General features: G+C 34.0%; 9 protein-coding genes, 1 long non-coding RNA gene and 3 pseudogenes across 29 annotated transcripts; 5 read left to right on the top strand and 8 right to left on the bottom strand.

Annotated features, from left to right (window-relative positions):
- Positions 1–7,933: 7,933 nt before the first annotated feature.
- Positions 7,934–10,032, top strand: LOC123885630 (annotated as a pseudogene).
- Positions 10,033–10,182: 150 nt separating this feature from the next.
- LOC123886637 lies at positions 10,183–11,506 on the top strand. Its single transcript, XM_045935940.1, has 3 exons — positions 10,183–10,597; positions 10,880–11,407; positions 11,502–11,506. The coding sequence occupies exons 1-3, from the start codon at positions 10,183–10,185 to the stop codon at positions 11,504–11,506; spliced, it is 948 nt and encodes a 315-aa protein (XP_045791896.1).
- Positions 11,507–20,004: 8,498 nt separating this feature from the next.
- LOC123887519 lies at positions 20,005–24,390 on the bottom strand. Of its 2 annotated transcripts, XM_045936846.1 has the most exons (7): positions 24,055–24,390; positions 22,055–22,316; positions 21,261–21,425; positions 21,070–21,174; positions 20,634–20,703; positions 20,439–20,534; positions 20,005–20,336 (listed from the first exon to the last, which is right to left on the bottom strand). In XM_045936846.1, exons 3-7 carry the CDS (start codon positions 21,404–21,406, stop codon positions 20,223–20,225), a joined length of 531 nt encoding a protein of 176 aa, XP_045792802.1. In that variant the 5' UTR covers positions 21,407–21,425; positions 22,055–22,316; positions 24,055–24,390; the 3' UTR covers positions 20,005–20,222. The 2 variants fall into 2 exon arrangements, with proteins under 2 accessions (XP_045792802.1, XP_045792801.1); XM_045936845.1 differs by lacking the exons at positions 22,055–22,316; positions 24,055–24,390 and adding an exon at positions 21,510–21,692.
- Positions 24,391–32,116: 7,726 nt separating this feature from the next.
- Positions 32,117–34,476, top strand: LOC123884975 (L10-interacting MYB domain-containing protein-like). 2 transcript variants are annotated; one of them, XM_045934215.1, is made up of 3 exons: positions 32,117–32,271; positions 33,178–33,526; positions 33,609–34,476. In XM_045934215.1, the coding sequence occupies exons 2-3, from the start codon at positions 33,182–33,184 to the stop codon at positions 34,275–34,277; spliced, it is 1,014 nt and encodes a 337-aa protein (XP_045790171.1). In that variant the 5' UTR covers positions 32,117–32,271; positions 33,178–33,181; the 3' UTR covers positions 34,278–34,476. The 2 variants fall into 2 exon arrangements, with proteins under 2 accessions (XP_045790171.1, XP_045790172.1); XM_045934216.1 differs by having other exon boundaries at positions 33,108–33,526.
- Positions 34,477–44,153: 9,677 nt separating this feature from the next.
- LOC123883884 (putative F-box/FBD/LRR-repeat protein At1g66290) lies at positions 44,154–48,734 on the bottom strand. 2 transcript variants are annotated; one of them, XM_045932831.1, is made up of 7 exons: positions 48,555–48,733; positions 47,133–48,105; positions 46,817–46,984; positions 46,436–46,716; positions 45,760–45,805; positions 45,607–45,637; positions 44,154–45,092 (listed from the first exon to the last, which is right to left on the bottom strand). In XM_045932831.1, the coding sequence occupies exons 2-7, from the start codon at positions 48,090–48,092 to the stop codon at positions 44,359–44,361; spliced, it is 2,220 nt and encodes a 739-aa protein (XP_045788787.1). In that variant the 5' UTR covers positions 48,093–48,105; positions 48,555–48,733; the 3' UTR covers positions 44,154–44,358. The 2 variants fall into 2 exon arrangements, with proteins under 2 accessions (XP_045788787.1, XP_045788788.1); XM_045932832.1 differs by lacking the exon at positions 45,760–45,805 and having other exon boundaries at positions 44,154–45,081; positions 48,555–48,734.
- Positions 48,735–54,763: 6,029 nt separating this feature from the next.
- LOC123883889 lies at positions 54,764–58,675 on the bottom strand. Of its 5 annotated transcripts, none has more exons than XR_006800516.1 (6): positions 58,229–58,675; positions 56,503–56,591; positions 56,287–56,360; positions 55,725–55,817; positions 55,338–55,609; positions 54,764–55,120 (listed from the first exon to the last, which is right to left on the bottom strand). It is a non-coding gene; the product is annotated as an uncharacterized LOC123883889 (long non-coding RNA). The 5 variants fall into 5 exon arrangements; XR_006800515.1 differs by having other exon boundaries at positions 55,338–55,393; XR_006800517.1 differs by having other exon boundaries at positions 55,338–55,817; positions 56,495–56,591.
- A 2,875-nt stretch (positions 58,676–61,550) lies between these two features.
- LOC123883888 (F-box/LRR-repeat protein At3g26922-like) lies at positions 61,551–63,650 on the bottom strand. The gene is made up of 4 exons (XM_045932844.1): positions 62,676–63,650; positions 62,368–62,535; positions 62,002–62,267; positions 61,551–61,607 (listed from the first exon to the last, which is right to left on the bottom strand). Exons 1-4 carry the CDS (start codon positions 63,633–63,635, stop codon positions 61,559–61,561), a joined length of 1,443 nt encoding a protein of 480 aa, XP_045788800.1. The 5' UTR covers positions 63,636–63,650; the 3' UTR covers positions 61,551–61,558.
- A 1,675-nt stretch (positions 63,651–65,325) lies between these two features.
- LOC123886636 (senescence associated gene 20-like) lies at positions 65,326–65,766 on the top strand. Its single transcript, XM_045935939.1, has one exon. The coding sequence runs from the start codon at positions 65,326–65,328 to the stop codon at positions 65,764–65,766; it is 441 nt and encodes a 146-aa protein (XP_045791895.1).
- A 744-nt stretch (positions 65,767–66,510) lies between these two features.
- On the bottom strand, positions 66,511–78,208 carry LOC123883885 (F-box/LRR-repeat protein 3-like). 11 transcript variants are annotated; one of them, XM_045932833.1, is made up of 9 exons: positions 76,319–78,154; positions 75,968–76,110; positions 74,984–75,051; positions 74,201–74,300; positions 69,167–69,430; positions 68,719–68,796; positions 68,391–68,528; positions 68,101–68,247; positions 66,511–66,981 (listed from the first exon to the last, which is right to left on the bottom strand). In XM_045932833.1, the coding sequence occupies exon 1, from the start codon at positions 78,122–78,124 to the stop codon at positions 76,325–76,327; it is 1,800 nt and encodes a 599-aa protein (XP_045788789.1). In that variant the 5' UTR covers positions 78,125–78,154; the 3' UTR covers positions 66,511–66,981; positions 68,101–68,247; positions 68,391–68,528; positions 68,719–68,796; positions 69,167–69,430; positions 74,201–74,300; positions 74,984–75,051; positions 75,968–76,110; positions 76,319–76,324. The 11 variants fall into 11 exon arrangements, with proteins under 11 accessions (XP_045788789.1, XP_045788793.1, XP_045788796.1 ...); XM_045932837.1 differs by having other exon boundaries at positions 66,512–66,981; positions 68,391–68,543; positions 76,319–78,155; XM_045932840.1 differs by lacking the exon at positions 69,167–69,430 and having other exon boundaries at positions 66,518–66,981; positions 68,391–68,543; positions 76,319–78,208.
- A 9,764-nt stretch (positions 78,209–87,972) lies between these two features.
- On the bottom strand, positions 87,973–93,050 carry LOC123885236 (chaperone protein dnaJ 49-like). Of its 3 annotated transcripts, XM_045934507.1 has the most exons (3): positions 92,910–93,050; positions 91,692–92,802; positions 87,973–88,441 (listed from the first exon to the last, which is right to left on the bottom strand). In XM_045934507.1, the coding sequence occupies exon 2, from the start codon at positions 92,774–92,776 to the stop codon at positions 91,694–91,696; it is 1,083 nt and encodes a 360-aa protein (XP_045790463.1). In that variant the 5' UTR covers positions 92,777–92,802; positions 92,910–93,050; the 3' UTR covers positions 87,973–88,441; positions 91,692–91,693. The 3 variants fall into 3 exon arrangements, with proteins under 3 accessions (XP_045790463.1, XP_045790464.1, XP_045790465.1); XM_045934508.1 differs by having other exon boundaries at positions 87,973–92,802; XM_045934509.1 differs by lacking the exons at positions 87,973–88,441; positions 92,910–93,050 and adding an exon at positions 89,249–90,020 and having other exon boundaries at positions 91,692–92,903.
- An 8,472-nt stretch (positions 93,051–101,522) lies between these two features.
- On the bottom strand, positions 101,523–107,740 carry LOC123885699 (condensin-2 complex subunit D3-like). The gene is made up of 9 exons (XM_045935001.1): positions 106,148–107,740; positions 104,908–105,648; positions 103,748–104,242; positions 103,568–103,659; positions 103,241–103,328; positions 102,980–103,094; positions 102,767–102,893; positions 102,507–102,681; positions 101,523–102,378 (listed from the first exon to the last, which is right to left on the bottom strand). The coding sequence occupies exons 1-9, from the start codon at positions 107,591–107,593 to the stop codon at positions 101,674–101,676; spliced, it is 3,984 nt and encodes a 1,327-aa protein (XP_045790957.1). The 5' UTR covers positions 107,594–107,740; the 3' UTR covers positions 101,523–101,673.
- A 2,303-nt stretch (positions 107,741–110,043) lies between these two features.
- On the bottom strand, positions 110,044–112,731 carry LOC123885038 (annotated as a pseudogene).
- A 1,421-nt stretch (positions 112,732–114,152) lies between these two features.
- LOC123886635 lies at positions 114,153–119,697 on the top strand (annotated as a pseudogene).
- The last annotated feature ends 6,017 nt before the right edge of the window (positions 119,698–125,714 follow it).

Below are 125,714 nucleotides of genomic sequence, written 5' to 3'. Positions count from 1 at the left end.
TTGGTTTGATTCAGGAGGGAGGGAGTTCCGCTGTGAAGTTTAGGCTAGGAAAAATTGATGGATGAATCATGTTTGGCTTGTGAAAAATCAAGTCAAGGATGTGCTAATGCAATCCGGGTTACACAAGGTCAGCCTGGAGAGGCGGTGGTAATAATACTCAACATCAGTCTGGAGAGGCGGTGATAAGAATACTCGGGTTACGTGTGAAACAACAACTTATTATGATGCGGAGGTGCTAGTGGAAAATGGGAATCGGTGGAGTGTTGAGTCATGAACTTTGGAAGCTCCTATCATATGTGTTTGAAGAAGAAATACTTTTGAATCCCTAGAGCTAGTTGAAGGTGGAGTTGTTCATCTTGGTGACGGAAAGCTTGTAAGGTTAAGGGTATGGGTGAGTTTTAACACAATGCGAGGTATTTTCTTGAACTTCGATGCATAGATAGTAGGTAGATACTTGTTAGATAGTTCTACTATTATTGGTTATGCATCTGTTATTAGTGGTGATTCTCATGTTTTGGTTAAGTTGTAGATCTTCGGGTGTGTACTTGTTAGTGACATGAGTTTAGTTGAACTAGTGAAACAAGGTTTACTATGTGATGTAACTAAACTGGAATTGTTGGAGCCTAACAATGGCCTGAAGGTGGTTTCACGGATCTTTGAAGTTGTTCAAGTGACACATGGGCATCGGTTGACATGGATGCAAGGTGTGTGATGAAAGCGTGCGGGCATTGGTTGTCATTGATGCATGGTACGCGGTTATCTCGATGGCTGATGAACTTCTTGAGAAAGCAAACATGGAAGTTGCATCATTAATTTTCAGCAAGGTTTCGAGATGAAATTCTTGGGATGGCTGAGAGAATTTGAACCATTTGATGGCAGAATCGATCCCTAAACTAGATTAGGTGGTCCAGTACAATGGACGGAAGAAGAAAAAAACTTAGATTTTTGCTAAAATTAAGGTTAGGGTATTATCATTGATTGGATTGAATCCATGGATCCAAGCTGGAACTGGGCAGCATATATAGCTTTGATTCTTTGACAACTGTTTGGTTTTGGAATGAAAGAAAATGTAATGTTGACCTGTCAGAACCATTTTCATCATGACCTACCTTACCTTCTCAATCATCACTCTCATTCACCTTCCTGCCATTCTTCCAAGATTCTTGTTCTTCACGGGTCCAAATTCACAACCACAAATACTTATAAAAATGTTCAAACAAAATATGTTATTTTTCCAATAAAAGTACAATTTACTTTCTGATCCCATTGAAAAATTGTTTGAGTGTGTGTTGTCAAAAATACAGTTAGCTAACTAGATATATATATATATATATATATATATATATATATATATACAAAATTCATTGAGATCAGATGGTTCACACTTTAACTGCGTCATCACGCAGTTATAATAGAAAATCTGTTTCCAACTAATAGTACATGGAAGTGTATTCAATTTGATTATCCATTGAAATTTTTTTAAGGAAGATCATCGACTGAGGATATTTGTTTTGGATATACCGTATACAAAAAGTTTTATATTTTTATTATATAGGAGTCAAATTTACATTGTATAAATTGAGACAAATCTTATATTATGTTCAAGTTAGTTTTTACAATTTGATTAATTAATTTAATCTTTGGATTAAATAAGATAAGATGAGATTAATTGATTCAATGGTGAAAATTAATCTCAGCACGACACTTTTAAGAAATCCCACATCGAATGTTAGATGCTCTAGATATGTTTTTATAAAGTAGAAGATTTTTTGATCTTACAAGCCGATTTTGTAGGATTAAGTTAGGTACAATTAATATAAAAATCTAATATATGATATCCGAGCATTTCCAAAATCTATTGGGCCACATACTATCAAATTTCCACTAGCGCGAACTACCCGCTGTCGTTTATATCAACGCACCAAACTCAATAATATGTTCAGCATGAAAAGTGAATACGTGTGTTAAAAAATCTCATATCTATGAAATTATCTTAATATATTTTTATAAAATAGAGATAATATTCACCTTATAAGTTATAACTTATAGGGTCTGTTTGATCTGCAAAATATAAATACTGGACAGAACAGTATATGACAGTACAAGACAGAACAACACAGGACAAACGTTTGAACAAACTTTGTGTTGTACGATGTTTGGTGGATAAAAAGTTATTTTGGTATTTTAGACAACTTGTGCTGAGGACAAAAAGTTGTTCCGTGGTTCTGTGGAGGACAAAAATTTGTCCTGTCCCTTGGCCCCCAGTTTGTCCAGTACCAGAAACAGTTTTAAAATCAAATACAGTACAAACAGAAATTGTCCTGTCCAATCCCTTATTTTTTAGCAGATCAAACGCACCCATAAACTCTACCCATTATATGATATTTGTGCGTGAGACATGATGTAAATTTAGATAGTCTGAACTATGATTTCTTTTCAGATAAGTTGTTAGGAAGAAGTTAATAACATATATCCAAGGATCTTCTTTTGCTTGTCTTATAAGAATAAAAGAAAAAGAACTTCTTCTGCTTGGGAGAATCTTTATTTTATTTTATATATTTGGATTTTATTAGTGTTATTTAGGAGGCTGTAATGAAAAGAACATGACAATTGGAAACAAAAATAGTACCATTCATTTACTCCGATTGGAATAACACTGCAGAGGGACGTTGTGTTTCATGCCATTCATACATATTCACCTAGGCCCCAAAAATTTGTCTTTTCATCAAATTATATCACACTACTACAAATCTATTCAATTTTTTTGGACTCTTATATTCATTAAATGTGGATTTTATTTAGAAAGTAATTTTACCTTACGAATAATAGGAATGTTTGAGGTTTGAACTTCGGCTTCTACATATATAATATAATGTTTCTATCTATCATTCCATGATTTTTTTGACGATAAAAAAACGATATTCATTCATTTAAATCGAATCAATCGAAATCATTATATATTCAAATTCGCTAAAAACTATAAAGGATGAATCTGCGAACAAACTAAAAAGGATGAAAAAGCCTACAATTGATATAATAAAATCCAAGTTTCCGGAACAGTCGTGCCTCCGGATCTGCAACGTTGACGACTCTGAAATCATTGAATCTGCTTTGATTTTGGATTGAAACAAATCTGCAAATTTAAACAAAACAAACATCGTACAAAGACGAGATAACAAACAACTCTGCACTAAGGCAGGACAAACGAAGAAATCACAAAGAAAAAACTCAAATGAAACCTAAAATTGTGTGTAAATCACTTATTGAATTGAAAAAGAAATAAAAAACGATCAAAAGGGGTGATTCCGGATCAAAATTAATCCTAAATCACCTCTCTCTAAAGGATGAAAAAAAAAAAAGCAAAAGAAAAATTAGGGTTAGGAAGTTGGCTGGCTGCTTAGTGGAGAAATAAAAAACCCATCATTTTTTCTGAAATCATATTAGGCAACCTTACAGGGACGGACATAAGGGGGGGCAAGTAGGGGCTGAGGCCCCCCCCTCTTGTCATATTTTTTTCTTCATAATATACTTGTTCTTGATACATACTACATAAATTGATATTTGAGAGATGTGTTAAAATATTATTAACGATTGTTTGGTGCAAAACATGCACCCACAATATAGTAATTGTAACAATTTATTTTAAAATATCTTGATAATATATATTATACACTATTAAAGTCCAAATTCAATTCTTCACCAAAAAAAAAAGTCCAAATTCAATTAAGTTAATTCTGATTGTTTGCTATAAGTGAAAGATTATTTTCTTGCTATATGAAGATTGTGAAAAATAGGTTGAGAAATAAGATAGAAAATGAATTTCAAACTAATTAATACGGTTGAGTTGTTGATGAATTTTATGATATAGAGCAATGTCGTGTACAATCTAGATAAACAATGCAATACATTTTTTATTTTTTATTAAGCATATTTAAGTACTATTATAATTATTATGATTTATTTAATTTTTATTATTTAATTATTCCGGCCCCTGTTTTATAAATTCTTGGATCCGTCCCTGCAACCTTATCATTCCATGATTTAAAAGCTGAATTATTTACGATCAAGAAACTCCATATTTTGTAGAAAAAATAGTACATTAATACTATATATTAGTGATACACTTAAAAAATTAAAAATTGTATCAGGTCCAACAAGCAATTTGGGGGGTGAGTTTACGCTTAGATCAATGTACTAATATTTATATAAGAAAAATGCTAACTAATGTCTCCGGGACACTCTTTAAATAGTAAGTCTTTATCAATTTTTTATGAAAATATGTAAACTTAACACATTGATAATTGAAATGCCGTCATTTGGGTGTTTTGGTGGGCTAGGAATGAAGGATTTTTGTTGAGAAAGAGGTACTACCGCAAGAGATCTTCTACAAGGTTCAATATGCCTCTTGGAAATGGTTTCTATTTAAATAATAGCTCTTATTGTCTATTCTATGAATGGTGTGTTGACTCATTTGATTGTATAGTTAGATGGATTTTTTGTGGTGGTTTTGCTTCATTTACGCCATAAGTTTTGTCTTTGATTGATCTGCTATTTGGGTATAGTACTATTTGTATTTCTCCTACTAGTGCGGGCGAGCTCGACATTTAATAACAAGTTGGCTTCAAGCACAAAAGGTCCATTCTTACACAAATAATTCCTAGTCGGTGCCTCGAAGTATGAATTAGGATAAGCCAAGTCTCGGAAGGTACAAATGTAACATCGGTGCTTCTTTTTCTCCTACTGAGAACAAGTGAGAATTTATATATGTATAAGGGGCGGTTGTAACACCCAAACCCCTTAACGCGAATTTATTGAATATAAATAAATAAAACACTTAAGAAGTATTATAATACAAAACCACAGCAGAATTAAATCATGCTAGCACAGCGGAAATTAAAATCAAATATAGTTCATTGTGCATATCATACAATAACTATATTGTTCACACAATATTCCTAGGCTCTAGGCCATATCAACAACAAGGATATTATGTTTACAACAAAAAGTAAGGATTAGCAAGGTCAAATATGCCATCACGGGCTTAATACAATTCAAGCAAATAACCCGACACGGTAAACACCTAATCAGAGCAATTCTATACAACTCATCAAAAAGATATAAATATATATCTAAAGGAGTAGTCTAAGCTAAACTCCTCACCAAAAAGCGCGCTACCACAAAGCACGAGCAAGCTCTCTAACTCTGAGCCGGATCCTCAACCTGAGTATCTTAACCCCCAACGGTCCAGCACATAACACAAAGCATGAGAGTTAGATCACATAATCAAAATATAAGTGTAAGTAAAACAATACTTAAACACTCATTCATAATACATGCATAAATCACAATTATACATATACCTCAACATCTATCATTCCATTATAAGTTATTAAACACATATAATAGAATACTCAAACATCAATTATCACAATTAGTCAAACATGTGTCACATATCACTTATCACATAAATGTACACATAACCTAATGCAACTCTAATGCTTCAACTTCATGAATGTCACCCTAGACATTTCTAATGCATGTGGTACCATCTTCTTTATTAGAGTATCTCACCTCTAATATCCTTCTTTATCGGATAAATATAATCCGATATACTTCTTTATTGGAATATCCAATATCTTATTTAATTCATGAATGCATGTATATGTTTTTCATGAATTCACTCACAATTATTTAGCATAAAGCTCTTCATTTACTATGTGGAACACTGTCCAACATACTTCATCATTAAGATTAACAAAACCTTAATATTCTTCATTTATACTTCATACATGATTAACAATCATTAACGATTAGCAATGAGCATTATAAGCATCAACAAGCATCAACAATCATGTAAGAATACTATTAAACCATGTTACAAATGCCCAATTGCACTTATAAACATCAACAAAAGTTGCAGTCTCAGTACTGTTCGCTAAGCGAACTGTAGCGAGCTATAGCGAACAACATCAGGAAGACACTGACTCATGGCGAGCAGTGGCGAGCAGTAGCGAGCTGTTTGCTGAGCGAAGGCTTGGCGAGCAGTGGCGAACCACACCAGTGGTATACTGGTTCCTGGCGAGCTGTTCGCCACCAGTTCGCTGAGCGAAGACCTAGCGAAGGCCTCCTGTCAGGAAAGCTTAAAACCTGTGTTTTTCACTCCAAATCACCCAAAAATCTCATTTTTCATGTTATAAATCCCAAATGAGTTTGTATTCAAGTGTAACAAACATGGATAAACACAAAAGGACAGTCCATATTGTTGAGGACAAAATCCTTATTTGATGTTTTAAAGATAACAAACATGTTAATTAATTTTAATTATGATTATCTTGTTATCTACTAATGTGTTTTGTGAGAAATGTTTCAACGATAATGATATCATCTGTCAACGGTAACGTTATGGATGAGCAACCAATGGACAAACAAAACATATAAGCAATGAGTAGAAACAAAAGAAGCATCTTAAAGTCTTGGCTTAAATGATGAAGTGCTTCACAAAGATATTATTCCTTTGCCTCATCAAAAGTGGTAGTATTTTAAGGAAACACTTATGTAAGGAATATGCCAAACATGTCATAAATTAAATCATGGGCCATAAAGCCTTTTTGGACTAAAGTGATTAAAAGCCCCTTTGGACAAACAAAGGAAGCTTCCGTCAATGATTGAAGAAGATTTGAAATTCAAATGAAAGCCACATCATACAATAATGCCTTGGACGAAAATTGGCCAACAAGGTGAAGTCACACCATAAGGCAAGATGTAGCAAGTCTCATTCTCATCAAGGGAACATAGAGGGGACAAGAATCCAACAACATCTATCCTTTGTGAACAAAGGACAATGAGTCACCAAAACAAGTACAATTATTACATGATATTTTTCCCACTTGCATACAAGTTGTCCAACCCTAAATTAGGAAAGATTCCTTCTTATGGACATATATGGGCCACGTAAATGCAGTGGTTGTCATTGGATTAAAAGTGTAGTGCAGATTGCCATAACGGTAATGTTACTAAAGCAACGATAACGCACTATTCACAGCAAAAAGACAGCACAACATTGTGACATGTCAAGTTGGATTTGAAATTCAAATCCCTCTCTCATACGCTCCTCCAAGGTTATATTTGCCTATAAATACAATGGAGCTACATGAAGGAAAGATTAAGAGTTTGCAAAAAGAATCAAATCATATACTTAGTTGAAGCAAAAATCAACAAGTCATAAACTCTTCAAAAGCAAAGCAAATCATCAAAGTTATATCATAAATTTGTGAAAAACAAATAGACAAAGCTTGCTATTATCAATCTCTCACTTGAGTTGATTTAACCCATATTCCCCACAAATATTGTAACCCTCTCAAGTCTTTCTTTCATGTTAGATTGAGTGTTTGTGAGAAAGTCTTTTCGAGTGAAGAAAAGCATTTTGAGTGAAAGTCTTTTCGAGTGAAGAAAAGCATTTGTGTAAAAGTCTTTTCGAGTGAAGAAAAGCAGATTGTATTGATCCAGTTGTGATCAAGTTTTTGATGCGAAGCAGAAGGTTTTGATCTGAGCATTTTTAGTGGATAATCTCACAAGGACTGTGAGGACTGGACTAGCCCAAGTTGGGTGAACCAGGATAACTTCTGTGTGTTTTTCTCTTGGACTCTAAAATCCTTAAAACATACTAAACTAACTAACTGAGTAATACCAGAGTGCTATGGGCCTTAAACATTTATTTATTCAGCAACTAACTTAATATTTATATTGTTCAGTTATATTTTATTGTTGCTAACTATATTTCTTTTTATATTGTTAATATTGAACTAACCAATTAAAAGAAATATTGTCTTGAGTTATTTTAAACTAACTTAAAAGATTTTAAAAAGGGTCACAATTCAAACCCCCCTTTCTTGTGACATTTATTGCTACTTCAATTGGCATCAGAGTCTGTCTCTACAGGTTTATACACTTAACAAGTGTTAGAGGAAAAAGATTCAGGAAGAAAAATGTCAAAAGAAAGATACATTCCAGAAGGAGGATCTGCTTCAAGACCACCTTTGTTCACTGGAAAAAATTACTATTTTTGGAAAAATAAAATGCAATTGTTTTTAAAATCTCAAGAAGTAGGAATGTGGCGCATAGTCACAGAAGGAGATTATGTTCCTACTGTAACTTCTACTGAGGGAGTCGTTTCAGACAAACCTGAAGATGCATGGACAACTGCTGAACAACAAAAGGTACTCCTAAACTCTAAAGCTCATTTATTTCTATCCTGTGCTCTAAGCATGGAAGAAAGTGAAAGAGTAGATGAATGTGATACTGCTAAAAAGGTTTGGGACACTTTACAAGTTCACCATGAAGGAACTAGTCATGTGAAAGAAACAAGAATAGACATAGGAACTAATAAATTTGAAACTTTTGAAATGATTGAAAACGAAACTATTGATGAAATGTTTTCAAGATTTACTACTATCATAAATGAATTAAGATCTCTTGGAAAAACTTTTTCAACTAATGATAGAATTAGAAAACTTTTGAGATGTCTTCCAGTCACTTGGAGACCAATGGTTACTGCCATTACTCAAACTAAAGATTTGAAAACACTTCCCATAGAAGATCTTATTGGTACTTTAAAAGCTCATGAAGTTATTCTTCAAGGAGATAAACCTTTAAAAAAGGAAAAAACCATTGCTTTAAAAGCTTCTCAAAAAGATATAAGTTTTTTAGAAGATGACTCTAAGGAATTAGAATCTACCCAAGAAGAGGCAGAAGGAGAACTAGCTCTCATTTCTGGCAAAATCCAACGTATGTTAAGAAGAAGAGATCAAATTAGAAGAAACTTTTCTTCAGGAAAAGATATGCAGAAAAATGACTTTGACAAAAGTCAAGTGACCTGCTTTGGTTGCAACAAACTTGGACATTACAAATCAGAATGTCCCTTAAACAAATCACCCAGAAATTTTCCCTTCAAGAAAAAATCCATGTTAGCTACCTGGGATGATGATGATGAATTTGAAACAAATAAAGAAGAAGAAGAAGCCAACATCTGTCTAATGGCAGATTCAGAAAATGATGAGGTATTTCTCTTTGATAAAACTCATCCTTATGAAGAATTAGAAACTAATTTTGATAGTTTATTACATGATTCTGAATTCTTATCCAAACAATGTTTTTTATTACAAAAAGAAGTTTCTGAACTAAAAGAAGAAAAGAAAAAACTTCAAATTGATATTCTTAATTTTGAAAAAATTAACAAAGACTTAATTTAGTCAAAAGAAAAACATGTTTGCTCTAGTGTTTTATCTAAGAAAATAGATGAAAATGTTGTGTTGAAAAATGAAATAAAAGAACTGAGAAATGATCTCACTGGGTTTATAAAATCAACTGAAACTTTTCAAAACATTATGGGATCACAATCTCAAGCTCTTAACAAAAATGGCTTAGGTTTTAATGAAGTTAAAAACAAAATTTTTGAAAATGTTCTTTTGCCAACAAATAGAGATTTTAAGTTGAGATGTTCATTTTGTAACAAAAATGGTCATCATGAATCAATTTGCTATCAAAAAGAAAGTTATGAAAGTTTTTACTATGAACCAAAACGTTATCGTCACTTGGAAAGAAAAAATAAACATTGTTCATTTTGCAAAAACTTTGGGCATCTTGAAAAAGAATGCTATTTTAAGAATAAACAAACTGTGAAAACTAACCCTCAAGGACCCAAGTCATTATGGGCACCTAAACGAAAATCTCAAAATGCAGGGATACTATCAAGGTGCAAAGAAAAAGCCATGGTTTTTGGACAGTGGCTGTTCAAAACACATGACAGGAGATAAAAGGTGTTTTCTCTCCTTCATCAAAAAAGAAGGAGGGTCAGTTACGTTTGGTAATAATAATACTGCACAAATAAAAGGAAAAGGTATTATAGGTAATAATGATTCTGCAAAAATTGAAGATGTTCAATATGTAGAAGGTCTAAAACATAATTTACTTAGTATTAGTCAATTATGTGATAGTGGTTTTGAAGTTATTTTTAAACCAAATATTTGTGAAGTCAAACAAACTTCATCAGGAAAAGTTTTCTTTTCCGGATCAAGAAAGAAAAATTTGTATGTTTTATACTTAGATGACATTCCAGCTGAATCATGTTTTATGTCTATCGAAAAAGATAAATGGATTTGGCACAAAAGAGCTGGTCATATAAGCATGAAAACAATTTCAAAATTATCTCAACTTGATCTAGTAAGAGGTCTTCCAAAAATTAAGTTTGACAAAGATAAAATCTGGGAAGCTTGTGTAAAAGGAAAGCAAGTCAAAAGTAGTTTTTATTCAAAAGATTTTATTTCAACTAAAAAACCTCTAGAACTACTTCACATTGATTTATTTGGTCCTGTCAACACCACTAGTCTTGGTGGAAAACAATATGGTTTTGTTATAGTTGATGATTTCTCCAGATACACATGGGTTTTGTTTTTGAAAAATAAAGATGAATCTTGTGATGCTTTCCAAAACTTTTGTAAACTTGTTCAAAATGAACAAAGCTCAAATATCATCTCTGTCAGAAGTGATCATGGAGGAGAATTTGAAAATTCATCTTTCAAATCATTCTTTGATGAAAATGGTATTTCTCATAATTTTTCTTGTGCAAGAACTCCTCAACAAAATGGAGTTGTTGAAAGGAAAAATAGAACTTTACAAGAAATGGCAAGAACAATGTTAAATGAATCAAATGTTGAAAAATATTTTTGGGCTGAAGCCATAAGTACTTCTTGCTATATTTTAAATAGAGTTTCAATAAGAAAAATTCTAGACAAAACTCCATATGAACTTTGGAAAAATAGAAAACCAAACATATCATATTTTCATATTTTTGGATGTTTTTGTTATATCTTAAACACAAAAGATAATCTTGGTAAATTTGATTCAAAATCAGATAAAGCTATTTTCTTAGGTTATGCTACTAATTCTAAAGGATATAGAATTTATAACTTAAAAACTCAAACCATGGAAATAAGCATGAATATTATCTTTGATGAATTTGATGATCTTATAATGCCATCAATTGATGATGAGCAAGAAAGACTAACTTCTCAGGATGTTCCAAATCAAAAGAAAGAAGATGATCCTCTTCTTCCTCCAAAAACCTTAAGGATTGTGGGGAATCATCCTCAAGATCAAATCATTGGAAGTTCCACTGATGGAATAAGAACAAGACTATCATTCAAAGACAATGATAACAACATGGCAATGATCTCTCAGATAGAGCCAAAATCCATTGGCGAAGCCATTATTGATAATTCATGGGTAGAAGCAATGAAAGAAGAACTTCTTCAGTTTGAGAAAAATCAAGTATGGTTACTTGTTCCATCTCCTACAGATCATTCAATCATAGGAACAAGATGGGTTTTTCGAAACAAGCTAGATGAGGAAGGTAAGGTTATTAGAAACAAGGCAAGACTTGTTGCTCAAGGATATAACCAGCAAGAAGGTATTGATTACGATGAAACTTTTGCTCCAGTTGCCAGGTTAGAAGCAATAAGAATTCTTTTAGCATATGCATCACATAAAAATATTAAGTTATTTCAAATGGATGTTAAAAGTGCTTTTTTAAATGGTTTTCTAAATGAAGAGGTTTATGTTCATCAACCTCCTGGTTTTGAAAATGAAAAGAAAAAAGATCATGTGTTCAAACTTTCAAAAGCTTTGTATGGTCTAAAACAAGCTCCAAGAGCTTGGTATGACAGATTAAGTGCATTCTTAATCAAGAACAATTTTTCTAGAGGAAAAATTGACACAACTCTTTTTACAAAAATTGATAAATTGGATTTATTAATTGTTCAAGTCTATGTTGATGATATTATTTTTGGATCAACAAATGAAAAATTATGTGAAGATTTTTCCCATCTCATGCAAAATGAATTTGAGATGAGCATGATGGGAGAACTGAGATATTTTCTTGGTTTACAAATTAAACAAGAAATGAATGGAATTTTTATTTGTCAAGAAAAATATATTAAAGATCTTCTCAAAAAATATAAAATGAATGAAGCCAAAATTATGGCAACTCCCATGCATCCATCTACAAATTTGGATAAAGATGAGGAAGGAAAAATTGTTCCTGAAAAGGAATATAGAGGTATGATTGGATCTCTATTGTACTTAACTGCAAGTAGACCAGACATAGTTTTTGCAGTAGGTTTATGTGCACGTTTTCAAACTTCTCCTAGAGAATCGCACCTAACTGCTGTTAAAAGAATTTTCAGATATCTTGTCGGTACTACTAATCTTGGTCTTTGGTATAGCAAAGATTCTATTTTTGATTTAATAGCTTATTGTGACGCTGACTACGCTGGAGACAAAATTGAAAGAAAAAGTACAAGTGGTGCATGCCAATTTCTTGGAAAAGCACTCATAAGCTGGTCATGCAGAAAACAAAACACGATAGCATTATCTACCACTGAAGCTGAATATGTGTCAGCTGCAAGCTGTTGCTCTCAAGTTCTATGGATTAAAAATCAGCTTGAGGATTTCTCAATAAGGTACGAAAATGTACCTATTTATTGTGATAATACTAGTGCAATTAATTTGTCAAAAAATCCCATTCAACATTCAAGATCCAAGCATATTGAGATAAAACATCATTTTATTAGGGATCATGTTAATAAAAAGGAAATTGAATTGATTTTCGTTGACACTGATAATCAACTAGCAGATATCTTCACTAAACCTTTAGTAGAAGATCGTTTTAATGTGTTAAAAGAGAAACTAAAAATCATCCAAAATCCTAATATAAAATGATTATCCTAAGAAAGGAAATCTTATCTTTTATGACAACCTTCTTAAATGATCAGTTTAAAAAGGGCTACTACAATTTGTGATCATTACCCCAAATTAAGTTTTCCCTTCCCAATACAACCCTTCAAATCACTCCTCTTTTCTCTCTTTCTCGAGTACACAAACACTTCCCAAACCAATCACATCATTCACTCCTTTCACACTCCAACCATTACACTTCCTTCACTCTCCCACCGTACTCATCATCATCATCTAAACCTTTCTTCTTCCTTCATCCTCTTCACATCACCACCATGAGAACCAAACAAACAGCCAGGCGAGCTCCTCCGTTCAACTTCAACCATTCACCACCACGGTTCCGCAATCCATCATCACCACCACCATCTTCATCTTTCCCTTTAAACCTAAAACCTCTTCAAACACTCCTCCCTCCTTACTATGGTCAACCACCACCAAATCCAGTTGAACCATCTCAAAATCAAAACCAAACACCATTACATCTCAAACCAAAAACAAAGAAAAAGAAACCATCTTTCTCTGCTCCTCCTCGTCGTTCTCAGAGATTAAGGGAGAACTTTGCAAATCAAAAGACTCAGAGCAATGCTGAAAAAATCTTCGTGGATATTGAATCATCAGATGAAGAAGAAAATGATGAGGAAGAAACCTTTGTTCCTCCTTCAAAATCCTACTCAAACCCTTCATCAAAATCATCTAGCGAAGAAACCAAGTCAGATTCCACCATTCCCACTCAACCTCAAACTAAAAAGGGAAAAGAGAAAGTTTGTGAAACTTCCTCTAAACCAAAACAGAGAGTTGAAAAGAAAAAATCCCTTAATGACATGTTTCAAGAAGAAACCCCTCTGTTTTCATCAAAATCTGAGGAAAAAGTTTTTCAAGAAAAATGGAGAACCAAGCCAATAGCTCCAGGACGGTTCTTCAACTTTGAAGCTCTTCAATCACATCCTCTTGAGATAAAAGCCTACACTGACTTTCAAGGTTGGTCCTCTTTTCTATCTCTTAGAGAAATCTATTACCCTAGGTTAGTTCAAGCCTTTTACTTTAAGGCTAAGTGTGATCGTGAAAATTGCACCATTAAAACCACTGTTAAGGGAGTAGAATTTGAACTTAACCCTGATGTTATTGCTGATGTCTTTAAAATCCCAAATAATGGATTTATGTCTTATGGAAGAAACTGGTATAGCCTAGCTAAAACCACATTTGAAGAAGTTAGAATCCCTATTTTCACTTTAGAATCTCCAAAAGACTCTCACAAAACCTCTGACCTAAACTTTTTATCCAAAGTTTTTCATATCATAACTCAAGGAAGTGTTTTGCCAAGACAAGGAAAATATGCTGAGCTAGATGATAATGAACTCATGGTCATTCATCACCTGTTTGAAAGGAAAAAGCTAAACCTTCTATTCCTAATGATCAATTTTATGATGGATATAGCTAATAGGAATAACAAAAAAATTTGTGTCTCGTATGGCATGGCTTTAACCAAAATCTTTGATCATTTCAAAGTACCTTTTGAGGGGGAAATTGCTGAAACTGAACACAAGAAGTTTTCCTTAAAAAACCTCAAACACTTCAAGAATGAACCTATCTCCCAAGCTCCTGTAAAGGTTTACACTAGAGCCAAGAGAAAAAGGAATGAGCAGTATGATGACACTGCACAATCTCAACAAATACCTGAACCTTTTGTTGAAGATGAACTTGTTTCAAATCCACCTTTTGCGCCACACTCTGTTGAAACAGAAATTCCTCAAAATGAGGCTTTTATTTCTCCATCCTCATCACAAATGCTAGGTCCTAGAGCTGAGATTAACTTGAACATCCCTCTAGCCTATCCACAAAATGAATCACCAATTGCAGCTGCACCTCAACCCGAGCCACAGCCACAAATTGCTCCAAATTTAGCAGTCAATCAAATTGTGAACCAACCTAACCCTGACTCTGTGTTAAACCATCTCACCTCCTCATCCACTAGTAGTGCTCCATTATTTTCTTCTCCACCAAGCTTCAACCTTTCACCTATGTTAAATGAAAGCTTTAACAGTCACTTCTTCAACTTTTCACCACCTCAGAATCCTTTTTCTCAATCTTTCTTCACCCAAAACATTTCCATTCTTTCACCCACTTTGAATCTCCCAAACATTTCAAACTTCAATGCTGGACCATCAAATGCTGCACCTAGGCCTCCACCACAATTACCAAGATCCAAAGTTGAGAGAACCACTTCCAAAACTAGGAGTGATGTGAAAAAATTGTTCCAAGCTATGCAACTCCTTGACTCTCATCTAACTTATAACACCCTTGAAAATTCCATCATGAGAGATTGGATTTCTAATGTTTTCTGTGAAAGGTTCAACCTTCCAAAACCTCCACTCAATCCATATCCAATCCCTGTTCATGTCATGCCTCAACCTTCAACATCATCATCATCAGATGGCTCATCACCATCAAGGCCTGCTCCTTAGATCACTTTTTGATGTGACAAAGGGGGAGAAAAGAAAAGAACACAGCTGAAGCTGCAGATGCTGGCACAACACAAAGCGCGCACATTTTGTTCTGTTCTGTTTTTAACTTATTTTGCTTTAAGCTATGTAATGTTAAAAGACTATGTTTTGTGATGCATTTTCATATGTATGTTGAACTAATGCGCCAGTATGTTATGCTATGATAGCATGCATCTGTAAGTTTTATTTTGAAATGATATTTTGAAAAACTTTTGCTGCAATGAAATGAATGCTTATGTTATTATGTCAGCAGGTTTATGAATCATTATTTTGATCACAGGAAAAAACAAAGCTATGCTTTGAGAAATTATGCAGTTGAGAGATATCTCAAAATTTTATCATGATCTCTTTTTTTTTCTGTCAAGAGACAGTTTCAGGATTCATGATTGAAATATGTGATAAATTTCATATTGTTTGATTCTCTGAAACATGCTAAGTTTTTAATCCATGATATGTTTCTGCATTGAAGGCAGGTAAAAGATATTCAACCAAGAGGATAAGTAATGCTCTAATCAAAACATACAAATGTTTTTGAAAATATCCTTAAAAACTCTGATATGAAACTCATTCAAATTTTGAGCAAAACCATCATAACCATAAACATTCACTTTGGTAAAAGAATGACTTGTTAAAATTTGTCATATTATTTTTAATCAAAGTTTAAACTCAATTTGCTATTGAAAATAGAATGCTTAAATTGAGGGGGAGTTATTGACAAATCAAATGCAAAAGATTATCAAAATCTTTTATCAAAAACTCAAAATCAAAATTAAGTTAAATGTTTGTCATCATCAAAAAGGGGGAGATTGTTGAGGACAAAATCCTTATTTGATGTTTTAAAGATAACAAACTGTTGGTGTAAGCCCTAGAGGCCAATTATTTATAATTGCATGATACTTGTATTGGACAATTTACTTATTAAATAAAGGCTTTTCTTTATTATGTTTATGTGTTAAATAATAATAGAGTCCCTAGAATAGTAAGTTCATTGAATGGAACGTTAAGTGTGACTTAATCGTAAGAATCCATTACACATGAGAACACTATTCTTAAAACATCCGTAGTCGAGCTTTACTGTGAATTGGGATAACATCAAAACATAGAGACTATTATGTTGGTAGACTGATGATCACATCTCACGGATCATAGATAAAGAGTTATCAAGTCTTCACATAGATATAAATATTAAGAGTAATATTTATATCGGATTGACCCACCATGAGAATACTACATAGTATGTTATGAAATGTCATAAGATATTCTCATAGTGATAAGTGGTGTATTCCACCGTTCGACCTGAAACCACTATGTTCCCTAGATGTAGGAGTGTAGTACTTTGTCGCCATTCAAAGTTATCCGTAACAGGATGACTATAAAGTTGGTTGATGGGTATTCCACGAATCATGCTAAGGGACATGAGTGACCTAGATGGAATTTACCCCTCCTACATAACAGGAGATATGTCTATGGGCCCAATATTGAACTTAACAAGGGTGACGTACTATGTCTTGTGTTCAATATAGACATAAGGGTAAAAGGGTAATTATACACATGAGTTTTATCACGGAAAGGTTTGTCAGATCACGTGACATTCTTGTGACTTGGGTAGCAGTGATGTGTTGCTAGATACCGCTCACTGTTTATAATATTAAGATTAATATTATTGCCAACGTCATAAGAACCTACAGGGTCACACACATAAGGACAGTCGATATGGAAGAAATAAGTAAGACTTATTTTGAGGGTGCGATTAGTGAAAAACAGTTTTGGGCTTAAGAAGACCAAACACCGTTTGACCCAACTGACCACACAAGAAACTCTATAAATAGAAGCTTGTGTAGTTCAGTTTTTTTTTGCTTTTTCACAATTCGTTTTCAGAGAAACCCTAAAACTCTGAAACCCTAACCGCACTTCCTAAGCCTTCATCTTGTAGCAGCTAGCACTGAAAGTTGAAGACCTGTTCGTGTGGACTAGCTAGAGGTGCTGCCGTCGTGTGGTGCTTGTGATCAATAAGAGAAGCAAAGAGTTTGCCGTTTCAGTTCTACAAAGGTATAACGTTTAACCCTGATCATGCCCATTCGCAAGGATTCAGTGAAGGAAATTTTAATTCCGCTGCGTTTTAATCTCTTTTATACACGCTATTTTCCTTCAGTGGTATCAGAGCCACTTGTGAAACCTTGAATCGGTTTTGTTGTTATTTACAGTTTTATTAATATGATCAGAATCGGTATTAATAATAATAATAATAATAACAAAGATTAATAAAATTTGAATGATCAATCTTAACATATATGTGATATATGGTATAATTCTGATACGACATCAGTGTATGTGATATACTGATAGTATCATTCGATGAAAGTTTTAAGTGATTGTCGTGAGCATGGATGATTGTGAGCGTGAGCTTCGGAACCGATAACTGGTGAAGCATCATATACCCAATCGTCTGTGATGAACAAAATCCTGAAACGTTTTGATGAATGGTCGTTGTATTAGGGTTTATAACAATACAAGTGTTGTGTTGTTATATAAACAGAACATATTGTTCATTGAAAGTTTTAAGTGATTGTCGTGAGCATGGATGATTGTGAGCGTGAGCTTCGGAACCGATAACTGGTGAAGCATTATATATCCAATCGTCTGTGATGAACAAAATCCTGAAACGTTTTGATGAATGATTACTGTATTAGGGTTTGTAACAATACAAGGGTTGTGTTGTTATACAAACAGAGTACGGCTAGGGTTTATATCTGAAGCATCAAGTGTTGGTGCGATTAGGATTCACTGATGAAGTGTTCATCGGTCAGCGGAACCCCCGACTAACTCTGCGTAAGGTGATCAATCATGGTATTTTATTAATGGGACTAATTTAATAATAATAAATTATGTGTTTATTGTTATTAAAGTTGCATGATGAATGGTTATGGCCTTAGTTCTTCTTTTCGTTTTATCTTTTACAATTGTAGATCACCATGTCAAACACCAATACTTCGAACAACATTTTGCGAAGCATTCTTGACAAAGAGAAATTGTCTGGGACAAATTTTCTTGATTGGCATCGTAACTTGAGGATAGTCCTCATGCACGAGAAAAAGTTTTATGCTATTGAGGAACCCCAACCTAACCCTGAGGATGAACCTGCGGCCAATGCTCCTAAGGCTCAAAGGGATGCTTATCAGAAGCGTCTTGATGATGCCATGGATGCAAAGTGCCTCATGCTGGCTACCATGACCTCTGAGCTTCAGAAGCAACATGAGGACATGTATGCGTTCGATATGATCGAACACTTGAAGACGCTCTACCAAGAGCAAGCCAGGATTGAGAGGTTTGAGGTTTCCAAAGCCCTGTTTTCAGCCAAGCTATCTGAGGGATCTCTAGTAAGTCCACATGTGCTCAAGATGATTGGGTACGTGGGGAACTTAGAAAAATTGGGATTTCCACTCGAAAATGAGCTTGCAACTGATCTGATCCTGCAATCGTTGCCGGAGAGTTTTAATCAGTTTGTTCTGAACTTCACCATGTCGGACATGGAGAAGACTCTGCCACAACTGCTAGGCATGTTGAGGCAAGCTGAGCAGAACATGAAAACAAAAGGGAAGTCCAGCCATGTTCTTATGATTGGCAATGGAAACAAAGGGAAGGGCAACAAAGGGAAGGGAGGCAAAGGGAAGGGCAAGGAAGTTGCCAAACCCAAACCTACCCCTCAAGCTTTGAAGCCCACTGGGGAGTTGCAAAGGAGGGTAGGTGCTTCCACTGTAACAGGACTGGACATTGGAAGAGGAACTGCCCAAAATACCTGGAAGATAAAAAGAATGGAGTAGAGAGCTCCAATTCAGCAGGTATCTTTGTTATTGAAATTAATTTATCTACTTCTTCTACATGGGTATTAGATACCGGATGTGGTTCTCACATTTGTACTAATGTGCAGGGGCTGCAAAGGAGTAGAGGATTGGCTAAAGGTGAAGTCGACCTACGAGTGGGAAATGGAGTAAGAGTTGCCGCATTAGCTGTAGGAGTTTATGCTTTAACTTTACCTACACTAGTGGAAAAAACGCTTTTTAAGTCGGTTAAAATTGACTTTTTAAGTCGGTTCCGCGTCTGACTTAAGAAAAGCCGACATAAGAAGTATTGACGTCTTAAGTCAGATTTGGAACTGACTTAAAAAATACTTCTTAGGTCTGTTAGAATCCACCTCTTAAGTCGTATTTGACCTGACTTAAAAAGTACTTCTTAGGTCTGTTAGAATCCACTTCTTAAGTCAGCTAAGTACCTGACTTAAAAAGTACATCTTAGGTCTGTTAGAATCCACCTCTTAAGTCGTATTTGACCTGACTTAAAAAGTACTTCTTAGGTCTGTTAGAATCCACTTCTTAAGTCAGATAAGTACCTGACTTAAAAAGTACATCTTAGGTCTGTTAGAATCTACTTCTTAAGACGGTTCCGAGCCTGATCTAATAATTACAGTCATAAGATGTATGGACTTCTTAAGTCCGATTTTGTACCCGACTTAAGAAGTTCTTTATTAAGTCGGATATAATCAACCGACCTAAAAAGTTGATTATTTTTTTTTTTACGTTGGATTTTTTTTTTCTACGCATGCTTTTTTTCTTGTGAATTTTTTTTTTAAGCAGTTTTTTTTTTTGTAATGACACTTTTATTTGGGTGGCACATATAGCATACACTGCTTGCAAAATATATAATAATAATAAAACCATAGAAGAAAATATTGTCATATAAAATTAAAACATCATTGTAATCAAAATAGGTACATTGCGCTTTGCACTAAAATGCAAACTCAACAGATATAACACTAGTCTTATAAAAAAAGCATAAACAAGAGTAACTACTTGGGTGAAACAACGTACTTATCAAAATACAATCAAAAGTAGGAACCTTAATGACTATAGCCAACATCCAACACAGAATTGCACCCTAATTCATATCATTGTCCGCACTTACTTCAATATGTTCCAATATCATGTTTCCACAGCGTTCTTGAACATTTTTAACTTCATCTTTTTGAAATGGCTTTGAATCCCGAAATATCTGAATAAATAAAAGTTGACATAACATTAAATTATTATATCAACATAAAAAATATAGTCCTAATTAATTGATACAACTTGTTAAAATAACTCTATTACTTACCTGTGTCCATGAACAAACAATAGTAGCAGATATAATGTTCAACATGTGAATCATGATGTAATAGCCACACTCATAACTAGCTTGTTGCTTTTGACTCTAAAATATAATATGATCAAATGTGAATGTCGACTAGTCTGTAATTATTATTCAAAAACTGTTATATATTTTCATTTAAATAGAAAGTTAACAACTTACGGTGGGAAAGAACCATTCTACTTTCTTTTGCTTTCTCGCACGTTGTAACTTATTATAAGCTCCCAAAGCTCTACAAAAAATTTTAGAGTCAGCAAAATATATTATTAATAGATATCCAAATGCACAAGTAATGCTCATGGACTAAAAGGTACAAAACCAGAACTGCAAACACAGTACATGGCAAAAATAACAAATCCTAAACTAACAGACACAAAGCCTACATCCATGGACTAAAAACATCTACAAACAATGACAATCCCTAAACCAAAATAAATCAAATTGCCTAGGCAACAAGAGGAAATACAATAAACTAACAGAAGAAAAACAAATGCAGGCTTCCTCACTCATAGATTTGTAGCATTAAGAAATATTCGTTAGATTTGTATAATAAAACATATCACATAGTTTATGTACGGTATATAATTTGAATACTTACGTTTCAACTATGTCACAGATTTTTTTATCCGGCTTCTTTCCCAATGAACATAGAAAGACTACTTCAAGCTTCGTAGGATTAATAATGAGCAATTGCCAATGATGACTACAAGGGCAACATACAATTTAATGTGTTAAATTAATTTATATCAATTATAAGTGATTGACTTTATCAAGAAAAAAAATTCTTACTTGTTTAAATAAGGAGCAATGTAACATTCTTTTTTATCATCACACATCTTCTTTTGTATGTAGGACTGAACACTACCACGCTCATTTTGACTATGAGTGAATTGCGGATCAATAAATCCATAAACGTTATTGTTGCCCAATTCCATACAACGACGATGAAGATATCTACAACATATTAAAAGTTATTTACATTATAAATGAAATTAAGTTAATCATAAATTAATAAATTTAAAAATAAAATATACTTACATAAGCCACACTTGTAAAATACTGATCCCTAATTCTTTTGTACCCATACACAAGTCTACAATATCTTCCCTTGGGAGCTCAATAAAGGCATTTGTCCCACCGAATTCAACATTAAACTTCAAAGTTTGATCTATATACATTGCCTTTGTCCCAGGTATAGCTTTGTATTAAAATTTAAAATACCTACATTTATCTTTACATACTTCATTACCTAGTAGGTCAGTACTGTTTAAAAACATATAAATTGAATTGTGACTGACAGTTCACAAATTGAAGCGAACTGAAGCGATTCGGTTTGGTTAAGTTTGTGAACTATCCGTCGCAATTCAATTCTTTTTTTGTGTGGTTCAATTCAATCAGTTCACAAAGAAGAAGTTTAATTTGAAAAAATACAATTAGGTTTTCTATAAAGGTAGTTTTGGGTTGGAACCACAAAAACCAAACCTTTATATTAGTTCAGTATGGGATAACCGTTAACAAATCAATTCAGTTTTACCCAATTGTTATAACTGTTCATAAACAATAGCAATGAGAAATAGAATTACCTTTAATGGGCTGGCGGAGAATCCACGAGAGAAGAGGCTGATTTGGAACCGAGAGAGATAGAGAGAATCGTTGTGCAGCGGAGAAGAAGAGAAGGTCACGCGAGAGAGGTGAAGTGGTGGAAAAGAAAGGCTGGAACGCTTGAAGGGTGTAGCAGAGAAGTGAAGAGTTTAGCAAAAGTTTGAAGGGTCTTGCAGAGAAGAGAAGTGAAGAAAGGCTTATATGCTGAAACGTGTTGTTAGCAAACAAAGTGAAACCTGTAACCTGTTGAGTAATAATATATGATTAATTTTTATCTATTTTATAAAAGATAATTTAATTTGGCTTAAATATCTCAACTAAGTTTTGTTAGTTTTATTTCATGTTACCTTATGTTTATCTTTCTTTTTTTTTTTTTTTTCGATTTTGCATCTGTCAACAAACTATAAATAATTCAATTAAGTGTTTTCTGTCAATTATACTCTTAGTCAATTTGTTTTTTTCTTTTAAAAAAACTTTATTCTTTTTAATAAAACTAATTAATGTTATATATTTAAAAAAACTAAAGTTTGTTTTTTTTTTCTTTTCAAATTCTTTTAAAATAAAACTTTTATCTTTTGTCTCCGTGAGCTTAACTCAGTTGGTAGAGACATCGCACTATATATGCGGGAGCCCGGGTTCGAATCCGACACTCCACTTATTCACATATAAGGTGAATTTTCTAGCTAATAGGCTACTTGACAAAAAAAAAATCTTTTATCTTTTTTTCACAAAATAATTAATGTTGTATATTTAAAAAACAAAAGTTTGTTATTTTTTACATATAATAATAATTCCATGAAGAGTTAGAAGTCTATAAATAAGATGAGTAGTAATTGTTAAAAATTCGAAGGGCAAAGTAAAAGAAAAAAAATATAAGACTCCATGAACGTTCAAAAGGAAGAAAGAGTTGAAGACTCGTTGGAACTGCTAATGGGAGGTGAAGAGGGAGAAATAGTTGAAGACTCGTTTGACAAGATACGCGAACAAGATGACAATGAAGAAGAAGTTTCATCAAGGGTATCCATTAATATTCAAAAGGAAGAAAGAGTAGAAGACTCATTGGAACTGCTGATGGAACAAATAGTTGAAGACTCATTTGACAAGATACAAGAACTAGATGACAATGAAGAAGAAGTTTCATCAAGGTATCCATTAATATTCAAAAGGAAGAAAGAGTAAAAGACTCATTGGAACTGCTGATGGAACAAATAGTTGAAGACTCATTTGACAAGATACAAGAACAAGATGACAATGAAGAAGTATCTTCCAAACATATTGAGATTCAACAAGAGATTAGAGAGTTGTTACATATCTGGCTTCCTAAATTTTATTGAAAATTTTGTTACTTTTTATTTTGAATTAACGTTTGTGTCTAGAACTTCATTAACTTAATTTTTTATTCCTTTTTCCTCTTAGGCAACTCACTTTGATAGCAAATCTATGAATCACAAAAAAATTGTTATACTAATTATGCGAAAATCCATATTATAGTTAGATATTAAAAATCCTATTCATGTGAATAATTTGGACAAGCATAACTTAGAGGGCAAAAATCATAACCCCGGACTAACAGATTACATGACATATGATTAGGGTGAAAGTGATATCACTATTATCTTTCGCAGTTAATTAAAAACCATATCCTCTCTACATACTAACTAGTAACTACTATATTTCACAAGTAATTAACCAAAAACCAGTAAATCTAAAACCAAAATCCAGAAAGTATAAACAATTATCAACAAATAGAAACCTTACACAAAAAACATCAAAGTGCCTATTCAAATATGACTAAATCTTGTGGTTGAGATTGAGCGAAATATGACAAAATTGCAAGTAAAAATCAGAAAAATTAACATCAATATTAAACTTCTAACTGAGCCAAAAACAGAGGAGAAAATTGGTTTGGGATGAAAGACCAAGTTAGGGTTTTGGCACAATTTAGAAAAATCCCAATCTAAAGTTGAAAGAAAAGACTTACGAAATAAGAAGCTGAGGCTTGTTGGCATGGCTCCATGAGACATTGAGATGCGTGGAGACAAAAAGATGCATAAGGTACTTCCTTCACCGGCCGTTTTGGCCGGAGACAAAGAAAGCAAATTGAAGTTTCCTTTAGTAGTTGCGTTTGCCAGAGATATCGAGAGAATGAGCAGGGAGACTCCGCCGAAGAAAAGGAGTTCGAATGTGTGAGATATTGGTGTCGCGGATAAAGGGGGGTCGTGGAAGGAAGTTAATCGCTTATGGAGGAGCTCGCTGATAGACGTTGTTCACAGAGGGTGGATTTGAGAGTCTAGAACAGTGAGAAGAATGAGAGGATTTTTTTTTTTTGGTAAAGAGGATTTGTTTTTTATGTTAAGGAGGTGAGTTCGATTCTCATATGCCACATTATAATTTAATTTATTATTAAAAATAAAGATACTTCTTAGGTCAGTTAAGCGCCACCTGACTTAACAAAAGAGGTTTCTTAAGTCAGCTGACCGACTCCTGACTTAACAAGAAGGTTTTATAAATTAATGAATTTTATTTGAATTTAATATTATTTTTTTAATCTCTATTACGTCGGTTGATGAAAGAACCGACCTAAAAAAGTTTAGCGTATTTACGGAGTTGCCACCGCACGTGTTCTTAAGTCAGGTGGCAACGCTAACCGACCTAAGAAGTTTTCTATAAAGTGTTTTTTCCACTAGTGCTAGTGGACTAATAATACAGTTAGAGAACTGTTTTTATGTACCTGCCATTAGCAGGAATATTATTTCTGTTTCTTGTTTGGATAAACTTGGTTTTTCATTCATAATAAAGAACAATTGTTGCTCCATTTATATGAATGATATCTTTTATGCCAATGCACGAATGAGTAATGGGTTATATATTCTTGACCTTGAAATGCCAATTTATAACATCGATACTAAACGGATAAAACGAAATGAGTTAAATCCTACTTACCTTTGGCATTGTCGCTTAGGCCATATAAGCGAGAAACGTATTTCCAAGCTCCATAAAGATGGGCTCTTGGATCCATTTGATTATGAATCATTTGAAGAATGCAGATCTTGCTTAATGGGGAAAATGACAAAGGCCCCATTCACTGGTAAAGGTGAAAGGGCAAATGATCTGTTGGTTCTCAAACATACTGATGTGTGTGGACCATTTAACACACCTGCCAGAGGAGGTTTTCAGTACTTCATCACATTTACTGATGACTACAGTAGATATAGGTATGTATACCTAATGAAGCATAAGTCGGAATCCTTTGAAAAGTTCAAAGAATTTAAAAATGAAGTACAAAACCAACTATAGGAAAGAAAATCAAAACCCTTCGATCAGATCGAGGAGGTGAGTATTTAAGCCTAGAGTTTGATGACCATCTAAAAGAGTGTGGGATCTTATCCCAACTCACTCCTCCTGGAACACCACAATGGAATGGTGTGTCTGAGAGAAGAAACCGAACCTTGTTGGACATGGTGCCGTCTATGATGAGTCACGCTGATCTTCCAAACTCCTTTTGGGGACACGCCCTATTAACAGTAGCTTATACACTTAACCGTGTTCCTTCTAAAACGGTTGAACAGACACCATATGAGATGTGGAGTGGCAAGAAACCACATATGTCTTACTTAAAGATTTGGGGTTGCGAAGTTTATGTAAGACGCCAAATTTCTACTAAACTTGAACCTAAATCTGACAAGTGTTTCTTTGTGGGATATCCTAAAGAGACAAAAGGATATTACTTCTACAATCCTTCCGAGGGCAAAGTGTTTGTCGCTAGGACAGGAGTATTCATAGAAAAGGATTTTGTTTCCAAAGGAATCAGTGGGAGGAAAGTAGATCTTGAAGAAATTCATGATCCACAAAGTAATGACACACCAATGGAGGAACAAGAGCAGGATGCACAAGAGGTTGTGACAGAGAGTCCTACTCAAGTAACACAAGAACCGCGTAGGTCTAACAGGATACGTCAAGAACCTGAAAGATATGGATATTTCATATCGGAGCAAGGTGATGTATTACTCATGGATCAAGATGAGCCTGTGACTTACCAAGAGGCAATTACTGGCCCTGAATCTGAGAAGTGGCTAGAAGCCATGAAATCTGAAATGGATTCCATGTACACAAATCAAGTTTGGAACTTGGTGGAAGCTCCTGATGGGATCAAACCCATAGGATGCAAGTGGATCTTCAAGAAGAAGACTGACATGGATGGAAAGGTACAGACCTACAAAGCTCGATTGGTTGCTAAAGGTTTCAAACAAATTCATGGGGTAGACTATGATGAAACATTTTCACCAGTTGCGATGATCAAATCCATTCAGATCTTACTTGTCATCGCTGCATACTATGATTATGAAATCTGCCAGATGGATGTAAAAACTGCCTTCCTTAATGGGAGTCTCCTTGAGGATGTGTACATGACACAACCTGAAGGCTTTTGCATTCCAGGAGAAGCCAAAAAGATATGCAAATTACATCGATCAATCTACGGATTGAAGCAAGCTTCCAGAAGTTGGAATCTTCGTTTTGATGAAACTGTAAAGCAGTACGGATTCATTCAAAATGAAGATGAGCCTTGTGTTTACAAGAAGGTTAGTGGGAGCATAGTCACATTCCTAGTATTATATGTAGATGACATATTACTAATAGGAAACGACATCCCTACCTTGCAACAAGTTAAAACTTGGTTAGGGAATTGCTTTTCTATGAAAGATCTGGGTGAAGCAGCCTATATATTAGGAATAAGAATCTATAGAGATAGATCACAGAAACTGCTTGGCCTAAGCCAGAGTACATACATAGATAAAGTGTTAAGACGCTTTAATATGCATGATTCCAAGAAAGGATTCATTCCTATGCAACATGGCCTATGTCTTTCAAAGACACAGTTTCCTTCATCTAAGGAAGAAAGGGACCGCATGAGTAAGATCCCTTATGCATCGGCTATATGATCTATCATGTATGCCATGATATGTACTCGACCAGATGTTTCATATGCCTTAAGCGCAACAAGCCGTTATCAGTCTGATCCTGGTGAGGCTCATTGGGTGGCTGTCAAGAACATCCTTAAATACTTAAGGAGGACTAAAGACTCATTCCTAATATATGGAGGCCAAGAAGAGCTAAATGTAATTGGTTACACTGATGCTAGCTTCCAAACAGATAGGGATGACTTTAGGTCGCAATCAGGCTATGTGTTTTGCATAAATGGTGGCGCTGTGAGCTGGAAGAGTTCAAAGCAAGATACAGTTGCTGATTCTACAACCGAAGCTGAGTACATTGCTGCATCAAATGCAGCAAAGGAAGCTGTTTGGATAAAGAAGTTCATTACTGAACTTGACATATTCCCTAGCATTGTGGATCCCATTGAATTATTTTGTGACAACAATGGTGCAATCGCACAAGCTAAGGAACCTAGATCTCACCAAAAGTCCAAACACATACTCAGGCGCTATCATCTTATTCGAGAAATAATTGATAGAGGAGATGTGAAGATATGCAGAGTACCAACACTTGACAATGTTGCTGATCCACTTACAAAGCCTCTTGCTCAGCCGAAGCATGAGGGCCACACTAGGGGCATAGGTATTAGGAGTATGCCTGATTGGCTCTAGTGCTAGTGGGAGATTGTTGGTGTAAGCCCTAGAGGCCAATTATTTATAATTGCATGATACTTATATTGGACAATTTACTTATTAAATAAAGGCTTTTCTTTATTATGTTTATGTGTTAAATAATAATAGAGTCCCTAGAATAGTAAGTTCATTGAATGGAACGTTAAGTGTGACTTAATCGTAAGAATCCATTACACATGAGAACACTATTCTTAAAACATCCGTAGTCGAGCTTTACTGTGAATTGGGATAACATCAAAACATAGAGACTATTATGTTGGTAGACTGATGATCACATCTCACGGATCATAGATAAAGAGTTATCAAGTCTTCACATAGATATAAATATTAAGAGTAATATTTATATCGGATTGACCCACCATGAGAATACTACATAGTATGTTATGAAATGTCATAAGATATTCTCATAGTGATAAGTGGTGTATTCCACCCTTCGACCTGAAACCACTATATTCCCTAGATGTAGGAGTGTAGTACTTTGTCGCCATTCAAAGTTATCCGTAACAGGATGACTATAAAGTTGGTTGATGGGTATTCCACGAATCATGCTAAGGGACATGAGTGACCTAGATGGAATTTACCCCTCCTACATAACAGGAGATATGTCTATGGGCCCAATATTGAACTTAACAAGGGTGACGTACTATGCCTTGTGTTCAATATAGACATAAGGGTAAAAGGGTAATTATACACATGAGTTTTATCACGTAAAGGTTTGTCAGATCACGTGACATTCTTGTGACTTGGGTAGCAGTGATGTGTTGCTAGATACCGCTCACTGTTTATAATATTTAGATTAATATTATTGTCAACGTCATAAGAACCTACAGGGTCACACACATAAGGACAGTCGATATGGAAGAAATAAGTAAGACTTATTTTGAGGGTGCGATTAGTGAAAAACAGTTTTGGGCTTAAGAAGACCAAACACCGTTTGACCCAACTGACCACACAAGAAACTCTATAAATAGAAGCTTGTGTAGTTCAGTTTTTTTTTGCTTTTTCACAATTCGTTTTCAGAGAAACCCTAAAACTCTGAAACCCTAACCGCACTTCCTAAGCCTTCATCTTGTAGCAGCTAGCACTGAAAGTTGAAGACCTGTTCGTGTGGACTAGCTAGAGGTGCTACCGTCGTGTGGTGCTTGTGATCAATAAGAGAAGCAAAGAGTTTGCCGTTTCAGTTCTACAAAGGTATAACGTTTAACCCTGATCATGCCCATTCGCAAGGATTCAGTGAAGGAAATTTTAATTCCGCTGCGTTTTAATCTCTTTTATACACGCTATTTTCCTTCACAAACATGTTAATTAATTTTAATTATGATTATCTTGTTATCTACTAATGTGTTTTGTGAGAAATGTTTCAACGATAATGATATAATCTGTCAACGGTAACGTTATGGATGAGCAACCAATGGACAAGCAAAACATATAAGCAATGAGTAGAAACAAAAGAAGCATCTTAAAGTCTTGGCTTAAATGATGAAGTGCTTCATAAAGATATTATTCCTTTGCCTCATCAAAAGTGGTAGTATTTTAAGGAAACACTTATGTAAGGAATATGCCAAACATGACATAAATTAAATCATGGGCCATAAAGCCTTTTTGGACTAAAGTGATTAAAAGACCCTTTGGACAAACAAAGGAAGCTTCCATCAATGATTGAAGAAGATTTGAAATTCAAATGAAAGCCACATCATACAATAATGCCTTGGACGAAAATTGGCCAACAAGGTGAAGTCACACCATAAGGCAAGATGTAGCAAGTCTCATTCTCATCAAGGGAACATAGAGGGGACAAGAATCCAACAACATCTATCCTTTGTGAACAAAGGACAATGAGTCACCAAAACAAGTACAATTATTACATGATATTTTTCCCACTTGCATACAAGTTGTCCAACCCTAAATTAGGAAAGATTCCTTCTTATGGACATGTATGGGCCACGTAAATGCAGTGGTTGTCATTGGATTAAAAGTGTAGTGCAGATTGCCATAACGGTAATGTTACTAAAGCAACGATAACACACTATTCACAGCAAAAAGACAGCACAACATTGTGACATGTCAAGTTGGATTTGAAATTCAAATCCCTCTCTCATACGCTCCTCCAAGGTTATATTTGCCTATAAATACAATGGAGCTACATGAAGGAAAGATTAAGAGTTTGCAAAAAGAATCAAATCATATACTTAGTTGAAGCAAAAATCAACAAGTCATGAACTCTTCAAAAGCAAAGCAAATCATCAAAGTTATATCATAAATTTGTGAAAAACAAATAGACAAAGCTTACTATTATCAATCTCTCACTTGAGTTGATTTAACCCATATTCCCCACAAATATTGTAACCCTCTCAAGTCTTTCTTTCATGTTAGATTGAGTGTTTGTGAGAAAGTCTTTTCGAGTGAAGAAAAGCATTTTGAGTGAAAGTCTTTTCGAGTGAAGAAAAGCATTTGTGTAAAAGTCTTTTCGAGTGAAGAAAAGCAGATTGTATTGATCCAGTTGTGATCAAGTTTTTGATGTGAAGCAGAAGGTTCTGATCTGAGCATTTTTAGTGGATAATCTCACAAGGACTGTGAGGACTGGACTAGCCCAAGTTGGGTGAACCAGGATAACTTCTGTGTGTTTTTCTCTTGGACTCTAAAATCCTTAAAACATACTAAACTAACTAACTGAGTAATACCAGAGTGCTCTGGACCTTAAACATTTATTTATTCAGCAACTAACTTAATATTTATATTGTTCAGTTATATTTTATTGTTGCTAACTATATTTCTTTTTATATTGTTAATTGTGAACTAACCAATTAAAAGAAATATTGTCTTGAGTTATTTTAAACTAACTTAAAAGATTTTAAAAAGGGTCACAATTCAAACCCCCCCTTTCTTGTGACATTTATTGCTACTTCACATATCATAGATCCACATCATAAACATCGAAAAAGTAAAGATTGAACACTTTTTCTCAAAACTCTCAAGAACACAAAGTTCTTGAGTTTAATCTTTCATAAAATTCGTTTTTAACCATTAAACACGTCCATACATCATGTTAAAAGCATAATAAGCATGTTATGAACCTTAGAATCGATTTCCATTAAAAAAAATCCATTCAAAACTAAAACGAAAATGGGGTGGAGGAAGTTCGGGTGAGGAGAAATCGACATTCTCCTCTTCCGCGAGTCACCCACGATTATGAAACCTACTCTCATACCTGGATTCGAAGAAAACACGAAGATTGATCTTGAATCCCTTCACTTTTCCCTTGCCCTAGCTTCTTGTGCTCTCCCTTCTCTCTAGAACTTCACAAGAACATGAGAAAATGAATTCTCTCTCTATTCCTTGCCCCTAATGGGCGCCCCTCACACACACACAAGGCCCATTGGGCCTCAAGCCCAATTGTTTGGCCCAATTCGCGTTAACACTCACTACTCGCTTAATAACTAAAGTTATTAACTTAATTAAAATGTCACGTCAATAAAACATTTTAACATACAAAAACTAATAATTTGAAAATTGAGTCGTTACAGCGGTCATGGAAGATGTGTGACAAGAAGAACTGAATGGATAGAGTCTATCCTTGATGTGGAGATTGGAGAAGAATCTATGGGGCTATTGTGCGCACTGAAATGGGTGGTGAGCTGATTGATTTTGAAAGAGTAGCGGATAGTCTCTATAGTAGCAAAATCTACGCAATGTAACTTAGGTGATATATTAAAAGATTGTAGAATTATTCTAGTACAAGTTTTGTGAACTCTCATATTAAGTTTATTATGAGACAAACAAATGAAATCGTCTATAGATTTGCTAGGATGACTATATCTCTAACTAGTTTCCATAAATTTATAATATTTCAACATGTACTTTCGATATTATTTCAAATGAAATGAAATAAACCCTTTATTTACTATAAAAAAAATATTTCTTTCATGCACATTCTGTGAGGTCCCACCTGATTAGCCGACTCACTTGACAACATCTTTGACTAGTTTTCATAATTTTATCATATTTTAACATGTATTTTTGATATTATTATTTCAATGAAATGAAATAAACCCTTTACTTCCTATAAAAGAGTATCATATTTACCAATCGTTAGTTGGTTCAGTGGTGATTAATTGGCGCTGAATTTGGTAGAGAGGATCACAGTTCGATCCCCGCAACTGCGATCAGGAGGGGGTTGGAACCACTTGATGTCAGAACTGACCCCGAACCAGATTATACTGGTGGTGAAAAAAAAAGAAAAAAGTATCATATTTGGAGTGTAATTTATTTTTAAATAAATTCAAATTTTAAATTAAATTTGCATATTACTTTGTTCAAAATCGATTTTGACTTTGAGGGAACATTGTTTGGTTTGGCGTTCCCTCCAAATCACGTTGGAGGCAAATAAACAAACAAACATGCTTCTCACCAAAAGCAATCGTGCGTTTAGCGCAATCAGCTTATATAGTACTTATTTCCATTTTCAATCACCATTCATTCATTCATTCTCAAACTCAACCCTAGCCTCTCATATGCTCTTTTTCACTTTCCAGATCCATTCTTCTCCAGCATCCGGGAAGTTGTAGTAACATCAGGTAAACCTCTTCTTCCCTGTCTCTTCATTTTGCAACATCAACAACACTTTAGTTTTCATGTGTTTAATATTGCTGTTTTTTTTTTTTTTTTTTTTTTTTTGCGTTTAATTTTAATATTGTTTAGGGTAAATAGTGTTTTTTAACTTATTGATGTACTGATTAGAGTAAGATACAAGAGTATTATTCAAGGATAGAAATTATTATTATAAAAAAATTGCATGGATTAAAATCGAGTTTCCCTCAAAAGGGTTTGTTGATTGGTCAACTGGTTTGAGCTAAAGGTTAAAGGAGTTGGAGGTTTGGAGTTTAAAACTTGTTGAAAGAGAAAATACTAATCTAAGAACTAATTACTAACTTTAGATAGGGTGGGATGGGTAGCTCAACTGGTTAAGCTAGTTGAGCTAATGGTTAAGGAAGGTCCAGGATTCAAGTCCTGACGAAGGAGAAAAAAAACTAACATATATATTCAAGATAATTATATATGAACGAAAGATAGACGGACAACAAACTGCGCTGCTAAACCTTAATGAAAAATTCATGCAGTAACAATTGTAATAGAGAGAACATGGAAGACAAACTTGGAAGAATGCATTTTCAGAAACAATGTTATCACATTTTCAATTTTTTTGAAAATGCTAGATTTGTTTTCAAAGATTGTAAAAGAAAATGGTGAGAATATATTGGATCGATCTATATTATCGTATGTTTATTAGTTGAAGTAAAAATGAAAACAAAAAGTGTCGAACAAAAACAGACCTTATATTGAAAATAAACCTTTCTCGTATGTCTATATTCTCGTCATTTAGTAAGCAAGTTCTTTTTCTTTCTTGTACAAGGTTGTGCCTTTTGCTAGATGAATATGTTATCTATGTTTACCTAAGGACATGGTTATTTTGGTTTGTTAAGGACAATGAGAATGAGTACCATGATGAAATTGAAGAGGAAAGACATTGTAGATAATGCAGGTGTAAGACCAAAGGCTGTATGGGATATAAAGACAGTTGAATTGTATATCAGACTATGCCTTGATGAAGTCAAAAAGGGAGAACACAATGGAACAAACCTTACTGAGAAAGGTTGGAAATCTGTTTTATCTAACATTAATGAGAAATTAACTGGGAAAGATTATGGAAAGAATCAATTGAAAAACAAGTGGTATAATCTTAAGAGAGATTGGCAAGAATGGTATAAGTTGTTTGCCAACGAGACACTTGTCGGAGGAGATAGCGCAGAGCGGTGGGAGAAAAAACAACTGGTATGGACTTTTAAATGTTAAGTTATATGTTTTGTTATTTCTTTCATGTGATATATCATGTTGATTAGTTATAAATATGCAGGAAAATCCGCAATATGGAAAGTTTAGGCGTAAGGGACTTCGGTGTTACAATGAATTAACTACTTTGTTCAAGGGTATGGTGGCTATTAGACAGGTTGCATTGGCTCCTTCTTTTGGGATGCTACCAAATGGCATAGATGACAGTAACGATGAGTATCGCCTATCCGTTGAGAGTGGTGGTATAGATCTCGAGGAAGGATACGGGGATACTGAAGAATTGGAAGGTATTTGTGCTGGGGTTGGTGCTGTTTTTCGAGATATAAGTTTTAGCTCTTCCTATGGAAATGATAGTGAAATGAGTAGCGTGAAGAGGAAGAGATCTGAATCTTGTGAAAGAATTGAAAAGAAGAAAAATATGAAAATTTCTGATGCAGAAAGGATAGCTGATGCATTGTGTAGAATTGCATCCGCATGTCAGTTGCGTGAAGCGGTTAGAAAGGCATTGATAGTACCCGGGACATCTATTGCTGAAGTGGTTGCCGAGCTTCAACACATAGAGGTAATTGGAAGCGATCTTGATTGGCATTCCCGATGTTGTCAGCTCATGCTGTTTAATCCCGCGAGGGAAATGTTTGTAGCCTTAAAAGGACTTGGAAATGAACAAAGCTTGTTGAATTGGCTTAAATATGCGGCATATACACCTCTGCCATTTATGAAAGAAGTAGATTGATCTCTAATTTTTAATCAGACTTTAAGTGCTTTTGTATTAGCTAACACATTTGATGGCTTCCTTTCTTGTTATGTATTTGCAATGAACCACTTAAGCTTATGTACTTGCTAGTTGAATTTAACAATGTTGATTGAATTGGTTAACCCTTTAGATTTTGCAAGCTTGCTGTGATAGAAACTCAAAACACTGCTTCATGCAATCTTTTTCACAGTACATTTGCAACTTTTGTAACTCAGTTTATTGTGCCTTGTGTTGTCCTAAAATAATTTACTAAAGTATATGTGTGCTTGAATTTTGTACACTGATTATTTCATGTGAGTGAGCTTCTTACATATGAAGCTGAGGTTCAGCATTTCTGTCGGTTGAACTACGATTTGAGAAAACATAACACAATTAAGGATCTCATCCGATGATACACACAATGCATTTATATGGACACCAAAATTTTAGCAATGATAAATCTTAGCTAAGATTGTAAACATTTATGTAGTTCTTTTGTTGCAGATACTTATGTCTCAAGTTCATCTGTGCTTGAAAAATTCTAGCATACTTAAATTTCTATTTTGTGTTTAAATTTAAATTCTTCTGTCATTAAACTTTTGTTATCAAGTCTACTTATGGGATTCATATTATGTGTTTCTAAAATAAAACGTGTTTGGTTCAGATGGAGGAGATGGGAGGTGAGAGAATTATTGTTAATTAAGGATTAACAAACTGTGAGATTTTATTTTGAGGCAAAAATGTGACATTTTCTTAATACCGCTTCCCCCCCCCTCAAAACTTAGTTTCTTTTGTTCATCCACCAAAGATGGGTGACTTTAGGTCAAATATTGTTTTTCCTTTTCATTTAAATAAGTGATTTTCACAAATATTTAGTTTTTCTTTTTCTGATTTCGTCGTCTTAGTGCGACGTTGTGTTGGTCGTCGTCTTGTTGCGGCATTAGTTTGTTGTCCCGTCTTGGTGCGATGTTTGTTCGGTTCAGATTGACAGATTAGATTCGACTCGGTGCATATTCAACAATCAATGAATTTGGCGTCATCAACGTTGCAGACTCGAAGACATGAGTATTCCGAGCACTTCAAGTTCGTCATATTTGTAGACTTTGTCACACTAGGCATTTGGCCGTATATATGCTATTAACGTGGATGTTGTAAGTTTGTTCGCAGATTCATCCTTTTCAGTTTTTAGCGATTTTGAATTGTGTTGTTCGATGTATTCTATCAATTTGAATGAATGTTGTTTTTAGTCAAATAAAATAAAAAATTATAAATATTTGTCTTGTCCTTGATTTGAAGTGCAGCACCTGGCTTGATATTATAGTTTGATTTTTGTCTTAGTTCAAACTTATTACATATTGACAAAAACATTTTAGTAAAAATAACAATCAATTCATAGGAAACTCATTTTAATAAAACTTGTATGTACATTGTTTATTTGTGTCAGTTTCTATAACTTATACCAGATTTCTCACTTGTTTTTTTTTTTGGTATTCATTTTTCACTTGTTTTTATGTATGCATCAATTGCTTCGAGATTGATTTTTCCAAATTGCCACCTTTTCAAAAAAATAATACCAAATTAACACCAATTGAAAATAATGTACCAAACCAACCACCATTTGTGGAAGTAGATAAGGGAAAGTAGTCGGAGAGTCTGTGAGGTAGCTTTGCACGGTCTACAATGATGAATTTGACCGTTTGTGTAGCGTTTTATGAATTTGGGTTTGCTCCATTAACCACTCATCCTTTTGTTTTTCATTTAGGACAGAGACGCATAAGTGAAGATTAGTGAAACTCATTAAAAGTTGACCTTTTAATTTTCACTTGTGTACATCTCTCTTCTAAATGGACAACAAATGGAATGATAGTAAATGGAGCAAACCTAAACCTGTGTTTGATAGGGACTTTGAAATCTAATTATCACGTTTTTGCAAAATGTTTGTTTGTCGATGATAACTTCAAGTCATTACATATCATCGAGAATTGTGGGACTCAAATGGATTACAAACGTTTTCTAAGAGGTTTGACGCTACTGAATATCCAAACCAGGCATCAAACACATAATTTTGGCTAAGTTAAAAAAGACTTGTGTCATCTGACATGAGCACTCTTAAATCTTCAAGATTGATTTTCGTCCTATGACATCCCACATTATTGTATGTAGCACTGTAGTTATGTCGGGCAATTCATGTGATAATGTCAAAGTCATGAGTTAAGCCAAAGAACAAACAACACCATGTGCTTTCCGATAATTGTCATTCTAGAGAACTTCATTCTAGTTTTCATACTTGCACAAATATGATTGACAAATCATGTAAAATCTTCATTTGTCTACTTTAGAATTGGGGGAAAGATACCAAGCTGCCTTAGCCATATCTCGACAAGACAAGCACACCACCAAATTCTTTTGAGAACTGTTTGATTCATTTGGCTTATTCTTCCCCTCTCCACATATCAGAACTTAGGCACAAGCAATCATATCATGTATATCGATCAAAATAAGATACTAAGGAAATGTCGGTATTACCCCCTCATAGCACAACAGTAGTCCACAGATGTTCCTGTTTTAGGACAATTCAAGGTATATAGTGAAAAGATATATAAATGGATTATAAGGACACTTCAAGGTAACGGTAAAAAGTTATATTTCTGTTCAGACTCAAAATCAATTCATTTGCGGTGAAAGCTTAGATTTTCGGCTTCAGCCAAAATCAATTTGGATAGTGTTGGGTGGGTTCACTCCCCAAGTGGGGCCCACACCAATTATAAGAAAAATAAATAAAAAGAAAAGAAAGAATAAAAGGGGAGGTGCAGTGTTAGAAGCTAATGGGCTTGGCCCATGGTGTGCCATGTGACATTGTCACGTGAGAAGGAAAAATGATTTCTTAATCCCTAATTTAAGAAACACATATATATATGTGTGTGGTATATAACACTGTAGCGTGAGTGTTATATAACAACACAACAGTAGCCGTAACGAGACAGAGAGCTTCGGGAGCAGAGAAGAGATTTTCTTGGTTCCAGGTGATAAAGAGTGTGTAGCAAAGTTACTTTGTTTCTGCTAGTAAGTGGTTTCTATCATCTAGCTAGTTTTTACTAGTTGTTTAAATCTCTCTCTAGGTTGTGTTAGTTTACCCACTTGTGTGGAAGTTGAGTTGTTGTTTGATTCCACCTTTAGGTGATGATTATTGGTATTCCTAGTATTTACTAGAAGACTATTGTGTACCCATTATTGATTTATAGTGGAAGATTTATCTGGCTTTGCCCGTGGTTTTTTATTCTCTCACATTGAGAGGATTTTCCACGTAAAATTTCGGTGTCTGATATTTATTTTAACGTTGTTATTATTTTGCTCTGCTTTTGGAATTTTCTGGTTGCCCATTTAATTGCACAGGTGGTTGGGAGAGTTAATTCCGCATTTTAAAGAGACTATTTAGTCTGGTTTCCCCAACAAAGTGGTATCTAGAGCTTTGGTTGATTTGTTTTGTGCAATTTTAAAATGGAGAAAAATTCAGAGCTGAATATGATTAAGCTGAACTCTTCCAATTACACACTTTGGAAGACTCTCATAGAAGATTTGCTATATACAAAAGATTTGTATGATCCCATTGAGGGTGAAAGTGTTAGATCGAAGGATACTTCAGATACTGATTGGAAGAAGATGAATAGAAAAGCAGTGGCTATTATCAGGCAGTGGCTTGATTTAAGTGTGTATCCTCATGTTGAAGCTGAAACGAATGCTCATACAATGTGGAATAAATTGAAAGAATTGTATGAACGGAAGAATGTGCAGAATAAGGCATGTTTGATTCGAAAGCTGGTTAACATGAAGTATAAAGATGGTGAGTCAATGGCAGAGCATATGAGTGTGTTTCAGAACACGGTGAATCAGTTGACAGCTACTGATATTAAGCTGGATGATGAGTTGCAGGCTTTATTATTGCTCAGTTCTTTGCCTGACAACTGGGATGTTCTTGTTGTGACACTGACAAACTCAGCTCCAAGTGGGAAGCTGGTAATGTCTATAGTTAAAGAGAGCATGCTTAATGAAGAGGCTCGAAGAAAAGAGCGTGGTTTGATTGGTTCTCCTACTCAGTCAGAAGCTCTTGTTACAGAGTCACGGGGGAGAAGCCAAAGTAAAAATTTCCATAAGCATGATAAATCTGAGAGGCGCAGCAAGTCAAAAGCCAGAAAAGAATTTACATGTTTTTATTGTAACAGGGAGGGACATATAAAGAAATATTGCAGATTGCTCAAGAGAGATCAACTAAGGGAAAGATACGATGATAGTGAGAATGAAAGTGATAAAGACACTTCTGCAGTTGCACATGATAGTGCTACCGATGTCTACATTATTTGTGATTACGATGATTCCATAAATCTTGCCAGCCATGATTCAACTTGGATTATTGATTCGGGTGCCTCATACCATGTTATTCCTAGGAGCGATTTCTTCTCATCTTATACCATTGGTGACTTTGGTACGGTAAAAATGGGAAATGAGGGAGTTTGTAAAATTGTTGGTATGAGAGATGTTTGGGTTGAAACTAGTATTGGTTGCAAGCTTCAGTTGAAGAATGTTAGACATGTTCCAGATATCCGTCTAAACGTGATTTCAGTCAAAGCCTTAGATATTAAGGGCTATCACACTTACTTTGGTGGTGATGGAATATGTAAGATCACCAAAGGTTCCTTAGTGGTAGCAAAGGAGCAAAGTCCCACGAGTCTTTACAGGATGCCTGTAAAGTTGTGCAAGGAGGAGGTGAACGCAGTTGAAGATGTATCGACTGATTTGTGGCATACACGCCTTGGTCATCTGAGTCAGAAAGGACTCAGCATTCTTGCGAAGAAAAATTTTCTTCCGGTAAAAGGTACACCTTTAAAAACTTGCACTCATTGTTTTTCTGGTAAACAACCTAGAGTTTCCTTTCGTAGTTCTGGTCCTCATAGGAGGCAGAATATTTTAGATTTAATTCACACTGATATTTGCATGATGGATAGTAAATCTCTTGGTGGTGCTTTATATTTTGTTACTTTTATTGATGACCACTCTAGAAAAGTGTGGGCTTTTGTTTTGAAATCTAAAGACCAGGTACTAGGTACTTTTAAGCAATTACATGCAAGTGTTGAAAGAGAAACAGGAAGGAAACTGAAGTGTATTCGAGCAGACAATGGTGGTGAATACAGAGGTCCATTTGAAGAGTATTGCAAAGAGCATGGTATCAAGCTTGAGAAGACAGTTCCAAAGACTCCTCAACACAACGGAATTGCAGAGAGAATGAATCGTACCATTAATGAAAGGGTTAGGTGTATGCTCTCTCATTCAAAGTTGTCGAAAGCCTTTTGGGGTGAAGCAATGAAGACTGCAGTGGATTTGATCAACCTTTCTCCTTCTATTCCACTTGATGGTGATGTTCCAAATAGATTTTGGACAGGGAAAAATGTCTCTTATGGTTATTTGAGAGTGTTTGGCTGCAGAGCTTTTGTTCACATTCCAAGAGATGAAAGATCCAAGCTTGATAAGAAATCAAAGCAGTGTTTGTTCATGGGTTATGGAAATGAACAGTTTGGCTATAGATTGTGGGACCCTGTTAATAAGAAAATTGTTAGAAGCCGAGATGTGAAATTCCTCGAAGACCAGACCATTGAAGACTTTGAGAAAGCTGAGAAACAGAAATCTGATGCTAGAAGTTACATTGATGTTGTGCCCAAACCTCCTAGTGGAACTCTTGTTGATGGGGGAGATGTACAGGTAGATGATGAGAATGTAACTGATGATCACACACATGATCATGATGAGCCAGTTGAAGAGGAGCCTCCTGAGCCATCGGTTGAACCTGAGTTGAGAAGGTCAAGTAGAGAGCGTCATGTTTCTCAGAGATATCCTCCAAAAGATTATGTAACAGTCACTGATAGTGGAGAGACAGATTACTACCAAGAGATTATAACAGATGTTGATAAAGAGAAGTGGTTTGAAGCCATGCAAGAAGAGAGAAGTTCCTTGCATGAGAAAAATACATTCAAGTTGGTGAAATTGCCTAAGGGCAAAAGAGCACGAAAGAAGGCTACCAAGGTAGAACGATCACTCCCCACTTGCGTCGTGAGGGGGAGATTTGTTGGGTGGGTTCACTCCCCAAGTGGGGCCCACACCAATTATAAGAAAAATAAATAAAAAGAAAAGAAAGAATAAAAGGGGAGGTGTTAGAAGCTAATGGGTTTGGCCCATGGTGTGCCATGTGACATTGTCACGTGAGAAGGAAAAAGGATTTCTTAATCCCTAATTTAAGAAACACACACATATATATGTATATATATATATATATATATATATATATATATATATATATATATATATATATATATATATATATATATATATATATATATATATGTGTGTGTGGTATATAACACTGTAGCGTGAGTGTTATATAACAACACAACAGTAGCCGTAACGAGACAGAGAGCTTCGGGAGCAGAGAAGAGATTTTCTTGGTTCCAGGTGATAAAGAGTGTGTAGCAAAGTTACTTTGTTTCTGCTACAACTTTAGTAAGTGGTTTCTATCATCTAGCTAGTTTTTACTAGTTGTTTAAATCTCTCTCTAGGTTGTGTTAGTTTACCCACTTGTGTGGAAGTTGAGTTGTTGTTTGATTCTACCTTTAGGTGATGATTATTGGTATTCTTAGTATTTACTAGAAGACTATTGTGTACCCATTATTGATTTATAGTGGAAGATTTATCTGGTTTTGCCCGTGATTTTTTATTCTCTTACATTGAGAGGATTTTACACGTAAAATTTCGGTGTCTGATATTTATTTTAACGTTGTTATTATTTTGCTTTGCTTTTGGAATTTTCTGGTTGCCCATTTAATTGCACAGGTGGTTGGGAGAGTTAATTCCACATTTTAAAGAGACTATTTAGTCTGGTTTCCCCAACAGATAGCCCAAACAACTTTATTATAGCATAAATCACGTTTGGCAATGATTGCCAAACATACATTTGACTCCTTTGAACACAGATCCAGACATACAAGAAATCTGGCTATGCATCCCGAAGGTGAACACTATAAATGGAATTAAAATGCGATCTACCACCTTAAATTGATCCAGAAGTAATGTAGCATTGGTTATAGTTCATTAGTTCTAACTACTACAAAAAGATATCGGGCTCGGGCATATACTAATTTGGTGCTTCTGAATAATTGAGCTTATCCTAAGCATTGTAACATTGGATCTTTCTTTGAGATAATCTGGCAACATTCTCTTTATGTATTTTGCCATACTTGCACAGAATTAACACTATAACTTGATGGAAATAAAGATATGGCAAATGTTATTAGATCTAACAAACATTTTTCAATCCGCCATGATACATAACAAAGAAGTAAACATAAGATTAAATAAATCCCAGAAAATTACTGAAGACAAAAAGTTGACACACTATACCACTGAGACAGATTCTGGCTTTTCACAACTTGTCCTCCAAGGAGATACTCAGTCATCTCTGGCCGGTAGTACTGTTGTTGCAGATACTGATGAAGGTAAGGAGGTAGATGATACTGGTACTGAGGAGGCCGCGAGTACTGGTGGTAGTAGTGAGCTTGCAGGTACTGGGGTGGATACTGAGGAGGCTGCAAGTACTTCTGTTGGTAGTAATGAGGTGGAAATGGAGGCAACATCTGCGGATGATAATAATGAGGTGGACAGGGAGGCAGCATCTGCCGCTGGTGACATCAACATTGGTTGGTGTGGTACCTCATCCGCCACCTTACGTAATATACTCTCTATAAACGCCCGAACCGCTTGTTGCACTTTTTCCTGCACTATGTGATCATATTTACTCTTCCAAAGTCGCCACATCTCTTCAATATCAGTCTGCTGAGATTGACCCGCACTGGCGGCAGAAACAGAAACAGCAGAAGAAGACTCTTGCATATGCGGTATCTGCAGCTGGTCGTAAGGAGGTGGAAAGGGAGGCAGCATCTGCTGCTGCTGCTGCTGGATCAACTTTTCCACCTTCGTACTTAATTTACTCAATATAATCACTTCAAATGCTTGTTGCACTTCTTCCAGCACTATTTGTTCACCATGTGCACTCTTCCAAAGTTGCCAAATCTCTTCAATATCAGGATCCACATATCGATTCGGACTAGCAGCAGAACCAGCAGAAAGAGACTCCTGCATAAATTAGACGAAGGCATTCTAAGCTTTCCATTTCCACCTAACAATGAAACAGCCACTAATAACTAGGAAGTGTTCACTATTTTTGGCCAATTAGTGGAAAGTATTTTACTCACTTCGTCCTCATCAGATTCATCGTCAGGGGATTCATTAAACAGTGAAGACAAATATAGAAAATTAAGACTAAACAAATCATTCCTAAGTTAAATTGAAAAAAAAGTTTAAATTTAACACTGTTCTTATTCCCATGAAACTTGTTCCAAACACCTTGTAGCTTAACCAATAATCGAATCTGAAGGAACTAAATTAGGTTCATAGTCATGAAAAGGTCATAGTTTAATTTCGGCCCTTCTTTAATAAAAAAAAACACAATAGTTTTTTTTTTAGAAGCAAAATTAGTTCACCCAAATTGGCACAAAAGAGAATCGAACATCAAACATGAGATCTCAAGGAGGAACACACTTTCAGGTCCCAAATCAATACTGTCAGACCAACCAAAGTAAGCACAATAGTTAATATTATTTCGTAAATATTTATGTAGATATTTCAAAACTAACTTGTAAAAATGGTAATAATGTGGCATCATTTGATTAGATGTAAGTGTAAAAGTGTTTTACACTGTTATTGTTGGTCGTAGAAATTTATATCTATTTTACTTTATAAATTTATTATTTATTAATACGTAAAAAACATAAATAAAAATAATTTAATAAGGAGATTTGTAAGGCTTAAATCAACTCACAATATAATATTGTTAGGTTTTGACACCTTTGCCTCGACTTGATCCAGAAATTTTATAGTTGTGAGTGAGTTTTAGGTGGTGTTTAGCACTTTGTCTATTTTTTTTTATAGATTCCTCGATAATGTTTTAAGGACACTCATTAGCAAGACTAGGAGTGTAACGATTCCGTTTGGATCGTTTTTTAATAAAAACAATATTTGAACCAATTAAATCTACTTCAGTTTGGTTTAGTTTTCGGTGTCTTTCAAAAGTAGAACCAAATCAAACAATATGATTTAGTTTACTTTTATTTGGTTCAGTTCGGTTGATCACTTCGTTTGAAAATACAATTAAAAATAAATTAATATTTTAATTGTTTGCCTACTCAAATTATAGAGCATTGATAAACTTCAAATAAAGTAAAAAATAAAATATAATTAGCATTCAAACTAGATTTATTGAGATAAGTTTCAATAAGGTAAAGAAAGAACTCCGAAAATAACAAAAACTAAACATCTTATAATGGAAAAACTTGAATAAACTAAATTCTTTTAAACTTCCTAAATGAAGCAGAGCGCGCAATCAAAACTTTAGAAACTATGAAACATGAGAAAACAATTTGAACTTGATAACGGGAAACGAAAGAGTAGCATAGAATAATGAAAACTAAAACAAAATAGAGGAGAAATGAATTAAAATGAAAACAGAAAAGAAAGGAATGAAATAAAAACGAAGGTGAAAGCTTTCAGGTTTGTGTTACACTCAGTGGTAGTGTATGCATAATTGAGTTTTGGCTATGGTTTATATTGAGTTTAACCCTAGACTAAAATAGTAGGGTAAAAGGGCATAGACTGATTTGGTGCTTCTGAATAATTGAGCTTATCAGAAGCATTGTAACATTGGATCTTTCTTTGAGATAATCTGGCAACATCCTCTTTATGTATTTTGCCATACTTGCATAATAATAACACTATAACTTGATGGAAATAGAGATATGGGCAAATGTTATTAGATCTAACAAACATTTTTCAATCCGCCATGATACATAACAAAGAAGTAAACATAAGAGTAAATAAATCCCAGAAAATCATTGAAGACAAAAGTTTACACTCTATGCCACTGAGACAGATTCTGGCTTTTCACAACTTGTCCTCCAAGGAGATATTCATCCTTGATACTCAGTCATCTCTGGCTGGTAGTACTGTTTGTTGCAGATACTGGGGTGGATACTGATATTGATGAGGGTAAGGAGGTAGATGATACTGGTACGGAGGAGGCCGCGAGTACCGGTGGTAGTAGTGAGCTTGCGGATACGGGGGTGGATACTGATACTGGTGAGGGTAAGGAGGTAATTGATGCTGGTACGGAGGAGGCTGCGAGTACTTCTGTTGGTAATAATGAGGTGGAAACGGAAGCAACATCTGCAGATGATAATAATGAGGTGGACAGGGAGGCAGCATCTGCCGCTGGTGGCATCAACATTGTTTGGTGTAGTACCTCATCCACCATCTTACGTACCATCTTACGTACTTTACTCTCTATAATCTCCCGAACCTCTTGTTGCACATATTCCGGCACAATCTTCCAAGGTCGCCGCATCTCTTCGATATCAGGCTGTTGAGATTGACCCGTATTGGCGGAAGAAACAGAAACAGCCGAAGAAGACTCTTGCATACGCGGTATCTGCAGTTTGTCGTAATGAGGTAGAAAGGGAGACAGCATTAACATATAATGATGGAGCATCTCATCCATCCATCTACTCTCGATAATCTCCTCAAATGCTTGTTGGAACTCTTCCTGCACTATTTGTTTGCGTTGTTCACTATTCAAAAGTTGCCACATCTCTACAGTATCAGGTTGTTCAAATCGATTTGGACTAGCGGCAGAACCAGCAGAAGAAGACTCCTGCATAAATCCTGAAAAATATATATTGGTGAAATCCTGAAGTTTAACGCGGTATATGGAATTAAAGAGTAATTTACCAAAACCTTAAAAAAATTATTCTAAAAATTACTTAAGCAAACTTGTTTCGGTTTTGTTTTCCAACATAAATTCATAAGAAATGTAGCATTCGTGATAGTTTTTTTGCTGCAACTACTACAAAAAGATACAACAGATGTTCTTAATGAGGAAACAAATGATTAAATAAGTAGCAGAAAATCACAGAAGACAGAAAAAGTCTACACTCTAAACCACTGAGAAGTAAAGCACAACTACTGATTTTTCACAACTTGACCTTTAAAGAGATCTTCAAAATTGATGCTTCAAGTTTTTCAAAGAGTCACTGAGTTCAAAAAGTTGAATTTGTCATATTTTAGAATCAGCAAAATCTATAACACAAGTCTTTTATAAAAATAACTGACAATAAGGGTAGGATGAAGATAATGAGAGAAAAAAGGAATTAATCAGTCAGAGCATGTCCATTCTTACCTGCACCAGGAAACACCCCGGAATTTGCACCCTGAAAACAACAAAGAAAATTAGAAGAAGGCATTCTAAGCTTTCTACCTAACAATGAAACAGCCACTAATAACTAGGAAGTGTTCACTATTTTTGGCCAATTACGGCAAGTATTTTACTCACTTCGTCCTCATCAGATTCATCATCAGGGGATTCATAGTCGCTGGGACTGAAACAGTGAAAACAAATATATAAAATTAAGACTAAAAAAATCATTGCTAAGTTCCTATTCATGACAAGGTCATAGTTTAATTTGGAGATTATTTTTTGAAAACTTATAAGAAAAACATAGTCCATACAAGAGAGAAAAAAATAATGAGAGAAAAGAAAAGAAAGAAGACTTGCAAAATTTTGATGACACGAGCAGGGGCGGATCTAGACATTTAATAATGGTGTGGCCAAATATCATAAAAATCCTACACTAAATTATATTGAAAATAAGAAATAATATTGTTTAATGCGGTACATTTACGATGAAAATCGTCTATCATCCATTTACATGTTTAAGAAAATTGATTTTTCTAATATTATGTATGTATTGACCATTCATTTTTTTAAAAAAAATTGACCACAACTATTATTCTTGATTTATTATTATTGTTTGTGGTGACAACTTAGCAATTTTTTTTGAAAAAAATTCAATTAAAAGTAAAAATTGCAGCCTGCGAAATTTGAACACGGGATACTTCAATCATAAACCAAGCCATATTACCACCAAGACACATGGAATGTTGTGATTAACAGTAACGGTGAGATGTATATATAACAAAACAGTTAACAAAAATATGTGTATATATACCTATTAAAAATGATAATTCTACTGTGGCCAAGGCCACAGCAGGCCTCAACGTAGGTTCCCAGGCCTACAGATTGCAACTGGTCCTGGATATCAGCCACCTTCTCCACATTAGTTAACTGGATCTCCCTAAAAAATGAGGCATTTTTTAAGAAAAGCATAACAAACTCGATTTCATCTTCATCTCCAAAAAAATATAAAATGTGTAATCGTTTGAGAGAGGATTTTAAGCAGCAAGGCAATGAGTTCAATAACGAATCTTCACCATCCAAGTATTCACGTACCTAAATAAGAATCACGAAACATATCAAATTTCAGAAATAATATTATTGTAAGCATTGAAACATGACAAATAAAAGCACTGATTCAGAATGTAAAATGTACCACAGTAGGAAAATAAAGAACTTCCAGTTTAGGAGTCTTTCGGAGAATATCAGGTAATACTCCACTAGTAGCAGTAGACTCGTCAGTAAAATTATACACATAAAGATGTGTTAAATTGTGAAATGTGGGAAGGAGATTGAGGTCAACCTCTGTACGGTCAATAAGACACTAGTAAATGAAACAAAACAACATTCAGTATTGTGATAGAGAGAAAATATACAACGATAACTAAAGGTAACATTCAGTCATTCACAATAGGCATTAGCCAATGCAATATATACAAAAATGAAGATGATGAAAAAATACTCAAACATACCTCAAGAGTATCATTTGTTATATCGAGAGATTTGACATTATTAAGTCCACTCAATAGCTCAAATATACAATGAGCAACATATAGTACAGGTACAAGTTGACTGTCATCCTCAAGATGAACATGGGCATCAACTATGGAGGTCAAGTTAACAGGGATAAATCGTATTGCTGCATGGCATGTGCAACTTAAAGATAAAAGATTCACAGCATCAATCATGACTGTCATATAATCATCCTCATCATCTACACAACAAAGGTCAAAATAGATAGTCAACTTCCTTAATGTGGAAATTGCAACACTGATCTGCTCTATATTCTCCCAATAACAATTGTACAAGGTCAACTCTTGTAAGACAGGGCACCCAGAGAAAAGTTGTTGAACCGACTCCTCATTTGCAAATGTAACATCTGAAACTACTAATTTCTTCAGACTAGGGAAACAAATATCACTAGGAATACAAAGAGTGAACTTGAGTCCTAAACAAAGTTCATTCAATGACTCAAATGCCGAGAAACAATGGGGTAACGCAAACTTATCATTTGGAATTGGAACACCTAGTGAAAGTTTAAGATATTGTAGTTTGTGCTTCGAAGCAGAAGATATTAAAGAACTAACTTTATCTCCATCAACAGCAATTTCAAATATGTCAATGGAGAGCCTTTCTACACAATTAGATTTTCGCAGTAGTCTTCCAACTAGATCCAAGAGACAATTTACTGAATTCTGATTTTGGTCTTTTGACTTATTATATAGAGGATATGGAATTTTAAAATCAAAGACGGATAAGTAGGTCCACAAGTGTCTCCATTTTGTTGCTAATACGGAAGTTCTTACAACATCTTTGGTAGGGAGTAAAGAAAGAATATGAAGAAGAACGCCCTCGGGTAAGTCGCTAATCATATCATCCACATTATGTCCTTGGATGTGATGCACATCTGTTGATGAGATTTTACCAGCCATGATCTATGCCTATCTGCTCAAAATAATAAATAATAATAAGAAATAGCGTCTTGAAATAGCGTAAATAAAAAATGATAAAAATGTTAAAAGCTGTAGGTTATAAACTCAAACACTTGTCATTTTTATCAAACAAACTTATAAGCTAGTCCAATAAGCTATAAGTTGGCTTATTGGACTTACCAAACAGACACTCACACTCATGATTACTTCAACTAACAGTACTACTACTACTAGCTAGGTGTGAGTTGAGAGGAATCAAACAAAGGCGCATGCAATAAACAAGTTAATTAATCTAATTATAAACTCAAACACTTGAGTTGTGTTGTAGGAAATAGGGATTTTGATTAATTTCGATTCCCTGCAAATTTACATGGCAAAGCAATTCTATGAATACTGAAACCCTATTGATTTAAACTTTCATTCGGATGCGGAAACGAAGAGAAGAGAAGATGATGCGATTACCTTGGCACTGAAAAGATCGACACTCACATAACGAAGGAAAAGATCAACCAAAATGAAGAGAAGAGAAGAGAAGATGAACCGTAATTTAGTAGTGCAATTATTTTTTAGTATTTGGCCAACCGGTGCGCCTGGTTTGTAGTCAGTTGTTTCCCGGCCCCTTTTTATCGTGTAGTTGCGGGAGTTGGTGGTATTAATGTCAATCACCACTAAAACTATTTACAATGAGAGAGAAAATAATTACTAATTCTATATTAGTAAAAATTTAATATTTTGAAAATATTCATCAAAATAAATTGAACAAGATCTTTTTTTTTTTTGAAGGAAAAAAACTTATAGCATTTCATTATTAACTATGTTACAAATACATATGGGTACATCAATAAAGAAGTGGAAACTAGCTAGAGATGTGGCCACCCTTGCTAAGGCATGAGCAACCTCATTGGCTTGTCTCCTAATAAACTCGATACGAGAGTTTCTAAAATAAGTGTTATAGACACGTACGCAATCCTTAATAATATCTCCGAGCTCAGACATGTTAGGATGCTTACTATGGAAACTAGTGACAACATTTCTTGAATCAAGTTCAAAATCAACATTTTCCGGCTGCAGGTCATGGACCCAATTGAGAGCACTGAGTAAGCCAAGAGCTTCTCCTATATCGACATCAGTAATGGGCGATAGCCATTCTGTTTTGGCCAAAACAAACCTTCCTTGATCATCTCGGATGCACATACCTATTCCAACTTTGTTCTGCTGTTTGGAGAATGATGCATCTATATTGCATTTGTACCGACCAGTTGGAGGTTTTGACCAACAAATTGCAGTATTATGTTGTCGTTGTTGGGAGTGCAAGTTCTTGTGATTCTGCGCACCTTTCCAATCTATAAGCAAGTTGATAGCACGTGCACGTACATGTTGAAACGGTTCAACCTTGTCTCTCCAAACCTTGTCATTTCTTTGTTGCCAAATACTCCATAACAAAACCATGAAAAGTGACACTTGATCTGAATTGAAAACCTGTAATACAGAGAAGATAATGTCTATAATATTATTATGTTGCAAGTGAGTTTGCAAAGTATTCCACCATCCAACACTTTTCCAAATTTCCTTTGCATTGTTACACAAGAGGAATATGTGTAAATTATTTTCCTGTTCATTTTCACAAAGAGCACAAATATCAGGACAGTTAACGCCTTTTTGAATAAGGCGAGCACGAGTCGGAATACAATTTCGACATAATCGCCAAATAAAATTCTTAATTTTTGGCGGAACTTCAGCTCTCCAAATTTTAATCCATTGACCCGGGATTTGCAGACCAGTTTGTGTCAATTGCTTCATTGATGCAGTAACGATATGCACTCTTAACAGAGTAGTGCCCATTTTTCTCAAGTCTCCAGATCAATTTATCTTCAACAACCGACTCTAATAAAGGAGTTTGCGAAATTTTTGTTGCACTACTGTTATAAAAAATAGAGCAAATAAGTGGCATATTCCACTTTTTTGCATTTGCCATTAACAAGTCAGATACATTCAAATAGCTTAACATTGGATCCAGTTGCAAGGGTCTTGTAAAAACTGAACCATCAGACACCCATCTATTATCCCAAACCGATATATCATAACCCGTTCCAATACTCCACTTATAGCCACCACGAACAATAAATTTTGCACTCCAAATGCTTCGCCACACGTAACTTGGGTTGTGCCCAATGCTTTAGCTAAGGAAGTCGCTTCTAGGAAAATATTTAGCTTTGAATAATCTAGTGATTAAATTACCCGGATTAGCTTGTAACTTCCAGGCCTGCTTGCCAAGCATCGCATAATTAAAAGCTTGAATACTTTTAAAACCCAAGCCACCCGCATTTTTGTGCATAGCTAACCGCTCCAAAGATAGCCAATGGATTCCTTTAGACTGTTCTTTGTTATGGCCCCACCAAAATGAATTCATCATCTTTTCAATTTCGTCGCAAAGAGAGGACGGAATCAAAAAAATACTCATGATGTATGAAGGTATAGATTGAAGAACCGATTTAATCATAATTTCTCGGCCTGCTTGAGAGAGACATCTGCTGCTCCAAGAATTTATTTTTTTCCAAATTCGATCTTTAATAAACCTGAAAGTGGCTTTTCTACTTCTCCCAACCATAGAAGGCAATCCGAGGTATTTTCCAGTACCAAGAACTTGTTGCACCCCTAGAATGTTAGAGACAGAGTTTTGAATGGCCGGAGAGACATTCCTGCTACAATAAATTTCAGATTTTTGCAGGTTAATTGCTTGGCCTGATGCAGCTTCGTAAGTAGAGAGAATATTCTTCATGATTACAGCTTCACTGTCAGATGCTCGAAGGAAAAGGAAACAATCATCTGCAAAAAGAAGATGTGAAATAATGGGGGCATTTCTGCAAATTTTAACCCCGTGGATATCACCTTTGCATTCTGCTTTTCTAATAAGTGCCGACAAACCTTCGGCACAAATAATAAACAGATAGGGGGACAGAGGGTCCCCTTGCCGTAAGCCTCTGGCCGGGATGATAGGTCCAGCTGTGTTGCCATTGAGGATCACTGAGTAATCAACTGTCTCAACACAAAGCATAATCCAAGATATCCAATTTTGAGAGAAACCCATAGTTTTCATAACATCTTTGAGATAATCCCAATCTATCCTGTCATATGCTTTACTAATATCAAGTTTAAGAGCAACATCTCCTTGTTTGCCTCTAGTCTTTGCTTTCATATAATGCACTAATTCAATTGCAGCCATAGCATTATCGAGAATTGATCTTCCAGGAACAAAAGCAGATTGATTATCAGAAATACATTTATTAAGCACACCTTTTAATCTGTTAGCAAGAACTTTAGCTACCACTTTATAGAGAACGTTACACAAAGCAATTGGTCTCCAATCCTTCATAGTGGTTTGAACATCACCTTTAGGAATTAAAGCGATGTTAGTAGAATTCAAGTTAGGAGGAAAAACACCGGAATTAAGCCAAGAACAACCAGCACTAAAGACTTCTTGACCACAAATATCCCAAAACTGTTGATAAAAACCCGGATTGAAACTGTCCGGACCTGGACACTTGTCGGCTTCCATGGAAAAAATTGCTTCACGAAACTCTTCAAACATGAAAGGCGCTGAAAGTTGGTTGTTGTCCTCAACTGTTATCGAAGGTGTGATAGCATTAAGAACTTCATCACGTGCACTGTTTTGCTTCTGAAACAGATTTAAAAAATACTCTCTAGCAATAGCAACCATGCCTTCCTGAGATCGGCACTCAACATTGTTATTATCGGTCAAGACTTCAATTCGATTCACCTTCTTTCTTGTAGAAGCAGCTGCATGGAAAAATTTGGTGTTTAAATCTCCATCCTTGTACCAGAAAGTTTTGGCTCTTTGTTTCCAAAAACGATCCTCCTGAGAAAGTAAAACATTTAATCTTTTTTTTAAAGCATTGAAGTAATTGATATTGGTCTCATCTACATGACCACGAGTCTGCTCCAGTTTCTTGTGATAGGCGTCAATTTGCTTACGCAAATTATGGAAATGATCCTTGCTCCAGTGTGACAAGTCTGATGCGCAAGCATCGAGCTTATGTGTAATATCATTTTCGTTGTATGTGCTCCACCTGTTGCGAACAAAGTTAGCAAATTCTGGATCTTCCATCCAAGCCATCTCAAATTTAAAATGTCTCGGTGCATAAGAAGTGGGCTGAATCGGCTCACAGACAAGCCACAATGGATAATGGTCAGATGAGGTAGCTGTCAAGCACTCCAATCTAGCATTAGGGAAATTTTGACTCCATGAATCATTTGCTAAAGCTCTGTCCAATTTTTCTTCAACCGCACGATTTGTTCCCAAGCTTTTAAACCAAGTGAATTGATAACCATGCATAAACAAATCAAATAAACCAGCATCTCCCACCGCTTCTCTAAAACCATTTATCAACCAATTTGCTCTGTCAGCTCTACCTTTCTTTTCATCTGAAGACAATATATCATTTAAATCACCAATGACACACCAAGGTAAATTAGATCGTTGAGAAAGTTGTCGGAGTAAATTCCAAGAGTCTCTTCTACGACTACCTTCCGGATAACCATAAAAACTTGTTAATCTCCAATTCCCCTTACCTGAATCAACCACCTCAATATCAACATGATTGGAAGAATAATTGGTGATATTACAATTTATATGATTATTCCAAAAAACAGCCACTCCCCCTCTTCTTCCTTCACGATCAACAGCAAGACAAGAATCAAAACTCAACTCAAAACGCAAATCAGTTGTTTTATTTGAGTTGACCAAAGTCTCATACAATATCATTACATCCGGTTTATATCTACAGATGAGGTATTTCAAATGAAGAACTGCACTCGGGTTACCCAATCCCCGGCAATTCCAACTAATGACACTCATTTAGCCTTATTTTTAGTATCTGTCATATACAAATTGAACCAGGTTATGGCACCAATTCCTTCCTCATCTTCATCCAAGATCAGACACCATAATTGACACAAAACATGTTATAATAAGACCAGACCATATTATCCATACCAGAGGGAAATTAATCATACACATCAGCCATGCTTAGAGAGAAAAGCACATAATAGTGTAGATGGAAACAATCAAAGGCTCAGGCATAAACAGTGAAATTCAATCAGTGCAGCAAGGATGAATAAATCAGCCTCAATTCTAAGCATTAAGCAGAGTCATAATAACCAGTAACACAAGCAATCAGATTAGGCCTAACCTAAACGATTGAAAATCAAAGCAATCAGATTAGGCATAACCTAAACGATTGAAAATCAAAGCACCCACAAGGGAGAGAAGCATATACCCTAGGGGAGAACACGATGACACCAACGGAAACAGGGAACTATTCCACAGCGACGGCAGCGGCGGGAGTGAATAAAATAATCGGCGATAGGCAATGAACTAGATAACTGACGGCAGTGTGAGAAGAAAACTGAAACAGATGGTGGGGGTTACAGATTGCAGCGGCGGCGACGACGATCTTTTGTTGTCTTGTACGGGATGCATCGGTGGATTAGTTCTTTCTCGTTGGGTTTCAGAGAAGACTGAAATTGCAACGGCGGCGACGATCTAAATTGCAACGTTGTTAAGAAGTTTCATCGATCTGAGAATTTCCAGTAGGAGGAAGTTTCAACGGCGGCTTGAACAAGATCTTATATACTAGTAATATTTACATTTATATATTATTAAAAAAATACTGTCAAAACAAGGTAAATGAATAGTACATTTTTATCAAATATGGTCTTGTAATTAGCGACTAAGGTAGTATCATAAATATTTGTGTAGATATTTCAAAACTAACTTATAAAAGTGATAATAATGTGGCAGATAACTTGCAAGAGTTTTGGGATTGAGACATGTACTTGGGACCGGCAACTATTTAGGGTTCCCATCGATGATTGGAAGGAGTAAGAAGACTATTTATTTTTCATAAATGATCGAGTGTGGAAGAAAATGAACTCTTGGAGAGGTAAATCTTTGTCAACAGCCGGGAAAGAAGTGATGATTAAATTCGTCCTACAAGCAATCCCATCGTACATTATGAGCATTTACCTTATTCCATCTACAAATACAAGAAGGGATGTAGATGAGTGGTAGGGGATGGGAGTAGGGTGAGGGTGATGGGAGAGCTGTGGTTAAGGAGGGAGGAAGGGAAGTGGTTGAGGTCACCTCAAGTTGAAGAGGTTCATAATTTATATGTTAACAAACGTATGGTGGAGGGTTAAAGGAAATGGGATGTGTAAAAAATCCAAAGCTTATTATCTAGTGATATGGCAAATATTATCATGACTATCACTACAAAAAAAAAGGTGATTAGCAACGGTTTTGGGACAGTTTAGCAACGGTTTTTAATTGTTGCAACAGTTTTACCAACGGTTGCCAAACCGTTGCAGATTTGAGCGTTGGTAGCTCAATTAGCGGCAGTTTGAAAAACCGTTACACAAACGGCCACAATAAGTTTAGCAACGGTTTGAAACCGTTGCTATTGATGAAATGAAAAACAAATTTTGAGCCAGTTTTGCAACGGTTTGAAACCGCCGCTATATTATTTTATTTTATTTTTTCTAGTTTTGCAACGGTTTGAAACTGCCGCTAATTATGAAAAAAAATTAAAAAAAAAATTATTTTATTTACATTTCATACACAACCATTAATTGTAACAAAAAAAAAATACACAACCATTAATACAAAATTTCATAGCAAATTATAAATAAATTCAATTACAAAATATTAACGAAACAAGGTTACCAAAAGTATCGTGGAATTAAACATGTCTTAGTAAAACTAAAGAATGTTACTGCCAAAACACTAGCCTAACCAAAGCTAAACAAACTGAGGCCTGCAAAACTAAAAATGCGACTACCGAAAAACACTATGTCTAACCAAAGCTAAACAAACTGAGGCCTGCAAAACTAAAAATATGACTACCCAAAAACACAGTCTAACCAAAGCTAAGCAAACCGAGACCTGCAAACAGAAGCCAAAAACCAAATAGCACCAGCCCCTCAACAGAGATCCCTGAAACCACACACACCTGCACATAGTGATAGACACAACAAAAGTGAAGTACAAAATCAACATTGCAGCCTCATATATCAAATAAACATAGCTGATTACAAGGTTACTTGTTTACATTATCAAAAGTCCAGAACCATTTTTATAATCTCAGAGCCATTTTGAATTCATTTTATAAACAAGAGTTAATGTCTTTACAGAGCATAACATAAATGTTATTAATGTATTAAACTTACTTGTAAAGTGTTTCTGCAACATTTCCTCTATAGAGATCACAAATTTGCTACAAGTTCTGCAACATAAGCAACACTAGATAAACTAGAGGTAAACAATTCCTAAAATTATTACTATTACAATAATCACAAAACAATTAGAAAATTCTGAAGCTACCAAGCAGCAATAGCAACAAAACCTCAAGCAAGAACATTGCATCTAAACTTTAGTTTTAGCCTTTCAAACTAAGTGGTGGTGTCATTTGAGTATAAACTTCATATGTTTCCTTATCAACCTTATCATCAAAGCATAACATACATATATAAGGATTAAAATTTGAAGTTGAAATGAATACTTGAAGATAAAAAGCAAGAAGGAAAAGTAGTAAACAAAGAAAGAAGGCTACTCACATGTAGTATCACATTTTGACTTGACAATGATGAGAGCGACCATCGTCGGTGAAGTTACTGACATAATTATAAGTTTGTGCTATCAAATAACATCTGCATAATTATATAAGAACCAATACGAAACTAGAATTAAAAAACACTGCTAGACACCAAAATCCACAGCTGACAAAGACAACGCCCTATGTAGCAAACAAGGTGCAGCATTTGATTCAAAAGACCAAAGTACTTATTTAAGAAAAAGAAAAAATAGTGTTATAGCATTTGATTCAGCTTGCAATTAATCACAACATTAGGACTTAAAAGGTCCATTTACATGGCATCTATTTGGAAGTAATCACAACATTAGGACCTAAAAAGGGCATTTACTTGAATCTGCAAGTACTTAACATAGCCATGTAAATCCATAAAAATATTTAATTTAAAATACAAAATGTATAAGCATTGTGTAGAAGAAGATTGGATTATGCATTTGCATCAAAAGTTGAATTGTGCACTTTGCACTTTGTTATTTTGTGGGATCAAAATTCTAATTTAATCAAAAGTAGTTTTAATTTTAACTTACCTTGTTTTGAGCTGAGCTTGTATTCCAATGTGCTTTTCACTGCTACTTGATGAAGGGGTAACCGAGCATATGAGCTACATTTCAATACCAATAAATTATCATAATTTCTTATTCATTTAAATAGCATTTGTGCCATAGAGTTGTATTATGAAATTTAATTTTTACAAATGAATATGTGAAGACAGTTATCTACAGATAGAAGCCTTACACACACACCTCAATGACCACTGATATTAACAAGTAACAACATCAAGTGGTGATATGATAATATGTAGGTGCAACAAATGCCTCCTTGATTACCATATCTGAAACAATTTTTCACTAGAGCAAATGAGATTCACATGATTAAAACATTATGCATAGGTTTCATGATGATATACTTTCAAAACTAACATGTTATTGAAGCACAAAGTAACAGGTTTTGAGACTAGCATTCCCTAAAATAAGTCATAACATTATGACCTATACTACTCAATTTTAACAGATTCAAGAATTATAAATATGTGACTAACTTAATCATATCAGTGACGAACATAGAGAAATAGAAAGACATAAAGTGATGAATATGTACTAGTTTTAGCTTTAACAAGTTATGTCCAAAATAAACAACAAAGGAACAGAACAGTCACATGAATTAGTGAGTAATTCCAAACCAAGAATCTTGAATCTAAACAAACAAGACCAGTCCTATATTAAGAGAAAAAGGTCCACAAGAGTTTACCATGTTGAGATTTAGAGATTACAAACACAAGAAGAAAATGAATTCTCATGAATGAGCAAGATTAAGAACTTTGTGTCTATATTCTTAATGGACTTCAGAAGAGATTGACATATGAATGCACAAGGATTTGACATTTCTTAATTTTCAAAACAGCCACATTTACACAATCATGGGACAACAATTCAGATTTCATGATATTATCCTGAGAAAAATAGCACTGATCTTGTTCCTAAAGAAGCAACATTAAGTTCATAACAGTCATAAACTAAACCACTTAGCTTCTAGGCCAATTCCTACTTAACATTTATGTGATTATTGAAAATAATGCAATCATGGAACAAGGTTAAGAACCAATGGAAGAGGAATTGCGACTAAAAATTAACCATGGTTCAATAGCAGGTTGAGTTCCATACCTATGTTCAGTACCCCCCCCCCCCCCCCCCCCCCCACTAATCAAAGTTAGCAAATTAAGAGTTACATAATTCATGTGATAGGTGAGAGTATTGCCAATCAGTTCTAACATGCACATAAGTAAGATGAGTTTCAATAAATGATCAAAACTAACAATCTTATAGAAACATCATCAAGAGAACTCATAAGCAATCCAAAGTTGAACATATTAACAATGTAAACTCTTAAAATAGCATGGCAGCAACATGATAAAAAAAATACATTTAACCTTCAAGTTCAAAGAAAACAGTCCCTGATTTTTGCGCTGAAAGAAAACAATGAGTTCTAAGTTTTGATCAATCAAGAATTCAAATCACATTACTTTTGTGTTCAACTTAATACCAACAAAATTCATTAGTCACTCAAGCTTTATCAAAATCACACAAAAGTCTGTGACATTTCACTATGCTAAATAGTTCCAGAAAAACTTGATTTGGACTAGAACTCTCACTTCCTATGGTTACAGAACCACACAAACAAGACAGAGCAAACACAAGGACAATAAACAAACTCTGTTTGACACAAGGAAATTCATATCTCAAATTCAATCAAACTTTCCCAAAGACAATGCTGGCGGAGTTTCCCAAATTCATATCAAAGAAATTCATACCAAGCATTCCAGGATAAGACTAAACTAACTCAACAAATAAATCAATATTTCCCAAACTCAATCAATCAATTAAAGAAACAAATCAAAATTTTCCAAAAACCTAAAACCTAGAAAAATTATAGAATTCTCAGTATCAACAATTCATATCAAACTTTCATCACCTGAGATTAAAATACAAGTCGAGTCGTGTTGAGCAGAGAAGGGTAAGAGATTCGACGTCAAGAAGAGACAGAGAAAAGGGGGAGAACGACGACCGGTGGGTGACGAGTGAGTGGTTCGGTCGAGCTTTTTGGTGAGTGGTGGTGGTGGACTGGTCTGGTCGCTTGAGCAGAGAGAGACGCACGAAGAAGATGAAAGGGTTCGCGAGTCTGAAGCTTTCTTTCTGAATGAATGAAGGAAAAAGCCAAATAATAAAAAAAAAAATAGAACGGTTTACTGTTTTTTTCTCTTTACAACCAAAACCGTTGGTAAACCAAAATAAACTGCCGGTTCACTAAAACCACACCGACAGTTTACCAAAACTGTTGCTGTTATTTTTTTGTTTTTATATTAGCAATAGTTCTACAAAACTGTTGCTATCTATGTGTTGCAAATAACAATTTTTTTTGTAGTGTATGCCATTATTTCAAACTGTTTAGAGAAGATAAATTGATTTGGGATGAGAATAAAGAAGGGAGGTATGTGGTTAGGGAAGGTTACTGAATGCTTATGAAGGCGAAATGGAGACAAGATGAGAGGAGTGCAAGTCGAAATTGGAACGGTTTGATGCGCAGCAAATATGAAAACAAACCCAGCAAACGCGCACGGTAAAGTACAACGCGACTTGGTCAAGGCCTCGCAATGGATGGCTCAAAATCAATGTGGATGCAGGGTCCTTTGAACACCAAGGTATTACATCGACAACTTGTTGTATTAGGAACAACAATGGAGAGTTTCAAGGTGCACAGACAACAAGTAGAACTCAAACATGTCAATACTTGAAGGTGAAGGCATGGCTATGTAGATGATGTGAAGCTAGCTACTCACAAAGGAAGGAACTTTATCATCTTTGGAAGTGACACCCAAACCTTAGTTAATGACATCAATTCAAAAAATGGAGGAGACCCATAATTTGGTTCCATTATTGATAGTATTAAGAATTGTTTGTCATTTGTGTCAAAAAAAGAAAGAATAGTTTGTCATTGTTGTCCAATTTTGAGGTTAAGTTTGTAAGGTGGTAAGCGAATATAGAGGCTCATTAATTCCCTTGCATGAGTGGTCATTTCTCGGGCTAGTCACCAACTCACCATTATGTTGATGTTATCTCTCTTTGTATTGAACCTTTGTTCATGAATGATATGAATTAAGTTTGTTTGTTTTAAAAAAAAATGTGGCGTGATCAGGGACAAATCTAGGATTTTTTTTTTGTGGCCAAAATTTATTAGCTTAATTTAAAAGTTTTAAATGACAATGTTAAATTAAAGTATGAAAGATATACTTTATTCGTCTCAAATTTTTGGTCATTTTAGAATTTCGCACATAATATTATCCGTCTCACCACTAAATAAATGTACTTCTCTTTTATTTATCATTTTTTGACATGATATGTATTTAAATATGACTTTTTAAAATGACAACAATTCAAGATAAAAGTAATGAAAATTATGACCCAGAAATCAAATATTTTGTGTACTTTTTTTGTCTTTCTAAATGAACCTTTTTTAAAAAATACCTACGAAATAATCATTCAAAAATAAAAATTTCTTAACAGTAGAGATCAAAATTGAGTGCATGGTAATTTTTTAAGGATTAAAAATTTAATAAAATTTAAGTAAAGACTAAATTTAAAATGTCACTATTTTATAGAGACCAAAAACATATTTAACTATTTTTTTTCTAGTGGTTAGAAATTTCACCTTAAACGTGAATAAATGGAGTGTTCATGATTCAAACCCCAACTCCTGAATAATTTATATTGTCTCAACCAACCAAGTTAACTCACGGAGACAAAATATATTTAACTCTATACACATAGACCTAATATATGAATGTATGGATAAAAAATTTCAAAATTTTGGTGTGGCCATGGCCACACTTGGCCTTCAAGTAGATTCGTCCATGGGTGTGATTTGATTAGATGTAAGTATAAAAGTGTTTTACGCTGTCATTGTCGGTCGTAGAAATTTATATCTATTTTATTTTATCAATTTTTTAATTATCAATACATAGAAAAACATACATAAAAATAATTTAATAAGGAGATCCGTAAGGTTTAATTTAACTCACAATATAATAACATTAGGTTTTGACACCTTTGTCTTGGCTTGAGCCAAAAATTTCATAGTTGTGAGTGAGTTTTAGGCGGTGTTTACCAATTTGTCAATTTTTTTATAGATTCCTCAATAATGTTTTAAAGACACTCGTTAGCAAGGCTATGAGTATAACGGTTCAATTTGGATCGATTTTTAATAAAAACAATATTTAAACCAAATAAATCTACGTACTTTAGTTTGGTTTAGTTTTCGGTATCTTTCAAAAGTAGAGCCAAATCAAACAATATGGTTTGATTTACTTTTATTTGGTTCAGTTCAGTTAATCGGTTCGTTTGAAAATATAATTAAAAAGTAAATTAATATTTTAATTCTCTGCATACTCAAATTATAGAGCTTTAATAAACTTCAAACAAAGTAAAAAAAAAATAGCATTGAAACTAGATTATTGAGATAAATTTAAATAAGGTAAAGAAAGAACTATGAGAATAACAAAAAATAAACATCAAATAAGGTAATTATAATGAAAAAACATGAATAAACTAACACCCTTTTAAACTTCCTGAGTAAAATGAAGCAGAGTTGTGATACATGAGCAAACAAGTTGAACTTGACAATGGAAAATGAAAAAGTGGCAGAGAATAATGAAAACTAAAACAAAATAGAGAAGAAATTAATGAAAATGAAGGTGAAAACTTTCAGGTTTATTTCATCTTTAGTTAAGTACTACTGCTCTCCCAATACCTCTTGTAGGACATGGAAACCAGAGAAAAGTCGTTAAATTGATTTCTCATTTACAAAGGTAACATCGGAAAGTACTAATGTCATCAAGCTAAGGAAACAAATACCACTACGAATATATAGTGAGGTTAAAATCTAAATGTAGCTTATTCAATGACCCAAAAGTAAAGAAATTATGGGGCAACACAAACCAAACATTTAGAACACCTACTAAGGAGAGTTCAAGATCTTAGACTTTGTACTTCAAACAAAAGATACAAAAGAATTAACTTTGTCTATATCGACGATAGTTCCATGTATTGTAATGCAAAGCCTCTCAACGCAATTAGATTTTGTATCTTCAAAATGAAAGATGGATAAGTGAGTCCACAAGTACCTCCATTTTTTTGAGAATATGGAAGTTCTTGCAGCATCTTCGGTAGGGAGAAAAGAAAGAACATAAAGAAGAACGTCTCCAGGTAAGTTGCTCATCATATTTTTCATGTCACCCAGACACCCACATTATCTAAATTTGGCCAGGAGATTGTACTGTCTTTGTGCTGAGCCATTCCTGCATGCCCAAAATAGATTTCAAGGACAATTCAAGGTAATAGTGAAAAGTTATAGTTTGTGTCAGACTCAAAATCAATTCATTTTGCAGTGAAAGGATCGAGATATTTCCAGTGAAAACAAATATATAAAATTAAGAGTAAAAAAACCATTCCTGTTAAATTGAAAGAAAAGTTTAAATTTAACACTGTTTTTATTCCCATGAAACATCTTCCATACACCTTGTAGCTTAACGCCTTAACCCATAACCGAATCTGAAGGAACTAAATTACGTTCATATTCATGAAAAGATCATAGTATAATTTGGAGATTATTTTTTAAGAACTTATAAGAAAAGCATATAGCAGGCACAAGAAAACAATGAAAGAAAAGAAAAGAAAAGAAAGAAGATTTACAAAAATTTGATGACACATGCTCCTGGGCGTACAGATTGCAACTGGTCCTGGATATCAGCCACCTTCTCCACATTAGCTAATAAAGATCTCACACAGAATAACTGGATCTCCCCTAAAAATGGGGCATTTTTTAAGAAAAGCCTAACAAACTCAATTTCATCTTCATCTCCAGAAAAATATAAAATGCATAATCGTTTGAGAGAGGATTTTAAGCAGCAAGGCAATGAGTTCAATAACGAATCTTCACCATCCAAGTATTCACGTACCTAAATAAGAATCACGAAACATATCAAATTTCAGAAATAATATCATTGTAAGCATTGAAACATGACAAATAAAAGCACTGATGCAGAATGTAAAATGTACCACAGTAGGAATATAAAGAAATTCCAGTTTAGGAGTCTTTCGGAGAATATCAGGTAATACTCCACTAGTAGCAGTAGACTCGTCAGTAAAATTATACACATAAAGATGTGTTAAATTGTGAAATGTGGGAAGGAGATTGAGGTCAACCTCTGTACGGTCAATAAGACACTAGTAAATGAAACAAAACAACATTCAGTATTGTGATAGAGAGAAAATATACAACGATAACTAAAGGTAACATTCACATTAGGCATTATCCAATGCAATATATACAAAAATGAAGATGATGAAAAAATACTCAATCATACCTCAAGAGTATCATTTGTTATATCGAGAGATTTGACATTATTAAGTCCACTCAATAGCTCAAATATACAATGAGCAACATATAGTACAGGTACAAGTTGACTGTCATCCTCAAGATGAACATGCGCATCAACTATGGAGGTCAAGTTAACAGGGATAAATCGTATTGCTGCATGGCATGTGCAACTTAAAGATAAAAGATTCACAGCATCAATCATGACTGTCATATAATCATCCTCATCATCTACACAACAAGGGTCGAAATAGATGGTCAACTTCCTTAATGTGGAAATTGCAATATTGATCTGCTCTATATTCTCCCAATAACAATTGTACAAGGTCAACTCTTGTAAGACAGGGCACCCAGAGAAAAGTTGTTGAACCGACTCCTCATTTGCAAATTCAACATCTGAAACTACTAATTTCTTCAGACTAGGGAAACAAATATCACTAGGAATACAAAGAGTGAACCTGAGTCCTAAACAAAGTTCATTCAATGACTCAAATGCCGAGAAACAATGGGGTAACGCAAACTTATCATTTGGAATTGGAACACCTAGTGAAAGTTTAAGATATTGTAGTTTGTGCTTCGAAGCAGAAGATATTAAAGAACTAACTTTATCTCCATCAACAGCAATTACAAATATGTCAATGGAGAGCCTTTCTACACAATTAGATTTTCGCAGTAGTCTTCCAACTAGATCTAAGAGACAATTTACTGAATTCTGATTTTGGTCTTTTGACTTATTATATAGAGGATATGGAATTTTAAAATCAAAGACGGATAAGTAGGTCCACAAGTGTCTCCATTTTGTTGCTAATACGGAAGTTCTTACAACATCTTCGGTAGGGAGTAAAGAAAGAATATGAAGAAGAACGCCCTCGGGTAAGTCGCTAATCATATCATCCACATTATGTCTTTGGATTTTATGCACATCTGTTGATGAGATTTTACCAGCCATGATCTATGCCTATCTGCTCAAAATAATAAATAATAATAAGAAATAGCGTCTTGAAATAGCGTAAATAAAAAATGATAAAAATGTTAAAAGCTGTACGTTATAAACTCAAACACTTCTAACAAACTGACGCAGTACGGAAGCGTGAAGGAAAAGCAAGCGCTAATCCTTTTAGATAAAGGTTCTGGAATCCACCAGATTTCCGGAATCCACCAGAAAGAGTAATTTGGAATCCACCAAATTTGAGAAAAATCTCTGAATTTTATTAAATCAAAAGGTTGTCTTTCAAGGCTACAATAGTTTGGTTTAAATAGTGGTGAAAAATAAAAATAACAAATCTTCTAAAAGATTGTAAAAATAAAAATAACAAACCTAGCTAAATAAAAATAATAAATCTTGCTAAAATATAAAAATAATAAATCTAGCTAAAATATTAAATCTTCACTAAATCTTTCTAAAATATAGCAAAATTAAATCTTCATTGTTTTCCAAGTGAACCTTTCTTGCGCATCACTTGATCTTCAATCTGGCGCGGCCAACCTTCCTACATAAGGGACCAACTTGAAACTTTTAAAACATAAGAGAACACTTTGAAACATAAAATAAACATAAGGGACCAAATGTACAATTAAGCCTTTATTAATTGAACTTTGGTCCTTTACTTTTATACTTGTTGCAATTTTGGTCCTAATTCTTTGTTTGTCTTAAAAGCGGTGACTTTTAATGCCAAAAAGGAAGAATTTTGGTCTCAAACGTGATATTTCATCTTTAAATTTAATGTTTGAGACAATAAATCACTTTTGAGGACGTCAAAAATCAACACTTTTAGAGAAAAAATATGAGTTAGGACTAAAATTGCAACAAATATAAAAATAGATACCAAAAAGTTTGATTTTTAAATAAAGAGTCATTTTTATATCTATTTTATTTTATCAATAGTGTAATAAGCAATGCATATACTTCAACTGAATATAAGTTGTTATACTCAAGATTATTACAAGCCCGGCCGGTTCATCGCTTGCAAGAACCTCACTACTAATATCTTCTATTGAGGGATGAAGGTTGATTAATATAACTTGGAATCAATCAAATGGAATGGGAGGTCAAACTTTGACCGTTTGTCACTCGTCTCGTGAAGCTAATAGTTGTGCCGATGCTCTTGTTAATATGAAGGGTGTGATAGTGGTGACCCTTGGCGTTTTTACTCCTCCGGTTTAATTTTTTGTTACATTTTTCTTTCTCTTTTTCTTAGATTTAGGCCCTCTTTATTGCCCAAAAAAATTAAAGTTCCAGTAAAACTATTAGTGTAAACATTTCTCAATGGTCTCCTAAAGTTTTGTCAGGTTCCTCTATTTTTTTTTTTTGGTAAAACTATTAATACTCTACTTAATTGACTACTCCATAATACTACACGATAATGGCCACTAATTTCTTAAATTATCATGTAGTTTCCAAGTTTTGCTCTAAGTGCATTATTAATTTATTTGTATATTTGGTAGTTATGTATGTTACCATATTTTCATAGTAATTATGATTCTGTTTTTATTAGGAGTTATGTTGTTTCCTTTCTTAGTATCTAGGGTTGAGTTGAGAATGGCAACAAAGGCACTGTCTCTTTTATTTATTCCTTATAACTCTATTGTCTCAAAATATAAATACAAAGGGTTAAGAGTACATCAAAAAAATATACCATATGGTTGAAATGCAAAACAATTCTATAGTTGAACTGCTCTACAAAGCACTTTTGGGTCAAGGAACAATGGAAATGGTTTCCAAATTACTAGCAAGTGATCTTGAGTATTGGTTTCATGGTCCACCACAATGTCAACATATGATGAAGGTGCTAACAGGGGAAACAGATCACAAAAAAGGGTTTAAATTTGAGCCAAGAAGTGTCACTTCAATTCATGATTGTGTGATAACTGAAGGGTGGGAAGGACAAGATTATTGGGTTCATGTTTGGACATTGAAAAATGGATTAATCACACAATTTAGAGAGTATTTCAATACATGGCTTGTGGTGAGAGATTTGAGGCCATCGAGGTGGAAAGATCATAAGCAAGATAGTATGATATTGTGGAAGAGTCAACCTCGTGATCTACAATCATTTCCTGGAATTGTGTTAGCTATTTAGATTTTTTCTTTTTTTATTAACCCTCTTGTTCTCGGGGAAAAAGGTTCTGGTAATCAAAAGTTCTGCCACAAAATAATTAAAATCTAACTAAGAATTATTTCCATCAGAAATCGAACTCAGATTTTCCCGAACGATTCATTCTAAGAGAACCTCATTAACCACTTGAGTACGATGTATTGGTTAGCTATTTAGATTTTAGACACAATTCATTGTTGTGCTTAATTTGGTTATGTAATGTATCGTGAATCTGGTTTTAAGGATTAAACTTCATTTTCATATTATTATTTTATCGATTTTCTTATTATTTTTCTTTGGTACATATCTATTTTCTTATTTATTTAGGATTATGACTTATGAGTGTATATATTGCTATAGATGATGAATTAGTGTTCAGTCATTTGCATCAAACTATTATTAGGTAATTATAAACAATATTCAAACTCTTAATATTTCAACATAATATCTTGAACTTGATTTGAATTTGTCTGTTTTACCACTATCCATTACTAAGTTCCCAAAAGTTTGAAAATGTAATTCATTGCTTTAGAGAAAAGTTTGACAACAGAATTGTATTTTGGAGAATTCTATCTTTGCCTGCTTATCATTACCTACTCCCTTGATTTTCATTTACCTCAAGAAGGAGGACAGACTACAAGTATGTTCATATTTGCATCATGGTTAGTTATCACTAACCGGGTAAATTAAGCGATCATCAAGACCCGGATTAAAAAAGAATAACAATACACATAATTATGACAAAAAATCAAATTCAAGTCGAATGCATGGCTTCCTCACAAGAAAGAATATTATTCATTTGAATGCTGCAATAGCTTTTGTTTTCAAACGTGTAATAAGCATACTTCAACTGTATTTAAGTTGTTACCCACAAGCGTGTTATAAGCCCGATTCATGAGCAATTATTTGCTGCCATCTTCTCCACTGTTGAGAACTCATCATAGCATAACAGATAATCCCACCCAAACATCCCCCTCAATGATAAGAAACATTTTTATGCATATTTATCAACAAAAAACATCACAGTAAGGTCAGCAATGTGAGGCACTTGACTGACAGAAACTAATGTAGCATTCCACTTGTGACAAAGGTTGTTACTCCTAAAGTATATTATACATCCCGAGGAATTAAGATGAGCATAAAAGATGAGCAACTGATACAACAACTCCTCAAGTCAAGAAAACAATATCCATGGAGTCGCTTTTGCAGCAAGGAAAGAACAAGACATAAAAAACGGACTGAGAAACAGCACAATATGTTAAAAGTAAATATGTTATGGTTCAACCAACAACAAATATAACAAGTCACAATCGCATAACTACAAAATTATAAAACAGAATTCAAAAATAACATAATTAACATACCCTAAGAGTTCCTAAAATCCTAACAGAAAGCAAAATAACATAACTTACCCTAAGAGTTCACTAATATCCTAAAAGAATACAAACATAATTAACATATCCCAGGAGTTCCTAATATCCAAACAGAAAGCATATTACTGAAGCATGCCATTAAAATTATTAATAACAAATATTTAAATAAACAAATTAGATCTGCATGAAGAAATGAGAATGTTGTTGTTGAAGGCATACGTGTGAATATGAAAAGTAAAACTCACTTAAGCAATACACCTTTACAAAATTTAGATTGTCAAATGAACTTCACTATTTAGAGCTAAATTTGACATCCACTTTCAATGGCATAAACTAGAGGTGTAATGTTTGATAAAAATACAATAATCATGTGAACAAGTAACCATGTCCTATACATCAGTGGATAAATATATCAGAAATCCTGGTACAAGAAGCACATATGTAATTTCTCTTATCTCATTCATAGAAAACTTCCCGCACACTGCTAATTAATTTATCAAGCAATAATATAACATGGGACAAAGGGATTTATAAAAACTGTTTGCAGCTCAACATAATCAACACTCAATAAAAAGCCATGATAATAAAAGAAAAAGTATTTCAATCCATTAAAAAACACTCAATCAATTCTAAATAACATAAAACTGAGTGGATGGTACACATATTGCATATCCTATGCCAAAATAAAGAGTTACCTTCATGCTACAACCCCAAAGTTATGCAGCTTTTCACAGTGAGAAACAGGCAAATTCCTAAATACATACATACATACCCAATATATACATACCCTCCATCAACAATCTAGGCAAGGCATAAAGAATGTTCTCAAGTGCCTCACTTTTGTCAACATTGTTCCAGTAAAAGGAACACACATATGAGTAAATACCCACCTGACTTTCAATTAAATTTTGATACGAAATAATTAACAAAGTACAACCATAAATACCTCAGCAAAAGGGTGACTGCGTCAAAGAAGCCTGGTAGAACAGATGACAAAATGAGCTCATCTCATCATCACCACCAATGACGAAGATATGCACGTCTTGCACAAATTTGTAAACAATGATAATGTCCTCGAGTAGTGTTATCTCAGCTGCAGATAATAATTTGTTGACAATATATATCAGTTTTTAAAGAAACAAAATAACCATGAGTGCTGACAGAGGTTCTCTACAATAAAACAACAGATACCATCATTGATAATGGTAAGTAAAGAATACAAAAATTATATTTCACCTTAGTTTCTAGGAACAGGCAATCCAGTGGAGGTTGCATATTCCTAAGCAGCTAATAGTTTGACATTTGTAAAATGTGTTCTTTCTACGAAGAGAGCCAACCAAAAAGGAAGAGGGAAATCACTCAACCGCTTTATACCTGACAGCAAATAAGCTGATGAAACATTCAAATGAGATTCCCAAATTTAATCAGAATGATTGTACAGTAAGAGAGGAAACTATATGCACAAGTAAGAAAAAAAAACATTATAACAACCACAAGAATGAAATCTCTTATTATGGGCATGACACAAAATAATACTCTCCAGGTAAAATTTAGTAACACTTACTTTCAATGTGTTTTCATCCTTGGCCCAACTTCTCTCCAGGAAAAGATACTCAGAAAATCACGTTGACCAGCCAATTACCTGCACATGTAGAACTTAGCAAATATCCCAATATTGTTGAAAATAAATGGATAAAACAAGCATAAAATCTTTCTTCATAGTTCTAATGTTCTAGTGGTAATAATTATGAGCATAAAATCTTTCTTTCTTTATGTTATATGATGTCAAAATTAGTGTTTCAATTTAGAAAAAACGAATCGAAAATACTCATGAACCCGAAATTTCTAGGTTTCAAACAGGAACGCAGTTGAACGGAGATTCCACCGATCTCATGCGTTTTCAATGAGTATGCAAGAACAGACAAGAAATTTACAAGAACAGATAAGAATATTTGAGTATGCAATGCAACAGATAAGAGAATGAGTATGCAAGAAAGGACATGAAAAGTTACCATAAATTAAAAGGACGATGAATTTACAAAGAGAGTTGTAAATTCATCTCCTCTGTGTACAAATCTAGGGATTCGCCGGCGGTGCCACCGGCGGTGCCGGTGCAACCGCCGGTGCGATCACCGGAGCTCCAAGAATAGCGTTCCTTTCCTCTTCTGTCAAAGGCATTTGACGAAGAAGACCTTCCGCCTGAACACCTTCCGCCAAGATGTCTAACACCCTATAAGTTGGATGCTCATGGTTCAGATTCAATCTTTCCCCAAAACCTGGACGAAACCATTCATCACTTTTCTGAATATCCCTAGCTAGGGTCCATACTGTGTTTTGTTTTCAGGGAAGAAAGGAGGAGGGAGACGAGAAAGTGGTATGCGATTTCAAAATTGAGGTAGCATGTATGTATATAACTAGTGTAACTGCCCCGGGTTAACATTTACCGATAAAATATGATATACAAATTGTATTTTTTTTTTTGTTTTGTCAAATTTAAGTATTTTTTTTGTTTCTGACCCGGGTTAACATTCAAGTACCTCTAAGTTATAAAGTGACTCCTCAATCAAGGGGCTACCTGGGAAATAGGCAAATTGAGGTGAATTTTTTTATTTTTTTATCCCTATGGTACATCTATCTATCTATATCTATATCTATACTTCTTCTATACTATATATAAAGAGGATACCTGAGTTTTGATGTGGACTTTTCAAAATACCAACAATACCCTTGATTTTTTTTAGTAGCAATAAAAATCTACAAAAATCTTTTATTAACAAAGTCATCATAACATAAGACACATTTTTTTTAGCAGCAAAAATCTTTTATTAACAAACTCATCATAACATAAGGCATTTTTTTTTTTTTACATAAGTTACTTTCATATGTATAAAATTTTGAATGTGAGTCTATGCACTAATATAATTAGGGTTTGGAATGGGCTAGGCCGAGCTAGCTTTGTCAAGCCCGACTTGTGGTCTGTCATATAGGCTTATTTTTTAGGTCTATGTTTGGCCTTTTGAAAGCCTAACATGGCCTATGAACATGTTTAAAAACTTATTTCACATGAACATATTTAAATAAATAATTATATTTATTTTTAAATATACTAATGAACTAATAAACTAATGAGATTTAGCTTTCTTTTTTTATATATTTAACATGATATTTTAAAGAATTTGACTACATATGACATCATATTTCAATTTTAGTTTATAATATGTGAAAAATTAATGCGAATTAATAAACTTTTTTTTTGACACAACAAATTAATAAACTTAAACTATACCGAAAAAAAAACTAATAGATTTATAATTTAATCAAGAGGAATGCTAGGGTCACACCCTCTAACACACCCCTTAAACACACTCCAATCTATTTATGACACATCACTCATTTCTTTTTAGCTTTTACCTGATGACCGGATTTGCAAGTGAAGAGAGAGAGTTTAACTTTTAATTATTTTTAATATTATTATTATTTGGATTGAACTTCTCATCTTCCACCTTCACTTTCTCCTCCAAATCTTGTACGCACCAATATCTCTGCAGATTTGGTCTCTATCACTTGGTCTCCTGGTTAATGCATGTCAAAAGACTTTCTTCTTAGAAATAACTACTCGCTCAACATCTATTTAAACTGTTTTCCAAGACAACAAATGGAAAATCTGTAATGTGAACGAACACCTTCGATCCAAATCTTTACTTTGAACAATGTCTTCAAATTGAACTTCCTTGGTGACAAAATTTGCAGAATTCAACTTGGTTATTACTCGTTTTTCTCAATCACTCTCTCACTTTGCAAATCTGGATCAGGAAGATGAAAAATTCAGTTTTTGTGATTTCAATTTTTAATTCTATAACTTTGTATCCAACAAAATTATGTTTTGGGTTGTTATAATGTTTTTAGAGTTTGGATTGTTGAATTTGGAACTTCACACGAAGACAATATTGATGGTGGGAGGTTGAGATTGCAGAAGAAGACGAAAAGCTGAACCAAATAATTAATAATAATAAAAAATAAAATAAAAATGTTACACTTGAAACGGTAACCCGTACAAAAATATAAAAAACTCATGATGTGGCAAGTTATAATTGGAGTGTGTTAGAGGGGTGTGTATAGCACTTCTCTTTAATCAAAGTGCGAATTTTAATATAGAATAATAATAGTTTTTTTAAGACATATAATAATAATAATAATTGTAGAAATATTATTCGACTTTATTTAAATAGGTCGGTCTAGTAGATCTAAAACACTTTTTTAATGGCCTAAAGTCCGACTTTTTTTAGCTAAATAAGCTTATAAAAAAACCCTTGATCTGCTCTATTTAAAGAAATAGGCCGACCTCCGTTATTGATTTGATGCTTAAGGGTGTGTTTGGTTGGGGGTTTTTGGAGAGGATGGGATGGAATGTGAGGAAATATTATTTTTTTTTGACAAAGTTTTTCAAGGAATATGAGAAAATATTTTTAGTTAAATGTGTTTGGTTCAATTTTTAGAGGTGGGAGGAGAGGAGCAAAATTCCTCCTTACCCCAATTTTTGTTTGCCACGTGTCTACATCTAACAGTGTTAGTCGAAAAATTGACGGGAGGGACTAACTTATTAAACGGAAGAAAAGATAAGGGACCAATTTAAAACTTTTAAAAGATAAGAGACCAACTTGAAACCTAAAATAAAGACAAGGGAGCAAATATGCAATTAAGCCTATATTTTATCATATTATTATGCGAGAGTATGTATTAAAAACATGATATGATAGTTATCATGTTTGTTATTCAGTGTGCACTAAACACATGATAGGATAACTGCTATCCTTCTTATATCATATCTTATTCTTATCCTGTTTATATCCTATCATGTCATTATCATATCCTGCGCACCAAATTAAACGGGCCCTTTTTATTGTCAATATTAAGTTGCACTAAACACATGATAGGATACCATAATGCTATCATATTTTTTTATCATGTGTGCTCCAAACACATGATAGGATAAGTGTTTATCCTATCAGTATCCTATCATATCCTGTCAATATCCTATCATGTGCACCAAACATAATAATATAGAAGTTTTCCTTTGAAACTTGTGCATTTAATACATTAAATACATTAAAAAAAAATTATCTTTCTAACATTAACTTTATCATTTACTTTCCTTCTTTAGTTTTTTTTAACGGCACTTTCCTTTTTTAGTATGCTTAACAAGTGCTCTGATGACACTGTTTAGCGTGCCCCTAATTTTAATTATGTTGACATAATTGTCCTCATAATTATTTTAAAATATCAAAAAAATATTTATGTTTGCAACTTTCTAATTTTTTTTCCAAATCATTTTGTTACATATGTACTTTCAATATCCAATGCAACCCTTTTTGTGCTAATTCTTTTTTGAACGTTTGTGCTAATTCTTGATATCCATTTATTTTTGTTACATAATGTTTTTTTATATATATATGTACGTAATATTTTTTATACCTTACACGAATACATTTTTTCTTATGTTTTCAATTTTTTTTGTTACGTTTACTTTTTTTAAGCATTGTTACTTAAGCTTATTCATTTATAACATTGGTAACAAACATGTTTTCTATTATTTTGTACACTAATTTTCTAACCATTTTGTTTTTTATTTTTAATATACTGTTTTATAATTATTCTTTTTATTGTAATGTATTAGAAGTGCTTTAATATTTTTTAACAATGAATTTTTGGTTAAAACTTTTGTGTTTCATTATTTATGGAGTTTTTGGTTATTGAGTTATCACAGTTTTTTTTTTTTTGTTAATCGAGTTTTCATGTTCTGCTCAATTGTTCATGAAAGTGAATTTGTGATAAGATTATAAGGATAAAAAAATAAATTAATTTAATAATCTCTCCCCTCCTCCTCCGAATCAAACATATTAACATATTTGTAGTCAAAATTCTTTACCTCCTCTCCCCTCTTCTATTTTAAACCAAACACATAAATAATTAAAATTTCCCCGCTCCTCTTCCCTCCCCTCAATTAAAATCCCTCCCCTTTCGTCTCTTCTATTAACCAAACGGACCTTAAGGCTCTAGCACTTCAATCGCCTCCTTGACCAAACTTATTCTACAAGATTGCTACAATTATAACTATTCTGTATCTCTACTCTTAGTCTCTTGTCTAAGTGTCCATCTCTGCAGCATCTAGATCTTCAACGTGCAAACTTTTTGCATGATCGGCTTTTTAATCAACTCTGTACATTCCTTGCAGGTTTGGTGTCTATTAATGTCAGCGGCTGTGACAAGCTCACCGATTCATTCATCCTTCCTTGCACTCCTTACCAGCTGTCCTTTGCTCACAAATTGGAATTGGTCCAACACCGTCCATCGTAGATTAACCAAGCAGAAATCAAGTCTTTTAGTAAGATTCAAACGGAGTTTTCTGAATGCCTTAAAGAGGCTCAAGGATAAATTTGACACAGCTTTGCTAGCACCAGAATCCACAAGTTTGGTCAGAGGAATGGTGATTAGAGGCATTCCATTTGATTTTTGAGCAATTAATTCTCTAAAGAACCATATATTTAGCAAAGGAGAGAGAAGGAAGGAGAGACAAATACAGAGTTGATGAGTCAAATTTTGTGTTGTTAGACCATGATAAAATTTGGTGAAATGATTTAATCTAAGGTGGAAAAAAGTGGTGTAATTTAGACCAATACATGAATTGGTCCAAGCTTGTCATAATTAAGTTGTTTCTATAAGAATGTTTTCTCTCCCCACCTCCCAGGTGAATCTTTTATCCCCCTGAATTTCAATTTTGCCTTTGAAAACAACTTCAGTTTGTAGAAAGCAAAGTTTTTTTTTTTGCCTTGAAAACAAATTTCAGTTTCTAAAAACCGAAATTTACTCTAAATTTACACTAGTAAAAATTCGGTTTCTGCGAACCGAATTTTTCTGCAAGGGCAAAATTGAAATATTGGGGGTATAAAAGATTCACGGGAGGTGGGGAGAGAAAACATCTTCTATAAGTTCGTTGAAACAGTCTTACAAATACTTGAGATCAATAGATAAATTCAAATAACACTCACTTGGGTTGGTGCATTTTATTGGCTTGAGACCTGAGAGTGTGCTCCTCTTGAGGTCTGAGGTTCGATTCTCTCTGGTGCCAATTTGGGTGGGCTAATTTAGCTTCTTCAAAAAAAAAAAAAAATTAGATAAATTCAAATAAGTCAATTTAAATAGGACATAAATTGGCCCATATATGATATAATCACGAGTTTTCTCTCATAAAGAAAGTCAATCGATATCCAATCAACATAACACAAATCATAAATGAATTTATTTATTTAAGGGCAAAATACACTCACCTCCCCTGAGTTTTCTTTAAATGACACAGACACTCCCTCTAGTTTTAAAATAGACACAAACCTCCCTTAAGTTATTGGAAACACAACCTTTTTTATCCTTATATTGGAAACAGAAATAATGTGAATCAAATTGACTAAAAAGGAATTATAACATAAATAATTTTGTCTAGAAGTAAAAAGTACTCTTTCAAATGTATGATAAAATCATTATATTTTAAACCAGTTAGGACTCAACCTGTTAAAAAATGCAGAGAATCTATATTGTATGTAGTGGACATTTATTCATACTCTGCAAGCTACAAATCTTAGACAATACTCAACCTATAAAAAAATGCAGATAACCTAAACTTGTTTTGGCTAAACAATACATAATTAGCTACAAAGATACATACATGAACACTGCAAAAACATTTAAAACCAATACAGGACGATTAAAATGATGCAGCAAGACACCCAAAACAAAATAGAACCACACCATCACAAGACTAAGCAACACGACAATACCTAGAAATAGGAGATTCTCATGCCAATAGCAAGAAGGCAACCACATGGACATGATACTCCAAACAAATCTGCATAATGGACAGCAAGACAGCAAATTTATGCAAGATTTTAATACATTAAGGGTTGACAACAACAACAATCATAATAATAATAATAATATAAGAAGAAAAAAAACACCCTGAAGCACATTTATATTCAAACCATAAGTAGCTACAAGACATCGCTATCCTGAAAATAAGAGGAAACAAATAATTATTCGTCAAAGATATAAAACCATGTCTAAGATCTCTACCAGAAGCAACTATGGAATCTGATTCTATACTTGGAATGGCATTTGGGTGAATGTGTTAGCTATTGAAACATAACACTACGATCACTAACAAAATTTCAATTTCAAGCTACAAGGAAGCTTTGCACAAGGAACTCGTGGAACCTACTTTTAATAGGTTCTTTTTAAGTTTTTCCAACATGGTCCGTGCTAATAGGTTTTGGTTCAATGATAATAGGGATCAAGTCTTATATTTAATTTAATGCTTAATTAACAATGAAAACTCGACTTGCCTAGGATAATGGTGATTGTTGACAGATAGATATATAAAAAAGAAGTATATGCCAAACATTCATTATAAGTATATACATTTAGCACTTACCAACATATACTGAATACTGATGACTAACTACATGTTTTATATATGAAAACCATGGCATCACATGAGTTACACCTAGAAGGATCAAATAATATATATATCTACAAAATTATATTAAATGACATTTAAAATCAATACAGTACGATCAAAACGACGCAGCAAACACCCAAAACAAAATAGAACCACACCATCACAAGACTAAACAACACAGCCTGATAAGATATGTAGAAATGCACCTTTTTAAGCAAGGCTTATTTAAAATATGGATGACCTACAGAGATTCAATAATTTTTTTTTTGTTTTTAACAATAACTCACAAGTCAGAGGGTTAACTCACCAAACAACGTGTTGAAAACGACACTGAAATCAAGCAAACACCATTGTGGTCATAGCAAAACATAAAGAGTCTAGCTAGCTTGAAGGCAAAGGAAAGGATCACTTCATATAGATTTCAAAGCTCTGCCAAGATGAATGAGGATCCTACAACATTTTTGCACGTCAAAAGAAATGTTCACATTCTATGTAACAAAATCAGAGTAATTTTATGAACTCTACTATGAAATGTATTATTCAAAAATAGCAATTATTATACACATGATATTACCAGTAACAGAATAAATCAATTGGAAGTTCACATTGTCAACAAATAAAACAAACATAAAACTTACTGCCCGAACAGATCACTTACAGAATACTAGAAAACTAGACATTGGCGAAAGAGGAGTTTCCTATCACAGTCACGGGGGCGAAAATGAGGCGGAGCCGTTATTTTTCTCAATGACGGCCTGGAAAATATCATTGAGGAAACGATATTAGTAGACACTTTACGACATTGTCGCAAATTAATCTCTCTGAGGTGTGTGAAGTTTTCTACGGCTAGCCCCACTCCCTTGTCCGTGACATCATAACAATGTCCCAGGTCGAGTTGCAGAAGGCGAGGGAAAAACTTTGAGATTTCATACAGTTCTTCATCGTCAATTGTTGAGTGCGACAAGTTCAGCACCTCCAGGTTGGAAGCTTCATCAAAGTCGATGGAAAATGGCTTAGCTTGTGGGAAACAGGCAAATTCCAAATGCCTGATCTTATTACATCTCTTTAATAGTATAGCAATATGTTGTTGAGATATGTGACGGCAAAAGCTCAAATCAAGAAGTTGCAATTTAGGAAACATGAAACCAAAGATGTTGATGTGTTTGTCTGCCAAAGCTGAATTGTAAGCCAAATGGAGAGACTTGACTTGAGGGTATACAACCAAATCCACCACGGACGGTGTTGGACCAATTCCAATTTTTGTGGACTCCATTCTGATCTCGGCGAGCATAGGACAGTTGGTAAGGAGTGCAAAGAAGGATGAATTGGTGAGCTTGTCACAGCAACCGACATTAATAGACACCAATTCACCAAAAAATTGGCAGAGGTGGTTGAAACGCTGGTCATCCAAAAACACTGCGTGTCGAAGATCTAGATGTTGCAGAGACGGACGCTTGGACAAGAGATAAGAGATACCAGTGTAAGTATAATTATAGCAACCTTGGAGAACAAGTTTCCTCAAAGGAAGATGATCAAGTGCTATAGAGTAAAGCAACACATCAGAGATACCCGAAAAAGACAAATCAAGACAAGTTAAGTTCTTCAAAGTGGCCAATGAATCAATGAAATAGGATGTAAAGTCATCAATTTGTGTTGGATCCTCCCTAAAGTTACTAATAGAAAGCGAATTCAAACTAGGTCTGCGGCGTATTGCAAAAGCAATACCAGCATGTGTTATCAAAGGGCAATGCAATATAAGCACCTCTTGTAGAAACTCACAGTTGATACATAGTTCAAGTAACGACGAATCATTAACGTAGACATTACCTGAGAGATTAACTTTGAGGAGATTCGAAAGCTTTCTGGCAACAAGCTTTAGAGCATTGTTATAATCCTCCTTGATGCAGTCGTCGTCTCCTCCTCCGTCGAAACTGATATCCAAATGTTGGAGAAACGGAAAGGAATGTGCAATGAAGGTTATATCAGTAAATTTGAGAGAAGCAATATTTGAACAGATGAGAGAGGTCAATCTGAATGTAGGGTTGTTGTTGTTATTATTGAGAATAATAGATTGTAACCCTAATTTGGGGAAGGTCGGGTGGTTAGAGAGGTTAAGGGATGTGAGTCGGGAAACAGAAGCGGGAGGGATTCGGGAGAGAAGTGCGTTGATGTCGCCGCCGTGGAAAGTGGAGAGATCGAGGGAGGTTAGGTTTGTGAACCTGTGGAAGAGGCGAGATGATGGATTTGAAATTAATTTGAAGGTATTCACAAAAGTGCTGCTTATTGAGAGTAGTTGTTTTGATACCATAGATAGTGTCTCTAAATAATGATTACGCTCCTCCACTTTATCGATCTCGTTATCGTTCAGGAGTTTAGATACCACCAACTCCCAGCAATCATTGGGTATATCTGACGACGCCATTCTTTTTCTGCTTGATGATGCCATTGACATTGCCATTGCCATAGCAGCTTCCGATCTACTGTATCTATCTATTTCTTTCAACAAAAGACTTGTTAATATATATATATATATATATAGCTTTGAAATAAACCTAAAATTCCTCTTCAACAAACAACCTAAATATTATGTCGGTGCCTCTATCTAACTTATCTTTTTATCTTGCATTAAATATTCAATCCGCTTCTTAATATAAGATATTTTGTTTTTTTAATGTCTACCTTATTTCCAAAAAAAAATATGTTTTTATGTTATGGTGATTTTTTTAATAAATTTTTGTTTGTTACATTATGGTGAGTTTGTTAATAAAAAAATTTTGTTGCTACTAAAAAAATCAAGGATATTGTTGGTATTATAAAAAGTCCACACAAAAACTCATGTATTATCTTTATATACATAGTGTGTAAATATAAATTTTATAAAAAAAAAAAAATTAGTTTTTTTTAGATACAAAAGGGGCCCAATCCCAGTTTTTTTTTTTATTAACAAACCAAAATGAATCATATATACATCAGAGACCAAATAGCTTTCTCAACACAAGATGTGTCGAAAAAGACTACCAAAAGTTATACAAAGTGTCATATAGCATGAAAAAAAATTAGTCGATTCCCAAACATAACAAGAGATTCGACCACCAACTGTGTAAGTTTGCAACTAGAGTCACATTCGTCGACTTCAACCACTAAAAGGAGTCAATTTTAACTTTGTCTAATAGTTGAGATAACATATTTGTTAAATTACTGAAGATGCGATGATTTCTTTCATTCCATAGAACCCAAACACAAATGAGCCAAATAAGCTACAAAAAAGACTATCATGCTCGACGACCACCTGCTGCGTCAACGAACGGAAGAAAATGGTCAGATGGACTTTGAGGGTCCAACGAAGAAAAACCAATCCAGGACCAAACTGGCGACCATAAGGAGCCAAAAGTACCACATGTGAAAAATAAGTGACGACCATAAGGAGCCAAAAGTACCACATGTGAAAAATAAGTGACGACCGTCTCAATGCCTACGCAACCACTGAGCTGCCGGTGAAATAATGCCTTTGGTTACCAAATTTGCTTTTGTTGGCATCATGTCTTGAAGAAATCTCCACGCAAATACACCTTAAAAGAAACCTGTTTGTGCTAAATGAGATCTTCCGCTACAGACAAAGTAACTGGATCCTGAGAAGTCAAAAGCTGGTAAGCTCCGCAAAGTGAATATGACTGATCTACATCCATCATGTACAAATGCACTTTTTTAAGCAAGGCTTATATTCTGTCAAAAAAAAACAAAAAAAAAAAAAGCAAGGCTTATTTAAAATATGAACGAGGGAAATTCAATCAATTTTTAGTTTTATAAATAGCTCACAAGTCAGAGGGAAACTCACTGGCTCTAGCTCATAGATTTGTTGAAACTCAATGGCCAAAAAGACAATTAGTTTGGTTTTCTATAGATGTAGTGTAGTACTGAAAATAGCTGCTTTGTTTGTTAATGAACTTTTAAAAGAGTGATTTTTCTAACAAGACGACGATAAACACAACTCCGCACAAGACGACCACAAACAAACGTCGCACAAGACGACCACAAACAAACGTCGCACAAGACGACCACAAACTTAAAAAGCAAAAAACAAAGAAGCAAATTTATGTGAATAATCACTTATTTAAATGAAAAGAAAAGCAAAAACAATTTAGAGGAGTGATTTTGGATAAAAAATTGACCCTAAAACCACCCCTCCTTGGTGGATAAACCAAAAGAATAAACTAGGGTTTAGGAGAGGCGTGGCTGCTGTGTGAGAAGAAGAACTTATGAGTAACAAAGTTTTGACTTTTGAGGGATACTGTTCAGCAACTATGTCTAAGTTTTGAAGGAAACAATTAATTAATCCTCAAAGATATAAACCATGTCTAAGATGTCTACCATAAGTAACTATGGAATCTGATTCTATAGTTGGAAAATGACATTTGATTGAATGCGTTGGCTATCCAAACAGAACACTACAGTCTATAGTACAAACTCAAAAACAAAATTTCAATTTCAGCTACAAAGAAGATTTGCACAAGGAACATATGTGGAACCTACTTTCAATTGTCTTGTAATTCTTACACGACAACAATAACTAATAAGGCAAATTAGTAACTATCCTTTATTATTTATACAAAATAAGGGGTTGGTTGCTGCTTGCTATCCTTAGGTCTACTCAACCAATAACTAAATAGTAAATGACAACTTTTCATCTAAAAGATGATTAGTTCTTTTTAGAGTATGGGACAAATTCGCTTCTCAATCCAAGTTCAACAACTTTTTAATGTTTGCAATCACATGAGCATAGAAGTGGAATCAATTCATAGGCTTTGAAATGAGATCAATTGTTGTTTTGGAGTTTGAGTAGCAACAAATGTAGGTGCAACCATAGTTCATAGCCAATTTCAGCCCTTGAAAAAGGCCATGAGTTTAGCATAGGTGATATTAGATATTCCAAGATAACAACTGAACCCAGTCACCCAAGAGTCGTCGCCTCTTCTAATTAACTCGCATGTTAGCCCTGCTTGACACACCGAGAAAACTCCCATCAACATTAAGAACGAAGCAATTTTCTTTAGATGGGTGCCAAGAAACCAACTTAGGAGTAATTTGAGAATCCATAGGAGAGGGGAAGCAAATCAACAACAGAGAAACAAGTCTTCTAGCTTCAGACAAAATTTGTAACAAATAAATGGTGTCTTTTCCCACACACACATAGAGCAATTGACAATCAGACATAGAGTAATTGTAATGATGAACTTCTTTAGAATATTATTTTGTGAATTTCATTGTGCCACATAATCTTAAAGTATTTCACTTATTTTTTGTTCTAATAGAATAATTTTAAAAAACGAATATCGTGTGATACAAAATATCTATTGTGGCGTATTTGTAGGGATTGCCTACCGACACGGGTAAGTTTGTGAAATCATTTTGTTAATTGTCCTTTAGAATGTCCATTTGGTTACAAAATATTGAGGATGAATGGCACCTATTTTTTGAATGTGAAGGAAGCAAAGAAGCTTGGAATGTAATGAGTCTTGATCATGTTATTATCCCAAGGCTGCAGTTATTTGACAGCATAATAAGGAACCTTATTTTTTATGTTTGGGTTAAAGAAAGCAACACAGTGGCAGGTAGGATGGCAATTCTTATGTGGACCTTATGGAAGAATAAAAATAATTTAGTCTAGAAGGTATCCAGCCCTAGGACCGACTAATCCAAGGGGAAGTGCCACACAAACAGGCTTCGAAGCACAACACCACTGGGAGAAATGGCGCAGCAGCAAATGCATGAGGATTCAATCACAACATGGCAGCCACCAATACATGGTAAAGTAAAATGCAATGTAGATGCTAACTTCTTCAATAATGAAGGTTCATGTGGTTGGGGTTGGTGCATTAGAGGGAACAATGGACAATTCATTCTTGGGGGCTCAAACATTATTTATAACAAGGGGGCAATGGCGATTATTACATGATGAAGGGGTGTTAACAGGGGAGGAAATAGATATGAGGGTGGGAAGGACAAGATTATTGGGTTCATGTTTGGACATTGAAAAATGGATTAATCACACAATTTAGATAGTATTTCAATACATGGCTTGTGGTGAGAGATTTGAGGCCATCAAGGTGGAAAGATCATAAGCAAGATAGTATGATATTGTGGAAGAGTCAACCTCGTGATCTACAATCATTTCCTGGACTTGTGTTAGCTATTTAGATTTTTTTTTTTTTAACCCTCTTGTTCTCGGCGAAAAAGGTTCCGGTAATCAAGAGTTCTGTCGCAAAATAATTAAAATCTAACTAAGAATTATATTCACCAGGAATCGAACTTGAATTCTCCTGAACGATTCATCCTAAGAGAACCTCATTAACCACTTAAGTACAATGCATTGGTTAGCTATTTAGATTTTAGACACAATTCATTGTTGTGCTTAATTTGGTTATGTAATGTATCGTGAATCTGGTTTTAAGGATTAAACTTCATTTTCATATTATTATTTTATCGATTTTCTTATTATTTTTCTTTGGTACATATCTATTTTCTTATTTATTTAGGATTATGACTTATGAGTGTGTATATTGCTATAGATGATGAATTAGTGTTCAGTCATTTGCATCCGTTAAAGATACAATAATGAGTGTGTATACTGCACAAGTTTGTTACATAGTGTAACTGAATGAATAGAAACTAATAGCCTATAAACTTCTTATACACACTTAGCTATATTATTCTATATTCTCTAATACTCCCTTGGAGAATCTGGACCAGACTTGCTCAACTGGTGCTTGTTAAAGACTTTGAGTTTGTCCCTTAAAACACAAAATTTTGCAACAGAAAGAGGCTTTGTGAGAACATCGGCCCATTGATCTTGGGCCGGAACATGAGACACAAGTAGGCTTTTGTTAAGAACTTTTTCTCTAACAAAGAAGATGTCAAGCTCCATATGCTTAGTCCTATGATGTAGAGTGGGATTATGGGCTAAAGAAACTGTACTCAAATTATCACAAAGAATTTTTGGAGTATGAAATTGACATCCTAATTCAGTGAGTAAAGTCTGTAGCCATAGTATTTCTGATGACAAGTTTGCCAAACTCCTATACTATGCCTCAGCACTTGACCTTGCTACTAGAGTTTGTTTCATGGACCACCATGAGACCAAGCTAGGACCAACATAGATACAGGCCCCAAAAGTAGATCTTCTGTCATCTGGGTCAAAAGCCCAATCTGCATCACAAAAGCCAATAAGTGTCAAAGGCTGGCCTGTAGGAGTAGCCTGAATCAGCAAGCCATATTGCAGTGTTCCACTTAGATATCTAAGTATCCTCTTTACTGCCTTCCAGTGTTCTTCAAGAGGATTGGAGAGAAATTGACATACTTTGTTGATATAGTAGGCAATTTCAGGTATGGTGAGTGTAACATAATGCAGTGCCCCAACAATAGAACGAAACAGGGCAGGGTCTTCAACTGGAACAGACCCCACTTTGGACAGTTTAAAATTAGACACCATAGGGGTAGACATACCATTGGTTGTAGCCATGTGGGCTTTAGAGAGAAGATCTCTGATATACTTTGTTTGAGACAAAAGCAGAGCACCATTTACGAAGTGAAACACCTCAATTCCCAAAAAATAGTCCAATGTACCTAGTTGTTTGAGGGCAAATTCAGCATTTAGCTTGGAAATAAGTTGCTGAATTTTTGGTAGTGAGTTACCTGTGATGATGATATCATCATCATATACCAAAACTATTAAATGTAAACCACCAGTCTTCATCATGAAGAGACTTGGGTCACATTTGCCGGATGTAAATCCATAGGCAATAAGAGCATCCTTTAATCTGTCAAACCAGGCCCTTGGTGCTTGCTTTAGGCCATATAAAGCTTTGTTGAGCTTGCATACCATGGTTTTGTCAGAAACTTCAAAGCCATGTGGTTGTTGTATATAAACCTCTTCTTCTAAAATTCCATTCAAAAAAGCATTATTTACATCTATTTGTTGGATATGCCATTTGTTTGTCACAGCCATAGTAAGAACAGTTCTCACAGTCACAGGTTTAACCACTAGAGAGAAGGTTTTTGTAAAATCAGAACCTGGCTGTTGATGAAATCCATTGGCTACAAGTCTGGCCTTGTACTTTTGAATATACCCATCAGGGTTTTCTTTTACTCTAAACACCCACTTGCAGCCTATAGGTTGTTTATGAGCAGGAGGAGGTACCAAAGTCCAAGTATTATTTCTAAGAAGAACATCATACTCTTCCTTCATGGTTGTAACCCAATGGGAGGACTGAAGAGCCTGCTTAACACTAGTGGGCTCAATATGAGTTACAAGTATGGTGGGATTGTGTTTGATCTTTGATCTGGTGAGCATAGGATGATTGACAAAGGGTTGTTTAGGGGGCAGAGGAGGTGAGGGAAGGCTAGATTCAACAGATGAAAGGGAGGAAAAGATATGTTGGGAGGCATTAGACCTTTGAATAGGTGGAGAGCTAGTGGTGGAATCATTATGTAATGAAGTGGAGGATGGTGGCGTGATAGGTTCAGTTGACATATGGACAGTAGTTATAAGAGTAGGGTGCAGAACCTCAGTTTGAGTATGGATAGATATATTGGGAGGTGAAGTATGTGTGGGTGGATCATGTGTAGTATTATGAGAGGATTGGATGGATGATTGTGTTGGTGTAGCTGAGGGTTGATTAGGAAAAACAAGAGGGACAGAGGAGGAGGAGGATGTGACAGATGGTGAAGAATTCAAGGAAGCGGTTTGAAACAGCTGGGAATAAGGAAATTTTTAAACAGAACATCCTTGAAGATGTATATTCTTCCCTCTGGACTAAGACACTTATAACCTTTGTAGACAGAGGAATACCCTAGAAAAACACATTCTTGGGACCTATAGGCTAGTTTAGTAGTGTGATAAGGCCTTAAGAAAGGAAAACAGGCACAACCAAATACCTTTAATGACTTGTAATCAGGATGTTTATTGAGAAGAACATAGTAAGGTGATTTATTGTCAAGAACAGGGGTAGGCAGTCTATTTATAAGAAAAGCAGTTGTAATGAAAGCATGGTCCCAATACTTTAGAGGAATATTGGCTTGAGATAGAAGGGTAAGACATGTTTCCACTAAGTGTCTATGTTTCCTTTCAACTAAACCATTTTGATGCTGAGTATGACGTATGAGGACAAGTCAACCTATGAATGACTCCTAGTTCAGTAAGAAATTTGGTGAAAGGTCTAAATTCACCACCACCATCAGTTTGGACAGTTTTGATCTTGCAGCCAAATTGCAATTCAACCATGGATTTAAAATGAATAAACTTGGTTAGAGTTTCAGATTTAAGTTTTAAAGGATATACCCAAACAAACCTAGAGTAGGCATCAACACAAGTAAGAAAATAGGTATAACCAGAAGAGGATTTGGTAGGAGTTGGACCCCATAAGTCACAAGTGACAAGTTCAAAAGGCGTGGCGTAAACAGTAGTAGATGAGGGAGCATGTAGTCTATGACTTTTCCCAAGACAATATGCAGTACATAGAGTGTTTTGAGGTTTAGATGGAATAGTAACATTACACAATTTTAATGTTTCTCTAACACTATGTTTGTTTTGATAGATTTATGAGAGAGAGAAATAAAGAAGAGAGAAATAGTAAAGAAATAAGGTATTTCTTTAGTTTGGGTAAAGGGAGAAATAAGGAGAGAGAGAAATTTTTTAGGTGGGTCCCATGCCAAAAGAAATCTCTCCTCAATAGGTGAGATTTGTGAATTGAAGGAGTGGAGAGATGCATTTTCCCACAATGTCCTTCTCCTTATTTTATTTTTTTTAGTTTTAATATTCAACTTTATTTTTTATTTTTTTAAATATGAAGGATAAATTAGTCTTTTTCATTTTTATTAATTTCTCTCTATTCATATTTCTACTCATCCTCTTCTCTATTTCTATTCATCCAAACAATATAGAATTTCCACTCAACTTCTCTCTTATTTCTATCTTTTTTATTTCTCTCTTCACTATTTCTTTCTTTCCTATTTCTTTGAACATCCAAACACAGTGTAAGTGTCTCATGGTGAGGGTGTCCTAAACGTGCATGCCACAAATCATACAAAGAATGAGACATAACAACACAATCAGCTTTATTATCATTATTTGTTGTAAATTGAGAAACATAAGCAGTAGGAATGAAACTACTATAAGTAGGAAAAGAAACAGAGTTACACTGTTTGGAAGTTTTATTCAAAGCAGAGATAGAATCTAAAGGAGAAGCAAATCTATATAGGCCATCAGCTCCAACAATGCCATGTAGAAGCACTTCAGAGGTAGCCTGTGATTTCACAAGACAGAAAGTAGGGTGAAACTCAAAGAAAACTTTATTATCTTGTGCAAATTTAGAGACACTAATTAGATTCTTAGTGATAGAGGGAACTAAAAGGAGATTGTTTAGGGTAAGGCAAGTGTTAGGGTTGGTTTTAGATGTAAAACACATTGAACCTATAGAGTTAACAGTCAAACCTTGTCCATTTCCCATTAGAACATGATCAGAACCAGGCAATGAAGCTGCATCAGATAAGTTGGAGGCATCAAGAGTGACATGGTGAGAAGCACCAGAATCAGGATACCACCATTGATTGTTAAAGTTGGAATTCCCACCAGTAAGCAAGGCCTGAGGAGCAGGAGGGCGCTGAGGCCTAGGAGCAAAGCCATAGCCATAAGGATTTGGAAAGAAGGATGGATACTGAGGTGTCTGATACTGAGAGGGTCTAAAGCCATAGTTAGGCAAAGTTGGAGCATGGCAATAGTGACAAATTTAGGCATCATGATTATTCTTGTGACAAATTTGACAAGTCACACCACTACCTCTGCCATAACGTCCACCACGACCAGAACGACCACCGCCTCTACCATAACATCCTCCACGCTGAGATTCATAGCCTCCTTGATGTCCATGAGAGGTCACATGACTAGTACTAGAAGGAAATGAAGGATTAGCAGATTGAAAATTCTTACCAGTAGAGCTATTCTGAGACGAATCAGAGGGAAGAAGCTTGCGCAAGATTAACAGTTGCGGTTTCAGTAAGACTCTGCTTCTTGTTCTTTTCAAGCCTGGTTTCATGTGCTAGAAGATCATATTCAACTTCATCAATCGAGACTGACATGGATTTGCTCGAAATCGCAGCAACAACTGAATCGTAATCTTCTGGAAGCGCATCAAGAACGATTTCAATTAGGTTACGAAGCGGAATAGGATCACCAACCGAAATCAACGATTCCTTGATAACACGAACGCGTTGAATGAACTCAGCGACGGTGCGATCTCCTTTGCTTAGGGTTCGCAATTCCGATCGGAGCTGACGCGCTTTGGTGGTGAGCAACATATCAAAGTGACGATGGATCTCATTCCAAACTTGCCATGAAAACGTGAGATCTACAACCTTCGAGAGAAGCGTGTGCGAATCGGAGATAGTAGAGAGAAGCCACGTGCAAATCAACGCATCGTGTTTTTCCCATTGTTGATGAAGAGGATTAACCGTACCTGCAACACGATCTTCGTTGGTTAGTAATTTCTCTGGAACAACCGGATCTGTGATGTACTTTTGCAAATCAAGACCTCGAATCACTCCAAAAACTTGTTTCCACTGCTTGAAGTTCGAATCGTCAAGCTTGAGCGAAATTAGGTTTGCGATCTTGTTCCCTTGAAAGGGATTTTGGTCCGCCATGGATCGAAAAGGAAAGAAAAGCTCAAGATACCATGTTAAAGATACAATAATGAGAGAGAAGAGAGAGAAAGTGAACTTTATTAATGAATTGTTAGTTACCAATAGAAGTATCTGTCTTATATATAGAACAGAATACTGCACAAGTTTGTTACATTGTGTAACTTAATGAATAGAAACTAATAGCCTATAAACTTCTTATACACACTTAGCTATATTATTCTATATTCTCTAATAGCATCAAACTATTATTAGGTCATTATAAACAGTATTCAAACTCTTAATATTTCAACATAATATCTTGAACTTGATTTGAATTTGTTTGTTTTACCAATATCCACTACTAAATTCCCAAAAGTTTGAAAATGTAATTCATTGCTTTAGAGAAAAGATTGATAACAGAATTGTATTTTGGAAAATTCTATCTTTGCCAGCTTATCATTACCTACTCCCTTGATTTTCATTTACCTCAACAAGGAGGACAGACTACAAGTATGCTCATATTTGCATCATGGTCAGTTATCACTAACCACGTAAATTAAGCGATTATCAAGACCCGGATTAAAAAAGAATAACAATACACATAACTATGACAAAAAATCAAATTCAAGTCGAATGCATGGCTTCCTCACAAGAAAGAATATTCATTCATTTGAATGCTGCAATAGCTCTTGTTTTCAATCGTGTAATAAGCATACTTCAACTGTATTTAAGTTGTTACCCACAAGCTTGTTATAAGCCCAATTCATGAGCTTGCAAGAACCTACTACGGATACTCATGACTCGTTCAATTATTTGCTGCCATCTTCTCCACCGTTGATAACCCTTTATAGCATAACAGATAATCCCACCCAAATATCCCCCTCAATAATAAGAAACATTTTTTATGCATATTTATCAAAAAAAAACATCACAGCAAGGTCAGCAATGCAAGGCATTTGACGGGCAGAAACTAATGTAGCATTCCGCGTGTGACAAGGGTTACTCCTAAAGTATATTATACATCCCGAGGAATTAAGATGAGCATAAAAGCTGAGCAACTGATACAAGAACTCCTCAAGCAAAGAAAACAATATCCTTGAAGTCTCTTTAGCTGCAAGGAAAGAACAAGACAAAAAAAGAATTGAGAAACAGCACAATATGCTAAAAGAAATATGTTACGATTCAACCAACAACAATGGTTGAAGAATAGAATGAAAGATAGAAAGAACCAGAATGGATCTGTTATTGAATAATTCTCCTTCCAAGTGTTTCCTCTTTCAGCAATCAGCACATGCTCAATTCTATTTGGCAGTTTGGCCTATAATCCCTCTTCGTCTCTATCTATTAGGAACCCAAAGACGAGATTCAGCCATTTTACTACCATGGGAACTATCCCTTTTCTCTATTTGCTCTCTAATATTGCATTTATAATCTGATCTCGTCCTTTGTAACTACCCGTCTATCCTAACATTCTCATCTTTGTAACACCATGTTTACTTTAATGACGGTTCTTTACTTCCCAACATTGAATCGCATACAATATTACAAGTCCAATGAGATGTACGGTAAAAAAATTGCAACTAGAGTCAATGAAACATGCCATAACTATTTTGTTTGTCTTCTCTCTATTTTTCCAATCAAATATCCTTTTTTCCCAAACAATGCATCAAAGACAATTTTCTAAACTCATAATATGTTTCGAGTTATTTAATCTTTTAATTTTCATTGAGAGCGGGCAGTGTTGAGAATTTGCAATTGCCACAGCTTGTAAAGGAATCGTGAGATAAGTTCAAAAGAAGGCAGAGCATGTTCGTGACAACTGACAAAGTAGGATGGATTGCAATGACAAATGAACAAAGACACGGAGAAAACTAATTAGGAAAAGTTCAATTGGTAAGGTGTTAGGAACCCCACAAAATTGTAAGGAAACAATGTTGGAAAAAATGAAAAGAATCTAGTAAGTGTGCTACCGAGAATTGAACAAAAAATAGAGAATAAAATTCTCCCCAAAGGTTTATTCTTCACAGAGGATTATTCCTTACACTCAATAGCCATCAAATAGACATAATCATTTTTCCCCATTCCCTCTATCACTTTAATTAATTGACCCCTCTCTAGCTTCCCTAATTACTTTTTGCATCCCCTTCTGTTCTGTCCTAACAATACCTCAACCCTGAAATTCAACCTTATGCTCAAGTTTAAAACTGAAAAATATCAGAAACATATCTTTGAAATTACTGTGCAATTCATTCCAAGATCTCTTATGCTCAACTCAACAGTGCATCCAAGGTTTATACATAATGGTTGCCATTGACTCATTGAGTGATCATCTATGTGGCTGTCCCATTCTATTATACTATTGCTGAGGCAAGAATTTTGCCGGGGCACTATTTCTATTCCATAGACTTTGGTATAGCCCATTAAATCCAAAAATACACTTGTCTGACTAATTTCCCCATTCAACTCTGTCTTCAAGAGTCCAATGACTGACACCAGTTTGGATCAGGCCCTTTAAGTTTAAAGTTACACCCCTCTTTACAGAATGTTGATTCCACCCCCTTGCTTTTTGGCTAGTTCCAATACCTCCACTTCAGCCCTACCAATTGCCCTCTCTTAAACTAGTGTTGTCCCTCCACATATGTGCCAGCAAGCCAAATATTTGCCATATAAATGGCAGATGACGTTGCGGCCTATGCCGAATAGATTAAAAATTATCAATATACTAGTATATGTATTATTATGTATATATAACATGCACAAAAACACATCAGAAATAAATATAAAATACGAAAACTATCAACATAAATGAAGAGCATTGAACCAGATTGATATAAAATATAGTAAGTCACAACCACATAACTACAAAATTATAAAACAGAATTAAAAAATAACATAATTAACGTACCCTAAGAGTTCCTAATATCCTAAAAGAAGGCAAACTAACATAACATACCCTAAGAGTTCACTAGAAATGCTATTTATTACGAAAGCCTCGCTCACGAATAGGTGTATCATTAAGCGGCTGAAATCTCGGTGAAATATGAACCCAAGCATATGAATTTTTTGATAGATAAATATTTTAAGAAAGACCGGGAAAAAAAAAACATTGATATGGCTTTACAACCAGTTCTAGGAGGATGCTCTGCTCTCTGCATCATAAAAGCAAAGCGACAAATGGTAATTGATAAACAAAAACTTTTTGCTAGTGCCAAGTTTCGAACCAAGTATCTCTAGGTTGCAAAGTGACTCCTCAACCAAGTGGCTACCTTTATGTAAGGTAATGTTGTAATCTCCAACAAAAATTGAACATAAAATAAGATGAATAAGAAGTTAAAGGAGTTAAGGGTCCAGGGGTTCAAGTCCAGGTCAAGGGGTTCAAGTCCTGGCAAAGATGAAAAATACTAATACTAACAACAAATTACTAACTTTAGCTGTTTCAAAAAATAAAAAAGAATAAGAATAAGAACACATGATTAGTGTTGGTTAGTGTGGTTTGGTTTCAGGAGGTTCAAATGAATGTAAAGTGTAGCTATGGTTTTTATCCTTTCAACTAGCTAGAAGCAACACAACATAGATCTAAGATCCAAAACAACCAACAATAAAGGCTACAACAAACTTGGTCAAGAAGGATCTCTAAGTGACTTTAATCATTCAATTCAAGATTATCCGAGATAAGGGTAAAAGAAAAGGCCCACTTGTAATAGCCATCTCATTCGCGTGTTATTGTCGTGTTATTAAGCATTTTTCATTAACATATCCCAAGAGTTCCTAATATCCGAACAGAATTCAAATTACTGAAGCATGACATTAAAATTATTAATAACAAATATTTATATAAACAAATTAGATGTGCATGAATAAATCAGAATGTTGTTGTTGTAGGCATATGTGTGAATATGAAAAGTAAAACTCACTTGAGCAATACACCTTTACAAAATATAGATTGTCAAATTTACTTCACTATTTAGAGCTAAATTTGACATCCACTTTCACTGGCATAAACTAGGGTGTAATATTTCAATAAAAATACAATAATCATGTGAACAAGTAATCACATCCTATAAATCAATGTATAAATATATCAGAAATCCTGGTACATGAAGCACAAATGCAATTTCTCTTATCTCATTCATAGAAAACTTCCCACACACTGCTAATTAATTTATCAAGCAGTAATATAACACGGGACAAAGGGTTTTATATAAACTGTATGCCGCTCAACATAATCAACACTCAATAAAAAGCAGTGATAATAGTAAAAGTATTTCAATCCATTAAAAAACACTCAATCAATTCTAAATAACATAAAACTGAATAGATGGTACACATATTGCATATCCTATGCCGAAATAAAGAGTTACCTTCATGCTACAACACCAAAGTTATTCAACTTTTCACAGTGAGGAACAGGCAAATTCCTATTCCAAGTGCGGCGCTGAAGCTCCATTTGACAATAACGACGAAGCATATTCTTATAATCCTTTATAACATTATCCTCAATGGCCTCACGAGCCGAACTTCCAACCGGATAATTAGCATCAAATGCCTGAGATTTCACGAAAAACTGAACCCCATAATCCTCAGTAACCTTTAGAATCTGGTAAGACTGATTCTTCTGCAAGGAATATTCAGGATCCGTAAAGGGCAAGTAAGCAAGCAACACAATGATCAACAATGGAAGAAGCTGAATCAACAACATAAGATAATGTCCTCCACCCTGAACCTCATGCCTCTGATGATGACTAGCCATCCCACCACCACCGCCCCGAGTCCTATAAGCATGATTTCTCCGCCCATACGCATCCGATTGTCCAAAAAAAGCTCTAAATATCTCATCAGGATCAAATTCATCTTCGAAAATATCATGAGCCGTGGTACCCCTTCTCCTCCTTCGCCTAAAATTATTATTAGGCTGATTATAATTCGAATCAACTTCATCAACCAACCCACCTTGATCATAATCCCTTCTAGAACCATTATCACTCAAACACTTAAAAGCCTTAGAAACTTTCTTAAACGCATCTTCTGAACCCGGCGCTTTATTCTTATCAGGATGAACCTTCAAAGACAATTTCCTATAAGCCTTCCTAATCTCTTCAACAGAACAACTCTTCTCTAACCCTAAAATCGAATAATAATCACTTTTCCCTTTAATTTCCCGAATCAATTTAACATTCTCTTCCGTGTAATTCTTCTCTACATTCAAACCATCCTCTTTGATTCTCCCCGACTTATCCTTCACCGGCAAGGTGCCAGCGCCGGAGGAAGAAGCCGTGGACTGAGAATCGAGTCGTTCACATTTAGTGAAAAGGGAATCAAGCTGTAAATCGCGGTTTAAGCGTTGAGCAATTTTGATGAATTTGAGAGCGCGATCTTTGTTACCTGAAGCAATTGCTTCTTCTGCGATTCGAATGGATCTTAATGCTTCGTCTTTGTTACCTTCCATGGCGGAAAATTGAGATCGATTTTGACCTAATAATTTGAATTCGAAATTTGAGTAATAATCATAATCCAGTCAGTAGCAGAAAATAATAGGTCAAAAATTCAGAAACCTATTAAAGAAAATTAAAAAGGATTACCAGATTCGGTGGAATGGAATCTGAGATGAGAGAAGGAACCAATGTACCAAAGCAAAGTTATAACGAAAAGTTGTTGTTTCAAGGTTTTTCCTGCTTAAACTGTAGTACTTGTTTTCTCAGCTGTGTTTTCAAAGTTTTTTTTTGACCGTAAGCTGTGTTTTCAAAGTTTAATAACTACGGATTTTAAATTATTTGTTTTTGGTAATAAGGGCCAGTTAGGATAGGATAACTGTATCATATCCTGGCGCAATCCAGTGTTTGGTGATACAGCAGGATATGATAAGTTAATCCTGAAGCTTATCTTATCTTGTCTCTCTAGTTATAATTCTTATCCTGAATTTGAGCTGGGTTACTAGCAGGATAGGATAAGAAAAAAAATTATTAATTTATTTTATAAAATATATTTTAAAATACATAAAATAAAATTAATAAAATATAAATAATAAAATAATTAATTTTTAAATATATATGTGATTTTCTCACAGGGGTAATTTTGTAATTTAAATATTCTAAAAAATCAAAATTTTACTAAAATTACAATATTTTAAAGTAAAATTATTATTAAAAAATTGACAAATAGGGATATTAATTTAAATTTTATAAAAAGTTAAATATAATTGTTTTGCAATAGTAGTTTTATTATTTACGTATGAGATATATCATATATTTATTTGGCTTCTCTAACATGTATATATTATTGAGTTATTTATTTGATCATGATTCATATGAAAAATTAAACTTGATTATTTTCTCATGATTTTTTTTTAAAATTATATAAAGTTATTTGATTACTTATTTATATTTTTTATTTATAAAATTCAAAGTATTACAAAATAATTTTAAAAAAATAACAATTGTTTTACAAGAGTAATTTTGTCATTTAAATATGTTATATATCTTATCATATTATTAGAGCACCCACATCCATCAAACTCATTTGGGTTCTTTAAATGGGTCCCATTTAATATTTTATATTATTTATACTTCTCAAATATTTAAACAACTCAACCACATTTCTTAAATATTCATACAACTTACCAAAAACTCTCAAATGGGTCCCACTAGATCCAAAAAACTCACCAAAAAACATGTATTTAATTGTTACAAAAAGAAAAAAACCATAGGTGTGGGCCGTGTGGCACTTTAAGAACGTTGTTGCAGAGAAAGACGTTTTTAGTTTAGCAACATTGAAAAAGGATGGATTATCCATGTTGTCAGACAATACATGGTGTGTTGCAGTAAAATCACACTGTAAAGAACACCGATATTCATGCTCTTATGAGCAAATATGTATTAAAAACAAAATATAATAGTTATCATGTTTGTTATCCTGTGTGCACCAAACACAGGATATGATAACTGAGTATAACTGTTATCCTGCTGTTATCCTATCCTATCCTTATCCTGTTTTATATCCTATCCTGTCACTATGTTATCCTGTCCACTAATTTTTGAAATATATTTAATTAAACCAGTACCAATTAATTATTAATATGATTAATTACTATTAAAGTTTGGAAACAAGACTCTACAAAAAAAAAAAATTGGAAACAAGATCATTTTGTCCTATAATTTATCAATCAGATAATCATTATTATTATTTTTGACGAACACAGACTTAACTAATCATATAATTATTATAAAATTAATATTAAATGATATTTACAATTTCGATGTTCTTCCTATTTCAATCTTTATTCTAATTTCTGACAATTTACGGAGAATGAATATTTCACACTATCATTTTACAACATACGAGGAATGAATATTTAATTTACACGAACTTTTGATAGAATTTTACATGATTATATAATTTTATCCTATGTAAATAATAGTTGAGATGATAGTTCAGGAACATAAATTTAACTTCGTAAAATCAAGGAAATTTGTCTTTTTCCCCAATTGTTTTTTAAATATTTTTATCGAAATTTTTTATTAGTTGAATTATCGATGTAACTATATATAAATTTAACACAATAATTATTTTAAATGATTAAATAATAAAAAAAGTTAGAGTTGCGACTGGCAAAAAAAATAACATGGGAGTGAAAGATCACTCTCCACCCTGCTTCCCTTTTAAAATCACTAAAAAAATATTATTTTTTATATTTAAATAAATTACATTAAATAAAAAAATAATTTTATAAATAATTAAAAAATCACAAAATGATAAAATTTTAATAATTTATATTTTCCATTGAACATTAACCCGTGCAATCGCACGGGTAAGTTAAACTAGTTATTTTTAAGAGGGCCAATTAATAATAATAAAAATTGTGTTTTATACATGTTCAAGACGATTATCTTTTTAGTATAATTTATTTAAATAGTTATGACCTGACTCCACTTATTTCTCATTTTTAAATAAATAGTTAGGTATTTTTTTAGTACAATAAATAGTTAGGTAGTATTACTGTAGTAATTAAAGATGGATTATTATACACTTATTTACAAAATGTGCTGCTTGACAAACTACCTACTCGAGTGGCGTTAGCCTCGAAAAGTATTTTGTCTAATCCACATGATTCATCATGTATTTTCTGTTTTCAAGAAATAGAGGACTGCAATTATCTTTTCTTTCGCTGCGTTAAAGTCCAAGAATTATGGAGATAAATTTTTGTGTGGATGGGCGTTGTTTCTAACTTGCGGGAAGATGGCTGGAAACACTTTTTGTCATTTGGCTCTCTTGTTACATCAAAGAAGCGAGTGAAGGTTAGATATGTAATTTGGTTAGCAACAACTTGGTGTTTATGGCGGATAAGAAATAATACTTTGTTTCGAGGGGTGGTTGCTGATTTTTCTGCGGTGATAGATCAAATTAAATTCATATATTGGCTTTGGTTTAGTGGAGAACGAGGTGCAAAATTCGTTATATGTACTTTAATTGGTGTAATGAGCCTTTGTATTGTTTACAAAGTATTTGAGACTTTTTACCCTATTGTATTGTAAAGATTGAATACTTCTTGTGCTCCTTATTAATTCAATTTTTTGCTTAAAAAAAAACAAAGTAATTATTTTTTTATTGATAATATAGTGTAAATCTTTTTTCCCAAGTATCCAATCAAATCACATTATAATGCTATTTTTATAAGTTATTTTCTAAAATATTTTAACAAAAAATCACCAATAAAGAAAATTTAAAATCCTTTTACCGAAATAAAATAAAATAAAATCTATTCATATTATTTCGGTAAATCTCTTATTCTATATTTATTCTATCTGTTAAAATATTATTTTTTGCACATTATTCTTTAATATTATTTTTTAACATGTAATATGAATAAATATTATTTTTAACATGTAATATTCTTTATAAAATATTATTACGGTTAAAATATTATTTATTCATATCTGTTAAATAATATGTATTCATATTATCTTGTTAAAATCTTATTATAAAATAAAATCTCTTATTCTATCTGTTAAAATAAATTTAGATATTCATGCACATTATTGTAAATCTCTTATCCTGTGCACCAAACGGGCCCTAATAGTAATTAATCATATTAATAATTAATTGGTATTGGTTTAATTAAATATATTTCAAAAATTAGTGGATTAATAATTAAAACTTTTCATATTTAATGTTTCAGTTGAATCAAGACATGAATATAGACATTGTTCATATAAAATAATCTGGTCAATAAATTATTTTATTTATTCTATATTTGATTTTTTTTAAGTAATTTACAATAATGTGCATGAATATCTATTTTTTGGTGGAGCACATTAATGTAAATTAACCGACAATAAATTATTAAAAAAATTCTAAATTGGAAATAACGATTTTTGCCAAATAAAGTAGATGAAGTCCAACTTTAGAATTTGATTTATAATGATAATCGTCATATTGCCAAATAATTGACTTTTTAAAAATTAATATAGTACATGAATTAATGCTAATTGAAAAGGTTGTGAGAAAATGGCATCTCAACAAATGCTTATAGAGAACATCCGCATCATTTTGAGGAGGAATAAAAATTATATAAGAAGTGATGATTAGTGTTTTTTCTCGTGAGATCTTGAAATTGAACCCCAAACTATAAATATTGGCTAAATTACAAAATACAATCATTAAACCTAAAACTACAAATCGTTCTATATAATAGACATAATTAAATTATTGAAATCTAGTATCGAGTTTCTTGTTGCATGAAAAATTATCCTTGTAATTGTTCCATCTAAAATAACGACTATGTCCTTAGGATCATGGATCAATATGGATTTAACGCATAAAAAATCACCTGAATCACATGGAAAAAAAAATTAGATCATGAGAAAAACATATGAAAGAAAATACAGAAGAATAAAAGAAAGAATGAATGATGGGAGTAAGTTGGAAAAAATGTATCAGAAGAATTGTTTATATTTATACTAAAATGTGGAATACAATATTAATTAACATTCCTTAATTTGTCATTCTGGTTCCTACCATGATATAATTAGTAACAGAGTATTAAAACAATTAAATAGAAAACGTGTAATAATTAAGGCAATTGTGAGAATGATGGTAGTGATTGATTAATAATATAAGATCAAATCAATTAAGAAGATAAGATCGAAATCAAAATCAACCAAAATTGGATATGTAAACCTTAAGGAGTTTTAACCAAATGACACATAAGCAAATGTGGTCTTAGAAGATGCCATGTAAGATTAGAAAAAAATTGGTTGATCAAAAGAATGCCATGTATGAAAGTTTCCATGAGAAAAAACTCCTAAACATATAAATAACTAGTATAACTTACCCGTGCTATCGCCCGGGTTAATGTTCTATGAAAAATATAAATCATTTTTTTTCACACATGAAAAATATGGATTATTAAAATTTTAATATTGTGATTTTTTTAATTATTTGTAAAATTAATTTTATATTTAATGTAATAGTTTATTTAAATATGATAAAAGATCCAAATTTTGGAGATTTTAAGGAGAAATGACATAATGGAGAGTGATACTCCACTCCCCGTTCCCAACTCACATGTTCATATATTTGTTCTTGTATTAAAAAAAAGGTCATTATGCAAAAATTAATCTAACGGTTAATATATTTGTTCTTAATCGTCATCTCTCTCCTTTAGACATTTGTTTTCTTCAGGAGTATTTTATCTCATGTCCCCGTGTGAAAAAATTTCACATTTGAGAAGCAAAATGGGGCGATTTTAATTTTAATATTATTTATTTAAAAGTAATGAACAGTAGAATTGTTTGTCATTTGCTTGACACAAAAAAAAATTATATAATTTTTTTAAGCATATCTCATTTGTTAATGTGCAAATTTTAAAAAATGTATCTATTTGTTTTTTTTTTTATTTGTTTATTTTACAGTGATGTATGGAGAATAAAAATAAAGTAATACATGATATTATTGCTTTTAATTCTTTTTTTTATATATAAAATCATTGTTACTTTCTCTGTTTTCAATTGATATCGTATTTTTTATATAATAAAATCTACAAATGTATGTCTCACCCCGTGTAAGTTATTTTTTGCTTAATACCTCCATGTAGGTTTTTTTTATCAATACCCCCGTATTTTAATATTTTGTTTGGTACAAATCACTATGTATTTTTTTTATTATAAAAACCACGTTAAGGTAAACCATAATTAATAGAATAATAAAATAAAATAGAAAAATAATCTATGAAATCAATTACTTCATTCCTTTTATATTTCAGACAATGACACATTTTTCTCTACTTGATAAGTATGAAGTTTAAGAATAATTTTTTTTAAGCATATCAATTTCTCAATTCCACATTTTTCTCAATTCCACATTTGTTAAATATCACATGAAAAATTAGACAAATAAAAAAATAATGAGTAAAAAAATAGAGTACAACATTTATTTATAAATAATAGTAAAAAAACATTTATAAGCATGATTTAAATCCAATAAAAAATAATATGAATAACAATTATTTTTTAATAAGTAAACATATGATTAAAAAAAATGACAATAAAATATAAAAAATATAAATAAATACTTAAAACTCTAACATCAATTGATAATACTTAATCCTAATTTGAATAACAAACAATGTTGTTCTTCCGTATATGGACCTGCAAATAAAAAATTATAACTCAAAATTAGTACAATTTTATGATTGTAGAATTAAACTTGAATATTTTATCCACTCCTTTGTTCCCAATCCACATGTTATTTATCCCTCGTAGTCATCTTCATCAGTCTCTACAAGAATCTCGTTGATCATCATATAAAAAAATTAGATTATTATTATATATGATTAAGGTTAAAGTCAATTAGTTGAGATATTAGTTTTTCTAAATTTAATTTTAGTTTTTCTATTCTTATTTTTAGTTAATGTATTTTTTGTTAAGTAATATATAATAACTAAAATTTCAACTTTTTAAAGTAAATAAGTAAGTGTATCAGAGTTTACACTAAAAACAAATGTAACTATAAAAAAAATGCACTATTATTAATATGAGTGTAAATATAAGTCCCAGTAAAAATTATAAAAAAAATAGGTATTTAGCATTAATACGTGTAGAAATATAGGTTCCCATAGAAAAAAAAAAAAAAAGAGGTCATTCGCCCCGTATTAATAAATCTCGTATTAAAACATCTATAGAAATCTAACTCCGTAAAAATTACAAAAAAATAAACCCCTGAGTATAAATAAAGGTTCCGTACAAATTTTAAGAAAAAGTGGTCCCAATATTGATATATGGATAGAAATATAGCTCCCCGTATTCCATAGATGTTCATTTTGATATTTTTGTTTTTCAAATTACTTGTGAAATTTATTTCATTTTTGACCCGTATATATAGAAACTATAGTAGATTTTTGGTTCTTAATTTTTGAAATTTCCATACATTTCAGCATTGATTTAATTTAATCAATATATATATTCTAAAAATGAGTTGGTCAATAATCAAAAGTTTCCATATGTAAAACACTAAAGAAAAAATATTCCTTATATGAGTATAAAAAAAAACTCTTGTGGGATATATAAAAAAAAAATTACGTAGATTTGACATACTGAAGGATTGTTTATATTTATACAGAAGAATAAAAGAAAATACAGGAGAATAAATGAAAGAATGAATGATGGGAGTAAGTTGAAAAAAATGTATCAGAAGACTTGTTTATATTTATACTAAAATGTGGAATACAATATTAATTAACATTCCTTAATTTGTCATTTTGGTTCCTACCATGATATAATTAGTAACAGAGTATTAAAACAATTAAATAGAAAACGTGTAATAATTAAGGCAATTGTGAGAATGGTGGTAGTGATTGATTAATAATATAAGATCAAATCAATTAAGAAGATAAGATCGAAATCAAAATCAACCAAAATTAGATATGTAAACCTTAAGAAGTTTTAACCAAATGACACATAAGCAAATGTGGTCTTAGAAAATGCTATGTAAGATTAGAAAAAAATTGGTTGATCAAAAGAATGTCATGTATGAAAGTTTCCATGAGAAAAAACTCCTAAACATATAAATAATAGATTCAAAACAAACTAGAATTCTCTGAGAAAAGAAACACAAGTTGAATCTCTCGAGATTGAATGAGAAAAAATCCATTATAACTTAGAAAAAATCCTAATGGTAGAGAAAAAAAAATCTTTCAAAACTTTTACAAAAGTTAAATAAATCCTGTGGTATTTAATTAAAACAAACAAATTTTTTTTTCAGACAACAAAATCCGTTAGTATTCAATTGAGATTTTGTACTACTTTTAAAATGTCTACGGGTATTCAAAAGTCTACCAATTTTGACAGATTTTTCCTTAGAATGGATTTTGAGAGACTTTTTTGAACTCTCCAAGATTTTTTATTTTCATCATCACTATATCAAATTTCTTTTTTTTTTTTGCAGCGCACTGTATCAAATTTCTTCTTCTTCTTTATTACTTTCATAGTTCATCATCACAGCACCCCTTCTTTTTTTTTTCTTTCTTCTTCTTCTTTATTACTTTCACAGTTCATCATCACTGCACCCTTTTTTTTTCCTTCTTTCTTCACTTTTTCAAGAATCTCACCAAAAGACTTGAGACTTTTTCAAACTCTCCAAGATTTTTTACTCTCATCATCATTATACTGGTCCTTCTTCTTCTTCTTCTTTACCTATCAAATATGTTTTTTTGCAAAAAAATATTTTAACAAATTCTACATCTTTTTACAAACTTTTGATTCATTACAACTTTTTAGAGCAATTTTTTTTTTCGTTACATTCATCTACTTCTTTTCCCATCAATAGTGGTAGTGGTTTTTTTTTTTTTTTGAATAACAATTTGGCTATTCAGGGAAGATGATTTGAAAATTGGGAGACAATTTAGATATTTAGGAAATAGGAATTAGGGTTCATGAGCCATTCATAAACTGGGTTTGTGTTTAGTATTCAATGTTCAACACTATGCAACTAAAACAGTTGAAAATGATCACCCATTTAATGCTTCGGTTCAATCTTTAAAATTAGAGCAACCCTATTTATATCTTAACAAAAAAAAAAAATCGCTATTTGTATCTTAACAATGGTTCGGGAACTTTCCCTAACATATGTGTGTCAAACTCGCGGTATAATGAAGATATAGTTGAAATACAAAACTTCAAAAAAGGAAAAACTCAAAGATATATGCTTGTAATTGCTATTGAACATCAATGCCACACGACCTGTGTGCATTCATAGATATATTTACTAGTTTTATAAGAAAATAAGATCTCACGAAGTTGCAATATATTTACATCAGCATCAAAGAAAGAAAACTAAAACTCAAAATACATTTTAGTTTTCGTCATCAGAATCGAAACAATGTTTTTTCTGCAAAGATTTTATGAGATCCAGTCGCCTATCACCTCTAGATACACATTCACCAGTAAAAGACTTGACTTTCGGAACATTCAAGGAACTAAGTTGTGGTGTCGCTGTACCCTTGTTAATTTCCTTGAGCACAGAACGAGCTGTTGCTGCAGCTGCAGCATCTGCCAATGCTGAAGCAATTTTTGAACCACTTGGAAACTTGTCACTCTCCTCACCTTGTACATGTGTTTCAACATGTTCTTTGGTCGGATTCTTAGAAACAACAGGTGATTGAAATGCAGCTGATTTTGGCTTGGAGGCTACAGCCTCAGCAACTGTTGCTTTAGCTTTTGCTGCTTCATATTTCTGCATGTCATAGATAAGCTCTTTCTGCAGCTGTTTATCAGCAACCAATATGTCATCAATCTCATTTTTGTAGTCCTTGAGAAGGACCCGAAGGCACTCCATGAGAGAGCCTATGAGGGGACTGTTCTTGGTTTCCAACAGACGTTTCAACTCTATGAAGATGGGTACAGTGTTTTGAATAAGGCCTTTCTTGACTGCCTGAGTTATAGCCTTTCTAGTTGAAGATCCATTTTCTCCCCCTTCTTCTTCTAAGTCTGCCGACTCAGATGATACACGAGTAGATTGAAAGCGTATCTCTTTACAGCCAAGAATTTGAAAAGTATCCTGATCCAACAGTTAATGTTATAATCTGAACATAAATTGAGATGTGATTGGATTACCAGCACAAAAATACAGTCATAGGAGTCACTGATCAGGACAACTTGAAGATCATTGCTGGTAAAGAACAATACCTGTAGAACAGACTGTCCAGTTGCATCTTCTATATTGAGCAAACCATCAGAAGCTGCAGCTAGAATTTCTGAACATAACTTGGCAAAGGTTGCTAGAAGATGCTCAGGAGCCATTTGCTTTAGTAGAGAAACATAAATGTGCATTCTTCTTGACCTTGATCTTTCATCAGTGCCCCTACAAAAAAATTATGCAACAAATGTAAGCACAACATCTCAATTGCATAGTTGTCTAACAGATTGCTGATTTGGGGGCCCTTTACCTGATGGAAAAAAGTTGGCTTTCTGTTCGTGATTCGTTGGACTCACGGTGTCCAGTGTGGGCATGGCAGTCATTCAAAACAAAAACAGCCTCCACAAAACTATTATATGCTAAAAGAGGAGACTTGACTGGTGACAAAAAAAGAAAGTCAAAGTCCTGAAACAAATTCAATTCATATAACTGCAAGTAGAACTACCAATGTAAAGCTTCAAACCTTTCAAAATATTTCCGAAAAGAAAATCTGCTAGCTGTCTAATCTTTTCCGATTCATCAACAAGTGACAAAAGGAAACGAAGAAATAGCACTCCTCTCCACTTGACATAGTCCCTCTAGGATAAAAGAAAAGTAAATTATCGTTAGCCATGATTAAAAGCAAAGGTGTGGAATAGAAGCTGAGGGAGGTGGGTTTATATGCCAGATAATTAAAAGGTATGAAACAGAAACAGTGTAGCCATAGAAAGAAAAAACAAAATACCTGCAACAATCTTGATAGCAATATGAATGTTTGCCTTCTCACAAGTTCACAGGGATCTAAGAGACACCTTGTGATCTTGGTTATGTAACTGATAGCTTCAAAGAAAAATTAGTTAGCAAAGAGATGATTTACTTGACATTATTGAATGTATATATTCCGCATAATGTACTCATTGGACTTCTACCAGCACAAAGTAATGGTTCTTCTATGTTTATATCATTCATTACTTGTTTATCGATTTGTATATGAACGCTAGGTTATTTCATTTGGACTATTAGACTTGCTTAATTCAAAATCACTTTACGCGGGAGCTCTTACAAGGCTTACCCATCAATAAGAGCAGTGTACCGAACGCAGAAGTCTGCCATCATGACCACAATATTATTGCGAAGAGCTGCTAAGTTGGTCTTTTCAAGCTCCTGCAAAACCAGAACATATATTGATTAGGAAATAAGTCACCGCATATCATTCCTTGAGGAACAAAACAATGAAAGCCTCAAGACCGACCTGTACAAACAGAGGAATATAGTTCTTTGCAAGCTTCCCATCAGCAAGGCAAAGTTTTCCCATGGTCAGCCACCCTTGAATATAAAAAGAAGGAGCTTCTTCTTGTAGAGAAGTTGCAGAGCCCGGTAGCTTATTTAATTTTGGGACAGATTTCCCAGAGGTGATGATAGTGTGCAATAATGGACTTACAGTGCTCATATCAGCAGAGGGGCAGACAACAACTAAAGACCCAATTGTATAAATCGCTGTAATTGCTTTTGACAATGACTTGCGCTTTCTTACTGATTTCCTACCTTTACTGGGCCCACTTCTGGGTGGAGTGAAGAAGTCAGTTTCTGCATTTTGCTCTGAATAATCTGAAATAAAAGTTTCTATTATTTCAGAAGCTCTGGATAGAACTTGGTATACACATCTCAGGACTAATTCTTCTGCCTCCGTGTCATTTGAAGCTTTTCGTTTGCACAGTGTTTTAAGTGCTTTTACATGAGCATCAACCTGTCAGCAAAAGTAGCAGCTCATTGTAGATTTGTAGCACGCTATTAGCTAAATGGATATTGATTAAGTCTTGTAGCACACTAAGATATCTTATGTTCTTTTATTTCGAACACTGACTAATATTTTTCTACGAAAATATTTGTTCCAATAACTATGCATAAGAAATACAATATTATATATATATATATATATATATATATATATATATATATATATATATATATATATATATATATATATATATTAATTATAAGTATAGACTATGAAGCTACTGGTTGCTCGTGAAACAAATATTATCATCAAAATTAGAAATAATATTTATGCGCAAATAATGCTGTCTAAGAGTGATCTTGTTCTTCTGTGTTGGCGCATGAAGGGTGTGAGTAAGATGAAAGCATAAGTATCAGATGGAGAAATTTTTCCAAGATTCAATACTACAATATATGATGTGCTAAGAAATTACAAAAAATGATGCAAAAGATGGCGAGAGAGACAGAGTAACATCCCAAGAAAGTAGTATATGAACCTCTTAATCATGCAGAACAAGTAAAATCATATGTTCAACAATGACAGCATATCACACATTCACGCCATCAAGGGAGCCATGTCAAGAATCAAGAGGCACTAGTGTTAGGATTTAGCTATGAGTTTAATAATACAATTACCTCTGTTGAATGCATGTTGAATTTTTCAACCCGTTTGAGTAAATTATGAGCCAATTCAGCAGCAGGTACATGTGGCAGTTCCACAGAGACATTAGAGATTGTTTGCAAGAGGAACACTCGGTCACTAGCCCAGGCAACATTATTGCATTCTATGCTTTCTTCATTTTCAAATGCATTTTTCTGTGCAAATGGGCTTCTAAACTCACCTTTCACTTTATGTTTGTCAAGAAGCTGCCAATGATGTTGAAGAAAATCCCAGTCCACTGCTTTTGGAAGGAATACTGACACCTCTGATAAAAGAAACCAAGCACCTTGTGGAGCAGTCCACTTTTCTATTGGCCTGCTATGGTTCAGCCAGATAGACTCAGACACCTTGATTATATTCTGAAGTGCAGTAACAATTTTGAAATTCAACCGTTTCTTTTTGCCCAGGTTTGTGCAAATTTTTTTCACCCAAGGACTCACCTCTCCATTGCAAATTTCTCTCAGGAGATAGAGAATTCCTTGTGGGAAAGGCATCTCCATCTCGTTGTCTAAACCTTCTCCTTTCGTTTTACTACTAGACGTAGATTCGATATATGAAGAGGTAGCAGCTACAGCTCTAGATATTCGGTCCAAAACAAGTTCTTGAAACACATTCTCACATTCTTCTTGGATGCTAGTTTCATTGTCAGCTATTTGACGAGGAACTGAATGTAGCCATTCAGTTATTACTGTTTCAGATGAGAATGTTCTGAAAGCCTACATTTCGTTAAAGTAAATTCCGTAAATTTAGTATATACTGTTATTAGTAAAAAGATACCGAGAAGAAAAAAAAAACAGAACTTTTCGGGGACTAGTGAGATTCATAACAGAAAGAAAATCAGTTTCAAAATTCCTGACTTACACTTATAACCAAAATCCAAATAAGGAAGGGATTGTTTCATTTGTCTTCCTCTCTCCTAGCCCTCCTAACCAAATAATGCCTAATAGAATTATTTATATTATTATTTGTAACTATCTTGTGTACAAACATTTAAATTAAAAGCGATGGAAAAGGAAAAAGAAAGAAAGAAAAAAAAGAACACTATTTTTCCAATCAATAGTAAAAATCCATATAGTTCTTATAAACCGAAGAAAAATAGATTTACTCGATCCAAATATACAAAACTTTGCATTTTGCATCAGTTTACGTTTCTGCCTGCCTCTACCTAAAACACAGCACAACAAAATCCGGTTGAAAAAAGGGTGATAAAAGTACCTCAGAAAGAGATGCAACAGCCGCTTTCCGAATGCTAACAAGTGAATCGGAACAAGCCATTCCCATTGTCTTAAGCACCACTTCATCAATCGTACCTCCGAGTAGAGCAGTCAAGTTAGTAACAAGCAAAAGAGCAGCTTTTCTCACAATCGCCTTCTCATCCACACACCTTCTCCTCAGCATCTCATTGATTTCCTTTCCTCCCACACCCACAACATTGCCATCACCAAACCCCATAGACTCTTTCAAAACCAAACTAGCCTTATCACTAACTGATAGAAACCCAACAACCTGCGCCAAACTCGATAAAGCCCGCCCTCGAATCGTAGCACTAACATCCGAACAACGCTTCACCAACGCCTCTAAACACCACAATCCCCACGTTTCTTTCCCTTCTTCCTCCATCGAATTCACCCCTAAAGGATCCTTCAACAAAGTCATCAAATTCAAAATAAGATCAACCCCCAAAAGCCTTAAATTGGTTTTCCCTTGAGTCATCTTCACAACATACTTCACAAACTCAACCTGATCCCCCAATTCCATAACCCTAACAACATCCATTATAAAATCCACAGCCAACGCCCTAGGCTCAGCTTTATCAGGCGCCTTATGCACCAAATACCTCGGAAAATTAACCAACGCTTTCTTCACACCATCAGATTCCCTAGCAAGACTAGTAACAAAACCAACAGCAAAACTCCTAACCTGAGATTTCGGCATTACAACAACCGGAGACAACGCCTTCAAAACCTCAGCAGCAGTCTCTGAAGGCTCACCATGCTCCGGTTTCAAAACCTCTTTCAAAATCCTCGCACACAAACCAACCAATCTACTATATTGAACCTCATTTCCACAAGTCTCAATAGCTGTCACTGGAACCTCGGAAATTGTTTGAACTAAAGATTTCAAACTTTCCGGAAAACGATCGAGATGAATTAAGGACATAACACTAACTAATTTCTCAAAAAGCGGAAGTAAAACCCTAACATCGAGTTTCTGTACAGAATTTGGGGAATTAGGTTCATCTTCATCATTTTGAACCGATTTTTTGTTTTTCAAATTCCGTTTTCGTTTTCGAACTTGTTGAGCGCTGGTATTAGGGTTATGGTTTCTGAATGAACGACGAATTGAACGGAGGAAGGAGAGAAATGAAAGAGGAGTGAAGAGAGTGAAAACGGGAGCGTTTGGAGAGAGGAGAAAAGAGAGGAAAACGTTAGAAGCGAGAAGAGAGTGAGGAGTTGGTGATGAATCCATTGCGGTGGCGATTGGTGGAATGAGGTGAGAAGGTGAAACGGCGTCGTAGAGTGGGTCTAAGGGTTGGGAGTTTTTGAGGAGGGTTTGGAGATCGGTGAGAGATTGTTCGGAGAGTGGTTGTGGGTTGTCGATGTGGTGGTTTTCACGGAGGTCTTCGATTTCTGTTACGATGCGGGATATTGTTTCTTCCATTTCCGGCGGTGGTTATCGGTGCTCCTCCGCCCTGGACAGAACGAGATTTGAAGTTGTATTACTTTTTTTTCTGTTAGTTTTTTTCAAATTCCCATTCCCGCTTTGGACATTTTCTTTTTTTCGTGAAATTGAATTATTTGAGGGGATGTCCATGAAGTTACAGCAGCCGGTATATGTAAATCAACGGTCAGGATTATTCTAATATATATATGTAGTATAAACCGTTTGATGTAAATCAAATATTGAGATTTATTACAGCGTGTAATCACGTGTTTTTATTACTGTAGCAAAATCAAATTCGAGGAACTGAGAGAGGGGTTATTTTATGCCGTAAAATTGTAAAAATCAATACAGTTTTGAGGCAGTTTTTTACCAACTCATTCTAAAGTTAATGGTTGAGATTACCTTGTATTGATTTTATGCAATATGAGCCGATCGATTTAAAATAGATGGCTAGGATTTCAATCTATTTGTAATAGTGGGATTCTGTTAGAGCAAGGAATCATGAGCAGTCTTTCACAGCTATATTTTCCACCATGTAAAGTATATTTCATTTTCATTATCATTATCCGTTTCGGAATAATCCATGAAGGGGTAAATCAAAGAATCTTCGCATTGCCGGGGTAACCAAAAAAAATAAAATTGTGCAGGGGTAAACCAAAACTCGTCTACTTTGTAGGGGTAAAAACCATTTTACCCTTTTAAAAATTGTTTATTATCCTTAAATTCAAGTGTAATTTACATATATTTATCTATAAATTTTATTGAGGATTCTACCCTTATTTTATTTATCCTTAAATTAAAAAAATTTGAATAATTTTTTAGGCATGTTCAGAATACTACAAACATTTTCCTTACAAAACATCGGGATATTTTAAAATGAGAATAATTAAATATAAATTTATTTATTTAAAAATTTATAAAGGTAAAGATAAAATTAACAAGAATCTCGACTTAAAGTTTAAATTTTGAGTTTTTTAAAATTGTTTTTCTTTATAATCTTCTAAACATTGCTGCAAAATAATCATTAAAAAATACACATTGGTTTAACAATTTTTTTTTAAATACATTGGTTTAACAATAGAGACTAAAATTACGTGCATAATAATTTTGTATAGACCAAAATATATCACTTTTTTTATAGGGACCAAAAACAAAATTTAATAATTTTATAGCTATCAAAAACATATTTAACCCATAATAATAAAAAATAATAATTTGATATAAAAATATATTTTTTAATATTTACGACAAAAAGTAACATATGTTGTGCAAGATAAACAACCAAATACTTGACAAAAAACAATTAAACAAATAAAAAATCAAATAGTATATAACAAAACAACAATCAAAGTGGCGCAGCGGAAGCGTGGTGGGCCCATAACCCACAGGTCCCTGGATCGAAACCAGGCTTTGATAAAATTGCAATGTAATTGCTTCTTTTTTTCCTTCATAATTTTATAAGCAAATGATAAAAATAACTTTTTGGTGCAAGTAGCATGGTGACTAGACTTGCATATATAATATGTAGAGGCCTAAGCCCAGGAAAAAATAACTACAAAGGAATCCAACGAGGGGTAACTACTCCTAAAACGTCAGTTTTAAGCCAGACACAACTCATAAAATATAGAGGAACTTAATTCTCACTTAATATTTGTTAACGCTTCTGCACACTAATATACTTCGTGATAACAATGACTAACGTTTGTCACTAATACCGTTTGACGATTCACAAAATATGCAAATTTGATCCTAGACCTTTCAATCTTGATCCAACGGTCACTATTGTGTTGATTGTGAGAATTCATCTCAAGGTATTCTGACTTTGACTGCACGAAATCTTGATTCCTAGTTATGTGATGCCGAATTATCACCTCATTTCTTTTCACCTCATTTCTTTCAATACAACAGACAAGATGAGCATGGAAATCCCACTTACAGATGAAGACAGGATGCCATGGCTTGAATCACTGAGAGATGCAATAAAAGAATCCTTAATTAATAAAAAAGGGTTTGATTCTTGGTTGCTCTGCATTGAAGATGCAATATAGAGAAATACTTAGATCAGGTGACCCTGATTATAAATTGGAGAGTCATGCAAGTGCTGTTAACTTCATTTTATTGGATATTCCTGCTGAAGGAAAACATTATATGCCTACATCTCTTCTGCAATCTCAGTTAGATTTGCTTAACATTGATGAATCTGAAGGAATACTTAAAGTTGATGCTACTTTAAGGCCTAGGGGAAAACAACCCTTTCCAGGGTTGTTTTCAATCATGATTATGTTGAATCTCAGAAATAACATGAATAAGTATTGTAACTTTGTGTACAATTTTTAGTTTGATGTTAATAAGTTATGCTATGTATTTTTTCTACAAAAGATTACAAGAACTTTTTGCAGAAAATTAAACTGGTAAATTTTTTAAACAGTTTAAGCTAAACAAAGTTATTGACATCATCACAGGAAAAAATCGTATAAAAAAATTGAGGAAGTAATTACACTTCTGTCAAATCTGACATGAATAATAAACCACAACTAAACAATTAAATTTTGATTCATGTTCCTAGATGTACATTAATTGAGCTAGGAGTTTCAAAGCGAGCCTCGATCGGCAGGAACAACCCTCTTTTAGGGGAAGGGAGGAGTGAAGAAAGTACTTTAGCTTAATGTCACCCCAGCAAAGTCTTATTTTTTTGCCTTGGCAAATCTGAGACAACGGTATTTTTCACACTTACTATAATTTCAAGAGCTCCGTCTTGGTTATCTTGATTTGATGCAGTCCCCATTAAGACACTTTTCTCTTTCTCAAGATTATCTCTCTCCATCTTCAGCCTTGCTTCTTGTCTAAAAATCTCTGCCTGCAAAATTGAAAATATGATGACACCGGAATCAATTTAGTTTTTGGTGACAGCAAGATGATAAATGAAAATATTGTTAGAATTCCAAGTTTGATGCCGCATATTTTTGCTTCACCGGTAATATAGGACAAATCAGTAAATATAAAAAAGTGGTTCCCCATATCGTGTGTGAAACCAGTTACTATGCAAAACATCAAAAGTATTATGGACTCGTGCCAGGAAAATATAACTCTAACCTAAAGAGAAAAATAATTTTTCTGAAAGCTGCATTTGGCGGCGTCTTATAAATTGAATGCACTAAAACAAATACCAATCACTGCAACAAAATACAAATGGTAAGGAAATTCAACCGGAGATACAATACTTACTCAGGGCATAATTCAGATTCAAAGTCTGGCCATGTCACTATTTAACTTTTACAGTCATATTTTCTAAGGCAAATGCTATCGAGTGCTCCCGGGACACACTTTAAAACCTTAAATAGTAAATTTTTATAGAATTTTTATGAAAATTTGTAAAGTCAACTCATTGAAAAATGTAATATTTAACTTTTTAAATAAAAAGTTTCTTTAGGTGAAATGCTTAAAGAGTGTCCGGGGACACTTGTCAGCAAGACCCTTTTTATAATACTTATTTATTTTGTTTCTTGCAATCATGAACCAGTTGTTTCAGTTATACTTGTTATCTGTAACTTCAAATTTCAAGGGCATTTTGTTTATATCTTGATTTGTTCCACTATGTTCAGTCACCACTCCAATGGCAGTAAAAAAAAAAAATACTTAGTGGGAAAATTTGTCGGGACTATACTACTGCTACAAGGCTTCTTTTTCTAGATTGTGATTGTTATATAATCATTTTTTGCCTAAAATGTCCAGTAAGTAAAAGTCACTTTTCTTTCTCTTAAATTTCAGAAGCAGTTCACTTAAACTAGCGGTACTGTTAACCTCATTAATTTGATGATCTTAAGTATTCTCCTAAAGAAGAAATTCATCATTCCATCTAGTATACAATAATTTCTCAGTCGTGGAGTGTCAGTAAGCTCAACATTCAGAAATAAAAAGTGTGCAACATCTAGACCAAATATAGGACATACATCACATTACTATTGCTTGAAGCATAGATAGAGGCTTGAACATGGACACTAGAGACGGATACATAAGCACTGGTAAAATAACAAAAAATTCTACTAGATATAAATGACAAAAAATCATAGCCAACATCCAAAAGCTATGATGCACGGGTACTCCATTTAAGGGAGACTACAATATTGGGTACATACCCGTACCTTAATTTATGCCCATACACCGTACCCCGTACCCGCATCTAACATATCAATTTTTTAGCTTAACTACACATTTGGTCCATTATGTTTATTTTTTGTTTGAATTTGGTCTCTTACGTTTTTAAAGTTTGCATCGGTTAGTCATTTCCGTCAGTTTTGTCACATGTGGCAGTTGCATGTGTGGAGAGACACATGGACAACACACTGACACGTGTATAGTTCAAATGGTGTTAGTAACAAAAACGAAAAGAACTAAATTGATACATGTAAGGGACCAAATTGATTTTAACCTAAAATAAATGTAAGGACCCATGTTTAGTTAAGCCTAATTTTTTTTGAAAATAAAACGAAATTAAGAGTTTGAATGAAGCAAATAGGGTACCTCGCGACGAGAAAGATCAGCTTTCCAAGCAGCTTCACGCTCGGCAACCTCACGCTCACGTTCTTGGATGTAACTTTGCATCTCTCTATCCTTCATGATCCTATCCTGAATATCAGCATCCAATGCTTCTTTCAACTCCTCAACGAATTTATCCACCACCGCCTTTATCCGCAGAGACATCTTCTCAGTTTCAATAGTGTTATGCCGCTTAGCTATACTGGAAAAGATATCATTGCTTTTCAATTTCACTATTTTGATTATGTGATTTTTCTCAAAATTGTTCTTCAATAACAAGAAATAATTGCATAAATCTTTCCCCAAAAATTGAGTTAGCAGATGAGGCGTGAGGAGAAGCAAACTGCTCTCGATGAAGTAGGGTTAGGAGCACGAAACTCAAAATGCAGAAAAAAGTGCAGAAGCTTAAATGGCAGCACAAGGACGGCGGAGAAACGACGATGGGGCGGACGAAGAGCGGAGGAGCACGGGCGTTGTATCACGCGAAGAAGAGGAACCGTGAATGTTGGTTGCAACTTGCAAGGAAGAAGGAAGAACAGGCCTCTTATTTTTATTTTTTGGGTCAAGAACAGACCTCTTATTTTTTATTTTTTTTTGTACAAGAACAGGCCTCTTATTTTATTATTGAATTCTATGTAAAAAAAAATTATTATTGAATTGAACAAATATGTGAAGATGATCCACTATGGATAAGTGATCTATCGAATACGAATTTTATATATCGTTAGATTGAAAATTTATATTATATACATCATCCATAAAAAATTTAGAAAAATTAAAATTATTTTATATGTTATTGAGACCCATCAAAATTTACGGTATTTAATAAACCGTTAATTTTAATGGGTCTCAATAACATATCAAATTATTTTCAATTTTTCTATGGATGATATAAATGATATAAACTTTCAATCCAACAGTGAATTTTGTAAAATTCATATTCGTTATAATGTTATTCATGACTGGTCCACCATAGACAACTTCTGGACCACTCGATGAAGTGGTCCATAATAGAATTTACCGAACAAATACTTTGTTCAATTTAAAATCTGAACCATTGAATTTTGTTTCTATCACATGTCATGTATCTAATCAATAGACTGGACAAAAATGGAGGATAGGAAAATGAAGGTGATCTGGACGCGTTCAGATTTTCTCCATTTCTTTTTTGACGCATCCTCTCCATTTCTTAAGAAAATGGGAATCAACATTTCTTTGCTCAATTGAATGACATGTGACACTAAACTAAGTCAATGGTTTAGATTTATTTTTGCCTTAAACCGTTTACAATTTAATAAATATAAATAATAAATAATTCAATGAATCGGTTTTGGAGGGAAGGGAAAATTAGTAACCACTTTCCAGTACGTCTTCACCATTCTCTTGATCCTCCCTTTCCATTACTCTTTACAAACTCTTCCACTCCTTACCAACAACACCTTAGGGGGTGTTTGTTTCATGGATACTAAACATTTTCCTGGGAATCTAATGTTGGAAATAAAAATTCCCATGTTTGTTACAAAGGAATTAAAAAATGTTCCCAGGAAAAACTCATACCAGGGAAAGAATTTTACCCACGTAGCCTGGCTTTCTACTCCCCTCTAATAGGGGTGGGAAATTTTTGTTCCCGGCGGTTGCAATTAATTTTTATGGAGAACGTGCTACCCCACTACTAATAACCGTTCCCTCTTTCCCTCATATTTACATTATCAATTTATCACCACTTTATTTTGACGTGCACAAAAAAAATAATAACAATGATAATATTAATTAATAGTGATAAATATGGACTGTGCTTCAAAAAGAAAATTACTGATAATCAATGGCAATATTATGTTTCTGCTTTGATAAAAAAAAAGAGTATTTGCTAAAAAAAAAGAGTATTATTAATGCTATTTATAATAAGTGGCAATATTAATAATTAGACATAATACTATTGTGTTGTTTCACCACTGCGCTCATGTGTTACTGTTGTCTCGACTGTCACCGTTGTCTCGACATACCATGAGTTGTGGGCAACATGCAGAAAACATGTTATGGTCGTGCACCATTTGCTTGTCATGCCATGGGTAAGAAATTCGATAATTCTCGTTGGAACCCAGTTTAACTTAAAACTCATTTCTCATTCTTTAGAGTGGTCTTTGTTTGCATAGTGTGTTGCTATATCAGTTTGGGGGATGCAAGCTTTTTCTAATTCATTTGCTGTTTTTATTTCCTACTTGCTTCTTTTATGGTGTAGGTGCCTTGTTTTCTTAGCTTGAAAATAAGAGGTTGTCGACTTCGTAGCTGAACATAATCACCCTCTTCAACCACCAGGGTATGTTCATATGATTCACTCTCATCGACGCATATTTGTCACAAGCATCACAAATCGTGTTGGCTGATGAATCATGCTTAAAACCAAAAGATTTTCATGCGTATGTGTCCAAGCAAAGTTGGTGGAATAGACATTGTTGGTTATACAAGACAAGACCATAAGAATTACCTTCGAGCTAAAAGGAATCACTCATCAAGGGATGATGAAGTAGGTGCATTGTTGATGTATTTCAAAGTACAAAGTGAAAATCCTTCATTCTTTTATTACTTTCAAATGGATGTCGAAGATCAAATAATAACAAATATATTTTGGGCGGATGCACAAATGATAAACGATTATGGATATTTTGGTGATGTCGTCACTTTTGATACAACATACAAGACAAATAAGGATTATCGATCATTGAGAGTACTTGTTGTACTTAATAATTCCAGACAAACAATTGTTTTCGGGGCAACATTACTAGCTCTATCATGTAGGGGTGTACGTGGACCGGATATGGTTGAGTTTGGCCAAAACCAAAACCCGAACCACATAAGGTACTCTGGATTGGGTCAACCACACGTTATAACATTGGGCCGAGTTGGTTAAACCCACTAATTTTCGGGTTGGATTGGGTTGGGTAATGGGTTACCCGAATTATTTTTCTATTTTTTTATATTAAAAATATAAATGTCGAATCATCATATTTCTTCATAAAAATAACTCAACTATATGTATTTTATTGTTTTTTTTTTAAAAAAATAGTGTAACTTTGTTTCAATATAAAAAATAATCACCTATTTTTTGTGTATATCCACTAATTTACGGGTTGGATAATGTGTTATCCAAATGATTTTTTTTTTCTTTTTTAAATATCAAATGACTAAACGAAGAGTCATCATATTTGTTTATGAAAATTATTCAATATTCTTATTTATTTTTTTAAAATAGTGCGATAAATTATCATATTTGTTTATAAAAATTATTCAATCTTTTTATTTTCTTAAAAAATAGTATAACTTATTTTCAATATAAAAATATTTAATGATAAATGGCAAAATCTTTAGTATTTTCATAAAAATATTTCAAAAAACATAACACTAGTGGGTTTTGTGGATTTGGTCCGGTTTTACCCGGAAGCCAAACTTTTTTATGGATTTTTCACTTTTAAAATCCATATACACTCACATGCCCTACCAAACCCACTTTTTATGGTTGGATTGGATGAGTTTGACCGGATCGACCGGATTTGCCCAATCCATGTACACCTATACTATCATGAAACAATTCATTTTTTTCAATGGTTATTTGAAACTTTTCTCAAAGCAATGAGTGAAAAAAAAAAGGCCTAAAACCATTTTAACAGATCAAGATGTAACAATGGTTAATGTTATTTCTCTAGTTATGCCTGAAACGTTTCATGGACTATGCACCTGGCATATAAGAGAAAATGCCCTAATGCATGTGAACCATCTATATCAAAAGAGTTCATAATTTAACTCGGATTTTGAAGCATGCAATGATCTACATGAAGAAGAAGATGAATTTCTGAACGCGTGGAATGTTTTACTTCTTTAGCATAAATTTTTCGATGATTCATGGCTACATTCAATTTTTCGTGTGAAGGAAAAATGGGCATGGGCTGATGTTCAAAAACCTTTCACTGCAGGTATGAGATATACTCAATCAAGTGAGAGATTCAATGCTGATTTGAAAAATCATTTGAAGTCGGATTTAAATTTAGTTCAATTTTCACACACTTTGAAAGGGTTGTAAATGGAAAAAGAAACAATGAGTCAGAAGCCGATTTTGAGTCAAGACATAAACTTCCCAAGTTGAAAATAAAGAAGGCTCATATGCTTGTTCAAGCGGGCAACATTTACACTCCAAAAATATTTGAGGAATTCCAAGAGGAATATGTTGAATTTTTAGGCACTTGCATAAAGATTTGGAATGACACGTTGTATATTGTTATAAACTATGATGATGATGATGATGATAATAAGGAGCGGAAAGTGATAGGGAATTTTGAGGATCAAAATGTTGCTTGTAATTGTCGTAAATTTGAGACACATGACATTTTATGCAGTCATGCTTTGAAATTTTTGGATGTGTCGCGGCGCGAAAAATATCATCGAGTGTAAACACTCGAAAATAACAGAGTCGCCACCGAATTTTATTTATCCCAAAGAAGGGAAAGGAAAATATCGAGAAAACCTTGAGGGGAGAGAAAAAGGGTTCGGGAGTTGGTTATGTGAGGGGAAGGTATTAACACCCCTCGCATCCGTTGTACTCAACGGGAACCTTTTAGAGGGAAATTATTTGTTTGCTTTAATGTGTTTTTTAATGTTTGTTGGATTACTTGTTTCTTGCTTCATCGATAGAGAAAGTTTTTTATTATTATCATTAATATGATTATGGATATGGGGGAAAATGTTTGATTTTTATTATTATGCCCGACAAGATGTTGAATCCTGCTCCTACGTATTCTCAGGTGCAATAGAAAAATCAGGGTTTCGTAGTTCAGGGTAAAAATGTTTGTGGGTTGGTTGTTTTTAGACGCATGACGTCTAAGTCGCATTCTCGTAGTTAAACGTTGCTTGTATGCTCGCACAATGGAGGCTTAAGCGTTGTTTGTATTACGGAGAATGTGGCATTCTCGTATTTAAACGCTGCTTGTATGCTCGCACGATGGAGGCTTAAGCGTTGTTTGTGTTACGAAGAAATGACGAAAACGTCACCCGTTTTATGAAAAGAGTTTTACTTTTACTGCGCGCGAGGGCAGTGAAAAAGGTTTGAGTGTGTTGAGTTGATTTTATGAGTTTTGTGAAAATGTTTGAGAATGAGAATGGTCCGAGACACGAGTCATACGTCAGGACCTCGAAACCATCCGGGTAGAGAAAGTCATACGTTAGTCCCTTCCTTTTTCATTCTTTTAATCTTAAGTCGTTTTAGTTTGATTTAACGAAATCAAAAGAAAAGATTAAGAGATGTTTTTTATGTGTTTTAAGGTTTGAGAATGAGAATGGTCCAAGACACGAGTCATACGTCAGGGCCTCAAAACCATTCGGGTAGAGAAAGTCATACGTCAGTCCCTTCCTTTTTCATTCTATTTATTGATTAAGTGTTGAATAAATTTAAGCAAGACGAAGAAGAAACAAATCAAGCTAACAAAGTATAGACAAAAGCTCTTATTTGAATAAGCACTTATATGAATAAGCACTAAAAAATAAATAAACCGCCACTTGGGGTGTAAACTGGGGTCTGGGGGTGAGGCAATAGCAAAGCTGCAACACCAAGCCCAGCCCAGTTCGTCCAAAAAAAACAAGCAGAACAAAAATGATTCAGCGTGTAATCAGGATCAGGGTGCGCGATAGGCTTCACCGATCTGAGCTATCTGATTCATCGGATGGCTTGGATTTTACAATAATCAAACAGATCTCAGCCTTTCACCAGATCCAACAGACATGTTTTAAACTTGGGAGGGAGCCAATGACGCGCTGAAAATGGTAAAAAAGGGTGAAATTATGGTTTTCTCTGCCTTTTCTCTCAGTTTCTCCTCTCTCCAATTCGTCCTCCCTCTGTTCTGATTTTTGCTCTATACTTATACACAAAATTGATGCATCTTTGTCCAATGGATTAATTTGAGTTATGATTAAAGTGTGGTTTGGAAAAACAATTGGTATTGCACGTATTAAAAAGAAGAAAAGAAGTGATTGGTCTTTCCTGCTTGCTTGTGAATTTGGTGAAGATTGAGCATGGTTTTGATGAAAAGTTGAAAAAGAGAGTGAGGCTAGCAGCAGGGTAGGGAGAGGCGCAGCACTGTTCATGGAGGAAAGGGAACGTGCACTGTGCTGCTAGCTACAGTGTTCTGTCCTTCTTGTTTCATTTTTTTGTTTTTTTTATAATAATAATAATAATAATAATAATAATAATAATAATAATAATAATAATAATAATAATAATAATAATAATAATAATAATAGGTGACTTCTAAGGTGAGGGATCAATCAAGTCCCTCACCGGTGTACCATTTAATTCGACCATTAGATCAAAGAACTCTACAGATCTCATTAGTCACAACCACACATGATTTTATCTCTCTCTCTCCCCTTTCCATTTACTCTTTCACTTTGTGTCAACTTCTCCATCTTTAGGCATAGAAGCACGGTGAACGTGAGTTCCTCAATAACTTTTATGCCTCAGTTTTCCGTCATTCTCGAAAGTTTCTGACAACTTTCCTCCAGATCTAAATCTAACTTTAAAGAAAGCAATGTGAAATTTATTCAATTTCAACTTCAACTGGGTTTCGATTCAGGACAATTTTTTTGTCCGTCGTTCTTATCCGATAAAAAAAAACTAGATCTTGATATACCTTCGATTCTGTATATAAGTTTTAGAGATAAATTGAAAAAATGATATCCTGAATGACAGATGATTAAAAGAAAGGGGTAGAAAGAAGTTGGGAAAACCTGTGAGAAACTCTTGGATTTGTCAAATACTAGCAGATGGAAACCTTGATTATCAATGTTGTTTTCCTTTACATAATTTCAATTAAATCTGTGATGCGGCTATGGCCAAAGATTTGGTTTGCCAAAAGAAAGGCACTTGGTTGATTGGTACACAGTCAGAGAAGCCACAGTCACTCAGGTGTGGAAATTAGGGGCAAAATTGTGTGTGAGAGTGTACATATGTTCTCGTCTTTCTAAAAAAAGATCTAAACTATTGATAAAATCTGACGGTATTTTTTAAGTGGTACACCGGTGAGGGACTTAATTAAGCCCTCACCCTAGACTCCACCGTGAGAATAATGAAAAAAAAAAAAAATGAGATGGAGAGTGTGCATGTGAAATGGGTAGGATAAAATTAGGGTATGACAGGATGCGATGAATATTAAGTTAATTCCTTCATACCGTAAACTCGAGATGGATAAGAGATGCAAGGTCGGGAAGTAATCAAGATTGGAAAGGACGCCATATTGATTTGGACATAAAAACTCATTTCATGAAGTGATACAATGATTTATGTCCTCAGATGGTTAAATTAACTAACAGAGCATCTAAAACTCATGAATGTTACACTTTTCTATCCAAAGTTTATGAGGAGTCCAACAAAATAACACATGTTGGCTAAAATGCATATGGATGAGGAATCAATTGGAATGTGTCACGTATCCATATCAATTGAAAATGCTGAAGCAAAAGCAATAAAGAAGATCGAGAATGCTCGAATAAGAGTAATAAACAACCTAAATTTTGGAATGTGAAATTGGCTAGAAAGGGAAAGGCAAACATATCACAAAAAAAAAAAAACACTCAAGAAAATTTGGTAAGAAAGACAAACAGGTCAGTTGCAAACTTTGTTACTGTATCATTTTATAAGGCTTAAATATGTACTTAGTCCCTGTAGATTGTTGGGTTTGGGTCCTTGCAATTACACTGATTTTTGGTATTAATCCCTGCTGTCAGTTGACTGTTACAAAACTATTAAAAACTAACGGAGTGTCACATGGCCCAATCAATATAAGTCATGTGGCACTATGAAAGAGTCATTTTTATTTGTTTTTGCTTTTGCCATTATATTTGCTTTTGTTTTTATTTTCGTGTGTGGACAAATTGGCTAGCCACAGACTCTCCATTGTTGATTTTCAATGGGGGTCATCTTTGCCTCACTATGCTTATGATAACTTCATCATGGACCGTTTTGGTTGTACTCGCTTAAGAATTTCTTAGTTTTTTTTTCCTCTTGCTTTGTTATTTTGTTTGTTATAGTTGGGTTTGGGCTTGCCCCCCCAGCTTGTACTCTTTTTGTTGAGACAAAATCCTATTTTGATGTTTTAAAGATAACAACCCTTAATTAAATTTTAATTTGATTCTGATCATTTTGTGATCTAACAAGTGCTCTTGAGTGATTTAATTTAAGAACAGATGCAATGGATTAAATTAACCTTGTTTCACTCATAAGAAAAGAATCAAACAAGTTTTAGACAAATCTGCAGTAGAAGAATGATCTCAGATTGGTCTCCAGACTTGTGTATTCTAAAGCATAAGCACTTATTCAAGTCAACTGGTACAAGACAAGAAAGAACTTTTAAGTTGGACTTATTAAAGGATCATAACAGTGCAAATAAGTCATTTAAGGCAAGGAATTGATTTTGGTTCTTGAGCTTACTCGAATAAGCTTCTTTAAGGAATAATAACTTCACATCTTGCAACAAGGCTTTATGTTCTCCAAGAACATCATTAAAGAAGTTAATCTAGACCAATGAGAACTCAGCAACAAGTACATACAGCTTGCAATGAAGTTTCATTTCTGATCCAAAGTACAAGCTTATGACATGGGTGGCTACATTCTCCCATAAAATAGTACTTATCTCACTATTCATGTGTCCTTTGAAGGACAAGTGAACAGTGGCTACTCTATGCCTTTGATGAAGAGTTTACAGCTGGTTGACAACTTGCAACAACTTGCAACAGCTATATTTTCGTTGGACCTTATCCACACCATCTCAGAGAATGGTCTCCAACGTCCTGGAGAATGATCTCCCAGTTTCTGCACTTAGGTGGCAATCTTATCCAAATGAATTCAAATCTTATTTTCCCACATGGGAAATACATTTACAACGGATATACACTCAGAGACAACTCATTGACAGTTGGTGGAAGAATATTTCTGACCAACAAGTACAATGTGACAGTCAGAGACCATTAGAAGAATGATCTCCTGGAGCATCTCAAAGACAAAATCACATGGGCTGTTTTGTTTCTCTCACAACGGCTAGTTCCTCACTCACAACGTATATGTGTGATGTCCAAGCAACAAAGGAGCATCTCCATCTATAAATAGCACGTTGGTTTAATTGGAAGAGTAAGAACTTGAAGCACACAAAGCAATCTAAATACATTCCATCTCAAGCACTCAAGCTCTTCTTTTCACTCATACTCTAAAGCTCTCTAGAAATCTAGGATCATATTTTATAGAGTACTTTGAGTGTATCAATTTGTAAGCTTCACATCCGGTTAGGTGTATAAGCTTAGATCCAAAAGAATCATTGTTAAATCTTTAGGATTCTCTCAAGTCAATTGGGTATAATTGATTGAGGTTACCTTGTAAAGGTAGATCAGCTGAATATAGCTGGATACTTTGTGATCTGGATTTAGGTCATAAAGGGTTCTTTGATCTGGGCTTAGATCAAAGGGAAGTTTCTGTAATCTTGGTCTAGATTATAGTGGATAATCTCACGCAAGTGGGGACTGGAGTAGCCCATACTATTAAGGGGTGAACCAGGATAAATTCTTTGTGTGATTCTCTTCTCCCTTACTCTTTTATTTTGTGCAAACACTATACACACTAATCACTTGATTATTTGCACTTACATTTTAAGGAGAACGTTCTCCAGTTGATCTAACCATCAAGCTTTTGTAGGCTGTTATTGTCTAACTTTATTTTGCAGTAGAAAATTTTAAAGGGTCACAATTCAAACCCCCCTTCCTTGTGACAAACCTTGTTACTTCAATTGGTATCAGAGCACTGCCTCTAAAGTCTAAGCATCTAACATGTGCTTGAGGAAAAGATTCAGGAAGGAAGTAATGTCTAAACCTGCAAAATTCATCTCAGAAGGAGGATCATCAACTAGACCACCTCTTTTTGAAGGAAATGACTACTATTACTGGAAAGACAAGATGGAACTATTTCTTAGATCACAAGACATCAACATGTGGACTGTTGTAGAAGTTGGAGACTATACTCCACTGGTCAAAGATTCATTCACACCAAAACCACAGCTTGAGTGGACAACTCAGGAATCTGACAGGGTACTACTAAACACTAAAGCTCAATTATTTATTAAAAGTGCTTTGTGCAGGGAAGAATATGACAGGATCATGGAATGCAAGACGGCTAAAGAAATGTGGACTACTCTTCAAACACACCATGAAGGAACCAACCACATAAAAGAAACAAGAATTGACATAGGAGTACGAAAGTTTGAACTGTTTGAAATGAGTAACAGTGAAACTATAGATCAAATGTATGGAAGGTTTACAGTTATCATAAATGAGCTAAACTCTCTTGGTAAAAAATATACCACACATGAGAGAATAAGAAAGCTACTAAGATGTCTACCAGAAGAATGGAGACACATAGTAACTGCAATAACTGTAGCAAAAGATCTTAAGAAAATGGATCTTGAAGATTTCATTGGATCTTTAAAAGCTCATGAAGCAATACTTCAAGAAAAGAAACCAGCAAATAACAAAATGATTGCTCTAGAATCACAAGTAAAAGAGAACCTTAAAAGAGAAATAACATGTGATGAAGAGAATCCTCTTCAACAAGATGATGAGGAAGAAATGGCTTTTCTCTCAAGAAGAATCCAAAGGCTGATGATGAGAAGAAATCAAATCAAAAATTCATTTCCACCAAGAAGAAATGAAACTGATTTAAGCCAAGTAAAGTGTTACGGATGCAATCAAACTGGACATTACAAAAATGAATGTCCAAAGCTGAAGCAAAGAAGACCTCCCTACAACAAATCCATGATGGCTACATGGGACGATCTAGAAGAATTACCAGAAGAAGAAGAAGCAAATGTCTGCCTAATGACCAGAACCAACTTTGATGAGGTAAATCTTGAACCTTGTTCATCATGCATGAAAACTGAACAACTATTTGATAATCTCTTGTATGATTCACAAATTACTGCTCAAAAGTATGATCAACTTAAAAATGAACTCACTGAAAGTATTAAAGAAAGAGATGAGTATAAATTTGAACTTACTAAAGTCATCAAAGAAAAAGATGAGTATGAAACTAAAAATAAAACCTTAGAAGACACTTTAAAAAGAGTTCAAAATGATCTAGATAAAGTATCTAAGTTAAGTAAAGAAGAAATTATTGTTCAACAAGAAAACTTAGGACTAAAACAGAATATTTCACTTTTAGAAAAAGACATAGCCAAATATGTAAAAGCAACTGAAACCTTTGAAAACATCCTAGGTGTTCAACAAAGAGTAATTGATAAAAATGGAATAGGCTTCAAAACTCATCAAACAATTTATGATAAAGTTTTCTTACCTAAAAAAGATCAAAAAGTAAAAAAACTGTTTTGTTCCTTCTGTCATAAACATGGACATATAAGATACTTTTGTTTTAAGAAAAGATCAAAAAATTCTGTGAGAGATCATTCTCCAGATAATCTCCAAAACTGGTCTCAAAGGAATGCATACACAAAACCATCTCATAAGAGAATGCATTTTAAAAACACTAACCAACAAGGACCCAAATCCATATGGGTACCAAAAGTCTTACTAAACTCAAATGCAGGAATGTATGCTAGCAGTCAAGAAAAAGCCATGGTACTTGGACAGTGGCTGCTCAAGGCACATGACTGGAGACAGACACAGCTTCCTTTCCTTTGAAGAAAAGGAAGGAGGAACCGTTACCTTTGGAAATAATGAAAAAGCTAGCATCAAAGGTAAAGGTATAATAGGTAAAATTAATTCTGCTAAATTAGAAAATGTTCATTATGTAGAAGGTCTAGAACATAACTTAATAAGTATTAGCCAATTGTGTGATAGTGGTCTTGAAGTCACTTTTAAAACTCATACATGTGAAATTAAACAAATATCTTCTGGAAAAACACTTTTTAATGGATTAAGAAAAAAGAATGTGTATGTCATATATCTAGATGAACTGCCTGTTGAATCATGTTTTGTATCTCTTGAAAAGGATAAATGGATTTGGCATAAAAGGGCAGGACATGTAAATATGAGGACAATTGCAAAACTTTCTCAACTTGATCTAGTAAGAGGATTACCAAAGATAAGTTTTGACAAAGATAAACTATGTGAAAGTTGTACAAAGGGAAAACAAGCTAAAAGCAGTTTTAAACCAAAAGACTTTATTTCAACTAAAAAACCTCTTGAGCTACTTCACATAGATTTGTTTGGACCTGTCAAAACTACCAGTCTAGGTGGTAAAAACTATGGTTTTGTTATTGTTGATGACTATTCTAGATACACATGGGTTTTGTTTTTAAAAAATAAAGATGAATCTTTTGAATCTTTTAAAATCTTTTGTAAAAAGGTTCAAAATGAAAGAGGTTCAAATATCATCTCCATAAGAAGTGATCATGGTGGAGAATTTGAAAACTCCCACTTTGAATCATTCTTTGATGAAAATGGTATTTCTCACAACTTTTCTTGTCCAAGAACTCCTCAACAAAACGGAGTTGTTGAAAGAAAAAATAGAACCTTACAAGAAATGGCAAGAACTATGATAGACGAATCCAATGTTGAAAAATACTTTTGGGCTGAAGCTGTCAACACTGCTTGCTATATCTTGAATAGAATGTCTATTAGAAAAGTTTTGAACAAAACCCCTTATGAACTTTGGAAAGATAAAAAACCAAATGTTTCTTATTTTCACATTTTTGGGTGTTATTGTTACATCTTAAATATTAAAGACAATCTAGGAAAATTTGACTCTAAGTCTGATAAAGGAATCTTTTTAGGATACTCTTTAACATCTAAAGCATATAGAGTTTATAATCTAACATCAAAATCTTTGGAAGAAAGTATGCATGTAAAATTTGATGAATATGATGATATATCATGTGTAAGAGAAATAGATGATGAAGATGAGCAAAGCTCATCAAAAGAACAGGTTGCAGAACAGGAATCACCACCTCAAGAACCTCCTAAAACGTGGAAGATTGTAAACAATCATCCTCAAGAACAAATAATAGGCGATACTGCAGAAGGTGTAAGAACCAGAAGATCATTTCAACTTAATGAGAACAATCTAGCTATGATCTCTCAAATTGAGCCAAAATCCATAGATGAAGCTATCATTGATGAATCATGGAAAATTGCCATGAAAGAAGAACTTTCACAATTTGAAAAGAATGAAGTATGGAAGCTAGTACCAGCTCCTGCAGATCATTCTATCATTGGAACTAGATGGGTCTTCAGAAATAAAATGGATGAAAATGGTAAGGTAATTCGCAACAAAGCAAGACTTGTTGCTCAAGGTTATAATCAACAAGAAGGTATAGATTATGATGAGACTTTTGCACCAGTAGCAAGGTTAGAAGCAATTAGAATATTACTTGCATATGCATCTCATAAGTGTCTTAAACTTTTTCAAATGGATGTGAAAAGTGCATTTTTAAATGGATTTTTAAATGAAGAGGTTTATGTCCATCAACCTCCTGGTTTTAAAAATGAACACAAACCTAATCATGTTTTTAAACTTACCAAAGCTTTATATGGACTTAAACAA

The sequence above is a fragment of the Trifolium pratense genome, linkage group LG5, assembly GCF_020283565.1.
Source record: "Trifolium pratense cultivar HEN17-A07 linkage group LG5, ARS_RC_1.1, whole genome shotgun sequence".
Taxonomy (NCBI): domain Eukaryota; kingdom Viridiplantae; phylum Streptophyta; class Magnoliopsida; order Fabales; family Fabaceae; genus Trifolium; species Trifolium pratense.
The sequence above is the reverse complement of the archived record's forward strand: the minus strand, read 5'-3'. Positions and strand labels throughout refer to the sequence as shown.

Bases quoted from the DNA above. Each gene is read 5' to 3' on its own strand.
- LOC123883885 (XM_045932840.1), bottom strand. From the start codon at position 78,124: ATGGCAATGGCAATGTCAATGGCATCATCAAGCAGAAAAAGAATGGCG.
- LOC123884975 (XM_045934215.1), top strand. From the start codon at position 33,182: ATGAGAATGAGTACCATGATGAAATTGAAGAGGAAAGACATTGTAGAT. The intron at 33,527-33,608 runs GTATGGACTTTT...ATAAATATGCAG, and splicing joins GGTGGGAGAAAAAACAACTG to GAAAATCCGCAATATGGAAA.
- LOC123887519 (XM_045936845.1), bottom strand. From the start codon at position 21,649: ATGTATATAGATCAAACTTTGAAGTTTAATGTTGAATTCGGTGGGACA. The intron at 21,175-21,260 runs GTAAGAATTTTT...TTGCCCTTGTAG, and splicing joins ATTGCTCCTTATTTAAACAA to TCATCATTGGCAATTGCTCA. The intron at 20,337-20,438 runs GTAAGTAATAGA...TTATTTATTCAG, and splicing joins TTGTTTGTTCATGGACACAG to ATATTTCGGGATTCAAAGCC.
- LOC123883888 (XM_045932844.1), bottom strand. From the start codon at position 63,635: ATGGCTGGTAAAATCTCATCAACAGATGTGCATAAAATCCAAAGACAT. The intron at 62,536-62,675 runs GTATGATTGAGT...TTCATTTACTAG, and splicing joins TAACAAATGATACTCTTGAG to TGTCTTATTGACCGTACAGA. The intron at 62,268-62,367 runs GTACATTTTACA...ATTCTTATTTAG, and splicing joins TTCTTTATATTCCTACTGTG to GTACGTGAATACTTGGATGG.
- LOC123886637 (XM_045935940.1), top strand. From the start codon at position 10,183: ATGAAAACAATTTCAAAATTATCTCAACTTGATCTAGTAAGAGGTCTT. The intron at 10,598-10,879 runs GTATTTCTCATA...TAAACACAAAAG, and splicing joins ATCATTCTTTGATGAAAATG to ATAATCTTGGTAAATTTGAT.
- LOC123885699 (XM_045935001.1), bottom strand. From the start codon at position 107,593: ATGGAAGAAACAATATCCCGCATCGTAACAGAAATCGAAGACCTCCGT. The intron at 103,660-103,747 runs GTCGGTCTTGAG...CTGGTTTTGCAG, and splicing joins ATATTCCTCTGTTTGTACAG to GAGCTTGAAAAGACCAACTT. The intron at 102,379-102,506 runs GTATTGTTCTTT...CTGTTGGATCAG, and splicing joins CTGGACAGTCTGTTCTACAG to GATACTTTTCAAATTCTTGG.
- LOC123883884 (XM_045932831.1), bottom strand. From the start codon at position 48,092: ATGGCTGGTAAAATCTCATCAACAGATGTGCATCACATCCAAGGACAT. The intron at 46,985-47,132 runs GTATGTTTGAGT...TTCATTTACTAG, and splicing joins TAACAAATGATACTCTTGAG to TGTCTTATTGACCGTACAGA. The intron at 45,806-46,435 runs GTATATATACAC...TCACTGTTTCAG, and splicing joins AGAATTATCATTTTTAATAG to TCCCAGCGACTATGAATCCC.
- LOC123885236 (XM_045934508.1), bottom strand. From the start codon at position 92,776: ATGGAAGGTAACAAAGACGAAGCATTAAGATCCATTCGAATCGCAGAA.
- LOC123886636 (XM_045935939.1), top strand. From the start codon at position 65,326: ATGGTTGAAATGCAAAACAATTCTATAGTTGAACTGCTCTACAAAGCA.